The sequence below is a fragment of the Pempheris klunzingeri genome, chromosome 22 (genome assembly GCF_042242105.1).
Source record: "Pempheris klunzingeri isolate RE-2024b chromosome 22, fPemKlu1.hap1, whole genome shotgun sequence".
NCBI classification, from domain to species: domain Eukaryota; kingdom Metazoa; phylum Chordata; class Actinopteri; order Acropomatiformes; family Pempheridae; genus Pempheris; species Pempheris klunzingeri.
In genome coordinates, this window is record NC_092033.1 from 3006511 (window position 1) to 3150689 (window position 144179).

Sequence of the window (144179 nt, forward strand, 5' to 3'; positions counted from 1 at the left end):
CAAATCAATATTTCGGTTTTTAAAGGTTTTCTAATTAACTTCTCAGCATCTCAGAGCAAAACAAATGATTGTGACTTCGTTCTAACCCGAACCCACCATCACTCCAACACAGCAAGTAGTTGTTTAATATTGTTTTAACATCTTTTGTCTCGTGCTGCAGCAGGCAGCAACAAAAAGTGTTCACTAACTACCCAGACAGAAAAAGTCCCGACTAGTTTGTGACCAGCTAAACAACCTGATACTTCTCTCTGGAGTTGGTGGAGACCAAAACAGAGCTAAAGAGAGTAAATACTGGACTTAAACTCATCGGGTGGCCAGAGCCACGACTCTACATGCTAATGTGTCTCTTTTTGCTAGATGTTTAAACAGGCAGCAGTTTGTTAACAGAACTGTCGACTTTCCAAGGTGATAATCAGTCAGTCGTGTGTTTGCAGCCTCCCAGGGATCACAGCATCTACTTATAGTTAAATAGTAAAATATTCCTCTGGATTAGACTTTGTGGATCGTATGAATCCACTTTGGATGGAATTTGTTGAACATGAAGTTTTTGTGTTAATGCTACACAACACAAGCAGCCATGATAGCTCAGGAATCAGACCTGGAAAAACATTCTTTTGCAAGTGTCGACCGAACAAAAGCCGATGCCGTCACACTGAAAGGGTGCACTGAGGTGGTGCAGCTACAGTTTGCCTCCGCTAAACCCCATTAGCATAAGTTACCCACACAAGGTGGGACCGAAACCGCTGGCAAATAATTCAGTGACACAGCAGTGATGATGCAAAGTTGGAGCCGTGATTCACGGCTCATTTCTTTGTACAGCAGATAAAGCCCGCTGGAAGAAAGGAAACAGTTATATAACACATGGAAGCCAGCGTGGCACAGAAGAGACATTCAAGCAGATTAGCTATCAAACTGCAACGAAGCAAGCGTGCTAGCAGAGGGGAGAGAAACCCTTAAACCTGATTGAAACTAGGCCGCTCACATAGTAAATGGAGCTTGGATGAGATGAAAGTGCATTTCTTATTGAGGCGTCACGTCTCAGGCGGATGTGCCCGGTGTTTGCGGCAGTGTTTTTGTAATTGAGGGGGGAGAGGAGGGTCTAACAAGCCCATAGCAGGAGGATGAGGATGTAGGGCAAATGTTTCATCTTGACAAGTTAATGGAGTCAGACGACCACCATCAGGAAGTCTTTCTGCAGAGGGAAAGTTAGAGCTTCTGTCTGAGCATCTGCAGGCAAGAAAGGGGACTGATGTGTGAGCTCTATGGAGGCCGTAAGGTAGTGGTTAGTAGCAGTTTTGTTTTTTATTGTCCTGTTAATGTATGTAAATGACTGAAACACCTCTTAGTACAATGCAATGCACTTCAATCTGCAGCCTCCAGAATACCATGAAGTTAAATTAACACCTCTCTCAACATTATAACGTTCATAACGTTAGCCAGAACTTCTACAGCAGTAAACAGCAGACCCGGAGCAACGTTAGCATGTGTTTGGTCTCCTGTGTGTTCACCAGCTTGTTGCTGACTTCGTCTGCATGCTGTTTGCTGCTGGCCAGCTGGTGCACAGGGGATTTAGCAGAGCTCTTTTTGTTGAAAACAGCTGCTCATGAAAAGTGAGAGTGAACTAAAACAATGATTTGAAAGATGCTAAAACACTCTGTAGAGCTGGAAGGACCTACAAATGTCCCTTTCAACATGACACTGAGTCATTTAACCCAATCAATTTACAGAAATATCAATTAGTGCAACTTTAAAATCAAGTCTTGTTTTCTTTTGGGCACTTTTTTTAGCAAAATGTGTGGATTTCTTAGGAGCTCATTTAAGCTCAGTTGGCAGCTTTACTCATTAATTTTTGATTCTAATAAAATAGTGTTGATCAAGAAGTTGTGATTCCATTTGCATGTACATTTTAGCTCCACTTCAGAACAATGAATTATACACATTGTGCTTTTTACAGCAGAGCCAACAGGCATCAGGCTTCACACTGTAGTTTTACAGCTTCACAATCTTCTTCAATGCTTTTGCACTTCTTGTCATTAACTAATTTGGCAAACTAATGTCAAGAACATACAATTTTTCCCCAAACTCATTAAAATACGTAATGATGAAGCTCGGTGTGGATCATGTTTTAGTAGAATGACAAACGAACGTGCTAGAGGACCAAATTTGGGCTTTTATGGCCAAAATTATTGCCCCACCATCTCCCTAGCTGGCTTCTCTTTCCACTGACTTACAACAGCTGATCCCTGCTTACACTAATAACACGTTTTAATGAACATGTTAACACGTTTGGTGCTCTAGTGAGAATATTACCAGTAACAGTGCGACAAGTGTGACTGATATAAGGACTAAGATAAAGCATTATAACTATAGTTGGTGGTTTGGATCTTAAAAATATATAAATTACTATCAAGCAGTCTTTTAATACTTGAGTTTGGGGATTGTGTGTTTTGCCCAAGGCATCTCAGCAAGCCAGATGCTTGTCGTCACGAGGACTGAGACCACAATGGGATGTAATATGCCTTCAAGCAGCCTCTCCTACCGCAGAGTGAGGGGGCTTCCCTCTGACAAGAAAGATGCTCAACCACTACAGAGAGCAAGCTAGCATTGCTTCAGTCAAATTATAGAAAATTACTAGAAAACAGACAAACAACAAGCAGTGGCAATTATAGTCACAGCGCCGCTGACTGCCAGCTCGGCCCTCGCTCTAACGACTCGATCCCGTTGGACAGATAAGGAGCTGTCAGCTGAAATGCGGAAAATCACTATCTTTACACAAACTGGCACATTCCCCACCTTCTCAACACCCATACAAAGCTGCTTTCTCTCTGTGCCTGAGCGCATCTGATGCTATTAAAGCCTCGAAGGCTTTGCCTCTCAGTTGTCTCTGCAGCCTTTCCACACTGGAGTCGAGTGGAGGGGAGAGAGGGGGACACCACGGGGACACCACGCTCTGCTACTGCTGACCTGGCGGCAAAAATTAGCCACAAGAGTTTGTTGAGAGAGAGAGCGAGTAGCAGGAAGAGGCAAAGGAAGAGCAGCAGGATAAAAAGAACAGTTAGGATCTGTGTGGTTCGAGTCTGTGGGGACCAACTGTAAAAATAGGAAGGATGCTGAATATTTACAGACTGAACTCCACCCTGATAGAAACAGATAACTGAAAGCTGGTGAGCGGTACAGTAAGCCGTGCATGTAGGAAATATTAGAGAGGCCCTTACACTCTTTTGCTCTGCAGTAATCACAGGCTTTGCTCTGTAATGATGGGGAAGAGCTGAATAACGCCACAGCAGACTCTGAGACCCCTGCTGCTGTACAGTGTGTGTGTGTGTGTGTGTGTGTGTGTTTCTTATTCTATATTTAAAAATCTTGTAATTGATGAAGACACAGCTTAAGGGAGACTGCACTTCCTCCCCGCTGCTCTCAAAGTGTTTCATGTTTCAGTTTTTGCATCCCGATCGTGAATCTGTTGAAAATATCACATAATCTGTGAATTTACACTCCAAAGCCGTCAGAACTGTGGATTAATTAGTTGACTAATTACCAAGAACATGCAATAGTGTCACTCCATCTTCTCTGACAATGCAGCGTTCCCGATTTTCCAACTTACACGTCCAAATTATGCAATGATGATGACTAATATGTGCTTTCAAATGTAACCACGAACGCACCAGATGTTATTTCCTTAATGAGATAAATGATGCGCGACGAACCCAAGGGTTACTCCTGAATCCAAGATGTGCTCCTCCGTAATCTTTTCAAGCACCAGCTCGAATAAAAGTGCAGAACATGTGTATTTATTTTTGGAAGAGTGGGAAATTAGTGGGAAGGAGTGAGGATGCAGACGGTGGCTTCTGGTTTTTGCGTTGTTACTTAGAACTGCTGTAGATTATTTAATAGCAAACTGAATATCTTTAGGACTTAGGAGAAAGTTCATTTGTATAAAACTAAATTGTTTTCCTAACAAACACACAATCGCTACCTGAATCATCTTTCAGTGAGGAGGAAGTTCACGTCCACACTCCAGTCTGTGGTTAAAGTTAGGCACCAAAAACAACCAAACTTTTGGAAGAAAACAAATTAAAATATGCTCTCAGTGAACATTTTACTGCTACGTTCAACATTTTTCTGACTTATCAGGCACGTTAAATAACATTTTCTCATTATCTTAATAGAAAACTATTCAGTCAGCATTATGTTTCACACAAAACTAAAGATTTGAAGTTGTCCTTTTGGGCTTTTCGTGAAACTGACAGTGAATAAATGTGATTTTTCTTCAGTCTCTGACATTTTGTTTGATGGAATAAGTGAGAAAATAACCGACAGATTAATTAGCGATGAAAATGAAATCCAGTAACACAAGAGGACGGTCCAGTCAATGAATCAATCAGCTGATGGACAGAAAATTGATCTTTAATAGATAAAATACTCTGATAAGCGCCACCAATCGACTGGTTCTAGCTTGATTAGCTGATTCTAATCTTCTCAAATATGAATATCTGCTGGTTCCTTTAGGTATCTGGGACTCTTGGGGGCATAAAACAATCACTTTGGGGCATTTTGGTGGCCTTTAGCACCGTTGCCTTCCCTCACACCACGACGCTAACACACACACACACAGTCATTGTCCAACACAGTCCAACTGTAATGAGCTAAAAGGGATCAGTGTGTGTCTGCTGTGTGTGGCCTTTATTATTCATGACAGTCTGAGCTGAGAGGCTGGGATGGGAGGTGGCGTTTAACCCGCCCAGAGGCATTCTGGGGGATTATAATAAACGTGTGGGACTCTCTGCCAGATGGATGTTCGTGACAGCCGCTACCCTGGAAATTTACAGTTCCTTGCTGTTGCCGTGGTTACCATAGACTGTGTTTTTTAACTCGTCGATGTCAGTCGGTCAGTCTGTCCAACACCACAGCTACTAACCAATGATATTTGGTTCAAATAGTCATGATCCCCAGAGGATGATACCTATAGAGTTTGGTGACTTCCTGTTCTGCCCTCAAGCGCCACCATCAGGCCCTTTACTGTGGAGTAAAGCCATTTTATTTCTATGAGATTTGCTATAGATATTCACTCCCCCCAGAGAATGGATCCTTATGTTTTTGAAAATGTGATTCACAGTCCCCAGAGGATGACACCTATATGTTTTGGTGACTCTCTGTCCTCTAGGGTCGCCATCAGTCCAAATTTCTCCCTTGACCAATAATTTGGTTTGTGGCATGAAGCCAGTTTTTCAATGATATTTGCTATGGATATTCATGATCCCCAGAGGATGGATTTCTATGTTTCTGGTGACTCTTCAACCAACATCACAATTGGCCATAAAAATCTCCATAGACAACATACCCCATATCTAAAAGCATGACTAAATACAATAAGTAGAACGACGTTGAATTTTTATTTCCTGTAGTTCAATTGTGGCTCCTCGACTGATAAAATCACTTTTATGTTTTTGTTTCTGTCCTAAACTTTCACCCGTCTTTGGCTGGAGGGAAGATTATCGGTTTCACTTCAGTTAAAAGTAAGCTAGGGGCCGCATCGTGGCATCGGGGTGTTTTGACAGTAATACAGTCATGTATTGTAAACCCAGGAGGGACGTCAGAGAGGCATGACGGTGTGGAAAAATAGATACCGCCCAAGTCTAGTTAAAAGGCTTCATATCAGCTCCCTCCCGTCTCTCCTCCTGCTTTTTTTAACTTAAGTTTGACACGTCTTGACAGCATTTCAGATTATTTGACTCTGCCTACCAAGATTTAACTCAACTAATGAGATTATTTGTGCCTTTTAGCAAAACTAAGAAGAGCGTCTGGTTAGTTTATCATTGACTGTGACAGTGCTGCTTTTCTCCACCTTTCTGGACTGTCATTAAATAATATAAGAAGAAGTATAGATTCTATTGGTTTTGGTGATCCCCACACTTTTCCTTGACATCTGTGGTTTTAAAGGAAATGCCCTAAAATGGATGGATTGCTATGAAACGTGGCTCATGCTCCCCTCTGCATGATGGGAATCTTATAACATTTATATCTTCTGTGACTGACTTTTCTTTAGTGCCGTCATCTTATCAAAGTTTCACTTCATCCGAAACTTTGGTTGAATAAAGGGACGGTTTCTTTGTTTATTAATCTAAGAAGGAACAGTGCACATTAACTGACAGCTTGTCATGTGAGAAAACATGACGTTAGCATTTAGCTCAAAGCGTCACGGTGCCTCAGAGTCACTGCCGTGTCTGTGGACTCGAAGTCTGCTTGACTTTGTGGTATTAAACAGTGTTTGAGTCCACCTACCAACGTTTAACTCAGCCGCTGCAACGTCTGGTTAGTTTATCACTGAGTGTCTGTACTCAGGGTGCTGTTTTTGTCTCCAGCCGTGGTGCTGAGGGTCAGCGCCTCCACTTGGAGGTCTTTCAGGACTAGGAGCAGATCCCAGGGCAGACCAAGAACTCGCTGGAAGATTATATACGTCATCTGGGCCTGGGAAGGCCGAGGGAGCCCCCAGAAGGTACCAGGAAGTGCTGCTCAGGATAAGGACGAGGATAAGGAAGAAGAAGAATGGATAGATGGTCACTTCTGTTGTAATAGCACATACAGCAGCATGGATGCACACAACGACTACACTCCCTCTTCTATAGATGTAGAGCTGTCAAAGCTACTGACTGTTATAAGTCATGAGCTGTTTCCTGGTTCCTGCTCCTGTTCCCATGGCTGCCAGCATCTTCACTCTGCGTGTTCCTGTAAGTTCAATGTATTTTGCAAATGAAATTATTCCACTTGTTACAATAAAACCAACAGTTTTACAGCGTTTCTACAGTCGCTCCTTGTTTTACTTCTGATCCTACATGTGGTGCAGAAGCCAAACTAAGTAACACACTGCTCTGACTCCTCAGGGAGCGGCGATGGGGACGTTATGACTCATCGCTGTGTGTCACCTTCTTAGTGTCGCTACAAGGAGTGAAACAAGAGGCTAAATATCCTATGAAAACAGCCCCCAAGGAGCTTTGTTCCAACAAACTACTGTCATATGTTAATAACCTTAACTGTAAAGACTTAAGGACCCAAATCAAACCTGTAATATAACTGTAGAGCACATATGATGAAGTGGTTAGAGTTTATAGAAGACATGACATGGCAGCGTACAACCTACTGAGTGTGTAGATCTCACCAGTTAAATGAAAAACACAGTAATATTCTGTGTTTTCTTGAAAACTGGATTCTTTTACACAGTTCAGATCATGATACACTAAAACGAATCACTGAATTCCAGCTTAATTAAATCCTCTAAGGCTGAGCAGCTCCTAAAGGCTGATAAACCCTCAGCTGCTCAGCGGTCTGGGAACTATGTGACACATCACAATAAAACACTGACAACGTGAAAAGACAATGAAGTTGTGCTGCATCCCTTTCTGCACTGCTTTCCTACAAATAAGACATCCATCATACCCGAGGCGGACTACACTCTTCTTATACTTCATTAGTGGCTGTTCTTGGTATTTAAAGCTAAAATCTTTTACTTCCTGCATGTTGTCACCTCTGCTGAGGCGAGACGTCTACAGAAAAGATGGTGTTGAGTTGCTGTGGGAGGCTGTGTGGAAGCCTGCTGCTTATTTTAATCAGCCAATGCAAAACTTGTAAAGTGCCAGCTTGTGAGGACACTATTTGGCTTAGGCTGCTGATTTCTGCGCCTGAAAATGCAAACATGCTGCGAAACGCTTTCAAATGACTGTTTCTATTTTGTACCTACTTTACAGGCACATGGGGACATAATGACATTTACAACCCTTTACCTCACAGAACGGCTTCATGAATTACAAACAATGGAGCTTGAAAACCCAAAGTGAGACTCTCGCTGCTCCCTGCACTTGCAGAAGAACCCAGAAGGGACGAGAAAGTCATCCGTGTGAACTGTGAACCTCGACGACTGCAGTGACAGAGCGCGGCGACACAACGGTCTCAGCTCGCTGTGAGAGAGTCTGCAGCAGCAGCAGCAGCAGTGACGAGCTGGTGAGGCGAGGAGTCTCAGCCGAGTCACCACGCAGTGACCTCACCGCACTTCTCACTGCAGACGCCACATTAATACCCCCACACACACACACACACACACACACACACGTAGACAATGAGGCTACAGAAACAACAACCTCAGATCTTTCTTTCTTCCTACGCACTACTACTGAGATTGGAAAGGTTCACTCAAAACAAGAAACCTTCAGGTTAAAAGGAGCCAAATAACCAGAGGATTCATTGGACCGAAGCTCAACAAGAGAGCACAGGCTAATTAATCTTAACAACAAAACACTAAACATAACAAACTTGTAGCCACTGAACACAAAACACCACAAATCCCATTCATATCTAAGTTCTGACTTAGAGTCTGATGATGAATCATTTCCATATAAACAGCATCAGCAGCATATTGATTGAAAGCTCCATTCAGAAGAAAGCAGCCCCCTCATCACTACAACTAGTTTCCACACCAAAGTCTCCTCCCATCACAAACTGGGCAGTTTTCTCCATGAAGTCTGGTGCACACTGAGCACCCACCCAACTAATTAAGGACAAAAAGGTCACTGTTTTTATTTTCGCAATTTATCACTTCACCACTAAAAAACGGATCATTAGCGGCTGCAGCCAGCCTTTCATGCTGAGGAGCATCTGTTGGGAGACAAAATAGATAACTGGTTATGTAGGGAACGCTTGTGCCTGCCTCCTGATTGCCTGATAAATATTTCATGTGGTTATTTAGCAGTATGGTATCATTATCATCAATATTCAGCGCTGAGCTGCAACACTTCTCCTGTATATGAAGGTAGAATAATTTGAGGCTAAAAATAATTAAATCTGTATGTTTGTGTTCAGCAGTTAAAGCCCCTGAAAAAACTGTATGTTACGTCTTTTCTCTACAGCAGTGACTAAAAAAAAGCAACAATCACATCTAAAGTTCAGGAAAAAAACAAATGTAGGCATTATTTATCAAAAGTTAGGCCCTCAAAGAGCGAATGACGGACAGGACGCCTGTTTTAAATCAGGTTAGAGGAGCACAGAGAAAAAACACAAAGCCCTAGTGAACGTGGCGGAGCATTTAGCGGCTAAGCAGTTGGTGGAGACCAAACCTGAGCTACAAGAGGAGAGAATATTGGACTAGCAAACAACTCCAGATGAAAGCTAACGCTGCTCCAGACCTGCTGGATCTGCTTGCAAACAATATTCATTTAAAAGGCGATAATATCGACGTTGTCTTCATAGCTTGCAGGTTTCACTTAAAAGGTCTCATATTGTGCTCACTGTCAAGTCCATCCTTGTATTTGGAGGCCCTGCTAGAATAGGTTTACATACAGGTCTATAGGAAAAACCAAATGGCGGACAGTCAACACATTAAAGGGCTCACATGACCAACAGATCCCCTTATGACATCATAAAGGGGGCTAAATCTAATCTGCATGTTTTCAAACACACCTGCTAAAAGATGGAGTAGTGTTTTCTCATAGTTTGGCGGTCTGGAGGCCCGTTTTGGACACAAATTAAGGTTGAAAATACATTTAAAAGTCGCATTCTGCTTAATATGGGACCTTTAAAATAATATGCTGCTGTTTAATATTAATAGGGCTGTAATTTAGAAGATTCAATCTGTTATTTTTAGGCACAGTTTATGAAATAGGGGTGATACATTTAAAAAAAAGGCCATTATCTTGAGGCAATATTGGCTAAATAAGGTAAAAATGGCTCTCTGCATAGGATGCACACTGTAAACTACCATGCACGTAAACTGACTTTGTGATGCACCGTCTCCCCTCCAGTCACTATCATGAAATGGACACCCCCACCTTCCCTCCCCACCTTCCCTACCCTGATGGGTGACTGGACTGTGGGCTGCAGAGACACGGCTGAGGGAATCCCTGCACAAAGCTCCTGTAGCACATCACCAGCCTGCCATGCAGAGCAGCCCAGCACAGGTCAGACCCCACATCATCCATAGAGCCATAAAGAAGCAGAGAGGAAGGGAAGATAGGGGGGGAGAAAAAAAAAAAAAAAAAAAAAAACCCGCAAGAGAAATGAGCTTTATTGTGAGAAGCAGCTGATTTCTCCAGAAAGCGCAGCCCGCAGCAGGAGACACACACACGGCCGCAAACACACCGAAGCAGCGGTGCAGAGAATTAATGCGCAAATGATTTTACCTGAGCGGTTGTCAGTGGTGATGGTGACCCTTCTTCTTCTTCTTCTTCTTCTTCTTCTTCTGCTTCTTCTTCTTCTTCTGCTTCTTCTTCTGCTGCTGCTTCTGATGCTGCTTCTTCTTCTTCTGCGCTCAGGTCCACAGTCCTCCTCAGCCGCCCAGCCAAACCTCCTCCCCCCCCCCCACCTTCTCTCTCTCTCTCTCTCTCTCTCTCTCTCTCTCTCTCTCTCTCTCTCTCTCTCTCTTTCCACAATGCATGCCGGGAACGTGAGGGGTGTAGTGCATTCATCACCGCAGTCGGTCCATGAGGCTCATTGGCCAACAGGAACATTGGTGGAGGATCTCAGTAAACAAAAAATGTGAAGCAGGATTTTTATTTAAATGCTTCATTTTGTTGTTTTCTTTGCCTCAACGCTCTGAAATGTATCTAAAATTCTTTTTTCATCTATTTTTATTGTACATATATCTATTTATTTATTATAGGCAGGTGTCTTGGACCACACTATAATGTAAAATGAGATACATTTTTTTTTTGGGAGATTAGCTGCTCATTCCTTTCTATAATGTAAATAGGGAATTACATAATGTCTCGTTATGTTAGAAGTGGTTCAGACTGGCTGAGTGATGCATCACTCAACCCAAATGTATTTCTATTTAATTACGTTTACAGTAAAAGCTCAGAGAAACACAAGAAGTTACAGTATCAGTGATATTAGCTGATGATCAAACTGAACATAATGATGTTTTTTTTATTTAAAGCTGCACTGATCAGTATATTTTAGATTAACAATGGATCAAATTATTGTGAAGGGGCTCTTATAGTAATGATCCTTCTCTCGTTCAAAGCACTAATCAGCTGACAGATGTTATTAGCAACTAGCTGTGAGTGTTTTCAGTGGCATTAAGATCATTCACCAGCAAAAGCGATATACACATATTTTTCCATTGGACGTCCAAACCAACTGAAGATTATTGTTAATGTTGCTGAAAATGTTTTCTAACGCGTTCACCATCACCATCATCTTTATAAGGCGATTATATATCGTGTTTACAGCCTGGAAGTGGCCAAAGAATCAGTTATTCCCAGTTTAAGGAAAGAAAACAGCCTCGAAATGCTGCTTATTTATTATTGCAAAATTACTGCAGTCATGCTGCTCATCTTTAAATTTTAACAATCACACATAAGTCTCTCATTCCTGTGAATAAAATTATGCAGCACATACAAATTTGATTGCAAATAGTAAAATAACTGTTCTGCTGTGACATAATAAGCAAACATTTCAGGCCTAATAAAACCTTAAAATAAAAGCTTGTGGCCACTAAAGAACCAGATGTTTCACTCTGGAGCTGGTGGAGACCAAACAAGAGCTAAAAGGAGAGTGAATATTGAACTGCTTCCCAAGTGGCCAAAAAGAAAAAATAATTGTGTCCTGTTTTAAAGGGCACATTAAGGTTCCCCCTCAGGTTTTGCCTTCAGACATGACTGATGCTGCCGTTTTGACAATATAACAAATGAGCAAAACACCACTGGGGAAGTGAAGGGATTGAGATATTTGTCATGGCTGATATCAGCAGAGGTAAATATTTGATGACAGCACTCAGGCGCAGAAGAACAAGTCGACCCACAGCTGTCACTGATGTAACAGAGTGTAATAACAACATCATTCATCTTTTTTAACCCACAGTCTGCAGCCCCGACGCCGCCGAGGCCCCCGTTGGATTGCTCGGTATTCTCTGTGGGGTTAAAAGCCAATTTCTTCAAACTGCCGGCTTATGCAATAAAGGTACAGTTCATCATTTGGGCAATTTCTTAAAATATTTGATCAGAGGTTTCACTTCAGACGTTCACTGGGTGTCTAACTGATCACATATCTGAATAACAATGAGAACAAACTTACCCTAATTGTGACAGTGCAGACTCCAGCCAATATGTGAGTTAACAGGATCATGAGCACAAAACTGGATTAAGAAAACTTTTAATTAATTCATGGATAACTGTGTGAATGAATGTACAAATCCTGGGATTGTGTTGGAGCTAATTACACTTTAATGAGAAGCTGTGGTCCAGCCTCCAGCCCTCTTTAGGCAAACAGCACATTCACAGATGCTGCGATAGCAACTAATTAATTCCAAAATTAATGTAACACTGCGCTGTAATCCGTCATCGGCGTAAAGTTGGCTATTTATATACAAATATGTGACCCTGAGCCCCGATGGACTCTTGCAGGTATGTTTTAGCTGCTTCACTTAAGCGCTGAGCCTCCATTTGGTCGTTTTGGTCTGCTGTGAGTGCATTTATTGCTCCAGCTGTTGCATCTCTCTGTGTCAAAACACAGACAAGACCTGAGACACGGGCTGCATCCCAAAGTGCAGTAAGAGCAGTGTTGTCTGTTCCCCAGTATCCCATTGCTTCCCGGCCTTTGTTCCAGAGCTCAAGGCAGTTTTACTTAAATGGCACATTTTAGCAGTAGCATAGACTGTATATATAGGAGGTGGATGTAGCCTTTTGGTTTGTGGACTGCAGTTTTTAAAGCCTCAAGTTGGGCATTTTCACAATTACAATCTTGGTTTTACGACTGTTACCATTAATATTTTGGAGCCAGAAGTGACGAATGAGTTTCTGCATCATGATTATTATTAAATCTAGGAGAAGTAGGCTGATTTTCTCATTGATTTCCATTCATTTGGACTTCTTTTTGTGTCACCCCCTGCTGGCCATCACAAACAATGCAGGTTTAAGGCTCTTCAGCATTGGCTTCACTTTTATAATATAAAACTACGTCCACTTCTTTCATGGAGTCTATGAGCCGAGCTAATGTGCATGAGGTGTAATGTTTAGCTTGTTAGCATGCTAAGATTAGCTAATTAGCATTGAACACTTGAACTGAGGCTGAGGGGAATGTCTTTAGTTGTTGAGGTATTAACCAAAGTTCTGCAGGAACGAGACCTGATGAGAAGCTGAACGATCATTTTGTCGAGATATGACAGTTTGTCCTGACAGGGAAAACATGAATGTCTGCACCAAATTACATGTTAATCAATCAAACACTATCAAGACATTTCCACATTCAAAGTTGTGGTGGCATTTGAGGAAAAAGCAGGGGGCTTTGAAAGCCTTAGGAAGCATCATCAGGGAACCATGAATGTCTTCTATCAATACATCCAGTTGTTCTTGAGACATTTCAGCCTGAACCAAAGTGTTGGACCGGCTCACTTTATTCCTGAGGTAGAGAGACTGACCAAAAACACAGCTGGTACCACACTGCTTTAATAATTCTCTGATCAACATGTGTGTTATTGATCCACTGAGGCAGGTTGTACATCTGCTGAGCGCAGCTGTTACTGAAGGCACCAAAAACATTTCAGAAACTCAACAAAAACTTCCCCTGCCATAGGCCAAATAAAGATCTGACTCACTTCCACTCAGCCTGAGGTTTTGCCACCATAGCATTCCTCTATCGGCTGGAACAAAAGCACCATGACTCAGCAGAAACATAAACACCTCAAACACCAGGAGGGGTGCGCACAAACAAAGGGGGAAGGAGTCATATTTAATTCATAAGCTCTTGCAATGCAGGAAAAACCAGATTTCCCGATATGTTGAGGCTTGGAAGCTCTGCAAGGCCGGAGCTGGAGGATCTGCTCCATCTACCAAGAAACAAGAGCCGGGGGAAGACAGCGGCCGCCACAGGCACACAGACAGGAAGTAGCGGCTTAAGCTGGTTAATGTCAGTGGATATTTACTGTCACTGGGTGGGCTGTAGCATCCTGCAGGGCGCAGCTGCAGTTCCCATTGGACAGCTCCGTCTTAATGGGCAGCAAACGCATAATGAAGCAAGTGTGGTGGAGAAACGGATGCAGTGGCACTGGCAGCCAAATCCACCTCCGCATTGGGAATCGTCTCTTTGTAATCTACTGTAGCGTCATGGCTGCTGTCTTTGACCCAAAGGGGAAGATGCTGGTGCTGCAGCTTATTTTGCTGCAAAAATATTTTCTTAAAATGATTATTTGTTTGGTCTATAAAATGTTGGAAAAATAACTCCCAGCAAATCTTCACAATCGTGGATGCTTTAAACCAAAAGGGAAAAATGTTTTCTATTAGTGCCATCATACAGCAGGGGTCCCTGAATCCTCTCATATGCAGATTAATTAAAGCTCATATGAAAGCATAGTTCTACTTTGAAATGAGACAGGATTAAATTAAGAACATGATAATTAAGAAGCTAGTTTTAGGAATGTTTCTTTGAATTTAGTACCTATCCCACACACTCAATACTTTATTGTCAAACCAGAAAGTACAGAAGCCTGTGAGGTCCCTGTGAACATGGGTGGATCGCTGAACGTGGCTACCTTCCCCAGGCCGAGGCCCAGGAGCTCTGCATTGAGTTACTGTTATTGATTTTGCATTTATTTTTGTTGCTTCGTCAAAGGGCTTCTTCATTCATGTCAATAACAAAGCCCTGAATGTCCCGCTGCTGAAACTGAGTTTCAAAAGTCACAAGAGGGAAACCAGAACACGCCCATGCTCATTATCACAATCCATGTCTGCCTTTAAGGAGCGACAGCTGCTACTGTCTGATGTTTGGTGTTGGGCGGATATTATGGCACTTAATCAGATCTTGGCTGAACACTTCAGAGCCCAAAACCTGAAAGATGTTTTGTTGTACACACACAAACAGTAGAAAAAAACAAAAAGGCATTAAGTTGTGGGCAGAAAAAACAAAACAACAAGCTGAAAGATGCTAAAAAGCTCAGCAGAGCTTAAGGGGAACTGCAGATGTATGAAAAATATTGATTTAACTCAAACTTTCAATGATCCAAACCAAAGCACCTTGTTCCAGTGAATCTATTCATTAAAATTATTTACATTTGTTTTGATCAGAGTAGTAGTTTGTAATTTAGCAAAAAGCCTGTGTATCGAATAAAACATAAAAAGGAAATGATGGAGAAATGCATTCAGCTTTACAACAAATTACTGTCTTTGTATTCCCACAGCGATATAAATCAAAGCATGAAGTCCAAACGTCCGAGGCGAAGAGTAACTCATAGGAGCTGTTGTACAAGTCAGCATGTGGAATGATTCAGTGTGAGGTATGGTGAAATCTCATCTTAACATGCACTGCACACTGCAGTTTGTCAGGAAGCACAACAGGAGGTTGCTAGTGTTTGTATACACTGTCTGTGTGTGTGTGTGTGTGTGTGTGTGTGTGTGTGTGTGTGTGTGTGTTGGGGGGGGTGATTTGCAGGCCTAATGTCACAGGAAGCACCAGCAGCCATATTGATCATTTTTCATGCTCTGCCTCATTTCACTAAGAGGCCCAACCCGATCGCTGGTGGTGCTTTCAATTCGCTTATGAGACAAGCAGAGAAAGACGGAGAGACAAATGCAGCTCTAGCAGCTGCAAACAAAGCCGAGTAATGTGAACCTGAGGAGAACACACTGGTTCTGTGTGCGGTTAATATGAATATCACTTTTATTTTCAATGAAAACAAAAATCAATAGTGTTTGCAAACAGTACAACAATTTGGAAAATGCCAGTATTTTTAGTTGCAGTCAAATCATAATGTTAAGAAGGAAGCACTCAATACATCCTACACATGGTGTGACACTAAACAGCATATATATCATTACAAAACCTCATTTACATGTTTGCGAGATATTAATTCAATGCCTTACTTTTGAACGTCCACACGGGATTTTGTTGCCTCTATTGGTTTTACGAAATATGATGTATTCTTTATTCTAACCATTGAATAGGATTTAAATCATTGTGATGTATAAAACTTCACAACTTCACGTCTTTCAGCTAATTCTCATTATTTCACAAGTTCATTTTCAGCCCCGATTTTGTGCACATTTTCCATTTGTGCTCAAAAGAAACACTCAAGTCGAAAAGCCCAGATAATTCTAACAAAAAGAAAACAGTATTAAGTCTGTGAGTCTGTCAGTCTGTGAACCTGCTAAGCTGTCATGAATATTTCCTGTTCACTGTTTTTTTTCTAATCAGTATAATTCTTAATGTTAGTGTTTTTTTTAATCTTTGATATGCTATATGCATATAGTAAGCTCATTCAATGACATTGTCATGTGCTCCATAAAAGCCACTCTTCTCCTGATTGTACATTTTAATGTTATTATTACATTTCACTTATTTGTGCTCGAGCCCCCTCAAATTTCTTTATCCTAAGCAATGACACAGGAATCAGACTTCTTTGTGTTTTGGATTGGTGAGGAAGATGGTGTAGGTTTGTTCTGGTAGGAGGATGTGCTGGATCGGGAGCTGGATGTGCTGGATTGGTAGGGGGACGTGCTGGATTGGTAGGCGGATGTGCTGGATTGGTAGGGGGACGTGCTGGATTGGTAGGGGTACGTGCTGGATTGGTAGGCGGATGTGCTGGATTGGTAGGCGGATGTGCTGGATTGGTAGGCGGATGTGCTGGATTGGTAGGCGGACGTGCTGCGCTGAGAAACTGATGGTTGGTATGAGGGTGCGGCGGATTGAAACACTGATACACTGGGTTTTGGAGCCGGTCTCGGTACCGGTACTGGTCTCTGCACCGTTACCGATGAAGACCCATACAAGTCTAGGAGCGGATGCGTGGTCTTGTACTGCAGCAGGTACTCGGGGTAGATCTGGTACTTCTCAAACACAATGTAGATGGAAGGGTTCGTGACGTCGTTAACGCAGCTGTCATAGAAGTTGATGTCCCCACCGTCCTTGGAAGGAGGTCGGCAGTAGTCAGAAGACCCCTTGGTGTAGTCGCCCACCAGCACCCGTGAGACGAACATGGATTTGACAACAGAGTCGCCGGTGTAGTCATTAGAGTACTTTGCGTCACGGGCAAAGTAACTACCTGGGTTTGGGCACAGAAAGGGATTTTAACATGTTTGGACTATTGTGCCCTCATTATACAGCAGGTGGAAAAACACTGAGGCTGCAAATAACGATTATTTCATCAATGATTGATTTGCAAATTATTCTCTTGAATAAAAAAAATATTTGTTTGTCCTATAAAATGATAGAAAATATTTCCCAGCAAATCCCCACATTTGTGATGCAGAAATTAATGAATGAACTGATTGGTCCCACTCTAAAAAACATGCTGAACTACAAGAGAAGGGCAATAACCAGCATCTCCGAACTGATAGACAGAAAACATTAGCAAAATTATTAAGTTTTTGGGTGAACTGTCCCTGTTAACAAATCAGCAAGAAGCCCAGAACGAATATTTGTTCATCTCACCTTTGCCGAAAGCTGTCCCATGAGTACCACAGATTCTCCAGTCAAAGTTGGTCTTGCAGATGGCGTCTACGTGTTTCGAGTCAGTGCCATGAAAAAGCTTTTTCTCGGACACATTGCGTCCACCGTTGTTGTTCTTCATCTGAGACTTCTGCCTTTATTTAGCAAAAGAAAAAAAGCAATGTTCAACTTTTCGGTTGACAGAGAGAGATTGCGTTACTTCCTCGACTTTCGTTAAGGACCAGACGGTGGTCGTGATGACATAGCTGAGAATATATCAAACACACAGCCACTCAGAGGGATGAGTGTCTGAATGGTAAGTTTCCAGATCAAACGCATAAAAATCGCTCACGTACCACTGAAAGACCTCCCATAGAGCTTTGTTCTGATTCCTCTCAATTTTGACAATGTCAAAGCCTTTCATGGTGTTACAGAAAAGAGCTTCGATCTCCTTAAATTCGTCTGAGGAGCGCTGGAGGGAGACCCGCTGGAACACAAACACCAAAGACAACAGAGATGCAAAAAAAAAAAAATTTACGCACCCAACAGTTACAGAGCAACATTATCAGTCATTATTATTATCAGTCTCTCTTTTGGCTCTGTTTTTGGTCTCTACCGACTCCTGAGGGAAATATATCTTTTTATTGCTCTTTAATGTTTTTATCTTCCTTTTTTTTATTGTTTTTATTCTTTAAATGTATTTATCTTTGCATTTTTCATTGTTCTCAATGTCTTTTATCTCTTACTTTCTTTATGTCATCATTTGCTTTCCTTGTTTAGGTACTCTTAGGTGCTGCACAAATAAAACTATTATTATTGTTATTATATTGTTACTAGTTTTTGGCCTTTTTGCTGCCTGCTGTGTCCGAACACAACGCTGTGAGAGCAGCTACAAATGTGGGTGTCATCTGCAGCTATGGAGCGCTGGTGGTGCGTTGTTTTTTCTTTTATCACAGCTACTGGTGACAAAATGGACAAAGATCAAAGCATTTGTTGGCATTTTTGCACACTCAAAGCAGCTCCAGAAAATCTAGAAAACATAAACCACAGTTTAACTCGTCTGTTTCGACTCTTAAGTTTTATGTTGCGCACTTTGGCTTTTTCCACTTTTACCTATTTTACTACTTCATAAAGTTGTCTGAACATGACACGGATGAGATTTAGTTCTTAGGTATTGACATTTGACAAGTTATGGTTAGTTATGGTTAAGTGCATGTCACACAAATGATGGTGCAATAACTCTTTTACAGTCACTTTTATTGCTGTTAGTACAAGACAGAACATTAACTTATTGCCAAAGCGGCACAGTGTGAACATTTATTTATCCTGTATATATTATAACAATATCCAATGTGGAGTTAGTCTGCATGTATAATTTTTATGTAAATATTAGAAACCTCTGCTGCCAAACAACACAGCATTGATCTGTTTCTTTTCCCAGAAAATAACACCCGGAGGATAAACAATAAGCAAATATGGAGATCAGAGAAATTATGGAGGTGGGTTTGGCTGCCTCTAACAGTCACACTAGTTAGTCTGTTAAACTACAAATGTACCTGTTTCTCTATAATATTTACAAGCCTCTATAATCACATAACCTCTACGTCTGGGCAGTGAGTGTGAGCTGAATCAATAAAGACTTTGAAGTTACGTTTATCATGCATGTTTGAAGGTGTGGTGCATTCAAGTACCCTGTATCCTGTTTGAGGAATCTGTGTCTTGTCCCAGTGGTTTGGTATGGCTGTGAAATTTAGCTGGCCAATAGGCCTTCTGCAGTCAGAAAGCAAACTAGTGTTAGAAATAGTGTTATTATGAGGCGAATTACAGGTTTCTAAATCGTGGAAAACAAATTCGGGTCATGTCATGCCTCGCTTTCCTCTCTTGGACATCAGCTGCGGAGACAAAGAGGGGACGTCTCCTCACAAGCCTCTTAGTGCCGTACTGCTTGTTTGTTTGGATCATGTCTGAGAGAAACACCACATAACGGGATTAGAATACTTAATTCTCGGTTGAACATCTTAAAATGCACAAAACTGTAAACACAGAGATCAACTGCATAATATTTGGTTACCTGGGAAACTGAGTGAATATGACTGTGAGCCGGCGGTGAACTCCACCACGTCTTTTTCATTGTCCAGAAACCTCTGCTCCAGTTTAGAGACGTCCACGTCTGCTGGTTTGTGTCCGCCAGTCTGCGATGTATTTGTAAATATAGTTAACTTATATATTTCTTTCATTTCTTTCATTAGTATCAGCTTTCAGGTGCAGTTTGGTTAGGTTTAGGCACCAAAACTACTTGGTTAGATTTAGGAAAAGGATTTAAATAATAAGTCAAACACAAATATTAAAGGCACCGACACCGTTCTAACACCTGTACGCTAAATATAAAGCTAGCACCAGCAGCTGGTTAGCTTAGCTTAGCATTATGACTGGAAACAGCAAAAGCAAAAAGAAAAATAGAAAATATGTAAATCAGTGACCGTTACAGGAGGATATTCACTGTTAACGTGTATTTCCCTTCTTTAATTCTTCTGATGTTGCTTAATACTGTATTTCTAATTATCATAGACTGTTTCTTAGCTTTTTTTTTTTTTTTTTTTAAATCGTACAAAACTTATATTCAGCTCATATTTGTTGATGAAAATGTAAGATTTTATAATTAACTGCTGCTCACAGTTCAGAAAGTTAAGGGCTAATATTTAATTCTTCTTTTAATTACCATTTTTAGCTTATTTTAGACTCCAGATGTCTCAAAGCATAGCAGAACTTGAATTCAGAACCGCATTAAATTTTAAATCAACTATAATACAATTCATGTCAAAAAATGCCTTAAAGATTCAGTACGTATCATTTGACATGTGAGGGACATTGTGAATATGCTGTATATACTCTTCATCAGACTTTTATGATCTTGTACTCACTTGCTGCTCTGAGAGTCTGAAATCTGTGACTTTATGTAAAGTTTTTCATGTCGTGTTCATCTTTTTTGGAAGTGTGAGCCTACCGGACAAACGATGAAACTCTTAAAAAGGCATCAGCTTTGAAAGTTGATCAGGTTTAACTCAGGGAGCTCCACCACCTTCAAAACTTCATTTCTCTTATTTCGTTAGTCCAATATCAGCACGACAAATTCAAATGTGTGCAATCTGCTAATCTCTTTCCTCAGATATGTGACCACACTCACAGCTCAGGCAGTGTGTCTCTTTTGATTTTTATTGTGTGTGGATAGACAACCAGACAAGAGAAGATTAAAATCTTAAATGATGTAGCAGCTTAAGCAACAGAATAGGGGAGTAAAAAAAAAAAAAGAGATGTCTAGTATAAAGCTAAAGCAGAATATAATGAGTTATGTAAACACATGTGGTGCTCAGTTCAGAGCAGGTTTAGTAGAGCACGAGTGGGAGAGATGAAAGAGTTCAGTCCTGGCTCTGCTTTTGAGTCTTTTTTAAATTTCAGCCCCTTTAAACAGGCAGAATCTGAGGGAGCGACATCCGTCAGTGTGGCTCAGATAGCACAGTATTGCATCAGAAGGCTGACATCACATTATAAAACCCACTTCAGAGCCCAGCTTGGACGGCCTCACTTCCCTCTCATCATGTGCAGAATGCATTAGAGTGAGTTTGCAGAGGAGAGACGTCACTACAGCAGCGTTTAGGGTCGTGGTACTCCTACAAAATGTCACTGAAATAGGAGGCAAAGTGGCCATTTTTAGCTCCAATCAGCTCCAATAGCTTCGCTTGCTGAGGCATGTTGTCAACACGCATGTCTTCAGTGAAACCGCTGTTTGCTGCAGACTTTTCATGCTCCACTGTTTGTTAAGTCACACTGTTTTCTATTAGGTATCGTTTCCATGTGTCTAAAAGGGATATTTACCAGTGGAGAGTAATTCAAACTCTCCAGTAGTGAAGCCTTAAAATGGTCAGACTGTATAATGCCTCACTTTAGGGGTAGGGGGACATCCCCACTTCAGAATATTCACATTATATAACCAAAACCATGAAGCACAGCAAACACAGGGGAAACTACTACTGCAACCGCTGAGATGGATCAAAAAGCTCAGGACAGAATCATTCCTATACAAAATCTATTTGAATAATTCACCTTTAGCTGTCAACTAGTTCGCTTACAGCACTCATGTTGGGTATTTTCATAACTCTTAAAAACGAGCAGCCACGCTTGGTGCTCCTCAGTGACCCTGTGTAGTCGCCGGTGAAAGCACCTGTTGGCGAAGCCGTCTTCCACAAGAGGATTGATGATATGAAGAAATAGTAAAGCCTCCTAAAAAACTTTATATATTGATGTTATTGAGTTTCCACTGCACCCCCTAATGGGATGAAACAACTATCTATTGTGACAATATGACCTTAAAATGTTTAAAACCATTTTTCAGAGCAACAAACTGTAAACTCATTTCCACATCCAGCGGTCATTTAGCACCATTAGTGCCACTGAGAGTTGTGCTGGTGCCCATCTGATGAATGCAAGTCACTTTTAACTGTGTTTGCTCTTTATCCACTAAATGCTCCACCGTGTTCACTAGCTAGTCTGAGCAGGGAGCGATTCATCTGGAATCAATGTGAACACAGAGTAAAAACAACGAGAAGCTCTGTCGATCATATAAAATAATTATTCTGACTCCAGTTACTCACAGCTGAAGCGTACATGTTCCACTTCCCGAACTCATCCTCCCAGTACCAGACCCACTCAGTGGTGTGCATGAAGGTCGGCTCCACCAAGGAGTTGGTGGTAGAGAGGCGTCGCACTTTGTTCTGTCCCTGTGTCATCGTGTCAAAATGCACAGCTGGGCAGCTGCTGCTAAACACAGCGAAACCACAGACTATAACTTCATGCAATTCAGTTTCATTCATTCTTTTAAGGGCAAGTAAGCTTTGGTTATATTATTGTATATGACACATATATGAAACCCAATCCAGTTTGAGATTGGAAACCGGTTGTTGAAGATCTTCCCAGAACTACAAAAGAGTACCTGTATGTGTTTTTGGGGTCACAGTAGTCCTTCTCAATACTCTCATTATCGGGCAAGGCGGTCCACCGATCATCCTCTCTGACCTCCCACCTGTACGGCATCTTTTCATGAACTTTAAAGCATCGCTCTGAGAACACATCGGCCATAAAACCAGATTAATGACAGCGGATCGACAGAGTAAGTGGAGTTATTAGGGATGCACAGATACCAACAACAGTATGGAGTCTGACTGACTCGTGCACAGTCTACTTTTTCTTCTTCACTCATTTTACGTAAATGCACTCTTTACTATAATTACTTCTACAGTCATCTATAACAACTCCTAATGGGAAATCTAGGGGCCCAGTGACTACTCTGTGGAGCTACTGATACCTGATATCTAAGCAGCAGCAGAGTGACAGCTGACATTTAGATTGTAATGGTGTTCAAATCAAATCGAAGCAAATGTAAGTACTCATATTGGGTCTGTGCATCCCCAATAAATCTGACTGCTCTGATAACGATTTGTGATCATCATAGATTACTCACCATCGTGTATACAGCGTCCTTTGATGAAGTACATGCATATCTCTGTCTTCTCTAAAGGACACAAACAAAAAGTGCTCTAGAAAGTGTTTTCACATTTCACACCTCTCTGTCTCTTAATTGTTTGGATGCCAGCCTTTGCAGCTGGTGTAGTTTACCTCTGACGGGCCTCGGCCTCTCCCTCCTGTAGGGCCCATCACCACTGTTTGTATAGTTGCTGGCAGCAGCAGGGCCGTCGTCAGTGGGACGGGCTTCCCTCCCCCTGTTGCCTCCCCTCCCTCTGACAGCAGCACTGGTCTTAAACTGCTGTTGGTCATCGTCACCTTCGTTTGTTCCGTCTGTGTAAAGATCTAAGGCGTCGATGTCGGCGAAGATATCACTGGTGGAACAGCTTCGCTGCTGCTGCTGTTGATGATGATTGCCTCGGTTTCCCCTGTTGCCCCTGTTGCCTCTGTTGCCCCTGTTGCCACGGTGACCACCTCTCCCTCTGTACCACTGCTGTCGTGAATTCAGACCATCATCGCTGCTCGCATCGGTGTTGTTGGCAGCAGCAGAGTGTTCACCGGTGTCTGCCTTTTTGTCAGAGTACCTCAAAGCCACTTTATTTGCATAAACAGCCTTCAAGGATCCAAAGAGCTCGGCAGGCACGCCTTTATCTTTGAGGGCCTTTAATGGCTGTGGAAAATGAAAATCATGTTGCCTGGAGCAGCTGCAGTCGAGGATCAGGGACCTCTCACAGATGTGCATTCTCTTGCAATCATCACCATCCTGACACCGGCCGAACTCTCCGTCACCGTTGTTGTAATCGTAGCATATCTGGTACAAGACGAGGAGAGAAGGTGGTTACAAGGGGAAAAGTTTAGAAAACAACACGTTGTCCAGTTAAATCTAAAAGTCAACAAAACCTCTGGTGTTCCTGCAGTCACAGTTTCAGGATTTGTGCACCCTTTCATATAAAAGTCTCCAAGTGGTTTGACATCAAAGCAGAACTGTTCAACTTAACTTTTCTTCAAAAGTTTAGCATCATTTGGTCCATTTTACTGGATAAACCTTGTACAGAGCTGCATCCCTCCAGTTTTTCTGCTTCTTTAGTTAGTTTTCAGGTTTTATCCAGTGAAATCCTGTGTTGTTACTGAACTGGACTTTAGACAAAGTGCTCAGACACCGGTGGCTCCGTTTGAAGCCTAAACAAACATATCATGCGAGTCACCTTATCGCTTCACTTATTTCTAATATAAGAGCCGCTGATGTGACGACTTCTTAACTTGCCAGAATGTCTCATTATGACAAATGTCAGTTCAGCCGGTGAAATCAAATCAGTCTGAGCTCAGAAACCGACCCAACCCAAAACCCAAAACAGACAGTCCGACTTGACAACGTCGTCTGGAGGCAAACTCACAGGCGGCAGGAACGTGTTGTCGTTCTGCAGCATCAGCGTGCACAGTTCAGCCCGGCTCAGACTCTCCAGCCCGTGCTCCCGCAGTATCAACCCATTGTGGAAGGAGTTCAGCTCGTGGGAGAAGTTGCATCCTCTCCTGTCATCAAATAACACAACACACAGTCGAGTCACTGCTCAGGAAGATAACAAATCCCTGCATGATGTTCTGCAGCCACAGCACATCTCATTTACCATCAATTCATGTGGTGGTTAAAGAGTCTTACATTTACAAATTGCCGTTTTAAAGGTCCCATATAATGTAAAATCACTTTTTAGATCCCCAAACTCGGAGAAAACACCGTCCTCTGCTGCTCCGTCTTTCAGTAAATATGTGAAAACATGCTGTTTACATTTCCCTCCCTTTATGATGTCATAAGGGGGCTCTGTTGATCATGTGACCTCCTCCAGGCCTTCAGCAGGCCAACCGCTGTCCGCCATTGTTTTTTTCTTCTTTAACATGATTCTGATGGCATGGGGGAGGTGTTCTGTTCTTCTAAGACAGGTTGTGCAGAAAGATCCTGAAACCAGCTGCTAAAATAATGTGTTTTTAAACATTAAATCATGTAAACGGTTGTAGTCAGACCTCAAAATATGAGTATGAACCTGCAAATGTGCATAATATGGGACCAGCAGCACATCTGTTTAAACACATTCAAACAAATATGACTTAATAGCACCTACAAAGAGGCACTGAACATGTTTACTGAGATCTTATCTACAGTGACACGCTGACAGGGCTAAAGTTAACCATTGCATCAGGACTGTGAAACACAGCCAACGAGATATCAGATCATTACGAGTTAATATGAAGCCAAGACATGTCGGATACGTACACCCACACCACGCACAAAACTAATTCTGTCGGTCACATCTCCTCCTCCTGATCTTCCTACTTTACGTGCAATTCCTGTAAAGAAGCAGGCGCCGTCACAGCTGTCAATCACAACGCCACGCCCTCTTTTTGAAGCATGAAAACACAAATAAAAACCAGCCTGACAAGAAGTTCTTAGGACAACAGAAACTAACTTTAGAGGGCAGAGATCACGATCTACGCTGCAGCTGAGACAGATGCTGTCGAGCTTTCAGGAACAGTTTAGCATTTTGGCAGATAAACTTTTTCACCGTCTTGCTGTTAGTTATTGTGCACAGCATTAACTTTTTGAATTTTGTTTTGTTGAGGCTTACGGTTTAAGAGAAGAAGAAGTGTTGAGGCCATAAAATGTGAAGTGGGGTGAATAAATAGGGTCATTTTCTCATAGACTTCCATCCAATCTGACCACTATTTGGAGCCAATGGAGTCGCCGCCTGCTGGTCATTAGAAAGAATGCATGTTTAAGGCTTACATCCACTTTTTATGGCTTGGACAGGGTCAGGCTAGCTGTTTGCCTCTGTTTCCAGTCTTTGTGCTAAGCTAAGCTAACCAGCTGTTGCATTTATTCATTGGCAGCCATTTAGCCATTAGAGGCCCAGAGTGGTTTTTCCCCAAAATGTCACAATAAAGTTAGTAAATAAAAAAAATAAAGAGGAAATAAAGAGCAGTAAAAGGTCCAACAGATTTCAGCCCTTTAAGGTGTTAAATTACTCTGTAAAGCTCCATCATGTCTGTGTTATTTTCCATAGCAAAGCCCTGCCCCTGAGTCAACTTACAAAGGAAATGTGGCTGGCAACAGTACCTGAACGCACCACATGGGGCCTTTAAAAGAGAGAGAACTAAACGCATCCAAACTAATAACAGTAATAAAATAATAAATAGAAACCTGACAGTTGAACAGCTTTAAAAACACCATTTGAATCAAACATTAGTGTAAAACCAGCTGAGGTGTCCCTGAAGGCGTCACAGGCCTTTAGAAAGTGTCTGCTCAGCACCACCAACTGTGTTTTACACCACAACATATGTACCTGAGCTGGCTGTAGGAGCAGGATCCGGTGAGCAGGAAGTTTTTGCACAGGTGGAGCAGCCTGCAGGAGCTTGTCTGGCAGGTCTTGGCTCTGCACAGCCTCATTGAGGTCCTGGCCACCACCTTGGGCTGCCCGAAGGGACAGCACAGGGCGAATTTCTCCCGGTTCCTGATGATCTCCGACGTTGACTCGCCAAAACCGAGGTTGTACATTAAATAATCAGTGTTTACGGCTCCTTGGCTGGCGAGGATGGACTTGAATACCTCCGTCTCCATCGTTGGAAGCTCCTTCCTGCTCCACACAGCGCGGACAGCTGACTGCCTGTGGGCTTCACTTGGAGTAGGAAAGCTCGGTATCGTTTCTGATGATTGGAAACCGAAACTTAACCGTGTTATTTTTATCTTGGGTTCATGCTGCAAAGCCGCTGCTCTCCGCTGGAGGGCGTCCCAGAGCTATGTGGCCTCATGCAGCCTTAGTGCACAAGACGGAGGGGATTTTCTGCAAAAACTAACAGACATCACCATGAAACCTCCTCAGCTAATTACTTACATCAAGGCAATTACTCTTGTGTTTCAAGTTTAATGAAATATTATGGCTACATATGCAAATTAGGCTGCATCTCATTAAATATGCACTAATTTGCATGCAGTGCAGCGGATAAACCTGCACACTGGATGAAGCCAGGTTCAAAATTCTTGTTTCATCCTGTTGACACATCAGAGCCAAAGGTTTCCTTTTTAATAAAGGGGACCCCATAAATCCAATAAGGCTGTCATCAGACATAAAAACACAGTTTTCACCGTGTTTTTAAGGAGGAAATGTTCCATAAATCAGGTTATTAACAGTATATGAGCAAACCCCTCAGTGAAAACTGGACAGTTTGGTGTATGTAAGGGAGATCTCTGGCTCAGAGTGAGAGAAATGACTCATTTTCATATCTTTAAAGATAAAATAATCACCTTAATAGTCACCTAAATGTGTATTTGGATGTTTTCTTTCCTTATTTCTTAAATTACAACATGGTATGGAAGCAAAACAGCTCAAAATCTGCAAATTTGTGATGTCTTACCTTTATATTATTATATTTATTTCTGTTAAACAGAACCAGAAATGTTCTTAAAATAAAACAATTCTAAAATATAACATTTAGGAAATCACTCAGCATTAAAACATGTTATGCTCCTGACCTGCAGCCACTAATCCCTTTTCTTTTCAAAGCACCTGTAATCTGATTACTGTGTTCCTGCAGCAGGTGTGTAACATTACATTCGCCACTTTAATCCCGTTAATTTAATCTGTCACAAATGTCCCTCCTCTGCGGCTCCTTGAATTTTTGTGGAAACACTGAAATTCACTTGAATACATTTATAGTTTTATTACAGGAGTCAAAATGTTAATTTCTTTTCTGACAAATGGCCTCATTCAGAGCTAAAAAACTAGACTCATATTTTATATTTGAATCCCAATTTCCATTTTAAAAAAAATACCAAACTGGAAATGAATACTTCACCTTAAACTTGAATTTTCTTTTACTGCAGGTCATAGTGGGGGAAGAAAATACATCCAGTCTGATTAAATTCTGTAAGAAACATATAAATAAAATGAAATAACATAAAACATCTCAGTTTGAACATCCATCAGCTTCTTTCATCTGCACTCACTTATTAGCTTGCAGCATATTTCCCATCAGCCTCATTACTCCCCTTCCTCCCTCTTCCTGAAAAGAAGAAAGAGCGCACGTTGGAAATGATTTTTCTGATTCCCTTCTTGCACCATCTGCTGCCACCAGCAACTCTGAAGCTCCGAGTCAAGGTCACACATTCAGTGCTCCACAAGCTTATTTATCACAGTTACACACTTGTTTTTAGAGTGTTTTTGTTGTGTATTTTCTTATCTATTCTCTCTGACTTATCACCAGGACCTGAATACTTCATGTCGTGGCATGTATCATGTGGGAATGTGTGCTGGTGTGACAGTAAAGATCCTTGAATTCAAACCTGGAGGATCAGAGCAGCTGGTGGAAACGAATGAGTCCAGTAAAGATAAATATACGTATCCTGTTATTAAGGAGGGAGATTTTAGAGGTTCTTGGCCCTCCGCCATCATCAAAACACCAAAATCTCCTGGAAAAATAGTGAGCGTCCCTCCAGTAGAGTTTCACAGACTCACAGTGGTGGTCTGATGCCTTTAAAGGACATTTTATGTTATTCAATTCCTTTAATTTGTCACTAATTTCAGGTCAGATCACATCATTTATCTCTGTTGTGGAAAACTTGTGCCGATCCAGTTGTTTCTGTGCAGCAATCATATGTGTTTAAAGCAGTGTTGGCAGGTTTGAAGCCACTTGGGGGCAGCAAACACAACACAAGTATTAGTGAACAGTCTCATCATCAGGCCACTGTGAGCAGCACAAACTAACTTAATCCATTGTTCTTATAAAAAATATTGATTTCTGCAGCTTATATATATATAATAGGCTATCAGATCACATAATCAAGTCTTCCAACAACATAGTTATGTTTAGATGCATATCTTAATTAATATACATGTAGTTTTGTTTGCATACATCACATGGTGCATGCTTGGTTTGGTTAATGTGCTAAATAAGTTGTTTGATGTTCAATTTCAGATAATATAGTTTAAGTAGCAGCACTCAGTTGTGACCAACTTTAAAAAAAGTCGCCGTGACTCGACGGCCTTTGAGGTTTTCGTTCTGTTCTGCTCATCAGACCGACGCTAAACGTGTAATTAGGACTTTGTCTTTATCCTCTTTTAGATCTTTGTGAAAAAGTGAGGAAGTCAGTCCTTTCACATTTTCCAGTGCAGCCTTGACTTGATGTATTGATTTGGAGAATCACCATGACAACAAGTGTTTCAAATCACTGAGTATACTCCCCTTTGTCTGACATGCTATACAACATGCAGCATTTGTTTTCTTTTCCACGTAGTGCTCCTTCAGCAGCCCTTTTTCTCTCATCTCATCTCTGGTAGTACACCTTTTTTCCAACGCTGTGGTATTTGGTTTGTGGAGGAAAATTATCCGATCAATAAAAGCACAACTGTGAAAATACTCCACTGAAAGTCCTGCACTCAAAGCCTGCGTGTGCAATCAGCAGAAAGTATTTCAAGTATCAGAAGTAAAAGTCGTCATTGTGCAGTAAAAGGCTTTATCATCACACACTGGTGATGTTCTGCTGCATTAATCATGATGTTTAAGGTTGAGCTCATTTAACAACTTTACACACCGTTGGATAGTTTAATGTGCAGCAATGCATCATGGTCTGTAAGATCATCGTATGCGTGCAGCGTCGAGAGCCACAGATCTCTAAGCTTTGTGACAGTTAGAATGATAGATAGATAGATAGATAGATAGATAGATAGAATGATAGACTCACTGACAACAATAAAAATGACAAAAAAATCAACAAACAAACAAATAAATGGAAATAAAAATGGTTTTCAGTAGAGAGGAAGGTTGACGGGGTGAAAAACTGCAATCTGAAAAGCTCTCAGATAAATTTAGTGGAGTAAAAAGTAAAATATGTGCAGAGGAGCAACTGGAACTAGAAACTTGTGAAGTTGCAGAAAACAGAAAAACACAATAAAGCAGAAATAGTTGAATTCCACCACTGATAATAGTCAACATGCAATTCTAAAAAAATAAATTTAGAAATGAATACTATGACAATATAGTAATAATGATAAACTATTTAAAAATACAAATACCAAATGAGCTTTTTAAAAACTTTGGTGCAAAGTCCTAAAAGAGGACAGCACACTGTAAGAAGTGCTTCTCCTCCCTCAGTAAAACATGGCGGCTCTCAGCCTCTGAAACACAGAAGACAGAAAAGCCAGTTTATCTGCGCGACCTGCTGCGGGTTTCCCTTTAAAAGGGGGCAAGGCTCAGTGCTGGGAATTCACGTCATTTCGCCGTTTTACACACATCCAGATCAATGAGAGAGAGAGAGAGAGAGAGAGAGAGAGGGAGGGAGGGAGAGAGAGAGGCGCTCTTCCAGGAAGGGATTATTAACCAGCACGCTGCCGACACATGAAGCTCAAACACACGCAGACAAAAGAAGTTTTGACGCCGCCAGACGCGCCATGGATCCGGCCAGCAGATAGGAGCGCGCAGCGGCTACATGAGAGGAACAACTACTTCCACAACAACAGCAACAACAAGCCGAGCAGTCGGACTGCCGCTTCTTCCTCCTCCTCCTCCTCCTCTTCCTCCTCCTCTTCTTCTTCTTCCTCCTCTTCTTCTTCTTCTTCTTCTCCCTCCGCTGCTGCTGCTGCTGCTGCTGCTGTGCGGGTTTCTCCAGGAGCGCCTCGGACATAAAGAAGGAGCGCAGAGCACGACGGAAAAGTGGAAGGACGCGCAGAGAAGTTGACGGGAGATAATGTCTGAATCCTCCTCCGCTGCGATCAAGGTAACCGTGAGCACGGCGGCTCTTCCTCCTCTTTGTCCCCCCCTCTGCGGACACTTTCCACTTTTTTCCCTCCTTCTTTAATCCCTGCGAGGTTCCTGCACGGATTTACGCATCATGTAGCTCAGGAGCGGCCGTGCGCCATGCAGCCGTGCTCGTTAGTCATCTGTTGCTCTCCGCGCTCCTCTTCCTCACTTCGCCGCCTCCGCTGCCGGGAAACGGGTCGTGACTGTCCGCCGCATGAGGAGCGTTTGATCCGGGGAGAGGGAGCCGGAGCTGCGCGGTCATAACGCGTTTACAAAGCAGAGCACGGAGCATCAGGGACAGAGAGAGAGAGAGAGAGAGAGAGAGCTGAGGGAAACATAAATACTGGAGATGAAGAGGAGCCGGAGACAGGCCTGCAACAATACCAGGACCACTGTGATGAAGAAGAGCAGTGCCTGTGCTTTAGCAGCAGTTTCACACATGAAAATCCAACTTAACTAATGAAAACTTTGTGAAATAATCGATTAATTGTTGCAAAAAAAGTCTAATTTTAGTTCATTCCTGCATCCAGATGTGACGATTTGCTGCTTTTCTTTATTTTATATGATTATAAACTAAATATGTGGGGGTTTTTGGGGCATTTTTCACCATGTTTTTGACAAATTATTCACTAAGGGATTATTTAAAAGAACAATCTGTGATGCTGATCATCATTAGTCGCAGCCTTATCAGTTCATATTAGTGATCCATGGCCGCCGTAACTCTGGAGGTACTTTGTACATGTGGTGGCAGGTGTCAGTCAGCCTGATATGCTGTAATCTGAACGATCAGGCATTCGTTAATCAGTGATGAAGACGATCCACTGAGGAGGAGGAGGAGGAGGAGGAGGAGGAGTGTGGGAGATTAAAGTCACTGAGGATCAGCACAGACCTGCTCTCTGAGGAGCCGGAGCCACAAGTCAGCCCATTAATCTGCAATTTTCACACTCGACCAGGAGTTTCAGTCACATTGTCGGCTTTTCTTTCACCTCCTGTGTGTTTTAATTGTTTTTGACAGTCGATGAGACAAAACGAGACTTTTGAAGATCTCACTTTGGGCTCTGAGAACTCGTGTTTTCTCCAAACTTTTGTTAATCATAAAACAAAAGATGCAGCCCCTGGTTGGAGAAGCGTGGGTCAGCCTGCAGACAGTTTTTGTTTTTCTTTATGGGGGATGTCTTCTCTTTACCGAGTCTTACGCCACTGCTCGATAAAGTTTGCAGGTTTCCCCGTCGCCTCCGCCTGAAGTCACCCTGCCTCCCCTGCAGCGTTTGCATCACACGCTCTGCCCCAAACGTCCCCCCGTCGCCTTGCAACTAATCTGACCTTTTTCTGGACAGTGGAATTTTTAGAGAGTGGATGTCAAGCGCAGCAGGAGGGGGAGCAGGGGAGCTTCGGCCCCTGACAGGAGGAAATAAAAGACTTAAAGATTATTGCACAGGAAATTGTTGGTGCGTACAGTTGGTGTGCAGCTCCCAGAGTGGCTGAGCGGTGACAGCAGGCTAAAACTGGAGGCACAAACTAAGCTTCATTTCCTTAAGAAACTAGAGCGGCTTCCTGCGCGGCGCTGGTTTGCAGGGAAGGAAACCAGTCAACAGAGAATGGCCGCAAATTGGAAAAGCTCATACCTTAACCTAGATTCAGTGAGTGAGCTGTGCAGAGGCAGAGCTGCACCGTCCAGAGTCTCCGAGCTGCACCCAACACCTCGCTCCACTACGGAGAAATGTTCTGCTTTCTCCCTGAATAATTGATGAATCATTTAGTCTCATACTGGGGTATAAAAATAGTGAAAGATGCTCATCACAATGTCCCAGAGTCCAGGTGACACATTCAAACAGCAGACAAACAGCCCAAAAACCAAAGATATCTGATTCAGAATCACATGAAACAGAGAAAAGCAGCAAATCTTCACATCTGGGAGCTGAAATCAGGGAATGTTTAGCTTATTTCTTTCCTTTTTTTGTGGATAAATCAGACCTGATTTCACACTTTGTTGGCGTTCGTAAGTGTGTGTGTGTTGTTTAGTTCGTGTCTGGAGATCCAACAGGTCTGTTTCTTCTCAGAAAACTAGAATTTATAAAGTACTTCAACTACTACAAGTTGTTGTTGCCACCAGTGAATGACGCTGCATTGGTCCTCTCACTACAGACATGGACTATATGCTTGTTTTCACCATGAATCTGAATCTATATGTGTCATTGTCACTCACTTCTATGTTTATTTTGGAGCTGCAACCAACAATTACTGATATTATCTGTTCTAGTAGCTGCTGGTTGTTTTCTAAGTGTCTATAAAATGAGAGAAAACAGTTCATTACCCAAAGATCTCCAGTTCAGTGTAATAGAAGGCAAAGTAAAGCAGAAAATCCTCATGCTGGAGAAGCTGGAAGCAGCAAGTGTTTGGGTTTTTTGCTTGAAAGAGAAACTGGTTTTCAGTGTAGTCGCAGAATAATCTAAAAAAAGAGGAAATGTCTCAGCTCCAGATTAGTCAACAATGAACGTAATTCTCTCTAAATCACTGTTTATAATTTGGTTTGTCAACCAACCTGAAACAAGAGGGAGGTTTAGTTGTGCACCACATCACGTTTGAGTCTCTTGTTCAGACTAAACAAGCGATTTAAAGTCACCAGTTCAAACTGTGGGAAGTGATTTGTTGTCAGAAACTCAGATTTTAGATCAAGTGTTTACATTTATGGAGCAGAAATGTCAAACACGTGATGGTGCCGGCGTTCTTGAATCATAGTGGACGTAAAATTGTGGTTCGGACTGTCGTCTTTACTAACAAACAGAGCTTTGGTTGGTTTGGGACTCCGCTACACTTTAAAGCAGCGCGTGTGCTAAAGCATGTTGGGTATTCTGGATATCTGCGCCTCCAGAGGGCGTCTCCAGTTTATCAGAAGCACACCCTCCTCTGTTTGCAGAGACGAGAGCGAGGCTAGCCGATGTTGTGGGTGCACGGCGAGGTGAGGCGAGCCGGCGTGGGGCTGTTTGGGTTCAGGGCCGGTGCGTCGTGGAGCTTTGTGAGCCATGCTTTGTGTCTCTGTGTCTATTCATAGCCGGAGAGGAGCTCTTTCAGTCCTTCCGCGAACCCGCTGCCAAACTCCACTTCCTCCCCCGTCCATGCTCCCGCCGCGAGGCCAGCCAGCCGAATGGAGGACGAGCCTGCCAGGCTGCCCGCGCACCTGCGTGAGTCACACACACTCTCACACTCACACACACACACACAGATGAGCAGCGACTCCTACACGCATTGATCAGTCGGTCATTTGAACAGGACAGATTGATTTTTGTCAGTGTTTTTAGCCTCTTTTGCTGTAAATGTTTCTGTTTGGTTGAATGTGGGAAGTCAGATTTTCTGATTCCCTCCCTTCCCCACACACAGAAAACCACCTGTCATTCAAACCACGTGGGCGGGACGGTGACGTCTTCTTTGGCTTTTCTGTATTTCCAGTGAGAGTTTATGTAGGTGGCAAACAGAAGCCACAGATCGTGTTATCAGAGTCAGAGGAGCCAACATGAATAAATAAAGTGTTGGCAGATATTACTCTAGTTTTCAAAACCCATCACGTCCAATTATGACAACACAAACACATTAGTATAGCTGTGTGAGTGCCGGGCCGCTCAGCGGGGAGGCGTCGGGGCAGATCCGGGGTCAGACTCCTGAACCGTACATTCCTCCACCAGACCAGAACCCACAGAGCTGCTGCACTGGAATAACCAACCTGCAAACGCCGCGAGGCATTCAGGTACCGATTTATGTGGCGCAGAGAACACACAGGGGGGCAGAAGAAGAAGAAGAAGAAGGGCTCACAGACTGATGGGGGGGCTGAGGTGAAGAGGACTAAAATCCCTGCAAACTTCAGAGGGACTAAGAACACTGGTGTAGCTTGTCATGGGTGGAAAGGCAAACAGAACATCTATACACGTATCAATCAGCCCATTCAATACACTTTACATTTCCTCTGAGCGCTGAATTAGAGGCGTCCTTGAACCTCCTTGAATGCATCATCAGCAGGGGGTCATTCATCTCTCCTTAGATCTGCATGAGTAGAAATGCAAAGGCAGTGAAACTGTTGATCGTTATGGAATAAAACAAAGTCTTAATTGCTTCCGGCGGGCGATGTGGCCAAAATCCTCAATCAGGTAGTTTGATACCACGATAATGTCGAATATCACGGCACAGAGGTTGTTCTGAAAAGTGTGTAAAATAACCACAGAGAAAACATTTCTACATTTTCTACTTTTGTTGGAGACAAAACGGCTTCAAAACTGTAAAAGTAACTTTCTTTTCAAATCAAAGCTTCAAGGCTCCAAATGAAAGCGATCATGTCAAGGTTATTAACGAAGGTTTTCAGGTTAGCGGGTGCAAATAAACACGAGCCAGACTTTACGCCTGTCTGCCCAAAATCATATGACCTTAGCAGGCGGCTTCACTGTGCAGGTACTTGAAAGTGACTTCCTAAAAAAACCCACAAGTGATGCATGAGGGCAAAAAACCCACAACAATCCCCCTTTCACTGATGATGGAAAATAAAAAGCCAGTCCGGTCTGCATTAAAGGCCCCCTGTGGCTCCTCTGACCACAGTGGAGCATTGTTTTTACGCGTGGGCTGCCGTCTTGTTTGTATTGCACATGAAGATGCACGTGGGCGCAACTCACATCCTGCTGCCAACTTCGCCCTCCCTGTTGATCAGCAGTTGGTGGCGGTAACATGCCAACAAACGTGTCAATGAGCCAACAAAGACGGCGAAGAAGAAAATTTGCACGCGAGCAAACGTCGGTCTGAATGCTGCAGGATTTCAAATATTTAGAAAAATCTGCTTTGCAGAAGTTTCATGGATAAGGAAAGTGAGCGGCACCGAGTGTAGACATAACTTTTGTTGTTTGATTTGTTTAGCTTGAAGTGTAAAGAACATCTGAGAGGAAAAGAACAGACAAATATGTGTTGATCAGCTAAAGCTGGTCAGTGACCAGTAGAAATATAAAACCAGGACAACATTTCCGCCGTGTGTCAGACCAGATTCACTTCTGTGGTCAGAGTTTGCCTCCCCATGAACTCTCTGCTGTTAATTGAACCAAAAGAGGAAGCAAAGTGAAAAGCAAACAGTCCACAGGTGAGACATTCAAGGAAATACGTTTAGAAAAGGTGCGAGTAACTGATATGAAGCAACAGCGTGACATTTACGGCTCTGCAGGGCTTTGCCTCTTAGCCAATCATAGAGCAGGCGGGGCTGGAGCCGTGCCAAGAGACACGCTGGATGTTCAAAGAGTAACCCTGAGCCGCTTTGTCCGTGCGTCCGTCAATATTTAACCAGTTTATTTATTTTCTTCAAGCAAGTGTGAAGTTCAGGGCTCTCGCGGGGGCGCCGGGCTCGGCGGCTGCACAGGCCGAGACTGGATGAGACGCACAGGAAACTCCCTCAGCCCACTTCCTCTTTTGCATTGTTGCAGAAAAAGGAAGAGCGCTCAACAGGTCCGCGTTGAGTTTCCTGTCGAATAAACCGATGGGTCAGTTCACATCCGCATGCATGTGGAAGTCCCACTTTGTTTTAAGCACAGTTCCTCACACAGACATGACTCTTGCACATCTGCAGGTCAGGAAAATGTCTCCTTTCTCCCTTCTGCACTGTTTAGTTTATGGCCGCTGCCGCCGCCGCCGGTCGGGATCTGCTGTCGTCGCTTCGCACAGACGGCAACACGTCTTTGTCAGCGAGCGCGCAGCCTGAAACACCTCTGCTCGTCCTCTCTCCTCCTGCCTGTCTAAACACACGTGCTGGAAAACAAGCCGTCCATTAACCCCCCCCACACACACTCAGAGGGAGTTCTGTCCTGAGAGGGGAGAGGGAAGGAAGAGAGGAGGAGGAGGGAGGAGGAGGGAGGAGGGAGGAGGGAGGAGGAGGGGGGAGAAAGACAGAAAGAAAAAGAATGAGGGAGGAAATTGCAGTGTGGGCAGAAATCCGCCTTCTCCATTTCCTGGGGAGGAAGTGGATTAGATCGGGGAGAGTTGCAGCCTGCTCCTCACACTAAAGAATGCTACCAGGCTCCATTTTAACCCTTTCAGCCAGACATCAGACGGTAACACGCCACCAACCCCAACCTGCCCAAACATATTAGAAAAAGTCTTCTATTCTAATCACCCTTTAGAACATCACCTCCTTTGTGTCACCTCCTTGTTTTCGTACAAAAGAGATGATGTAAGTTTTTTCTCCCCTATGTTCTCTCAGTGGTTCTGTTTTTCAGCTCTTCAGTGAAATAATTCTTCCTATTTCTGGTCAAATGCAGTCTGATAACATGCATTTAAGACAGGAGATGAGACTGAGTCACTCTGATGAATGTGTGTGCTCGATATCCATGGATATGAAACACATATATATACTATTAATACACTACATGCACATACATAGAAGACATGACAGTACGTGAGAGCAGAGCCAGTTAACAGTGTTTCAGATTACAAGCAATCAATAACTTGTACATAAAGGTGCATCTGCGTGACTAATATGTCCAGTAGCCAATTACAAGCATAGAAATATAAAGCATAGAAGAGTGAGAAGCTGACTGTGAGGACTATATGTGGTGGTTAAAGTTAACAACACGTGATGTGACGTTAAATCGTTACCTGCTGCTGCGGCGAGATGTGAGATGCAAAGTAACATAAAAGATAAGATATGAGAGCTGTGTCGACTTCCTCGTCCAACCCAAAGGTGCCCCAAAATGTTGAACTATTCCTTTATTCCTTCTTTCTCTTCCCTTGTGTTTACTGTGCTGCCACCACCTTTTTATGCAGAAGTTTAGAAGAAGGGTGTTTTTCAGTCAAAAATCTGAAGAAAGAGGATTTCACAGCGTTTTCAAAGTGCACAACGACGATACGTCTGGAGTTTTAGAGCGGAAGTGGGCGCTTTTCAGAAAGAACACATGAATCACACATTTGTAAATGGAAATGCTTCTTCTTCTATGTGTCATTAAAAGAATCGGTGTGTTTGAAGACACGTGCACGGCTGTAAACCGCCAGCGGAGGAGCGCCGTCACGTTTTCTGTCAGCTTCTCAGAGACAGACGTGTAGTAAAAAAGGCCTCGGTGGGCTTTTCCACACCCGTCACAATACGGCCGTGCTGAAGTTAAACGAGGAGCTGGATGGCAGTCCAGCCTACGTCGCCCGACGTGGCGCCCACCTACTCTGAGCGTGACGCAACTCAGAGCTCAGTCAGAGGGAAAACACTGAATTATTTACAGATCTAAAACACAAGGCAACAGTATAATTTCACAGTTAACAGAAACACAAAGAACAGTGGCTGCAGGAGTAGAAATATCTTACTGGATGGTTTAAAAAAAAAAATCTATGTCCATGGAAACAGGACTGGCAGGTTTCCTCTGTGTGTGTGTGTGTGTGTGTGTGTGTGTGTGTGTGTGTGCTCTCACAGCTGGGTTTGCACTATGCATGCTTGTACGTGTGGGTGGATGACTGTGAGTGAATCTTGTGTCTTTGTGCAAAGCTTGCCAGAGGTAGTGTAGGTGTATACTGTGTGTGTGTGTGTGTGTGTGTGTGTGTGTGTGTGTGTGTGTGTGTGTGTGTGTGTGTGTGTGTGTGTGTGTGTGTGTGTGTGTGTGTGTGTGTGTGTGTGTGTGTGTGTGTGTTACTGAATATGACTGCAAACCCCCTCACTAGCTTCCTTTGGTCTCTCTCTCTCTCTCTCTCTCTCTCTTTCTTAGTGGTATGCTACCCATTTTACTGTGTGGGGGAATTAGTGTTATAAAGTGTGTGTGTGTGTGTGTTTGGTCTTTCTGAGGGGAAATTTCCTGCCCCTGGAAGCAGCTCTTGTCCTCAGGAATTTCCTGAGTGGGCAGACGGCGCTTCCTGAATAAATGTTGTTGTTGTTGTTGATGTGTGTGTGTGTGTGTGTGCGCGCGTATGTGTGTGTGTGTGTGTGTGTGTGTTTTAACTGGCTCTCTTTTCTCCTCTGAAAGGGAAACTGTTCTCACATGCCAGCGAGTGAGCTGAGCGCAGCCCCTGCTCTTCCTGTTCGCGACACACTCCAACATAGCGTTTCTAGTGTGTGTGTGTGTGTGTGTGTGTGTGTGTGTGTGTGAGGGGGGGGGGGGTTTGCTTTACTCTAAACGTCACAATGAACACACGCTCTCATTAGCGACTGATGTCGTGTTGCTTTCAGGCTTTAAGAGGAAAAGTCAGAAAAGCAGAGCTGCTCTTCCTCCTGATAAATATCCAGTCTGTGTGTTTGCTCTGTAAACTGTGGTTTGTTAGTCGCCCTGTCGGGAGGCGACGTGTCGTTAACATCTCTGGTATGTTTGGAAGAAGAATAATGCAGGTTTAAAGGGGCACTCCGGAGATTTAGTATCACAACAGACAGATTAAAATAAAAATTCACAACGTTCTTTTGGTATTTTGGCCTTTTTTGGCAGAGGATTGGGGGAACAGATGCCCTCGTTCCCAATGTGATGAACAAGATTTCATCTGCTTCTTCCTTATGAGGTGAATGTTACCTGTGTTGCAGTTCTATGGGTTTTGGGTGCTTTATTGTGAAATTGAAATTGAACGCACCCTGAAAAAGGGGCGTCTTGGCAGAAACATCTGTGTTGCAACATTAAAAGTCTGTTTTTACATGTTTTGGGTTAAAATGACAGATAGGTACAAGACTATTTGGAATTGGTCCGGTAAATCGCCTCAGCCGGCTGCTGGGAATGGGCGGCAAATAAGCTGCAAGTGGATGCAATATAATTCTTTGGGGCACTTGCAAAACTAGAAGTGTTTGTGTTTGCTACTGACAGGCTGAGATTGTAATTTTAAGTGTCTGACAATATTACAGAAAGGATCCCTACAGAAGAAACAGCCATTATGCAGCCACCAGACTCCATTGCCAAAAATAGTAATTCTACTTCGCAGAGCATGGGAGTTTGCTGGTGTACAGCTGTCTCAATCAGATGGGTTGTTGGTGTTATTATATGACTTCGGTGTTTGAAAGGGTTAATTAGGATCCAACACAATACTTGTGCAACACAGAATAACACAAACAAACTAACCAACTGAGGCAACAGTAGACCAGCAACTCCCATGCTCTGTGAAGTAAAATTGCTATTTTTGGCAATGGAGTCTGGTGGGTTTGAAAAGCGCGATACAACAACTGTTTCAACTGTAAGGGGGAAGGGTCATACAGGGTCATCTCTGCAGGGATCCTTTCTCTAAAGTTGTCTGTCACTTAAGGAATAACAATCTGAGCCAGTCAGTGGCCAAAACAAGCACTCAGGCGCAATTGCCCCGAAGGATACAGCCATTACAGCTCGTTCTCGGCTGCCGGCTGTGGTGATCTGCTGGACCAATTCAAAAGTTTTTGTACCTACCAGTCATTTCAAACACAAAATGTAAAAATAGGACCCAGCTTTTCAAATATAGAAGATATCCTTTAAGGATGCAGCACCCGGTCTTCAAAGCTTGAGTTGAGCACTTTGTGCACAACAAATATTCCCAGCAGGACTCACTGACTAACTGGGGACGCTGGGATTATTATGAAGTGTGTGTCATAACCACTAGGCTACCAAAACACAGCAAAGCTTCAGCTCTTAAATATATATTTTTCTAGTTTTTCACAGTCTGAAGTTAATGTTTTTTTTCTTTTTCCGGCATGAACATGAGTTAGGAGTTGGGACGTAGTGCCTTTTCTTTAGTGTCTCTTTCCCAGCTCACGGTGGGATCATCCGTACGGCTGCCTTCACCTGCTGTGTTGAACACTCTGCGACTAGTTAATCGACCCTGACGTGTAAAATTAGTGAGCTCCCCTTTAATTGACAGGTGATTCTGGGTGCAGCCCTGCAAAATTCACCAACACTCACCAAGCAGAAAAGGTTTCAGCCTTCACTGTAACTCTTGTAGCTCTGCAATGTCAAAAGCAGTGAAATCAGGAAAGATAAATGAAAGAATATTTCGACTGTAAGACCGTAAGCTCTACTTATGACTATTGAAATGAAACAACCCGGGAAGCGATATTTATTCCTTACAGGTCGACTGTAGATTGTGTTGTTTAAGATGAAAAGGTTGTGAAACGCTGCCAGGGAAGCTTTGAATTAGAGGTGATCACCTAAGTGTTATCCTGCCCAAAATGCTGACTTCACTTTCTCCACACGGAAAGAAAACAAAGAGCACACAGTGCTTACAGGGCGTGTGTGTGGGTTTCAGACAAGCAGGGGCCTTTTTGATTTAGTTAACAAATGTCTTTGAAGCTTCTGCATTTTCCAAAAAAAAAAATTTGGCTCCCGAACAAAAGGAAGAGTGGCAGTTGACGCTGCATTCAGGAACTAACCTACAAGAGCCGGCTTGCTCCCGCACTCAACAACAAGCTATCAAAAACAGGTCGCGCTACTTCCTGGCCATAAAGGTTCCTTGTGATTGATGATCTGTTTTATGTTTGTTTTGACTGGATGAAGTCCAGATTTGCCGGACGGAGACAGGCACGCGCATGCCGGTGGAGGAAGCGGAGGATGAATATGAGAGAAGGGGGGGATTTCTCTTGACTTGAGAAGTAAAAGTGTGTGTGTGTGTGTGTGTGTGTGTGTGTGGCTGGATTTTCCCCTGCCGCACCCACCTGACAGGGAATCGATGTACAGGCACACAAAGCGCAGGGAGATGAATAGTGCGTGAGGATTAACTGTGCAAATGTTGCTCTCATTCCCCCACATGTCCCTGAGTCAGGGTGTCAGAAGGTCACGGCCAACCCTCCTCCTCCTCCTCCTCCTCCTCCTTCTTCTTTTTCCTCCTTCCTCCTCCTCCTCCTCCTCTGTCTGGAGAAAGAAAAACCTTCCCTCTATTGAGATAGCAAGACCAATATCCGCCTACTTCTGCTTCGAGAGAAAAGGCAAACATTTACCGAAGAACTGAGTGACTAAGGAGCTTTGAGTTTGGAGAGCAAAGTCCCAGCCTTCCTGATGCAGCGCTGCTTTTTGTGTTTATTTAGTTATAGTTCAGTCAGGTCAGGCTAAGCTGAAATCCTCTGTCTGAGATTTTTATGGGCATCAGTTGAGTCCTCGTGTATATTTAGACTGTCTAAAGTCAGGAGTTTCGAACAGAAAACAATATCTGAGGCTTTGAGATTCCAGTACGACTTAAAGTACAGCACCTCTGTTCCAGTTTTACTAGTAAAGACAGAGGGAACTCTCACGCATGTCTGACGCACTGCAAGAGCTGAACGTTCAATCAACAGCTGCTTGGAAATCATTAGAAATTATTAATACGCACGACGTTATTCCTTTCAGTACGTTTTGTTTCCCCTGAGATTTATTTGTACATTTAAAACAAACCTGAAACTAAAGTCTCGGCTCAAGTTTTGTCTCATTTGTCAACCAGTGCTGCTGAAAACTTGTTTAGTTTGGAGGCTAGATATCTACCAACCTGTCTGGAAACTCAAAACTAGTTAAAAAGAGCCTGTTTTGTGGCTGTAGATCACAGTTCACAGTCATAATAAACAGGCTGTGAAAGAATAACTCTGGTATTTTTAAACCATGTTTACATATTTTGAGGAGAAATGACAGAAGGAACAGAAACAGGTCCAGTAGATCGTCTCCACCGGCGGCCAAGAACACAAACAAAATAACTGATGGAGGCAGCAACTACTGCATCAGGCAAAGTAAAATGACTGGTTTTGTCAATGGAGTCTTAGAATAACACTTAGAATAACAATGTGAACCTGCCAGTGGCTAAAACAAGCACTTAGTTTAGTGGATGTTATTTGATTGAGCTCAAATACCCCCAGCGATTACACCACAGCCGCTGTAACTCGTCCACCATTATGTAAAAAACCCTCACTTCTATCAGCGGAGTAGGTCCTCCAATTCAACTGTAGGTTGCATTATGGGACAGTAATGTTTACACACCACAATCACAAATCAGTTTCTGGAGCCTAATTCAATTTTTGCAATTTTTTTTTAACTGTGAAAATCCAGTATAGTTCATTATACATTAGTATTATGCTACTATGCTAATCAGATTCAGACACTAGTGCAATCTAACGTAAAACCAATCTGATGAATCAGTGATAAAGTGATAACACACAGCTGTTACAGTTAAAAGCCTTTTTTTTTCTTGTCGATCGAAGTATCACGATGCAGGAGTTGCTGCAGTTTTCAGTTGGGTGAGAGAAACATGAGCAGCAGTAGGTCAGCGATGTGAAGCCGGCGAGACGTGCAGCGCTAAACTGTGATTCTGGACGGGACCATTCGGCCTCACAGCAGGACGGACCTCATTAACTCGTCTGGCTGCGAGGGGAAGTTGAGGGCTTCTGTACCACAACAACGAAACAAGATACCAGTGATCTCATCCTCCTCTTCCCTTCATTCATCCCAAGCGCTTATGAGTTGCCTTGGCAACTTGGGTGCTGTGTGTGTGTGTGTGTGTGTTTGTGTGTGTTTGTGTGTGTGTGTGTTAGCGAGCATGAGCGGGGGCCTGAGAAACCACAGAGTGAAAATTATGTGTCATCAGAGAGGATTAAGAGCCCACGGTTTAGTCAAGGGTTTGGGATCCTGCTGCTGTCGTGCTTGAGGGTTTTATTCAGTGTAAACACACACATACTCAGAAACACACACACACACACTCTATATTTTATATATACACACACACACACACACACACACACACACACGAACACTGCGAACCTGAGATGTGTTCATCAAACGCAGCCCCAGTGATGACAAAGAAAACTGAAATTGATTTTCTTCCTGTATCTTGTGACAAATCTGGAACAGATTCTCTGACAGAAAACATCAGAAAGGGAGAATTTATCAGTCTGAGGAGTGTGTGAGTGTGTGTGTGTGTGTGTGTGTGAGTGTGTGTGTGTGAGAATGTGTCAAAGCAACGTGCGCTCCTTTTTCCCTCTCTACTTCCTGCCCATGCCATCCATTTTCCTTTCCACCTCTGAGTAAGCAAAGGATGTTTGTGTCTCACTGGCTGCACTGCAAAAGAAAGTTTCCCATCATGCCCAGAATCTGTTGGTGCCCGCGCCGCGTCACACGGACACCAGATGCAAAAATGAGATCCCGACGTTTGAAATCACAAATGATCTGCATTGCAAATAAATAAAACGATTCATCTACAGCTGTCACAGTTTTGGCAGCTTGCTGAGTAACGGTAGCAAGGCAGCACAAAGGCTGAAAGAAAGTGAGGGAGTGTTTGGAGAGACGATTTCATCCGAGACCAGAAGATTCAGGCTGTAAGTGGAACAACAGCACAGCAACACATCTGAGCTCTCGTGTGTTTGTGGCTTTACGTGACTCATCAACATCCCTGTCAGTATCCTAGTGTTAGATATGAGTTCGGGGTTTAAGATTATTGGACAAGATTTTGATTTTGTCATCAATTGTGGTTCTTGAGTTGGATATGGTTAACACCAAACTAGCGTGTGAACTTGTTACGTAAGTGAGGTTTGAAGAAGTCTGATGATTTGAGGCACATTTATAGACTTAAATCACTAAAATAACAGATCTGCCTTCAAGGATACATAACCACAAAATCACGACTCTATTTTAGCACCGACTATCGGCACAGAATGTGAGTACAGCAAAGATATTTTGCGTCTTGGCTCTGATTTTATCGGACGACGGGTTCAAACGTAGCCTAGTTTGAACAACATTTCTATCTTAGGTCAGAGTTCACGTGCTTCTAATATTTTAATTGTTGCACCAGCTGAAATTGTTCAAATGTAACTCAACTTAAATTTGCCTTCTGTGGCGCATTATTTTGAAAGGTTGAACAAGACGGGGGATGAGGAGGAGTGAATTTTACTGGCTGTTTTGCGTTGGCAGCACGTTATCTGGTGATAGATTACACCTCTTGCACATTTATGATGCGACTTTGATTTACGCTCGTGCTTTTTGTTGTTCCAAGAATGACGCCGCAGAGGATCACAGACCTGCTGGCAGCAGATTTGCAACACAACACGGGGAGAGATGGAGAAAATTTGTTGATTAACGTTGTCTATTTTTAGCCGGCAGCCTCTTTGCTACTGCATAGCAATATTTTGGCTAGTGTGGATTTCACACCAGAGTATTAACTCTAACTTGAACTTTAAGCTTTACGTGTCTTTAATGCAACCAGACATTGAACCTACTGTTTAGTGTGGACTTTGCACCCTAACTAACCTAAGACAGAACTTCCCCTTCTGTTATTTTGGGGTACTACTTCTGTTGGTATGAGGGTTTGCAGCAGGCTTCACTCCACATGTTGGAATATAACAGTCACTAGTATCAGTTCTGATCAGGAATCCAAGGCTGAGCATAATGTCCCACTCTGAACTTCATCTGAGTACTTGCTTAGTATCCGCTTCCCCTCCTGTCTGCAGTTCCTTCCTCTATTTCCATCTTTGTTTAGTCCGATTTTACCTCATCTGCCTTCGTTTTTTTTCCCCCCGTCGTCACTCACAACCCGCTGCTGCTCTCATCGCTCCTTCCTTTCTGTTTCCACTCTTCCTTTTCTCCTCTCCATCTTGCTGCTGTCTGTTAATAAACCTCCCAGCGTCGCTCTCTAACCTTACTGCAGGAAGTTTCCTGTGCTGAAACAGAGCCCACGCTAGATTGCTTCCTGCCAAAGTGCGTTGTGGGACACGTTTGTTTGGGCCACCACCCCCCCTTCCTCCTCCTCCTCCCTTCTGCTCCCCTTGTTGCTTCCTCCTTTGGGCTCTGTGCAGATGGCTGAGGCCGGCAGACCGGATCTCGGAGGGGTTTTGGCAGAGCAGCACCTTTCTCCGGCCCTGGAGAGAGCATACCGCAGCCGTGACCTCGCGACCCGGGCTGCACTGCTGCACGCCCCGCGCCTCGCTGCTCTCACAAGTCAGCCACAAGAGACAAACGTGCAGCTGGTGCATGCACTGCAGATGGCAGCCTGATCCAGTCGTGTCAGAAAGTCAATGAAGGACTCAGTCAGGAGTATTTCAGCTCAATTTACACTTGAAGCCATTTGTAGAAGCTACAAAAGGGACAAAAGCTGTTCAAATCACCAGTTTTCTGGGAATATTTCAATCAAAGTTTGGAAATAAGGCTTAAAAACAAGCACATTTACATACAGAACATTAAACACACCAGAGGATAGAGATAATGTAGCCTAGCCATGATTTCTACTGAGGCAGTAGCTTTAAACCTGTAAAAACAGTCTGGAGAAGCACAGCTCCTTATTGGCACACCACCAGCTCCTGTGGCTGTGAAACACCTGTGTCCCACTCCCTGACACTTTCCCAGCCGAGGGTCAGAGCTCGACAGGCTGGAAGCTGTGCTCCAGATAACCTGGGCCTTCCCGGGCTAATCGGCAGCGCTCCCGTCTCTGTCTGAACATAGAGGACTAGAAGGGAAGGGAAGAAATGGGAATCTGACAAGCTAGACAGGGTTTCATTTTATATTGATTGCTTTCTGTGAAAACTTCCTCTGTTTGACGGGTGGGGAGGGGGGGAGCTGAAGGGGGAGAGGGCTGAAAGCGAGCACAAGGTTCCTATTACTTGTGTGACAGTGACATTGGCGGCCAAAGATAACAGCTGTCCGACTCCCAGAGGAAGTGTTTGAGGCCGGGCGATAAGTGAGATGTAAGAAATGGGTGGTTATGCTCTGCGTGGGTGTCATGGACGTCCTTTTCTCTGTGTGTGGACGCATGTGAAAGAGAGGAGGTGGAAGAAAAGAGGGAGTCATACAATAAATCTTAGGGTGCAAAATGATACCGGGAGGCTGCAGTATCAGTTGTGCGAATAGTAAAAATATTCCTCCTGTTATGTCGGCCAATATTTAGAATATCAGATTGAGAACATTTCAGAAAGAATCTCTGGTTGACGTAAGCGTCAGCGTACAAAAGCTTCATAAAAAAAAAGCTAATATAATGAGGCCCAGCACTCTGGTGTAGCTAAAACAATGTAGATAATGTTTGTTTTAGCTAGATTACATCCTATTTTGTTAAAAAATAAGGATTGAATTTGTAGTTCTCAAGAACAATTGGGAGCATTTTCAGTTTTCCCAAAGCAAATGTGCATTTAGTGGACTTTGGAGGCAACTGCATTTTATTCACTTCCTCGTTACTTTGAGCTGTCGGGGTGACGTTAGCCAACACTAACGTTAGCGATCAAACATTATAGATGAATAAAATAACGTTATTGTGTTTTTAGTCTTTTTTTTTTTGACAATATTTGACGTATTTTCGACCTCGTACGACTGATTTTCAGGGCAAAGTTATAAACAAATCCTGGCATCAGCATGAAAGCTTAACCTGGGTAGATTTAATGTGGGCAGACATTTTCCATTATTAGACAATTATTATTAGAGTTATGTCAAATTAAAAAGTCGGCTACATCAGCAACCTGTGCTGACCTCTAACTGTCAGCGTCATCAACACATTATTATTATAAACACGCCACTAGTGTCTGATTTTTGCGTCAGTCATGACTGAGTCACAGCCACGGACGCTAACGTTAGCCCTGCTAGCGTCAGCTGGGCCGACAAGACACCAAAAGCTAACTTTCACTTTCTTCACCACCCTGCTGATGAGCCCCTGTGGGACTCAGTTCTAGTTCTGTTCTTTCTAGTATTATTTTGATATCAAACTCTCACCAGTCAGATTTTATGCTTGATATCAAACCGGTTGGAACATTTTTCCATCGGCCCAAGAACGTGACTTTGTATTTCCTCAGTAGCCTTTAGCCAATAAGTTGTGTAGTAGCCCTTTAACATCATAAAAGACCATTTACACTTCTATGTTTTTATGTTTTGTCCTTCTGTTTGCTGACTCGTGTGCAGATAAAGACGTTCAGCTGCAGCTCCACCACCAACAGAAGCCTCTTTACATCCATTCTGCACTAAACTGAGATGAAGCTGAGCTCATTGTTCACATTTTTTTTTCCTCTCCGTTCTTTCCCTGCTGCCTGTAAATGCTTGTCGGTCACCAGCGCAGATGTTCGACACTCCTGTTCCCACGGCAGTGAAAGAAACATTTCAGAGTGCGAGGGAGGGAAAGAAGAGAGATGAGATGCTGCCACTGCTGCTTCCTCTGCTCTCTCTCTCCCTCCGTGTGTCCTCGTTCGTTTCTACTCAAACTAATAAACCGCCCGTCCTCTGATGTGCCTGTCTGGAGTTCAGAGGGCAGAGAACAGCACAGATCGTAGCAGATCAAATAAAATAACAGGCCGTCTCTCTCATACACACCAACCCTCCCCCCTCTGCTCCACCTTCTTTATATCCTTGTGATTCATTCTGTATTCTTCCCCTTAACCTATCATCTTTTAATCTTTTATTCTAACCTCCTCTCCCTCTCTGACTGTCTCCTCCTTCATCTTTTTTTTTTTCTTTATCTCTGCTGCCGTTCCCGTAATCACTCCCTCCTTTTGGCTTTTATCTCCACTTCCTCAATATCCTTTTTACTGCCTCTGCCTCCTTCCTTCCTCTCCCCCACCCCGCTTCCCCTCGCTCCCTCCGCCTCCCCTTCACCCACCCCTCCTTCCTGCCTTTCCTTTTTTCTTCCTTCCTCACCCCCCCACCGCCCCAACCACCCCCGTCCTTCTGCCACTTCTTCACTGAGCTCATCCTTCTTTTCTTCCTTCCTTCCTTCCCCCATCACATCCACTTTGCTGCTTCTTTACCAAGCCCTGGTTTTAACTCCCTCTCCATCCTCCTCCTCCTCCTCCTCCTCCTCCAGGTCTGCAGCCAGTCTTCTGGAGCAGGGACGACGTGGCCCAGTGGCTGCGATGGGCCGAGAAGGAGTTCGCCCTGCGGCCCATCACCAGCAGCTCTTTCCAGATGAACGGCAAAGCCCTGCTGCTGCTCACCAAGGAGGACTTCCGCTACCGATCCCCCCACTCCGGTACTCTTTCCACCTTTCTTTTCTTGGAGATGTTTTAGGCTGGGAAAACTGGAGGCATCGGTGAAAAGTTTCACAAATGCGTCACTTTCATTGATTGCATTAAATGTTTTCTGGAGCAGGACCCAGACTGGAAAAAAAAGTCCATAACTAGGAAGGAGGAGCAGCTTTAGATCATGGAAATACTCAGACTACATGCAGAAAAATCATGGAAATTAGGTGCAATTATACATAGAGTGGAAAAAGTGACATTTACTGTCACAAATATGACTGAATAATGTGAGTTTCTCACATATAAGTGATAAATGAACTAAAAGAAAATGTAAATTGGGACAAACACAGTGACCCGTTATCAGCTTTTGCCCTTCACGCTTTGTGGTTTAGACCAATATTGTAGTTTAAAGACCCGTGCAGCTTTAAAATCAATGTGTTTACAGCAAAACTACACCCTTTAAAAATCAATAAAGCCAGAGGAGGGAAGGCGGCGGTGTCGGGCGACAGCGGAGGGAGGCAGCTGTTACAGCGCGGCTGCTGGGGGAGGAAGTAGGAGACGGTTGATCAGGAAGTACAAACCAACCTCAACTGTTGCCCTGGCAACGCCAGCGGCCAGGCGCATGAAAATAAAGAAGAAAAATAAAAAGAGAGAGAGAGTTAACTGTTCTCCTTTCCTTTATTTTTAAAATGAAACAGGATTTGAAGTCTTATTTTGACACTGTAGTCAGTCGGGGTGACGTCAGCGCTGCAGTTCAGGATGATAGTCATAAGACGTGGGATGAAGTGAGTGATCAGCATTGTGAAATATGAAGATGAGACATGAAATAAACCCTCCACAGCCGGGAAAAAAACCCCAGTAGAGTAATTTCATGTTATTCTGAGTTCAGTAACGTGTGGGAATTGTAGAGAGGACGACAAATGAACACACACAGAGAAGCTGAAGCAACAATACAGGAAAAAAAAGAGAATTATTATAAAGAGAATAATTAAATCAATAAATAAATGTGGCTAATTGATCAGGAAATAAATCTAGAAATTCTACAAATTATTTATGTAATTTGTACAATTCTATAATTTACATTTTCTATTTATTTATTCATTTATTTATCTCCTTGTCTTTGTATTAATGATAGAAATGTAAATCATGATTGGTAACAGGATTGATCCAACTGTATGAAGTCAAGCTTCACGCCTCTGTGGCTCTTTGCTATGCATAATCTTTACCAATATCTATTTATTTATTAATTTGATTATGCATTAATGCTTTTTATTTATGTATTAAATCCAGCTTTTATTCTTTTATTCATTATTTTAACTTGAAATATTTAGTTTTTCCCAGCATTGATTTATTAATTCTTTTTAAACATTGATTAACTGAATGAGGCACGTTTCGCCCTCCGTACCATCGAACAGAAAGTGACAGTTACTCTGTTTAGTTGAGTTTATATTACCTTCAATCAGACACTGTTTACTTTTTACATTTCATTACATGTTGTCAGGAATGATCTGGAGCTGTAGAGCGATGTGGCCCAGCTGACAGATGTTGTCAAGCTCCTATCAGGATGTTTCAGATCTGCAAAAACTTTCACATCCTGTCAAGAAATTGAGGTCTGGGGGGGGGAGGATTGGAAAACATGATACATTCAGAGGTTTTATTAGTCTGAGATCATTTTAAAGTGTAAAGTGAGTTCAGAAACTTCAGCCGTTTGATCAGTTTTCTCATCAATCTAAAACAGAGCTGACAGCCATCGATTGCATTCCAATATCGGTAGCTCTTTTGGCCCGGTTGTCAGTGGCATCAGTGACAACGTCATTCGTTTCTTTCTTTAGGGGATTGCACGGGTGCAGTTCCCATCAGTCCCTGCTCTGTGCCAGATTTCCCTTTGTTGAAGCTCTAATAATAATAATAATACTTTTTTCCTGGAATGCCATAGCCTCATTTCCAATAACCAGCCAGGCCGTTTTAAAGCCACAGAGCAGCTACATGTGTCGACCTGAATATGTTAAACAGGAAAACTGGAAAGTCAGAAAAGGGTGTTTCATATTCCAGTTATTACTAACTAATATAAGTAAGTAACTAAGTAGTATAATTAGAAACATATTGACAGATTTTAAGACGGCATGTGAAGCTTTAATTTCAGCGTGTTAAATCCAGAATCAAAGCACTCGACTGCATCAGGAAGCAGGAGTTTTCCCCCGGCTCGCTGCCACAGGACCAGAAAGTGAGAACTGAAAGGGGTGTGTGTGTGTGTGTGTGTGTGTGTGTGTGTTCACCATCACTTCCTCCATGAGAATCATTTCCTTGTTATGGTAAGCTTTAGTCTTGAAGGTAATGTGTGATGGGAGCCTTTGTTAAAATCACATCCAGTGAACCTGTGGTTGTTTGTTAACCGCGTGAGTGCCTCGTCACGCCAACTGAGGAGTCGTGGCTGTCGGCGTTGAAGCGAAACAAACAAACTGTTAATCATTCAGTGAACTTCTTAGCTTAGCTTAGTGTCACCAGGTGTCACCACTACTGTATAACCACCTAAAGGAGAATACGGAGGTCATATAGCGCTGCGGATCACTGGCTTGTGTCAACATCTAGTTCATGTTGTTCACTAAGTAGCCTGACGTAGGCGTGCAGATCATGTGGTTTTAAAAATCTAAGCTGTACAGTGTGAAGCCACTTTGACTGAGAATATCTCTATGCAGCACATATTTGAAAGCTTAAAAGGTTAAAACATGGTTAAAGATGACGGATTATTTTGCTCTCTGGGTGCCGTCACCTTTAAGCCCCTGCCGAACACAGAGGGTCATCAGGTTAGATGTTTGAATATCTAGGAAATGTTTTTGTAGCAACAAACAAGCCCTGAAACCTCCCCAGTGACTCTTCCAGTATTGCTCAAGCTCCCTGCTGCCTGGAAAGCAGAGAGAAGAAGAAGTGGAACATGATTCTGTGGATGACGCCAATGCTAATTCCCAATTAAATGCAGGCTTGAAATGCTACATGGGATCCTATTGTAACCTTTGACCTTACCATCTCTGCAGGGGACGTCCTGTATGAGCTGCTGCAGCACATCCTGAAGCAGAGGAAACCCCACGTGTTTTACCCGTCTGCCTACTTTCCGGGGAACTCCTTCCACTCGCTGCCTGAAAGCGCCGTGCAGCACCTGAAGCTTGAAGGTCAGTCCAATAAAGGCTTTTTTCTTCTCTAATGCAAACATTTCATAGTTTGTTGCCATGGAGTCACATACAGTTTCAATAGGCCTTCACATGATTTGATGTTGTTGAATAATAGGAAGCACTATGCAGCTATGCCTATGTATCTAAGCAACAATACTTTACTACTATACCAATGTAAAGGATAACTCCAGTGTTATTAAACCTGGGCCCAGGTTTAAAGTACATCCAGTAAAAGTGCCACTGACAGGTTGTTACTTTAGTTGAACCAGAAATAGCCACACTTTTCAAACCCACCAGTCTCCACTGAGAAAAACAGCGATTTTACCTCGCAGAAAATGGGAGTGTTTGGTCTACCACCGTGATTGTTTAGGTTGTTTGTGCAATTGTGTGTTACACAAATATTCATATGGAGCCGTACTAACCCTTTAAAACACCAAAAGTGACACAATAACACAAGCGAACTAACCGATCGACACAAAGGTAGATCAGCGGCTACTGCGAAAAATTACTGTTTTTGTCAGTGGAGTTTGGTGGTTTTGAACCCAGCAATTTAACGGCTGTTTCAAAAACAATCTTACAGATATATCTCTGTAGGGATCTGTAATACTGTCAGACACTCTGAATAACAATCTGAGCCTGTCAGTTGCACAGACATGCACTTATAGTGGATGTACATTGAAAGATGTACAAAAGATAGTAATGCAAGGCAGCTGTTGGTCTTTCTCTTCAGATGAACAGAAGTCTTGACTGTTTTATAAAGATAACATGCTCAGTGAAACACCAGAGAGTGCTATCTGGCTCTCATCTGAGGAAATGTGACACAGCAGTAAACGTCCCAACACGTGTTGACAGTAAAACCTGTTCTACAAGGAAATACAGTTTCATTTAAACAAGCTGCCGCACTGCACGGCACAAACCGTTCCAGTGGCTCATTTCACAGATCAGCTTGCTGGTATTTCTCTCTAGTCTTCCTTGTTATGAGTGCCACTTTTGTTCCGTGGCCTTTGAACTGCGGAGAGTCTGAGAAACTGTCAAACTCCCTCCAACACAAGCCTGAGCAGCACCGTGGGACAGTAGTGACACCTAGTGGCCAAACCAGTGCACGAAGATGATAAACAGTCGGAAGTTCCTTCTAACCACTTCCTCATATGCTCTGTTTCTCAACCTTTCTGGTCAGATCGGTCTAGTTTTCAGCTTTCCTGCTACAGTTGGGAGCACGGACAGGCTTGGTACAACTTTAGATACATGGACAAAATAGTCGGGACGTTTTGTTGTCACAATCTTCCACTGTTGCTCTTTTCTCAGTGTGCCATCTATAGCAGCCAATATGTGACTACACAGTTAGTGAATCCACAAATCCACAGACACACAGATAATTTGTTCTGTATTCTGGAGGATCAAGTTAATAAAGTGAGACTGAGAAGCGTGAAAATAACCATTAAGTCCTGAAGCCGAGTGTGACGCCTTCAGATTATCTGACAAACAGGCCAAAACCCAGATAAACTCAGTTTAATATAAAAAAAAAAAGCAGGAACCTTCAGATGTTAACATTTCAAAATAACTCAAAGTAACTGACTAACTGCTTCAGTAGTAGGTAATGTGAATGTTTTCTCACATGTAGTTCCTTTATTAACCCCAGAAACGGTACGGCGGGCACCACGTGGCACCGAGCCACTCCCCCAGCACCCACCAACCATCGAGCTGCGGCACCGCTCCCGCTCCCCCCACCTTCCAACAACCAGGCGATCCCCCCCGGAGCCGAACCACCCCCGCCAAGCCAATGAGGACCCCCACCAGACCCTCTTGCCCGACAGCAACCACCACCTGCCGGAGGAAATGTACCCTCTTTCGGTGTCTCCGGCTGCACCGAACGGCCGCTGTGCCACGCCCAGAGAAGCCCCCTGCCCGGGCAGCCCCGGGGGCCAGGAGGCGGGCCCTCCTCGCGTCATCCAGCTCATGCCCAGTGCCATCATGAACCCCCTGCTCCTCAGCCCGAGCAGGAGCGGCGGGGGTGCCGCAATGGACTTCAGGCACAGCCGCGGTGGACTCCCGTCTCAGGTGACGCACGAGAACGGGCGCGACGCGAAACCCCACGGCCTCCACCATCAGATACCGCTGGCCCACCAGCAGCAACAGCAGCATCTACTGCAGCAGCAGGAGGAGGCGCTCTACAGGAACCACGTCATCATGCCCGTGTCTCCTCCGGAGGAGCAACAGATACCCATCGGGCGGATAGCAGGTAGGAATTATCCCTCACAGGCTTCAAAGCTACACAAGGCAGCGTCTTACATGCAAACTCAGTCTGAGCTTCACCGTCGTGTCCTTGCAGACTGCAGGCTGCTGTGGGACTACGTCTACCAGCTCCTGTCAGACAGCAGGTACGAGAACTACATCCGCTGGGAGGATCCAGAGAACAAAGTCTTCCGCATCATGGACCCCAACGGCCTGGCCAGGCTCTGGGGCAACCACAAGGTAAACACACACACACACACTCGGCAGGTCTCAGGTGAGCAGGTGGTCACATGAAGAGATGCTCACATTGTTGAATTCTCAGAGATGTACCACCTAACTGGTTTAATGTTTCCACCTTATAAAGCACGTTCTGTTTACTGACACGCCTTTAAAGCTTTTTAGCCCCTTTTAGTTGGTTGTTTTGGTTTTACAGCTGTTTCTGCTGGACGCCTAACAAGGCTCCACTGATTACTGCAGCTTTAAACGGCACAACAGGCAACTAAAGATGTAGAAAACGCCTCTTTTTGCAGATCAGTAACGCGACATTATTTCTATTGTTATCGTTAATGACAGTTTTGCTGTTTCACCTCTTACAGAACAGAACCAATATGACGTACGAGAAGATGTCGCGAGCACTGAGACACTACTACAAACTGAACATAATCAGGAAAGAGCCTGGACAAAGACTTCTATTCAGGTGCTTCTACTTAAAGAAAACTACTTTCACAATATGTTTAACATCTTTGACTAAATCAACAAACTTGTTTCTCTGCCACGTCCACCAGGTTCATGAAAACTCCCGATGAGATTATGAACGGACAGACAGACCGCCTGGAGCACCTGGAGGCCGACATAGACGAACAAATCTACATCAAAGAGGAATGCTGAGGAACTCTGGGAAAACGAGTCCATGAACTACTTACTACTACAACAGCCGCCGATGCCTTTCAGAAGCAGCCTGAACAATCGTTGAATCTGGAGCGCGTGGACGTTCGCTCGTACCAGTCAGACACGGACAGACGGACGGACGGAAAACCTGATCCCTGCCTTAGGTGGAAATTTTCCTGAAGTAAAGAAAAAAAAAAACAAGAAAAAAACAGCATCAGTCGTTTTGATTTTCCCGATGGATCGAGCTGAGAGACTTTCTAAGTGTTCCATTTTATTTCTGAATGAACTGCAAAAGCCAATCACCTAGTGCTTATGTCACTTTTATGATTTTTTTCGTCTCCTCACATGCATTATACTATTGAACTTTGCTGTTTGTAAAAAGGAGAGTGTGTGTGTGTGAGTGTGTATGAGAGAGTGTGTGTGTGTGTGTGTGTGTGTGTGTGTGTGTGTGACAGGAATGTTTTCACCCTGGAATAAACATTTTTGATCTAAGTGTATTCTGTTAGTGTGGACTTTGCCTAAAAGTTAAGATATTTCCTCCAGGGCTTCGTGTTTACGGAAACATCTTAACTCGTGGATGCTTGGTAACCATGGTAACGTGTGCCGCCTCTGTACACCAGGCGAGACCTGTTTGAGATACTTATGGCCGACCCTAACCACGACAGAACCCTAATTAGTAGATGGAGCTGCCTTCCTCCTCCTTTCACCTGCTTTCTTCTCTATTTCCTTAATGCTCTGTTGGACACCGGCCATCTTTCACCCACTCTCTTTCTTTTATTTCTAGATTTAATGTTGTAGCATAAACATTTCCTGAAGAAAACACATCTTTGGATGTCAGTACAGATGTTTCCAGCACCTCTGATCCATCTGTCTCCCTGTTGTTCCATTCTTTTGTACATTTAAATGTACGGTACGTACGGTATGTAAGTTTGGACACACCTTCTCGTTCAATAGTTTTTCTTTATTTCTATTATTCAGAGAGTGGATCTGAAATATAAAACATTCTGGTTTGTTTAACGCTGTTTTGTTTGCTTCATAATTCCATGTGTTGAAAATTTGAGAGGTGACAATGAGAGGGTGTGTCCAGACTTGACCGGTCCTGTATGTTTATTTAACTAGAGCTTTTCACACTGCACATCTCAGGGCTTTAGGTTTAGACCTGAGTTAAACGTCCGATGGAACACTAGAAGACAGCAGGAACGTTAATTTCATTGGTTACCTTACACCACGTCTGACCGTCCATCAAATATGCACTTTTGTTGTCGTCATCATGTGAATAAACCACGTAGCTACGAGCAGTGAACTCAACATCAGCCTGGAGACGCAACCAGTGGAGTGAAAGAGTGTGTTTGTACTTTTTAAACTGAAAACACACATTTTATATTGTGATATTTACACGTTTCTTTTCTAGAAATGACACATTATAGCCGACAGTTGTTATTGTCTTCAGCCTGCTGCAACCTTATTCAGGTGTCTGGAGTGAAATGAGGAGCTTACGGCGCTTTCAAAGTGACAGAAATAGAAACCAGGCATCGCTTGTGGCCTGTTAGGACGGTCCAAAGCAATGAAACTGATTTTGTCGCCAGCGTTTTAGCCCTGTGTTTAGCCCGAAATCCACCAAACTATAAGAAAAGAGCATCCTCTTTTGTTTTGCTCCAGTAAATGTTCGCAAAAACACGCCGTTTAGATCTGGGGCCCGTTTGTGATGTCATAAGGGGATCTGTTGATCATGTGACCTCCTCCAGCCCCTTCAGCAGGCTGACTTTCCTCACCCACTCACCCACTCACCCATAGTTTTTTCCTCACCAACACCAGCTCCTGGTAACGTGAAGATGGCAAAGCTGAAAAGCGGCAGACTGTTCTGTTCTGCTGCAGAGAAAAATAAACCATTTGAACACGTTGCCACGCCGGCCTGTTCTGGCAGAACCTCAAAAACACAAACATGAACTCTAAAATGAGGAAGAACAAGGGAGCCTGGATTTAACAGCGCAAACCCGGGGCTCAGCCTGCTCTGGAGCGGAGCCAGCGAGCCTGAGGCTAAAGTCAAAGTTAGCCCATGTGGTGCCAGGACTGTGCCAGTGTGAACACTTTCTCCGCCCGAGGCTAAGTCAGGCTAAGTGCAGTGTTAAAAGCCCTAATGTATTTGAATGGGAAAATATAATAGTTAACGATCAAGCCTGGAGAGATGGGAAAAGCAGCATTGGTTGCTAAGTAACAGATGAAACTGATTGGAGTGTTGAGGACCTCCTAACCTGAGATCAGACAGGATGAGGATAAGACAATATTCCTAGAATTAGTCAGGATCTGCTCCTGTTGCACCAAATTGATAAAAAAGAAACTCTGTTTTTTGACTCTTTAAGTTAAGAACGTGGCTTTTCTCTGGTGGCTCTCTGACTGTCACTGATGTTTGCTGGGATACGGCCTTCTTCCACATGATGGCAATACTGGACAATTTTTGAGGAGAGCCGAGCGGCAGAGGATGTTTCCCACAGTTCAACAGTTCATCACACAGCCCACACACCTCTAATTTAAAGGGTCGATTATGGGATCAAACGTGGCTGCGGTCCATAATATTATAACAGTGGAGCTGGAGATTGAGCTCAATTCATCAAATTAAATTCAGAACTTATCAACATTCATTTCTTTGCTACATTATTTTTAATTAAAACATTTGATTGTGTGTTTACTCTTCTGACAGAATCCCCATAATTCACTTTAGTATTTAGTGAATCATTATTCTGTAACTGTAGTATAATGATCGTGCTTTTTCCTCTCCGTATTTAATTTGGTTAATTATCTCCTTAAGGTAAATCAGGCGCTTATTTTCGGATCAGCCAGATGAACACGTCACATCTAAATATGACAGAAAGGCTCGGCAGTAATCAGATTACTGTAACGCGTTACCAGCGGAGGTAGCTGCGGTGCGCCGTGCGCTCCGGAGTCTCCATAAAAGTTAGTGCGCACCGAGCCGAGCTGTCAGACTGGGGAGAGACGCGGCGCAGCGAAGACTGGAGGCTGAGAAGTGATCGATCAGGATCAGCTTCGATCCCACTCTGAGAAATTAATCTGCTCATTCAAAGTGAGCGGGTGTGACCCTCGGGGTGCCTGACACCCGCCAGCAGGACGCAATTAACGCGCATTATCCGCCGGAGTGTGAACAGGCTCCTGGTTGTTTCTGGACTCCATCGGAATAAAAAAGGACAGGGGAGGTTTGGATGCAGGTGAATCTGGGCTGTGCGGCGCATGAGGTGCCCACGCCGCCGCCTTAGAAGAAGAAGAAGAAGAGGAAGAAGAAGAAGAAGAAGAGGAGGAAGGAGAGGAGGGAGATTCGTGTCTGATTCTCACAAGGCTTTTCATTTCATCCGGGAAAAAGAAGCCACCACTCCCGTTTTTTTTCCCTCCAGACCAGGACGCAAATGTCCCCACATCACAGACAAACCGCTGGATTGTAGCAGCAGCCCCGCAGATGGTTTGAACGGGCGTTAAGGTGCGGAAGGGAGTGGGACAATTACAGGTAAGAGCCATTCAGGCGCCGTTTTCTGGGGCCGATAAGAGTTTCCCCGCCGGTCAGAGTGAGTGCGCGCAGTGAGCCTCTGCAAGTGTTTGATTTGGAGAGCATCAGCGTCCAGTCAGGACTGAAACAAGCAGCACACAAAACGAGAATTAGGCCTGTTTCAGCTGTCAGTCAGTCCCCTGTGAAAAACACCCATTTATCTGCAACTCAGAGGTTTCTTAGAATTACATTTCACTTTCTTCCAGCAGAGCTGCATTGCAAATGTTTTCTTGCAGTCATTTTTATGTTCCTCCCCTCAGTGCAGCGCTGCCTCACACTTATTTTACTGGAATTATTCTCATTTTATTTGGTGCAGAGTTTGAACATTTCCTCCTAAGACCAAACTCCTACGTAAAAACTGATGGATTTGAGTTAAATTCAGTCTGTGGCTTTGGTTAAGTGCAGTTTTCCAGTTGTTAGTCCCTGTCGTGGAGTCTGGAGGACAGAGACTAGACACCCAGGTGGGGTTGGCGGTCTTTATATCAGCTGTGCAGCATTTTGTATTCGTCTCTGTGCTGTAAGATCTGTGTGTTTCTTGCAGCCTTCATGATGCACAGATCTGATACTGTATGTAGAGGCAGATCTCGTGGCTTGGTGTCATTGTGGCATGACCAGTGTGCTCCCTGTCAGAGGAGCTGCCAACCTGCTGCCAGGGAGGCGACTAATTTTAATAACGTCGTATCAATTTGACCTCCTGCACTGAGACTAATGTCAGCTCACCTGCTGCAAATTGTGTGGTGATGAAATGCGGTGACACACCGTGGAGGTACAGGCGGGCCGATCCGGACACTTCCTCTTCCTCCTCCTCCAACACCTGCCGCCACACAACTAATGCAGGGACAAAAGGAAGGGGACATGCTGCCGGTTTAACACGGGGGCGATGCAGCAGGAATAAATGTAGACTGTATACAGTGGAGCAGATTGTTGGGTAATTGGGAAATTTCTCAGAGGTGGAGCTGCTCAGAGGGTGAAAACGGAGAACACGCTCAAGTTAAAACTCAAAGAGCAGCACATTTTAGCACATTGTAGCTGTGTGGACAGACCGCTGGTAAGAGAACATTTGTCTTCATAACATTAGCTTCCTCCTCTCTCACCTTTTTCCTGACCTTTAGATCTACATCACACAGCCAGAAAAACTGCAGCTGCACCCGCCGACCTTTAAACATTTACAGCATTTCTGCCTTTAAAAAAAACACAAATACTTGTAAACTAAACTAAACTCTTGCTTTATTACTTTATTGTGTGATGAAAAATAGAATTAAAGCACTTTTACCTCGTAACTACACACATTCACTCATACTTTACTTCAGTGTTACCAGCTTATCCTACATCTCCTCCACTACATCTCACAGGGAAATATTATACACTGTGTCGCACTACATTTACCTGACAGCTGTAGCTTCCTCTCGTATGGTGACTTTACGTTAAAAAAAACTTGATAAATTCTTAAAAACACTCTACAGTGGCTTGCAGCGTATGGCTGGATGGTGTCTGCGAGCTCTTCCACCAAAGAGACATTTATCCTCTAAACCTCTCAGACAGTTTCATTTCAACAACTGTTCAAGGCCCAAAGAGGTACAATTATCCAAAATTTCACACACACAAATAAAATATTCAGCCAAAAGTTAAAAAAAATATGAATATAAATCAGGAATACATGAATAAATTGGTACTTTGGCTTGAATAAAGGATGCGCGTGCTCCCTCCACCACTGCTGCCTCTCAGCATACAACAGAGGGCTGCAGCAAATCACAGAATGACGTCACCTGGCAACTTCCAGCAACTTTTGAGCAGCCAACAGCTACTTCCTCGGCAAAGCACTGGCAGCCCCAGCAGGCCCTAATTAGCTGGAAGCGTCAGCATCAGCTCCTCCACGATCGGGGCTGAAGCGGGGGGCCGCCTGGCTCAGGTCAGGCCGGTCCCCCTCCAGCTGGGAGACCTGGTGCCGACCGTCTGGCCAGCGGCGGCGGATCAGCCAATGTCACCTTTTTCCGGCGGGTCACGTGACCTTGTCCTCACACCACCTCGCCATTGATCCAAAAGGATGACACAGAGGCTTCATGGTCCGCTGCTCCTCGCCAACCAGGCCGACCCGGCGCTGCCTCCGAACAGCTGTGACATGCGTCACACCGGCAGTAGGAGGTCTTTGAATGTGTGGGCATGCCCCAGTCTTAGTTACTTCTTCATACCTATTCATTTACTTCTTCTTTTACTTTCTCCTGAACATTTACAAACAAGTGCTTTGAAAAATCTGGGACAGTTACTTTGCATCAGAAAGGCACCATTACCAAAGCAAATGATGGGAGACTAAAATGTAAGATATCATTATTAAAGCATGAACACAGAGCAGAACGAGGTGTTCTTCTCTGGGCCTTATTGTCTGTAGATGTACATTTGTTTATGGGTTAAACAAAATGAGACACAAGCTGCTAATACGCTGCTAATGGATTATATTTTGACCTGTCACAGCAGGAGAAGCAGCAATGTGAATGACAAAATAATAATGGCTATAATAAGATAATATATAAATATATAATAATTTAGCTGCTTCAGTTTCTGGGTCCTGTGAACTGTCACAGCTTACTGGGACACCTTAATGTTATTAATGACACAAGTAACATCAGAAATGTTTCCTGCTGTGACAAACTTGCCGTTAGTGAGCTTTAGAGGTGCTGGGAGGCAGGTTTGGCTTTATGCTAAGCTAAGCTAACGTCTCTTTACTCCTGCTTCATTTGTAAATACAGAATACATTCAATTAATTCATTGAAAATTGAGGTTGCATGCACAACTCTAAACCTATCCAGGGTGGATCCCGTCTCTCACCCAGTGTGATCGGCTCCAGCCCTCCGCCAACCCTCAAGGATGAGCGGCCGTAGCCAATAGATGGATGGAGTTCTTCCAGCGTGCACAAAGATGTGACTGACAGACAGACAAAGACTCTGCACATCGATCTGCACACTTGGTCCTGTCTGATAGCTCTACCTGGCAGCACTCTGCAGACATGAGGCTGATGTCAGGAAACATGCTCCATCTAGTGGACGTCCGTTCTCTACTGGAGCATCTAACACAGCCAGGCCACTGTCTGTCTGCTAATAGGTGGTGCAGGTCAAACAGTATGATGTTTCCATCATGTTTTAGCCTTTCTGCACCATGTTCTCAGGTTAAGGGGGACAAACGGACATGAGTTGGTATGAGCCCCACATTGATCCATACAGTAGGTTATATGCACTAATATCAAAAGTGCTGCATTACAAGCTGTGCACACTTCCTGTCGGCGTGGTCGCCTCGTTGTTAACGTTGTGTGGATGCAGGGAAGCAGACGGTGCAAGAATAATCTATTGTTGAATTTTGCTCAGTCGAGGTTATAGTTAATTGATAAACTGAATAGAAAGCACCTGTTTTTTTGTTAGCTTACATGCTAACTAGCTTTGAACTACACCGGCTTGATAAAATAACCTGGTGGAGCAGGTGTAGAGTGACAGCTTTCAGAATGAATAAAATTGGGTTCAACTTTTACATTGTTGACTGTGTTTTAATCTGTGATCACGTTCACTTCTCCCATTGGACTGAGGACCTCCTAAAGGTGCATGCTGGTGGCCAAACCCAGAGTTAGGTGACTTGTGAACTGTCCCTGAGTTTGATTGTTTAGCCCATGTGGCCCAGTCCTGTAACTAACGGACCAATAAAGAGTCCTGTGGAAGAACACCAGTGTGATAAGACAGCTTCACTAATTCTGCTCAAAACTGGTGGAGCAGTAATCAGGTTTTTCTCTGTAGTGAAGACGAGACTGGACGTTTTTTGCAGTACTGTAGAAAAGGCTTTTAAATGTGTTAAATGAAACCTGAAGTCCCAGTACAGTAATCTTTCTCTCCAAACCAAAGACTCGCAGAGAGGTCAGATATTGGCGGCTGATTGGCTCCCACCACGCTGGTGTTTGATGTGAGTAGGAAGGAAGCAAGGTTTTTGTTTTTTTTACCCCCCCCCCAACTCTCTTTCTCATTCTATTTGAAGTGCGGCTCGATTTGCTCTCGCTGTTTCATTTGCAGTAAAACAAATTCACCAGCCACTGAATAAACAGCAGCTCTGTAGAAATGATGAAACAATAGAAAAGGGTTCCTATACATTTTTCACGCCGACCTCTGTCTTCCTCTTCTGATAAGATTTTTCTCTCGGTTGCCTGCTGACAGTTTGTAGAAGGGTTTTATTTTGACGGCTCCTCTCTCTGTGTTTTATATTGGCTGCTGTTGTTCAGCCAAATGTGTGATAAATGTGACCCTAACTGCCATCGATTTTTACTTTCTCCTGCTTTAATACCCTCTAACCACGCTGCTGGTAGAGTTTAGATCCAACACTGAAATACAACCACATTTCCACGATTTTTTCTTTTGCAATAGTTGCAGAAAAGTATGGACAAGTGTACAGTATATTCTATTTTATTATTAATTTATAAAATAATGTTCGTATCTGCTGAATTTGAACCCAAAAAACTAGACAATGGGCCCATAGGTAGAGTACGATGATCAAGATCAATCTTGAGCTGCCGGCAGTGGCAAAACAACAGCAACATATTTAAAAATTAAAATAGTTCAGAACGGGATTTTTGTCTTTTTAAAAACAGTTAGATTTTAAATAAAGTGAGCAAGGTGCATAAAGCAAACCTTGACCTCATTTTTGTAATAGCTACTGAAGTGCAGTGCAGATGTATTTGAGTTCAACGTGACTTGTAGGTGCCTCAGACAGCAGCGGAGAAAGGATTGCAGTGGCCGTAATGTAATCCTTTGAGGCAACAGTGCCAGTCAGTCAAGTACGTCCACTAAAAGTGCCTCCTAACATCACAGAAAGGATCGCTACAAAGACAGACCTGTAAGAGCCTCTATATTGCTCGGTTTGAAGTCACCAGACTCCTTTGACAAAACCAGTAATTTTACACAGGAGTTGATGGACTACCGCGGTCTCGATCAGTTAGTTTGTTTGTTATTGTTAAAGTTTGCTGCTTCAAAAGGTTAGTTCAGATCCAGCACAATATTAGTGTAACATTTAACAACACAAACAAACTAACTGATCAGGGCAGCAGTAGACCAGCCACTTCTTCCATGTTCTGCAAGGAGAAATGACTGTTTTCGTCAATGGAGTCTGGTGGGCGATACAAAAGCTGTCAAACAAAAGGATCTTCCAGGTCTCTCTCTGTAGGGATCCCTTCCATAATGCTGTCAGACACTTTGAATAGCAATCCGAGCCTGTCAGTGGCAAAAACAATAGTTAATAGCTGTACTTTGATCAGGCACAGTCGCCCTAAAGGATTATATTCTGTGTTTTGGTGCCAGCGGAGGTGATTTGCGGTACCAATTCCAAAAGTTCCAAATTATGTAAAAACAGAACCCAGGTTTAAAAATCTGTCATCTTTCATTGAAACGTTATACTAAGTGATAAGAATGACGACCACAGGACTGAAAAACATTGCTTAAACCCTTTAGATGCTCCGGTGAACCTTTACAGCAGCAGCCATCTCCTCTACGAAAACATCAGCGCTAATTAATCTTTCCAAAATAGCTAAACCGACAAAGTTACTTGAAAGTGCTGCTTGTTTTACAGCTATGATCAGCAGGAACATAGAAGTTAATGCAGAGTCCGAGGCCGTCCTGGACTTGTGCTTTCTGTGCACGCGCTGTATTTCTTGGCGTCCCAGAATGCCCCTCTGCCGGGACAGCCCTGGTCTTTGTAGTTCCCACTGTGCTCCCCTTCATCCAGCAGTCCTACTCCGGTTAACTGTGATCCTATTTCATGCAGATGGAGAAAAGGAGGGAGAAGGAGAGGAGACAGAGGGAGAGTGAGAGACACTAAAACGAGACAGAGAGGGAAAATGGAGATCCGCTGGTGTGTGTCCAGGTTTTTTCCCCCCGCGTGGCCGTTTTTATCTCTTCAGCTGCGTCTTAGTGTTGCTCTCTGTGTGGCCCAGTGGCTTATAAACATGTGCCCGTCACGCAGGATAACTCCAAAAGCCTCCAACAAACACACCAACGCACATTTTGGACAGCAGAAACATCTTTCTCTCCCACTCTCTCCCCGTCGCCTTGCCTTCTTTTCGATGGCTGATGGTTGGTGCAGAGCTGTGGGCCTACAGTACTTTCATGATGTGAGCCAAACCCATCTGGGACTCAATATCCTGTTTACCAGCTCTCAGCACTCTGAAAACCACAACAATACTGAACTGAGGCAGAAGTTCAGAACTCATTACAGTTTGTTCAGGTCACGGCCAAGGTCGAAGCCTTCTCCCTCTCCGGTACTCTGCCACGCCGTCTGCAGAGAGCTCACTCTGTTACTGCCGCCTTTTCTCCTCTGTTCCCCCAAATCTATACATGTTTTCATGACAGGCTTAGGGAGCAAATCTCCCACATCTGAGGAGGGTATTTTGATCTAGTGGATAATTGACTGAGTTCAACAAAAAGTGAGCTATCTAACACAAGATTTGATTTGAAAAATAACACTGATGTGGTGGATTTCTCTGCTGTTATCTTCCATTTTATATATCCGCCCGTGAACCTTGACTCCAGTCAGTGATTACCTGCATTTCTCTGAACGTCCGTCAGCAGTACGCCCTTATTTCGTTCTATTTTATTTCACTCCATCCTGGTGTTCATGCTAATCATGGAGATTCTTGCCTCGACTGCCGGCTGCTTTATTTGTTCGTTATGAGGCCGATAATCTACAGTCATACTAGACAGGAAGGAGAGAAGAGTGGAGCATAATGGAAATGACTTACTGCGGTCACTGTGACACAGAACATGTTAGAGAATTAAAGACAAGAAGAAGTTGACCGAAAATGACGCCATGTTGGAGAAGGCAAGATCTGGTAGTGAACTCATAAACTGTACAAAATAAAGTTTAGAGGAAAATAGACGATAAAGCGATTATGCCTTTGGGGCTGGACGACGTGGTGACTAACCAATCAGAGATCACCTCTGGCTCCAGAAAGCCAAGATGGCGGCGCCTGTAGAGCAAAGCTTTGCTGGTCTTTAAATGATGCACAGGATCATTTCAGTTGTGGTTATTGAATTGATTATTAATCAGAGTACATTTGATGAGACTAAATGAATAAATACCGAGGTGGAGCCCTGAGGTGACGTTAATACGAGTTAAAAATCTGTAATTCAGTAAAAAATACAGTGTAAATCTGCTTCTTCCTTTCAATGCAACATTTTAATGCCTTTTAAGTGCAGTGGCACCTCCACTGTGCAGCTTTAAACCTCCAGTATCGCCACCTCAGCACCGACTTAATCTCTGCATAGTGGTTAGTTTCATTGTGACATTAAAGCAAGTTTTTCCTGAGTGTTTCAGCTCTGAATACAGTGTGTTCAGATCATTTGGCACCTGGCTGCTTGTTAGAAATCAGAGGTGGAAACAGGCTTTGATGTACAGACATGAACTACTTCACAGAGAATTTGTTTTGTTCATTAGACGTGTGCATATATATATATATATACACACACACACACACACACACACACACACACACACACACACACACACACACACGTCTATATGTGAATAAATTATATTCTATCAGTGCACAGCTGCTTAAACAAGCAGAAATCTGAACAGAGGAAGGTGTCCTCTCTGTGCATCTCTATTTGTGATGATGATTAAATATTCATTTTGGTGTATGTAGTCTATGTGGAAAACATACAGAGTGCCTTGTGTGTGTTGCAGCCTGGCAGAGTTTCAGCCCCTCCACACAGTCGCACTGAGCTGTACGCCTCATTTGGCTCACTCTGCACCCCCGGGCTATTTAACCCGGGGGCTGTAACCTAAAGACCTGATACTGGCAGCCTGTGGCTTTCAGTCTGACCGCTCTCCCCCACTTATCTGGCAAATAAGCCGTTTTAATTGCTTACACACAGAGCCCTATCAGGCCATGTAGTGAGCATGGAGATAAGGGTTACACAGAGTCAGGCATTAGTAACAGGATGAGAGGACCGCAGAAAAACAGAGCTGCGGGGTCCCAAGAGGAGGAAGAGTCAGGAAATAGCTATGGCCATCCTATTAATTTCAAACTCACAGAGCCGTTTCTCCAGCTAACTGTAGGGCTCAGGAGATGGCTGCTGTCCGCCGAAATCAAAGCAAATTTGACTCATAGCGTGCAGAGTAGTGACAATATCAATGGGTGTAAAATCACGCAGGATAATGTGCAAAACGACCTCGATGATTCCAACTCCTTTGTGCGTTTGTGCAGACGAAAAGGGGAAGAAAGATGTTAAACACTTGCAGTTAATTCACCGTCTGAATTAGTCTGGCAGCCAGGCTGACATCGGTGCACAAACACTGACAGTAAACACAATACAGCAAGGACACGGCGCATAATGAGTGGCAGGGCTTCACATTTTTAACTTCACTTCAAATTAGCCCACACGGGTCATTTAGAAAGAATCGTGTACGGCTTTTTCTTTACTTTCCAAAGCTTTATTTTAGCGTTTTAGTTGACATCCAGTCATTTCACAGGCTCCAGCAACCTTCCTTTCCAAAGAGATTTGGATTGTTGAAGTTTCACTGTGTATTGTTTTGACCCATGTGGCCCGCATGAAGAGCTAGTCAACACAGCGGCTGGGTAAATGTCAGCTACACTAGGCTTCTAATGAGACCAGAGACTAAGAAGAGGGCTGACACCATCATAGGCTCTGTGCTGAGAGGCTCATTTACATTCTACCAGGCGACAGCTGGAGATATGAGGGGAGAGAGGGAGAGCGATGGAAACAGAGGAAGCAAGAAGGAGCCGGTGAAATGAAGAGGGGAAAAAAAAAAATGTGTTAGTTTTCAGTTTGCAAACATCTCTCAGAAGCAGAGATGATCTCACTGGTTGAGTTAAACCTACAAGGGTGAAGCAGAGATGGATTTTCTTCTGGTTAAAGCTGCAAAAATCAATATTTTTACATTAACAATGACGACAATGTTGCTCGTAGAGACAAACCAGAGTTGGGAATTAGCTCTATAGAACATTTTAGCTAATTTTTTGCATTTTGTCTTAATTTTTGTCCCACATGTTAATTGCTTTGGTTCACCGCTCTCATCATAGACAAATTTAGCCACTAGCTGGTGAACACAGTGGAGCATGTAGCTGAGAAAGTGGTGGAGACCAAAATAGAGCTACCAGGAGGATGAACATCGGATGTGAGTTTGCCAGCTGGACAGAAACATGTCTGCTTGATGTGTAACTGTTGTTAACACGTTAGTCATATCAACCTTATTAGGTGACAAAATGACACGGCTGTGTTCTCGGAGTGACCCAGATTTGTCGACTATTAGATGATTTGATCTAAGGAGTCTGATTTCACAGCTCAACGGTCATCGTGGCGTGAAAACATGGTTATTAAACGAAGCATCACTTCATTTCAGATTTAAAATGCGTCCAAAAACAAGTAGGAAGCATTTTAATTAGGTGATTCAGTTAGCTTAGCTTAGCATAAAGACTGGAAACAGTTAGCGTGGCTCTTTCTAAACGTAACAAAATCTGCTGAAGTACATTACGTAACACATCATATGATACTTTGATCCAAGAGAAAAAGTTAACGTGGGGTTTTTATGTGCAGGACTATTTCTGGGAGTTGGTAAACTAAGTGACTGCACCTGGCTAAGCTAAGCTACCTGGCTGCTAACAATAGCTTAGTAGCGTAACTCTTACCAAGCAAGCAGATTAGCTCTTTTATGAATTCTATGTTAAGTACTCAACCACATGCGTGTGAAATAGCTGCCAATGATGCTCCTCTTTTGTTCAGCCATTAGAGAAACTGTGTGTGTGTGTGTGTGTGTCTTCTCTGAACTAATAAGGTGATGCTGTAGCTGCACGTACACACACACATCTGAGGAAAAGCAAAGAGTGCGTGTACTAAGAAGAGTGTTCACAAACCCAGAATGTGATCTGACATCAGATGACACCACAACGTTGTTTGTCTCTCTGCTCTTCAATGGAATAAAAATGGGTCCAACAGACAGACAGACAGACAGACAGACAGACACATTTGTGTATCAGTCTTAATGCTGCTAATGTGCATACTCTTAACAAAACTTAGTATTGATACTTCAGATATTGATCCACCCGATCCTAGAGTGAAACTGAAGAGAGAGCATGATGCGAGTGAGCAGAGAGCTATTATTATGAAGCCCCGAGCTCTGCTGCTAAATACAGCAGAGCTTTCAAGTTCAGACCAGCCATATTAGCCCACAGCCATCCAGATAATCTAGTTTGCTAGCTTGGTGACCTTTCAACAAAATGATGCAATGATCACCAATGAATAACAAAATAAGTCACTGTATCTATTTCTCTATCTATCTTCTATCTTTCTAACCAGGATTTGTACTTTGCTTCCAAGCTTCTGTTTTATTATTTACATGTATTGTTCAGTTTACTTTTCTGCATCTAAGAAATAATACATTAAAATAATAGTAAAACTAGTATATTCCAAATCTGCCTACACTTGATGTAGGCCTCAAATATCACACAGTATTTTTGTGGAATCCTGTTTTTACAACAGCTGCCATTCTTGCAATCTGACAGAAAAAAACCCCCAGACTTTCTGATGTAGAATAAGGAGCCGTGGAGGCGGCGATGAATACAGTCGACTTCACGTCCTTGCCTCTGTAGCTCCCTATCCTCTGTGGCTCAACGTCAGGCCACTATAGGACTTGTAGGAGAGAGAGAGAGAGAGAGAAAAATGCAGTCACAGTGGCTTGTGAGTACAGTAGCATGACAGAAATGAGTAACAGCAAGCCTCCAGACTGCAGAGCCCTCCGAGCTCCAGTCTCAAGGCTCTGGGATCTGCTGGTTTGTTGATGCACCCGCCAGATGTTCCAGGTGCCACTTGAGAAGGATGCCAATCTGCTATAGTTGCCGGACAGCTTCATGTTCAAATTATTCAATTAGCAATGTGTTTTGGCCTGTGGATTGCAACACAGAACGAGACAGAGGATTTTTATTATATGTTGTTGTGCTGAACAACTCAGCTGAAGACCATCAGACCCTGTTTGCAGCCTTTGTGCAAAGCTACGTTAGCCGGCTGCTGTTGGTAGCTTCAGATATGAGAGCAAGAAAGAGAAAAAGCGCATTTCACAAAATGTCAAGTGGGAAAATGTGATCATAATGCTCCATGTCTCTTTTGTGATTAATAAAATTTACAATAAAAAGGACCGTGTCCAGACGTTACTCCCTGAAAACGATGCTTCCTCTCTGGCAGCTTCATAGAGAGGCTGAGAGGCTCCCCCTGTCGGCCTCTGCAGGCATAACTAATCAATCGTAAGTGTCAACTTTCAACAAGTAGATCACAGATCAATACCTCTGGCAGGAAGGTAACTCTGCTTCACAGGACTTTTTATATTTATAGTTATGGCACATTTATAAATAAGTTTCCCTTAACTTAATTAATACAATCTATCTTAGAGACGTAAACCATCCTACCCTTGATGGTGTTGTGCTCAAACTTTCGTGTTGTCTGGAAATGCCAATAAAAGTGTGAACATAATATCCTACATTTAAGCTTTTTACAGGAAAAATATATTCAGACATTTTGATTACTAATTCTGTGATTAGTAATTTTATATTTATTTTGTAATTTTGCTAACTTGTTCGCCACATCAGCTTCTGCAGGTGATTTTTCAGTGTTTAAAACAAACTACATGCCCAGTTTCTATTAATCTTTGATCGGAACTGAACAAACTGTCTCAATTCAGTGAATTGATTTGTAATTTCCATGTGTACTACAAGGGCAGAATTGCTTTATGGCACAAAACAGGAGGTGGGCACTGCTCTTCCAGGGCGAAGAGAGCTAAAGCTTTTTAGTCTTTCAGGTGATGGCAGGAGGAAAAAATCACTTCATCATCTTCAGGGCGGGGGGACAGGAATTAACACAGCATGTGGAAAACGTGGTTCCATGGGGACAACCTGTTGTACTAACACTAACAATAATGTGAGATAGAGGTGACCTATATTCTCTACCACTTCCCCATTGGTTTCCAAAGATTATAATGACTATAAATTCACGTTATGTTGTGGCATCAGCTTTGTACAAGTGAAATTTCTTCTATATCAGCATCCAACTCCAGAATCCTGGCTTCTCAACCATTTCTATCACAGGATGGGCTGATGTCAGTTCAGTCCGGTTTCAGTCCAGTTTGTCGGGTACAGCAGGTGTAATCTTTGGTGAAATCCAAGTCCAGAAATAAGCGATACACTGCACTGATGGAGGGTGCCACACTAAGTCCTGTGACCAGTCAGTACTGGGTCTGTCAGAGGAGGATGACCCAGTGAGCTTCACAGCTGCCTTATTCCTCTGAGCTGCTGCGCACATCGGCGGAGGGCTGATTTGCTCCTGATAGCTTCAACGGTGAACTGAACGTTTCCTTTTCAGTCACTCTGAAGGACACAGCGCAAATAAAGTTCTCAAAAAGTCAGCTTTAATGAGTTTAAAGCAGCAAAGGAACCAATTACATTGTCAAGCTCAAGGTGCTGGCAGCTAATTACAAAACCCAGAGTGAGGAAACGCTTGCAATGAGCAGTATATCTTCCTCAGACAGCACACCTGAGTGTGGAGAGTCATCGTCGTAAGGCGGCATGAAAACACACCGTATCGGTCTACAGCAGAGGAGACTGTCCCATTCTGACCAGGTGGGCCGTTAAAGATTCACCACATTAGCAATTTATAACAGGAATCTGCTGATGGTTACTGTCTTTAAGCTTCTCTGCCTACAGCAAGGGTTGAATCTACCTTTATGTTATGTTCTTCTGCCTTCAACTTCCTTTGTTAACCAATGGGAGCAGCAACAAAACACAAATGTTCAAAATTAGCCAAATAAAGAGTTCAGTAAGTGGTCACAGATTTAAAATGGTTCCAATATTTACACCCAGTGACTCCTAGAAGTAGGAGCTAACCACCACTTAGCTAACTGCATTGCTAAAACCAATGTTAGCTTGTTAATTAAAACCCATTTAGACTGATGAGTGATAAAGTAGATAAGTAGTAATATAGAATCAATCAAAACGTTTAACAAATTATGTGAACTGGGAACATTTTTTAATTGAATTTCACAAAAAAACCATCAGATCACTGGTCACAAACCAGGTGTCTGATGCCTTTGTTGGCTCCAGAGCTTCCTTAAATAAGCGAAAAAATAACCCTGATTGCATTATGGGAAGTGTAGGATTCTGGCTTCTTGGAGATTGACTGATACAACAGATTAAAAGAGTCGAGGTATCTGGACCTCTGCTGCATTGGTTTTGATCATTTTTCTGTGAAATCTGCCTCGTATGAGTCCCATATCTTCATGGAAGTGGAATACTAATGAAGCACCGAAGGAGAACCCCGCTAATGTGATTCAAGCCAACTCTTGAGAGAAGTGGTCTTGCACTAAAATGGTGATAATCTTTCACTTTACAGGCAGGCTGGGTTTAGATTACGAAAAGGTGTGGAACAAGGAGAGAAGAGCTTAAATGAAATGTAAATATCCCCAATCAGAGCATCAGCACACTCCAGCAATTTGCAGTTGCTTCCCGAAGTGTTGGAATAAAGTGCCTTTATTCAAAGGTGTGAGCTCTGGTAGGCACTGAGGAGCATCTGCTCAGCACAGCACCGCCTATACGCTCATAATCAGCCTGAAGGACGTGTGTGAGAGTGGCACATCAACATAACAGAGCCCTGTTGTAAAGGACACACTGATATTTGCAGCTAAAGAGAAATAGTTTGGCAAACCATTCAGAAAATGTCTATTGATTTTGCTTGATCCTGGTTTGAATTTGAAGAGATTTGCTTTGGTGATGAAAAATACATCTGTTCTGACAGAATTATTTCTGACATGTAAGTGAAGCTCATATCAAACACCGCTCAAGTTGTTTGCTCTCTTGAAGCCGTCAGAGGATGTCGTTTCAGGGAATGTAATCATCTGGTTTATTAAAAACCAAGCGACAGCGACTTTCTCTTCCAAAGTGGAGAAACTTTTCAATCAGTAACTAGCTGCCTGGTTACCACAAGAGATGGAGCAGTAACCAAATTAGCATCGCTAGCTGTGTTTTATGGGAATCATTAGGATGGTCAGCAGACAGCTGTGACCTGCTAACCACAACCACAGAGTCTGTCTGTCCCCTCCAGTCTTCTGTCTAATAATCACAGGCGAAGCTGGCTTGTAAATGTGCAGGACTGTTATCAGACTGTAGGCTTGGAGTCTATGTGAAAGCGTAATGATGCCTCCCAGACTCAAGTGTTGTGTACAGAAATCAAATAATTTATCAGAAACTCAGTAGCACGTCATGATTCTAGGAGTTGTTGTAGGGGCATTAAGTAATTATCACTTATAATGAAGCAGGAGCCAGAATAACATCAATTAAGTTTATCTCCTCCAACAAAACCACCACACACCAAACTCCTCACAGTCTTTTAAACACAGAGAAACACAACTTACTATGATATATAATAATATGAGTGATTTTTAGTGTCATGTCTTCACTGCCGAGCACCTGAAGTACAGCAGGTCATTGTTGACTCACAGTATGTGTGACAATAGTCTCGACTTAAAGGCTGAAGAAACCGTGTTTTCGAAAATCACGACTTGCATCGAAAAAAACAATTCATTTGAATGAGGCAGCGTTCAGCCTGACTTGACCACTGCATGAAAAATTCATTTCAAATCATTTAAATGTGGACCACAAAGGGCTCCGGCGAAGAAACGCAGCATCGTCCACAAAAAGAGTTCCTCAATATTTGCTACAATGTCTTTTATGCACACTCCTGCTAAAAGATAATGTGACTGTGTGCGTGCAAACCTCCACATCAGGAAATGTGTAGCTTGCAGGGTTTTGCTTATGTTAGGATCTACCACACAAGCATCGAGATGGAGGAGAAAACGATGTCTCCTTATCGCCCCGTTCGTGTACAAACCTTCGTTAGTGGGATATAATGTAAACTCGTGCTCGTGTTTTGATGTCTGACGAGCCTTTGAACTGGTTCACTTTTTATCGCTGGCAACACAACAACACCACCACAGAGGTTTCAGCGATTTGCTGAGGGATGAATTCAGTTTGAATAGTCTTAGTGTGGTGGTTGGTCAGGATGTCAGAGGGGCGGTCACACCGTCCTGCTGTCTTTGTGGACTCCTGTCTTTCCATCCTTACTGTCTCCGTCAACTTTTAATAATCTATTAAAAGCAAAAATGCCTACTAATGAGTATTTAGGGTGGAGTTTCACAGAGAAACTGCAAATGTGTGGAAATGGATTTTTCTAGGACGGAAATTTCGCACTTGGTAGCGTTGGCTCACTGAAGCTGATGAAAAACCTTGTTATCTATGACAAACATTTTGGGCAATAAGGCAGAAAAAGCTGCTTTAATGCTGCCATCACCGGATAAAATACAGTTGGAAGACATTTGTTTGGTGCGAGGCTTGACTGAACCTCACCAGATGCTTGTGTTCGCATGCAGTTGAACCTCTGCGTTGAACCTGCTTCCCGTCTTACGACACGCTGAGCGCCATCATTTACCCGTCCAAACAACACGTCAACAGCTCGCAGAGTGACAGGCCCTTTAATGCCAGAGTCTCAGGAGATTTCAGTCGACGGTTTACTATGTACGCAGTGTCATGTGGCTGCAGAGGTTTTTAAAGGGAACTTCTGAGTGATAGTAATGAGCTCTAGAAAGACAGCAGCGCTGCGGTTGTAGCCGGCACGGCGCCCAATTATCTGCTAGCACCTGTCGAATTTGGTCGTGGCTGTACGGAGTGGCACGGCATGCATGCATTCCCACCTCTCTGCTTTCTACTGTATGTCCTCTATTCTCTCATAATGAGAGAGGGGGGGCTGATTTGGCACGAGCAAAGTCAACTGTACATTGTAAAGATGCCTGATCAAACTAATCCACTTCTTTCTGAATTGTCTTTTTTTTTTTTTTTTGGCAGTTTTAGATGAACGGCAGATTTGGCCCCGACTGGCTCTGCTCATTAAAGAATTACTGGAATCAGTCCAATCAGCGTGCAGCATTCAAACTGGAAGGATTCCACTCGGCAGGTTTTCCTCATCAAAATTAGAAGAGCTGCTGTTGACTTCCAAGTCGTATTCACATGCACCAAATCAAACAGAGATGACAAGGGATGAGAGAGCACACATGAAAACTTAATTAACGATTTAATGAACTCTGTTTGTGCACATCCTAGTTGTGCTGCAGCGTGTTTACAGGCGCTTAAGTAACCAGATTACAGGATGGGATTAGGAAAACCTCCCCGGCTTTAATTTCCCCCGGAGAAAGTCGATTTCTTGCCCACGTATGCAATGATAGGCACCTAATGATGTGTTATCATAGTCAATACACTTCCATCCAAAGTCAGACTAAAACTAACCTCCAGAAGGAGAAACAAGTTGAAAATGTGACTATTTGGTTTCCAGCATTCAGGCGTTGGTGGTGGAAGGAAAAGATGTGTGTGTGCGCTCACAACGAAGCCTGTCCTCTCACTCAAACACACACACACACACACACACACACACACACAGAATCAGGAGGCAGTGTTTCTGATCACTACTCCAGTAAAAATGAGTTTAAAATGCCGACAGTAGAAGTTGTGGTGCAGGGGAGACATCTACTCACTAACTTCCTGCACACATGTGTAGGGTCACTGTGTCCAGGTCACTTCAGTGCATATCAATGTCCTGATTTCTCTCTGAGTTTTAAGGGTTTTATTTTTTCCGGACGCTGAGTTGCTTCAGAAACAGCCTTGTATAAATGGTGGGCGGGCGGTCCAATCATTTCTGTAACTTTACAAGAGACGACAATCCGACATTCACGTCACTCGCTGATTGGCCAGCTGTGCCGAGACGAGAGAGGGAGCCGAGTTTCTCTCTCTCTCTAGCTCTCTTTACATTCTTTACACAATAATTTCTGTCATCGTTCATGTAAACAACCCCATGAAGGCCTTTAATTCAGTATTTAAACTCCTCTCTGTTTTTTACTTCGAGTTTAGCTGTTCAGAACGACCAAAAACTCTTCCGATATCTGACGGGTTCTCGGGCAACATGTCGTACAAACTAGTTCTGTCTGAGCCTAAAGCAGCTAACAAACATGGCCACTTTTCCAGTTAGACTCAAATGACCTTTGCTTAGAGCCAAAGTCGGAGAATTTACTTCTGGTGCAGCAACAACAAATCACTGGAAGGATGGCAGTGTGGAATGATGGGCTTTATGAATCTTTTTGGTCTGAATCTGAAATCTACATCCATACTTCAACTGGATGTTCTAACTTTGTAATTTGTACATTTAGATTTTGGTTTCTCTGATGTATCAGGCTCACACACACACACACACACACACACACACACAGCCCTCTGGTCCTCCCTTATGTTGCTGATAGATGATGTAATAACTTGCCGAGATGTAATAAATTGTCTTTACATGGCGTACAAACGCAATAAAGTTTGGTGAGGCAATGAATTCCCAGATAACATCACAGTATCACATTATCCTGCTATCATGTTATGTGAGGCATAACATAATGTGAAACGATGAGCCAATAATGATATTAGCAATAATAAGGGACATTAATGTGATGAAATTCTCCTGTTTCTTTATCTGCAGTATTATTATTGCACTTAGTACCACGGTATAACTTATTAATCCAGCACACATTGTTTTCTCACTATAGACTCCTTTAAATAATGTCAGTCTATCAATTATCATAATTAATCTAGGAATTAAAATTCTCTTTTCCACTCAAGTGTGAATGAGGTGAATCACCTTTAATGGAAACAGGAGAAAAATACACTTCATTAATAAAAGTCAGTTGCTTCTAGAAAACTTCTCTTGTAAACAGAGGTAGACGAGCACTGAAAACTTTGCTGTAACTATTTGAGCCTGAAAACATCCAGATTAACAGATTTGCCTGCGTTTGATGGTCGTACACACACACACACTGCTCCCTGCGTGGCCCCGTCCTTCCCACCACAAGCATTCAGACGGCAGATTTTTTTTCCTCATCTTGGATGTGAACTGCACCCTGAATTCCCTGCAACAGCGACGGATTCTTTAAATGAGGAATTTCATATTTTAGCATTCATTGTCATATATTACATTTTCCCCAACAAAAGGAGGACCGGGGCCACTATGCTCTTAATCACTTAAATCCACATGCAATCTGGCTCAGCCATCTTAGCCGGGGCCGCGGATCCATTAGTCCCTTCTCATTTCAGGGGGAGGGCTGCCAACCTATTAGTTCTGCTATGCTCCGCTAGATTTCCATATCCCTCCATTTCAACATTTTCTGCAAGAAAATGGGAAAAGTTGCGGATTAATTCCAACTAATCCTCCATTTTTCTATTGCCTTTAATTACTTGTTCTGGCCTCTGACACTCTGAATGGTCATCAGCAATAAGTTGACTTAGCATGGGGTCCCATCTTATTGTCAAAGAGAACGGTCTTGTGTCTGTGTTTAAGGGGTATATCTGGAGGGTTTAGCCTGGCATTAGCACACACACACACACACACACACACACACACACACACACACACACACTCTTTGATTTCTGCTCGGAGAGATTCTTAACTGGATGTTTTTGTCTCACTATTGAGCCGTGTTAACACCACTTGAGTCGACTTTCGTCCCTTTTCATGGATTTCCACTCCTGCAGAAAACCTATTTTCTCATTCCACGGACCTTTAGTTCAATTTAACTCTCGCCGCTCATTATCAACAGACTAAATTCAGGATATGATTAGACTGAACAGCCCACTGATCTCGGCCGGTTGGAGGTTTCCCTGCACAGCTCTGGTTTTCGTACCTTTGTACCTCCTCCTCGTATGTTCTCTGTCTGCCGTGAGAAGATTGAACACGACTGAGGAAATATGGCCTCCGAGATCCGCCGTGACCCCCCCCACACACACACACACTCCTCTTCCTCCTCCTCCTCCTCCTCTTCTCTTCCCACTTCCACCCCCCGGCAGTCACACAGCACACAAGTCAATGTGACCGCTGAGGCAGAGCAGCCTTTTCATACCACTAACGTTCAAAGCAGGCCCAAACGGCCCGATGAAAGCAATCTAATACCACAAATTAGCCTGTCACTTAGCCAGGATTATAAGCCTCACGAGGACCACGGCTAAAATAAGTTGAGCCTCGTTGTTCCGTGATGTAAAACAGCAGGGAGGGGAGTGTAACCAAAAAAAAAAAAGAAACAGGTGCAATTTAATTTTCAAGCCTGTGCGCTCTGCTCAGTCGCATTGTGTAATTAAACTGTCCGGCCTCTGTGTCCCAGCAGCCCTCGCCGGCCCGTGGCGAGAGGGGAAGCCTTGTTCGGGAGCCCTGCCTCCGCCCGGCACGCTGCACCTCCGCTCCGACACGTGAGAGAGGTCGACGCGAAAGAGCAGGAGATAAGAGGACGTTGATTTATGGCTCGTGCCGGCGTAGCTTGTCAGTCGCGGCGCGTTCATGACCGCCGATGGTGTTGTACTACAAAGACGGTCAGAATGTAAATACAACCTGTGCAGGAGTGTGTGGATCAGTCCTGATAAGCCGGCGGGGCTGCCCTCTCTCTGATTTCTTCTCCTTCCTGTGCGGCTCTCTTTTCCTCACATGCACACATATTATCTTACTATGATTACAAAAAGGATTTCATAGGCCGGGACTCACACCACCTCGCCTCAGGCTTACTGCAGTCAGGTGTGGTGGTCAACAGAGGGCTGTGCTGCACCTGTAACCACGCCCACCAGTGATGTCACAGTGTACCAACACATCCTGGACTACACAGGTACATCCGCAAGGTGATTTAAAGCTGAGGTCAGCAAAAAAAAGTACCATAGTTAATTTAATCTACAGCTCCTGTAAGATTTAAAGGTCCCATATTATGCAAAATACATTTTTTAATCCAATGAAAACCGGTCTTGTTTGTATGTTCCTGTTTAACCTGATCTAAACCTCTCTAATATGTTTTGTGTCTTTATTTTGTCAGATTTGATGAAAAAACATATGACTCAATTTCAATGATCTTTTTAATTATACTGGTTTATTGACTTAAATCACCTTTTAGCTGACGTTGTACAGGTTTTAGGGATATGAAGCATCTGAAGATACTCTGAAACACTAATACAGACACAGGCCGGTCATTTTTGATCAAGTTTAAAGGATTAATGTCATAAATTTGAGTCTCTCAGACCAACAAACCAGAGGAAAAGACCGTCCTCTCTCTTTCTCTCCTGCTCCATCTTTCAGTAAATGTGTGTAAAAACCTCTAAAAACCTCCTGAATCCACCTCAAAACCATCCAAACCTAATGTGTTTTCTGAACATTAAACCATCTAAACCTGTTCTAGTAGGACCTCCAAAGACAAACGAGCCGAATATGGGACCTTTAAAGTTATAATCTTGAAGATCTGATCTTGTTCTGTGTAACATCAGTGAGTCGGCGGTTGGTTTACTCACAACAGACGCTGGAAAACACACAAGCAAGCTGAAGTGGTGGGTGTATTCTAAGAGTGTAACTGTGACCATGTTAGAATCACAAAACAGAAACATTAGACCTGCTGCACCTGAAGTGGGAAACCATATCTGAGGTTTATTAAGGAAAAACTATCAAAAACTAAGGGAGTCTGGAGGCCTGGCCCCAAAAAAATAATAAAATCTGGGCCGTCTGACCCAGAACTTCCATCATTAACCTACCAAATAGTGAAGAAATTGCCCTGAAAACTGGACCACCAGACCTCCATCTTCAGCCAGACTATCTAAACCACTTTATCTGGGGGGAAAACTGGGGAGACCTGAAATGTCAGTTGGGTTTGTGTGTCTATCGACTGAATTCAGTGTCGTTTTAATCAACGCACGTGCAGAACTTCATTTAAAAGTCAGTGAGCCACAGAGTGACTAATTAATAATGAAAATAATGAGTTAGAGCCTTAAAAATAAGAATCTACATTGGATCCTTTAAACACGTTTGCAATTTATTTTTCGGTTCCACATTTCCCTCAGGCGGCCCGATCTATCGTATTTAGAAAGTTCCTACAGACGTGGTGGGAAGTTGTTGCAGCTGCAGGTTTTACACAGAGGGGGAGAAGACAGAGATGGTGAGAGTTTTCCCAACTGCCTTCGACTCAGAACCCAGCTTGTCTGGTTGCTGCGTTGCACGCTGGCCTTTTTCTTCTTCTGTGGTAGTATAAATTGGCCTCTGTGGCTCTTCTGTGATGATCTCTCCCTGTGTGAGCCAACTCAAAGACGAAGAAAGAAGCCACTTGACATTTTTGATCACAGATCTCCTTCGTAAGAGCTGGAAATATCTGGACAGGATGTCTCCATTTGTAAATGCTCTGTCTCACATCGATGTCCTCACGTACGTTGAAGATGACTCTTGTTCGTCTGTTGCTAATGGCTCACTTTGTCATGAAGTCTCCACATATGAAGTCCTGCACAAATAGGTGCTATTCCATTCATTTTTCCTGTATTTGCTCAGCTCCTTGACATGAAACGTGGCATTCAGCGATGATAATTGGCTAACAGATATACCAGGGCTCTGCAGCTAATTAAAGAGTATCATAATCGTCTGTCAACTTCTCGGCTTTCATCGGTGCGACACTGAAAAGTTTCATTAAAGACCTAAAAATAGATTTCCCCCGTGCTCCAACACCTCACTCCTCACCTTTTCCTCTCATCACAGCATGCGAGAGCCGACTCCGCTCACGATTCCCCGGCGCTCATTGGCTGCAGCTAACCCGAGGTGGGAATTTTTGGGTTTCCGATCACACAGACCGAAGGAACTGAGCCTGTCACCAAAGAAAGCATTTATAGTCGCAAGTCAAACGGCCTCATGAAGAGGGGGAGGGAAGACAGAAAAAAAAGCACAACCCAAAGAAACAGCCTCTGTTATTGCTCTTAAACATGGGTGGAAAACTTGCGAACTCACGATTGCTCCTTTTCATATCACTTTGTCGCCTGTCTGTGTTCTCCACCGCTGCACAGTTCACATCTGAATTTAGACAGAGATTCTCTGCTTCTTCCTGTCTGCTCGCTTTATTATCCTGTTTAGCTTTACAAAGCGTGAGGCGGCTGCAGCCTTGACAGCTATATCACACAGAGTGCGCAAATATCACAATTTTTTGATTGACATTCTCCTCTTCTGTGGCTCCGTTAAGTGTTTATATACCTTCCATTTTCCTTCAGCTCCATGCAGAGCCTCAATAGAACTACAGAAAAACTCAGCAAGGCTTTAAAGCCAAGTTAATCAGTTTAGACTAGACTAGAGACCCTTTACTCATAATGTAGCCTGTTTATTATTTCACACAGCAGAGAAAACGTACAAAAAGCTCCTTCAGGTGTTTAAACTCGTCAGGGATGGAGGATATGAAGGTGCAGAGGGTGAGAAAGTATCCAGAGAGCATTACGCTCCGACACGTACGGGCACAGGACTCAGACACCGGCTGTTTGTTTAATAATGATGATAAATGGCGGGCTGCCTCCGAGTGTAATGTATTCCTATTCTCCTATGTGATTTCTGAAATAGCCTTTCTTCCTGATGTTTAAAGAGAAGTCGGCCCCGCTGTGACTTGGAAATGAATAGCAGTTGTGTTACAGTAGCTGTGATCAGTCCCTCCACACTGCAGTCAAGATTTAGCTGTAATTTGATTGTGTTTAAATGAAATAAACCACATTGTAAAGCTCCACCTAAACAAAGCTAATTTCATCATGTTCTTATTTGTTCTAGCAAAAGTACATTTGTTCTGAAGAAAGGACAAAACTCTTGCCAAAGAGACACAATCAGCCAAGTTTAAGGTATTGTTTTAGGTTCAAAGTAACATTAAAGGATGACTCTGGTATTTTTAAACCTGGGCCCTACTCTGTTACAGAAAGGATCCCTGCAGAGATGGACCAGTAAAATCTTTTTTTTTTAACCAGAACTAACAGTTTTATTGCCTGCTGCAAAGCCACCAGACTCCATTAACAAAAACAGTCATTTTGTATGGTAGTTTCTGGTCTACCACTGCCTTCTTCAGTTAGTTTGTTTGTGTTATTGTGCGACTTTGGTATTTCAAAAGGTTAGTTTGGATCCAACAAAACATTTGTGTAACACACAATAAGTCAAACAAACTTACTGATTGAGGCAGCAGTAGAACAGCAGCTCCCGTGTTCTGCAACTTAAAATTGCTATTTATTTCAATGGAGTCTGGTTGGTATGAATAGCGTGACGCAACAGCTGTTTTCGAGTTAAAACAAAAAGGATCTTACAGTTGTATCTCTGCAGGGATCCCCTCTGTAATGTTGTCAGACTCTTTGAATAACAGTCTGAGCCTGTCAGTTACAAAAACTACTTTTAGTGGATGTACTTTAGTCTGAAGGATTGAAGGTTTACATTACAGTAACTGTAAGCTTGTTTGCCACACGATCTACTGGACCAATTCAAAAAGTTTTTGCACCTACCGGTCATTTTGAACCCATAATATTCAAAAATGATCATTTAAAGGCTCTTAAAACTTTTTTCTTTACAATCCTACTATGACCAATCAGATTTTAGCCACTTTAGAATCCAAATCTAATGATAGTTGTTGTTTCTTTTTTGTTTTTAACCTGCGTAAATGATCGACAAGAGATAATTTTCATTAACTTGCATACCTCTGTCACTAATTTAGTCAAAAATACACACATATATACACATCTACACACATATATTATTTTGTAATTGGTGATAAACAGATTTTAAAAGTGTGTGTAAAACGGCTTTGCTGCAAACTAAAACTGTAAATGAAAATACAATTACAGAACAGTAATTACAAAGAATTAAAGAATTTAAAAATGACAATGTCTACGTTAAAACATTCAACAACATTATAATATTTCAAAAACAAGACCTGAAACACTTTGAGTTGTGCTGTTGGGTTTAAGAGCAGAAGAATTTTAGATTTATTTTAAGCACCAAGTTAAAAACAAACATGTAAATAAATCAAATAAATACCTGTTTATGTTTCTATGGCAACCCATCTATGAAAATACCGAAGGAACAACTGAATTAAATCACAGAACTAAAACTACCACAGGTCTTTAGAGACCTGGAAACACATCACTCCTCGTCTGATTCCTCCATTTTATCCTTCTAATAGTTTCAATTCTCTAGTCGCTGAAATCATTGTTTGCTGTTTACATTGTCTTCAAAGCCCCGAGGTGTGGAAAGTAAGTGTTGTATTTATTTCTTTTTTAATGTATTTCAAGTATACCAGTCGCAGGTAATGGCAGGTAAAGTTGTGATTTCCTATTTGGCCTCATTTTGTGTCACTGATGCTCTAAATCCACGCAGACTTTCATGTCGGGGGGGTTGTGTCACTGCTCTCTGTGCTAAGTTACATTAATAATTTATATTTTTGTGCCGAGTGATCAATCAGATCAGCCGTTATAACAACACAGAGCAATTTGCATAGACACACAAACTGTAAGATACATGGAAAGATCTCATTTTGTGACTTTTTTTGGTTTGTTTTTTGTGTCAAATGATGTAAAAACTACACTAAATACCAAAAACATGCTCATTATTATTATTAATACTATGTGATGAAAGGTTTAAAAGCACTAAGCTTTCTAAAGACTGTTAAATAAATAAAGGGCAACGCACTTTAATGCAGTTATACGTAGATATAAGCATTTATTAATGTGTTTGCTTACAACTATAACTTCCTGTGCAGGCTGGTGTATTAAATGATGCTCACAATATGGTTGTAAAAATATTAATAAATATGTGTAAATGTATATCTGTACATTTACTGAATGTTTGTATAGTGTGTATACTAAATATAAGGTGTAGTGTTAATAAATATATACATAAAATATAATAGATAACACCTCAGAGCACAGCAGTGAATACTTTGTACATCATCTCTGTATTTCCCGTCTCCGTTCAACCAATCCGCTAATCAAAATTACTTTAAAAATAGTTTTTAAAAGCAAACTCGCACCACATTTAAAGTGAAATCTGCAGTCCTCCCGTCTTGTCTCTCTGACACAGAATATAATTTCTCTACTGTTGTCAAACTGGGACAGAAGAAAAATGGCATTTAATATTCTGATACATGTAAAATCAAAAAGCCTGTGATTCAGCTCTGGCTTATCACATAACTGACAGCCGAGCCGAGAGACAGCGGAAAAGAAAAAAAAAAAAGCCTCAAACTCAGGTTGCCATGTCCTGTTATCCTCCCTTTTTATCCCAGAACAACTCCAGCAACTACAACAAATGTAATCATCACTATTTTCTTTGAGACGGCAGAAAGACAGAAAGCGCTCCGGCCAATTGAATTTAATCAAATCAAACATCCCGGCGCGTTGGAAACTGCAAAAGCATGAAATTGTGACCCACAAAAGTGAAATTAAATCAGACCGAGAGCTTCCTGCTGACTCCCACACACCTGACTGGCTGTCAGGGATAAATATAATTTTTCATACATCATTTATTTATTATCCTCCATGTTGTTCTGCAGTCATCGAGCTGACACGCTCACTCACAGCGACGGAGGGACTTCAGCGCCTCGCACAAGGACACCGGGGCTGTGACAGGGATCAAACCCGCGTCCTTCCACTCACGGGACGCACGCCGCGGCCACGAGGACGCACCGACACCACAATGTGACACTGATGTGTTCTTTTAAAGAGCTGACAAAAATGCCACTCTGTGATTTAACCTACTTTGGACCTTGATGCGGTTTTGACAGTGTGACTTCATTTCCTGCGTGTCCTTCATAAAAGTGTCTGAGTTTAGGAAATTGGACACTTTTGTGAGTGCTGTGCTGCACTCGTTTGTGCCTTTGATTTTAGTACTCACACTAATAACTGATTTTTCATCTTGATATCCCTTTTTTTTTAACCTATTCTATCATTGTTGTTGGTTGAATTGTTCTTTTTTTCCACCCACAGTTTACAAATACTACAGTATAAGTAGTGTTTCCATAAGTATTTACAAAATGTACCCAAAGAATAATTCCTTTTGTCCTAATACTCCTTATATATTAAGCATTTTTTTCTGTTCTGTGATGAAAGACGTGTTATTGCTCATCATGTCACTGGGAAAAAGCTTATTCGGTTTCATGTTAGACGAGAGGATCCATACTTCTATTATGATCGTGCAGTAAATATGAAGCCACCGCTAGCAGCCCGTTAGCCTAGCTCACCATCACGTCTGGAAGGGGAGCTAACAGCTAGCTGGAGTCTGTTCACAGGCTACAGCACCTTTAAAGTTCGCTAATAAAGGACATGTTGTAGTTTCACAGTAGATTTTGTTGTGTCTTTGGGACACGCTAAGAAAAAATATCACACATTAGGTGTTTTTTTGGATACTTATTCAGTTGTATTTGGTCAAGATGGAGCTCATTTAACTTTAGAATATTTATAATATATTTGGGTAGATTTATCATAATTTGTAAGCTTTTTATCTGTAAAGTAATTAGCAACTATAGCTGCTAAATAAATGCAGCACAATTAAAACTTAAATACTAAAATCCAGTCAAGTACACGTAAGTCAAACTTGTACTTTAGTGCAGAAGGTGTGTAAAGATACTGAATGATTGATATCGGCCCGACACGTCAGCCCGATCCAGGCGGCTCGCGTATGTGACACAAACGTGCTTATTTTCACTAAAATGTTTAGACTGTACTCATTGATAATTCATAAAGCCTCAGCGAGGAGAGCAATTACAGGGAGGCAAACAATATGCCGTTGTGTTATGAGATCTTAACTATAAAAAGAAAGGAGAGGAGAGACCGGCTTCAGAGGCACACTGTGATCTGTGTGAACGCTGCTCCGCGCTGATGGTGCCAGGCAATATTTGAAGGTGGGGTTAGACTGAAATAGCACACTGGATCATGAGACGGTGATGCATAGGCACTTTGATCAAAGGAAAACTAAGGTTGAGACCGTTTGGCTGTTGCGGTTTTGAGGAGCGCGGCCTCTCAGATAGCATCTCGACGTGTCGTTACGGAAGGTCGTTTTGGTGGTTAACTCTCTGAAAGGGCACTCAGCATCGGTGTCGGGTAACAGCGCTGATACTCGCCCTGCCCTGGCTCCTTCTTTTTTGGTGAAATTCGAAATCAAGGCCTTTCCTCGCCCGGGGTTCGCTCACGCCGCAGCTGGAAGCGTCCCAATCAGTTTTCCCTCCACACGTGACTCGCAGATTGCATTTTGTAATCAGCACAGGCAGGAAAAAAGGCACCACGAAGTCTCTTTGGTGTTCTGATCAGAACCAGATGGAATCAGGTGCTTTTCATTTGCTGAAATCCAAAGTCATTAATTCTGCAGAGGAACATTAACAGCTACAAGTTCACTGCAATTAAAAACATGTAGCTCGATTGGTGAGTGGAGGAGATTCTGAGACCCAAAGATGTGTTGCATGTGGATATTTCACAGAGCCGCCAGGCCCTTGGTTTGTGATATGGATTACATCCTTGAACTGATTTGAACGCACATCCAAAAATAATCAGATGTGAGCATGAAGGCCTGAGGAGTGAACCGAGCTGTTTGCAGTGTCTTCTGACAGAATTTGGATTGTGGTCCCGCTGCAGGCTGGTGTGTAACGATTTGATTAGCAAGTCGCCGGGACAATGTGCTAAAGCGAGGCTCCTTTTATAGTCCTAAGTTCATACATCAGCTTCAACGCGGCCTTGACAGCTGTCTTGTTGTGTTTATGAAGTGAACTGAGTGGGATTTGTGGCAGATGCTCCACAGAGCGCGTGACAAAGAGTGGGCAAACTCCCATGTTTGGCGTGACAGGGTTGCGAGCGTCACTCCTCATCTGTCAGATGGGAACATCTGTGTTTTGGCAAATGAGCGATGTTTGTTCGGTGACGGAGCAATCGGCTCCCTGCAGCCGTCCGAGGTGACAGTCTCTGTCACGGTCCAAGTAAAGAGTGAGATAGAGATGGAAGGGGGGAGGAGAGGGGAAGGGAGGGTGGGAGTAATCCCTGTATCGAATCCAGCTGCAGAAACAGGGAGGGAAAGTCCAGCTTTTTATGGTTTAGTAACACTCCCTCTGCCCGCACTGCCATCGCTGTGATACACTGGATTACACACTTGCCTCGAGCATTTCAAGGGTGCATCTTCCTACAATTGAGGGAAACAGAAAATTGAATCTTATACTTTTTAAAATGATTACTGCCACCAAAGTAAAACACATTATGGATTACTACTAAAGCTGCTTTACAGGCAAGATATTTATGGAAAAATATGGCACTTTAAGAAGCCTTTAAACGTCTGAAAGAGAGCAAGAAGTGAGACATTTAAAGTCCGTGTGTTTGTCTTATTGCTCCTCCTTTTGGATATTTGACCTCCACTCTGTAACTAGAGCTTTCCACCTTAAATCTCACCTTAAATCTATTTATGTACGTACGAGCAGGATTTGTAACATCCCAGTTTATTTGTTATTAAGAATTAAGTGTGTAATTTATTGTGGAAAAACTAAATCTGAGACAAATCTCTAAAAACACTTCCCTTTTATTGTAGTGAAACTAACAACAGACTCATTCTAAAGGAAACACTGACAGAAAGGACGACGCGGCGCACTGAACTCACTGGCGGTGGGAAGCTGACCTCCACCCACCACACACTGAGAAGATGACATTTAGCTCACTGATGTCACTGCACTGTCTCTGTGTAATGAAGTCCTGCAAATAAGGCTGTGGGTAGTAAACCTAAAGTCTTACTCATATTACAACGCTCGAGAAGAGCTGAACAAATGAATACACTTTTGTATATGTGCCACCGTCCACATGAATGCTTGGAATTCATCTTTTTTTTCACTCCTAAAACTTGTATTTGTCTCCTCTTGTGTCTGCAGAACACCTGAGATGTAATTTCCAAGAAAGTTATGTGGGCAAATAAGGTGAAAACAGCATCTGCAGTGTCTCATTTGGAGGAGATGGGACACATCTCGTTTGAAGCAGACTCAGCAGTGCTTTGATAGAAAAGACTGCCTACAGCTTTATGAAATAGACGTACATTTTACTTTGCATTGCGTCCTACATAGCAGGAATTCCCAGACAGCGGGTCACAACCCACACAAGGGCTGCTGGAGACTTTTTTTTGGGTCTTTTATTTAAGATTCCCGTCTGAAGTGCGCTTCATATGAGGGAGCTTGTTTGCACATCTGCTAACTAGCGTTACAGCGCGGCCACCACGCTGCAGATGAGTGCCTGTTAACTTCATTTATAAAACCTTTAAAAAGTGCATATGGTTACTGATGAGAGGGGAAAACAGTTCTGGTAACTGCACCTAAATTCACTTATCCTCATTTATAAAGTCTGTAAAATGTGAAGTCGTTAACTGATTAGAGGAAACAACCTCAATGAGATAACCAGTTAACTAATAAAGGAATAATCTTATCGTATCTTAAATGCTTTTATTTAGTATTAAGACTTGTGATTTACAGAATAATATAAGGTGATGCAGAAATGGCAGAAAAATTATACACAAATTCGCTCTTCTCACAATTTATAGATAAGTCCTATTTATTGTGAATTGGGTCACGATGGTTCCTCATTTTTAAAAAGTCGGTTCACAGGAAAGAAGTCACCTCTAAAATGTTGACTTAAGAGCTGATAATTGGACATTTCTGCTGTGATTTATTCGTACCATTTGATTGGCATCATCTCTCAGAAGAATACATCAATACACACGACATATTGGCTTTTAAAAGGTTTGCATGCAGTAGAAATGCTTTGTGTTGTAGTTACAATCAATTGCAAAACTCTTCCTCGGCCTGCAGGTGAAGGATGAATTCCCCAGTTTTTTCACTGCTTTGCAAACAACATGTACTATTAATAGGCCAAGGACGAAAGCGTCCTTTACTCGCTAATGGAAATGAAGGAGGCTTTGTGTAAGCCCATCATAGCGGGAAAATAAGTGACACAAATGGGACAACAATGAGAAAACAGGTCAGAATCAGGATCCACTCGCAGTCCTTGACTTCACTCAAGTGTTCAGCATCCTGTCATTTCAATTACACCTTTATGTTCAATTTTCACTGAGAAATCTAAGCAAAACTTCTTCAACATTTCTTCTTACTGTTGGTGCCAACGTTGCTGAATTCAGCTCTTGTCAAACTAAATAATGTAGTCAGTCTAAATCTTTGTTAATCTCTCACCTGCCTGTGCATGCAAACATAGTATAATATCTTAAATCTGCCACCAGCCAAGTCGCTCTCTATCAAAATTATTTATGGATTAACCAGATTAGAAGCAGAGTTAACTTAAAAGTCTTGTCTTTCTATATGTGTGCATTTAGCGGTGAGGCAAACAGCCAAAAGTCGTAATAATGACACTAATTTAATGTTTTATTTAGATACATTCAATCACAAAAATGCTAAATGAAGCACAAACAAATAACATTAATGAAGTTTTCTATTTTCAACTTGGTGATAACATCCGAATGACGCATCTGGTAGCTATTAGCGTATGACTACAGTAAATCATGAGGCTACAGGGCATCAGTTCCTGCTGCTGCTACTGGTGTTAAGTGTTCTTTACATTTCAGTGTGGGTTTGGGGCGAGTCGATAGCCCCTAGACGTGTTAGCTAGCAGGCTAATGAGCTGTTGAGAGGAAAGAGTCCCAATACAGCCGGCGAGAGCAGAAGAATGGAGCAAAGCAGGAGGAAAAATAACCTGAAACTTTAATGTCTTGTTCAGTCTCACTGTCAGTACAGGAGGAGAAATGTACTGGGCAGAGTGTCAAGCTCGGGGGGGTGTTTGCTCTTTCTCCGGGCTACAGTAAACCAAATGTTACCATTTCTCCATCGACAGCAATGAAGTGAAAGTAGTCTCTGGGCAGTGCTGCACTTTGCCGTGTCAAAACTTTTCCTTTTTTGTCCCGGAGCTGCAGTAATAGTCTTTATTTAATCTATACTGCGACTGGTCTCTTTCCGAAAATGAAAGAAAATTCATGCATTTGCAATACTAATTCAAACACACAAGTAAGAAGTCTCATTAGCTTTCATGAGTTTTTTGACGGGTGCATTGAGGTGAGTGCAGTGCAGGGACATTATCAGAGACAAGGTTGCAGCTTTACCGCAGTAAATACCTGCAACTGTTTACACCACGATGTTCTTTGTGGACGCAGACGGCCCGTCGGCCTGCTGCCACTCACTCACACTTTGTCTCACGGAGAGGAAGGGAGTAGGAGTGAAAGGATCGTTGTTGGTCAGTCAGAGATGAGGATTTCATGCTTCATTCAGTTTCAAACAAATTCACTTTGCCCTCTTGATGATCTACACTGCGGGCTCATACGCCTCACAACAGAGCCAACTCATAACGAAGTGATAAAAGTCCTACTGAGGTGGCACCAGTGAAGAGAATATGCATTATTCCTTAATAAAGGTGTTCATTTGCATTTGAAAGTGTCCTCAAGTGCAGCACACAATATACTGTAGGTAAGAAAACTCTGTCTCTGATGGCATGAAGTGTAAAAAACACACACTGCACACAATTGGAGGATAATTACACATTTCATTTAAGCTTCAGTTTATTAGTGTTTGTTTTTCATCTGCTATCCTCCAAACCTTAATGTGCGGTTCATGTTTCACGCTCATGGCAATCATCTGCATACATTATGGGTTTTACTTCAGGGCCTATTCTCTGACAGAAGATATACATTATACATGAAGTATTGCCAAACTAAAATGCACAATTAAAACTTCTGATAACTGTAGACAGTGTTAAAGTCAGAGTTTGCACCTTCCCATAACATTATTATTAAAACCTGCAATATAAAGTCCCCTGTGGCAACGAACGCCCCGCTGTTCAAACATGTCTGTAGTTGATGAGTAATACCTGGAATAATACCTTCGTGCTTCAGAGTGATTATTACCAAGAGACTTATTTTTATTGTTTCACTCTTATAGTTTAATGAAATTTCAGGGAATGCTTGAAGAAAATCCATGCTGCTCACATTTAAAGGAATAATTCAACATTTTGAGGAGATCAATATCTGCCTTGTTAGTACAAAAATAGGAAGTAGATAAAAAAAAAAAACAGCTAGTTTTCACCTCTGATTTTGGTTATGTGTTGGAGCATCCAAGCATTTAGCTGATACAGTGACATCGTTCAGGTGGACTATACTGATGTCTTTATTAATTTGATTAATATTAATATCCCTCACCAAATCACTTCATTCAATCACTCATCATCGCAAACAATGACACCCAGCAGACTTGGAGCAACATTAGCCTTCATTTGGTGTTTTGTTTCTGGGCCAAACTCCTGAGGTACATACAGTATCTGACTCTTTGCCTGTTAAACGCTCCACCATGTTGATAACTCTGTCTGCCTGGTGCTGAGCAGGTAACAGACTGAACCAAACCAGTCAAGTCGGAGGCTGTAAAACCAAAACGAGGAGCTTAAAGGTGCTAAAGTGCTTCGTACAGCAGAGGTGATCATTGTTTTTGGGCTCATCTATTCCAAATAACATTATAAGCTTTGAATTAAGACAGGATCATATGTTCTATATATTAAATTCAGCTTTAGTTTCTTTTAATAAGGTTCATTCATCTTAACCAAGTGTTATCTTTTTGTTCCTAAGCATAGAGGAGGCAGATCACATAACTGTCACATTTATCATTTTATTATATGACTTATACGGTTTTTGAAGTGTAAATAATAAAGTAGAAATGTGTTATTTCCTGTGCAGCAGAGCAAACAGGCAGTGGCAAAACAGACATTTATTATAAAAAAAGATATTGTGAGCACTTGAACAAAACAGCAGGTGGTTTACATTCGTGCTGCAATGTTTTCTGTGTGTCTCCGTAGTTGCTAAAGACTTCCACTTCAAGGTCAAGATGTAAAATGGCCTCAAACTGTAACAAATCTTCCTCGACTCGCTCTGCCAAGCACGCCGCCGCACCAATGACAACACAGCACATTCAGGGACAATGAGATGTCATTTATAGAATTGCACCCTCAGACAGCAGCCAACAAATGATGCTGTAGTGCTTCGCCCTGCACTCTGTCACCAATGACCCTTTTCACACACACACACACACACACACAGATCTGTGAATTGCACTGCAACGTCGAATCGCCACCATTTCAACCAAGCCTCCAATTCTCTTGCTAACCAGCAGCAGTGAATGTTAGCACCCACCACTCTAATACAAGTACTGAGGTTTACAATTTGAGATCCATTTGAGCAAATACATAAACCCCACTATTACCTTACTCAACATTTGAGTGACCAGCAATTTCGGGCTCCATGGAGGTTTAGGTTGTTGTGGTGGTGGAAAAATGCCCCATGAAACCATATAAGATCAATTGCGTCCATTCGGTCGATGTGTGTGAGGGTGTTATATGACATGGCCAGCGAGCGCAGGATATAACTCATCAGGCGGAGAAGGCAGGTTGAGAAAAGCAAGGTTATGGTGATAATGACACACTGCTGATTGAATGAGTTTGGTTTGTAGCTGCTGTTAATGTTAGCCGGACACGGACTGACGGGACGCTCCAAAACCCTAAAACCTGAAGGTCTCAAGCTGCCTTTAAATGGAACTTGTGGTTTCCACATGGGAAGGCACGTAGACGGTGTTCTTGGCGTTACAGTAGTTAGGAGAGACAACACTGGTAGGCAACACGGACGCCAAAAGACTCCTCCTGCAAAAAGCATTTACTGTTGGCTCCAGAAGCCACCGCTGCATGTTATTTAGCTAGTTATCAGGCAGGTAAGACAACATTAATGTAGGAAATGCGATGCCACTGGGAAGACTTAAAACTCTACATGACTAAGATTCCATTATATTAACTTTCCCGAATCGATAACTAACCCCCATGTCCTCTGCCATTCCTGAAAACGTCACAACTCTGAGCTTTTGGAGAATCTCCGAAGCTGTGAATACCACAAGACGGCTGCGTTCACATGTGCTTTTATCATGAAGGCACCACAAACTCAGAGCTTTTAACTCCTGAGCTACATGCTAAATCTTTCATACATTTTTATGAGCTGTAAGCGTAAAGCAGGAAGTACATTAACCAGACAACAGACGAGGGTTTATTAGCTTCAGCTGAGTAAATTCACAGGTGAAAGTTGTCACGAGGTGGGAAAAAAAATCAGTGTTTACCAGCTAAACTTTCACTTTCGCTATGGTTTGTTAAGAGACTGTTAATTATGTGAGGTTTGTAGTTAAAATTGAGCTCTTCTGATCTGAGAATCTGTCTTTTTCAAATTGAAATAGTCACTATTAAACATCAGCGTATGGTCTTTCTTCACTTTGTTCTTTCGTTCATAATTATAGAAAAGTTAATAGACATAAAGGCCAACTGTTTGCAAAGGGTTTCATATGTGCATATAATGAGTGTGAGAAATAGTTTCCCTTGTGTCTATGTTGTCATTGCCCGCATGTCTTGATGATAGACATGTTAATTGCAATTTTAGAGGACGCCCTAAACACGAGTCCTGCCTGAGCTATTTTGACACATCACTCGATTATAATTCCTGTGCGACACTGAGAGGTATAAAAAAAGAGTCTGGACAAGAGGTCATGTTCCCCTTTGCCAAAATAAACTTAATTAGACAAATAATCTGAGAACCCCAACGAGGTTTAGCCAATCTATATGTCAATGAGGCAGGCAGATAAGAGGCGGGAGGCGGTAAATAAGGCGTAAACGCAGCTTGTAACATTGTACGCTCGCGCCATACGATACCGTGCCTCTTCCAGTAATTACCGTACCGCTCCTGCATCCCCGTTTGAAATCTGATCGTTGTCTGTCAATGATAACACACTGTGCCAGATGGTTTATGCAGTGTGGCCTCAGCTCCACTACACTTCATTAGGGAGAGGCAGTGCAGAGGAAGAGGTACTGTGGAGGGAAGGATTAGCCACCGCGGCCCGCTCGCTCTCCTCCACTTCGCTGTGGAGCCTAGAGAGGCTTACTGAAGCCTGTTGGGGCAGCACAGGGTCTTCACCTTCTGTTCATGTTTCCGCTTTGAGAGCCTTCAGTTGGAGGAGAGGGGAGGTGCATGGGGGTGGTGGGGGGAGAGAGAGAGAGGATTTGGAGACAGTGATCTAGGGCACATTCACAGCTGCAGTTTGTTTTGAAAAGCAAGGAGGAGGATAAGAGCCGGTATCTCCTCTTGTTAAGAGCAAATATGCATTCAGGCGAGCTAAGCTATTGTTAAGTTAAACTTTGAGCCAGTGGAACAGCACCCTCTTCCTGCTCTGCACCATAAAAATCTTCAAATCCAACCGTAAGTCTCACACCACAGAATGGAGGCTAATGGAGACTTTAAAAGATGCTAAACATAACCTTTGTGTCCTGCTGTCGCTAAGGCCTTTCTTGCTATAATAACTTACGACTCATGGTAACCCCCTCTGTCTTTTTCCCCAGGATGAGTGAGCGATACACGCAGATCGGAAGTAAAGGGGCTCTACTCGTAATGGTGCTTGTGATCAGTGTCTGGGAGATGACCGTGCCAACGGAAGGAGCCACAGGTGAGAACAGCAACACGAACTCTGGTTTAATCTTGCAAATTAGGTGTCTTGTTCATGCCCATTACTCTCCTTTAACTTCTTAAGTGTAACAATGGTGATTCCCTCCGTATACAGGCTTGATTAAACACTTATTTCTTATGGGAATTGTGTGGAATCGGAAACAAAGTATCTTCAGGATACCTATGAAGAAGTTTCCTAAACTGCTATTGATCGAGAAACTTTATTAACGTATTGTTTTACAGACTATATTGCTCCTATATTGCTTATTGACAGTGTGAGCAGCTTGGGGTGTGTGTTACTTTAGGATGTTCTATACTCTTTAGACTAAAACAAACTACACATGTGAATGTGGATGTAATGTGAAATGACTTTCGTAATGTTCTGTGTTTTTATTATTGCCAACAAACCCCATTACATATCCCTTCATTATGGTGAGAACAAGGTGCAGTTTATTTGGAGTCAGTCTCACATAAACAGTCCTGCTGCTTGAAATATTCACTCGAGCAACAAATATGTATTAATCCGCAACTAAAAATAGTCCCCAACAAATGCACTATTTACTCCTGTTTGAATGACGTGCATGAAAAACCAAAAGAAAGCATATGTTTGTGGCCTGTTTTTAAAGATCTTCAATCGAAACATGGGATGTCATATTATACGGAGAGATGGGCTAATGAATCAATGGTTTCGTTATTGATAATGCCAGCCTTTTATCAGAGCCATATATGCTGTAGTAGTGAGGCAGCAAGCAGCAATTTAAGTTAAAATGAATAAATTAATCCAAACAATTCTTTAGAAATTGCTTTTAAGGAGATTTTCCTGTAACAGTACTGCACTTCATTAATATGCATATAATCACATCATAGCACGGAGATTATAAAAAGATGTATTGACTTTTAGTACTTAGTGTGACTTAAGCTCCACAATCCAAACCTTCCTACATTTCCCATACTGCAGCTCAATAGACTGAGAGATAATGATAAACTCCACTTGTTTTATGCAGGTTGACTGTATCATTAAAAATGCATTCTCCAAGCCCAGCCTGAGAGTTCCCGGTTATCCTGGTTATTTCTTAGATGTGACAAAGCTCCTCGGGAGTCAGAGTAACGCCGAACAACTGTTTTCACGGGCTGAGACAAACTCTTTATGAGCAGTAAGCTGATACTGAAAGGTCCCCCATTGAGATGTTTATTCCAGCAGATATAGGGAATGAGAAAACTCTGAATGGCAGGAATCCCACCAAGTGAACTGCTGCTCTGAAGACAGCCAAAAACAATTGAGAGTTCAGCCGTCTGGAGAGTTTCTTATTCTATCATTCACAAGGTCCAGAAAGTGAGACCACTGCTCCGGCCTGTCAGTACAGACATTTTGGCTCGGTCAGACGTCTCAGTCCCATCACACACTCGACGTGATCCTTCAGCCAGGAGGCTCAAAGTAAGGTCAAAGTTCTCCGCCACGTCCAGACATAAACAACTTATTTCTGTCCACATGCTTGTTGAGTCTCCGTCCATCTGTTCGCTCGGCTCTGTGGGAACCGATTGCAGAGGCTCGTTTGATTTGCTCATAGTGTGAAGCCTCCGCTCTCCATCCAAAACAGAGCGACCCGCTGCACCAATGGAAGGAGAGATGCAGGACAAACGCACGGAGGAGTGCCACCACGGCGGCTGCCACCTATCACGCTGTGCTGCTTGGACTGAAATTTCTCACTATGCGGCAACACGAGTGAAATGTCACAGTAGTGAATGGGGGAGTAATTGGATTGAAACAGCTATTTTGGAGGTATGAGTCAAACTCGTCTCATTAAAAGTGTTGTCGAGTCGTCACTAGTAAACCCAGAGAGATCAATTATGGCAACTCAGCAACATTACAAGTAGAGGCCAACCCATGTTTCATTACTGGGAGTCCCACTGACAATACACAGCCTCGGGTAATTGGTGGTGTACGGGCAGTGCTGCTGCTGGACTGGACGTCCATTTGTGAGCATGATAGGAATCGCCTTTCCTCTCTTAGTCGACCAATTAGACGGGAGCGCTGCGCTTTGATGTGCGTGGCTTTGATTGGCAGCGATCCCCACTCAAGGCGCTCATCATTTCAGCAGGAAGTGGATCAGAATTATCTCGCATGCATTCAATTTCTCTCTGATAGTCACTCCAGCCCCCCCTAATTTCCCCTGGGTGTTATTTCTGTTGCTGTAAACCTGTTATCATTCAAGGGATGAAATGAACCAAGAGCATGTCCAAAATAGAGAAAATGTATTTCTTCCCAGCGAACACAAGAAGAAGAAAAGTACCATCTGACAAGCGGGGCAAATTTAGTTCAATTCAGCGAGCAGACAAGTTGGTTTACTAATGCACATATGAGCTTTCATTTATTTAAAATAACCGCTTTGTGTCCGCGAAGACGGGATCACATTTGCACCCTCAAACGTGCTTTTCTGCTCTCTGACAGTTATTTAAATTCAGTTTATTTTCCTCTCCGATATGTGAAGAAAAGAGGGCTTGGCTTTGCTCTCTCTCTCTCAGACTGTCTGTCCTCTACAACTGGGTTTACTACATTGACTTAAAAGGTGTCTGTGGTCATTCTGTCCACCTTTGTGCTTATCCCGTGTTGGCTAGAAGGCAGGCAGAGCAGAGAGAGCAGAGCAGAGAGAGCAGCAGACTTCCAGGATTCAGGCCTGGTGGGCTCTGCTCACAAGCTGTGGGGATGTCTGATTTATTTTCATCAGCATCTACTGTAATTAATCCTGTTGAATTACCTGCTCTCCTCCGTTGCACGTCCCCTTTCAAATTCAACTTCCTTTCCTTATTATTTTTTTAACCTTCTTCCTGGAGATCCTAGGACAATATGACGTGTTTATCCCGTTCTGTGATGCATTGCTAAATGAAAAGAAAAGTGTTTAAGGTTTTTAATTCAATTTATACTTTATTACGCTCCAAAATATCAAGGCTACATTCATATGAACCACAGACTGAATATAAAGATGGATGACACTTCCTCCCACGGTACTAAAATAAAGCCAAAGTATCCCCGATACGGGCGCTGAGCCAGTCTGTGCAGTAGTGAAATAACTAATCAAAACAAAACTGACGAGAAAAATTAACACTTGAAAACACACCAGCGTGATAAGAACTACTTTAAATGACAGAAACCATCTTTAGGAGAAATTGATTGGACGTGTGCTTTGATTTTTTAATTGGGCCTTTTGTGATCGGCTAACGTGGAGGTTTATGACCTGCAGCCATCCACCAGGGAGCTTTAGTAATAATAATAATAATAATCAATTTAATATTAATAATAATGTGAATTTAGTCCAGACAAATAAAGGGCAGCTGTCATGTCGTCCATCTTCATACACAGTCACTGATGTGAGTAACAAAAGAAATGAATGGAGACAATAAAACTATTTAAATTAAAATACAAAACAATTATAATCACTGAGACGTTGTACTTATCAGCCAAACTGCAGCAGTGAGTCTCTCCAAATGTGCAGCAGTTTTTCTTGCACATTAAGAGTAGAGAGCAGGTATTAGCAGCAGCTGAGCCAAGTATTTGGGTTGTAAGTATGAAAGTAAGTATGAAGCTATTCCCTGACGATAAATGACTGTTTCATTAAGTTTGCTAAGTAGCGAAACAGGCGCAGTCCATACTGAACTTAATAACACTCAATCAACTTGGTCCCTAATCTTTGCTTTATTGTATTTTACAATAAAAAAAGATAAGATTTGTTTAAAGTGAGTAACCATAATTTGAGTAGGTGTAGAAATGCGCTGTCTCATTTTCTATCTTTGTTAATAATCTGACGCCCACTCAGGTTCATTTTTACAAAGATCAGCTTAGCATATAACGGTCTTCAGAGACAAGCGGGGACTTTCCTGCTCCGATTTGAGAAAGAAAAGAATATAAAAAGAGAAAAAGACACTAAAGTGAAGAGCAACACTCACGAGATCTGGACATCTCTTCTCTCTGTCGGTGCTGAGCTGCTGATGGTTCTTAAGACTCGTTTCTTTTCTTAATAATTCTATCATTTGACTGTTTTGAGGGGACACAGAGACTATTATTACACTGATACGATCTTGTACTGCGCTAGTATCAGATATGAATGTAGCAGATAAAAACACAAAGTGACAAACATTACATTTGCACTGAATCTGGCTTTGGATTGTTTTGACATGGACAAGCGACGGCCCATCAGTAATGCATTAGTGTTAAGAATGCTCCGTGCTGCAGGCGGCTGTAATAACAGGAGCAACTTATCTGTCTTTTCTTTTCCAAAGGATGCAGACAGGTAAGTAATAAATGAGCTGTTAATGTATTCTACTGTCACATTTCATACCAATGTGCTAATTAGCCAGTCGGAAAACGTCAGCATGGTGATTGAGACAACTTTGCATCATCAGAAAAATGCAAGAGATGCATCTCCTCCTGACTTTTATAACACAACACCCTCATAGTTTATGGTCGCCCCAAATGGTTGCAGAGAGTTTCGATTGTGACCTTCAAACTGTGCTAGCCAGATCCCTGCAGACACATTACAGCCTTGAGTTTCAGTGTCCACAATGGAAAGCCACTTAGCAAGAATCAAAGCACACAGGTTGCTGAGGGGGAACATGAACCTGAGTGGAATGAAATATATTTGATGGTTCTTGCGCAGTATTTCCCGACGTGCAGCACTCAGGTGGTATCCTCAGGTGTGGTTTCAGTTTGCATTATGTCTTCAGAGGTGCTTTCCCGGCTGTTGTAAATGTTACACTGACGTATGACCTCGACGTGCGACTTATGCATCAAAGATTGTTGCTTGCTCTGCACCTTGGACTTCCTGCACTTTGTAATAAAAATGACTTATATGATGCATGAGAAGCATCTTTGCCAAGAACGGAAAACACTGGTTTCACCCTTGAGAGAGCAGTAACTAACAGTGAGAGACACCCCAGGATCCCCGTGTTAAACATAACAATCAGTCTGCATGCTGAGGATCTTCCACTCTGGCTGCCTGGATCTGATTTGTAATCTCAGCTGAGAGATTGTTCTTCGACTAAAGCGCTTCCTCATCTGTCACTCGTCTAAACTGCTACTAACAAAGTAACAAATAGTTTGAGGGGAAATCTGTTCATCACTGTCACCATCGCAGCTCTGCAGCTCATTATGTAGGTTTGTACAGAGGGAATTACGCTCAGTGAGCTCAGCGTCAAAGATCATTTCTCTATATAAGAGGTGGTATTTTTGGCTACACACAACGCTGTGTATAAGGCAAAGCAATGATTACATTATCATTCACAACAGCTTATGAATAATATAAGATGTGCATCATTTGCAGTTTCTGTCTCCAGAGACCAACGTATAAAAGCTTCTCTAGCAGAGTAATTTCAGCACTGCACAGAGGGAAGGGGCTCCTCGCTGAAAGCAACTTTGGTTCAAAGGATTCACTAAAAGGAACAAATGCCTTGTAAACACAAAATACTGAGAGCCTCATAGTCACAATCAAGTCTTGGGAGTTCACGTCAGACTCTGAATCACAATCTGATTCCAAGCAGCTTTTTGGGGTTCACCTGAGCTGGAACAGCACGATGTGGTTTCAGACGTGCCAGGCTGTTCCTCGGCTAACACCGGTGGATGCCTGAAGTCTCTGCTGGTTGCCTGGCAACCACACAGTCATGTGTCGTTTTTATATATTTCGGTTTTTGTACAGATTACAGAGGCGAGACAGAACAAGTGGTGGTTAGAGTACTGATAATCTGTACTCAAGTAAAAGTAAAGATTAGAGAAACCTGCTGAAGTTAAACAGTTCCTGCTCAGTAAATTACTCAAAGTTACTTTCCATGTTGATATTTTCAGGGTGTGCAGTGCAAGATCATTGTGACTGGAGCTGATCTCAGACAGGAAGTCAGACACAGGAACGGCAGAGAGCATCTGGTCAATTTTCAAAGTAAAACACCCAGTGCAGTCTTCTGAATGTATTCCACATCACTACATCAACATTACTTTTTAACCGGCGGCATCAGGCTGGAGATCAAGCTGTCACACTTTGTCAATAACATCAACACTTTGTCTGTAGCTACAGCACAACAGAAGAAGAAGAAAATCAAGCTAAAATAACCCAATCAACAAAGTACTACAGAGAAAAAGTACAGTTTAAAAAAAGGAACATGAAAAGCCAATTTAAAAACCAATTATTATTATTATTATTTCTTTTTTTTAATGTGTGAGCTGCAGATGTGGCAGTAGGTGGATTTTGTTACCTGCAGACAAAGACATGCTAGCTGTCTCTCCCTCTTTCCAGTCTTTATGCTAAGCTATGCTAACGGGCTGCTGGCTCTATGATCTCTGCCAGAGGGCAAAAAGGCAAATTTACTAAAAAGCTGACTATTGTTCTGAAAAAAAAAACACAAAAAAACATTTCGGGAAGAATCAATTTAAATAGTCGTCATAATGGGGGCGAAGTACAAATCAGCCTTTTGCCTTCAGTTCAGTTAACTCTGATACTTGAACCCACATATTTTAGTTTGTGTATCTTGAGTGTTTTGGACAGAGACATTTCCCTTTGCTCACTGACCTTGTGATCTTGTATTGATCAACTGTTTTGAAGGCAAAACCGGCATAGAAATGACCAAATCATTACGATGGCGATTAGCCATTTAAAAAGGTGGCTTAATGGTTGATGAAAGTTTAGCAGATGTCTATCTTGTAAATAATGTGCCATATTTGGACTTTTATGCAAAAATGTGTCACTTTTTAATTAATGTATTAATATTAATAATAATATTTCACTAATTTAGTCATTTTGTCCTTAAAAAAAACCATCAGGTGGCTGCAGATTTAGTTGAAGTTAATTCTGTGTTGCTTTAATGCTGCAGCACTGAATTAGGCTCTGATTAGCCCTGGATCTGTGGGGTTGTGTCTTCAGACCGGTTTCTCCTCCTGTTAAAATGTCTCTGGCTCGCTGGGTGTCGGTCTTGAAACTGTTTGCATCACATCTGATGCAAACAGTGCGTCTACAACAGTTCAAACACAATCTGCTGATGAGTGTCATCAAACCAGAGACGTCAGACCTTTTCCACTCAGGAGAACTTTTTCAGTCAAGGATTACGAGTTGAGGAGATCCAGGGGAATAGTGTCCACCTCCATATGTGTGATGCCCTCATTGTTAGAGGCAGTGGGAGCTCACTCTGTCTGGGAGATATTCAGGCTTCGCTTCACTCCTGTTGGCCAAAACTGTGTTGGCCTGATAAGTCCAATATAGTTTTACTAGTTCTGTTACACATCTCCATGATTTGCTTTTACTATACCTATAACATCACAACTTGGGAAGCTGTAAATAGAGAAAAAAAAACCTAAATCAGGCAGCAATGTAAGAATAACAAATAATAAAAAGAGAGGAGGTGGTAGGGAGGCTCGTCTGGGAGTTAAACATCGTTATTTAGAGGAGAAAATGAAAGTTTGGCAGGTTAAAGGTACCAGCAGACGTAAGGGAGGACACTACAGGTGAACAGGGTAGAAGATTTAACTAATAGATATCAGCATGAAACTTCCCCAGGAGATTACTGACATAAGACAATTATTTTATTGAATTATACGTTTTCTCAAACTTAATTTTTAATACGCAAATGATGCATTATCTAATTAAAGAAGCGCTAATTTGCATAATTTAATCTTTTTTTTCACCTCTGTAACTCATAAAAAAATACTCATACAACATATATTCACCAAAACATTCACCGTGTTTTCAGGAATAAAATGTTCTATATAATAAATACATCAGGCTGTGAATGATAATGAACAAACACTGTAAAAAAAGTGCCAAAACATAGAAAAACAAGTGACGTGAAATAAACACCTAAATGTGTAATTGGAACATTTTCTTTCAACTTGTCTGGAAGAAGAGAAGCAAAGTAGCCCAATGTTTTTGCCTGTGATGTCTCCATAGAACAAATTAGGAAAGACATGTAATAGATGTAAACAGGCCGGAGATTTGAGAGCGCAGACAGTTGCACTGTTTTTATATCCTGCAGTATCTTACATTTATTTAATGCTTATATTGGCGATGGCTGTGAGGAGCCTTTTTCTCCGTTTGTGTGTAAAGCAGCACTGGAAACTGGAGTGTGGATGCAATGTTTTTAAGATGAAACAATTAAAAGTGACAAGAAATGTATTTTTTTTTTTCCTTTTGCCGCCTTGTTATTTTCTGAAAGTACCTCTTTAGTGCAAATGATTTTCTCCTTTTACCTGCAGGCAAAACAATGTAATGTGCTTTAGGGCTTTTGTTTGTGACTGGAAACATTAAATTGCCTTCAAATGCAAATTTCCTCTCTTGTTTTTACTCTGAAAACTGTAAAGTCGAGTCAGAACTAAACTGTGGTAAGTCTTCAGTGAGGGCCAGGCTCTGTTTTTCATACAATCGCTTGTTTGTGCATTTGTGCTTTACTTTTTCTCCACATGATCATTAGTTAAAATGATTGTGACATTGTTAGAAAGTTAGAAAGTTTTACATAGCATCTCCTCCCCTGTTGTACTTTTAAGTGCCATAACAAGACAAAATACTGTGTTTATACCACGTAAGAGTTGACCTCTCAGGAAGAGAGGACTGAATTACAGTTGAGAGATTCTTTAGAGGGAGTGGAGTCATATCATCCCAGACTGAAATGAGTTTGGAGAACAGTAAATAAAACCAGGCTGTAGATCCAAAAAAAAATCTACTAAACTAAAGCAAAACCAACACAACACATACAATTGTGAAAATGAACAGAAACTGTGACGTGTGGAAGATTTAATGAACATTTTTTGGAAAAAGGTTCAACAATCACCACCTTAATGTTAACAATACTAATACTAATCATGTTCACCATCTCAGTTCAGCATCCTAACATTTGCTAATCAGCACTAAACACAAAGTGCAGCTGAGGCTGATGGGAATATAATGAGGTTTGCAGATATTTGGTCATAAAACAAAGTGCTGGACAAACCAAAGACGAAAAGTCAGGGGGTCACCAACGTTATTACATCGTCCTGATGTCACTTCAAGTAATGAAACCAAGATGGCGACGCCCTCAAAGCCAAACTAGAAGCTTCAAAACAGCAGCCCACAAATCACTGGGTGATGTCACAGTGCTTCATATGCTAAAATAATGAAAGTAAAGGTTAGTGTTTCATTGAGAGAATTAAAACTTATGTTTGGTTTTGGTCCAGACTTAAAATATGCAAGTTCCTCAATGCAACTGGGTCATCTGAGCTAAAAGCACAGTAAATGGGACATTTACTTCCCACCTTAGAGCTACTCACAATTTCTCATTGCTTGTCCTCCCAAAACATTTCTTTAATCTTTCATGCATCGTTACATTTATTTATTTTTGGTGTTTTGCCATTTTTGGATGCAGATGCAGGCAGGAAACATGGCAGGCGAGAGAAGGGAACAATATGAGGCAAACCAGAATCAAAATTGGGGATGTTGTGGTCGTACATGTGTTTCGTAACCACTAGGCCACCAGGTCGCCCCTGAATCCTGCTATTTCAGTTCCATGGCATCATACTTGTCTTATAAAACTTTTAAAAAGCCACAAATCTACAAAACACAACCACAGCACAGCAGCAGTGTGTCCAGAGCCGGAGGCATCCTCTGTCAAAGTGGCAGTGCATCAGGTTTAAAGCTGGACTCTGGGCCATCGCACTGATTCCCGAGTGAAATGCTTCTCTCTGTATCTGCTGGCAGGGGAAGCACAGCAGCCATCCAAGTAGAACTCCGAATCCAGTCAGGAAAAACCACAGCTTCAAAGTGCGACATATGTCCTTTTTAGAGTGGTATCTAAAGCAGCTCGGCATTATGGGAAATGTAGGATGCGCCATTTTTGGATACTGAAATTCAGGATGACATTTATTTTCCCTAATCTGTCTCTTATGAGTCCCACAACTTTACGGAAGTGGAAAATTAAATTGGTGCACAATGAAAACCAGCATTAACTTCAAATACTTTAAGCGTCGTGCTACTTTTGTGGCGACCACCTGCATTATTGCTCGTGCATGAAGAAGGATGAAGCACAAGTTTAATACATAATCAAACTGTAACTTTGCTCTTCTGGTCTGTTATTATATTCTAGCAGCAGTAAAATATTCCCACTATCCAATCAGGAAGTAACCCAAACAGTGTAGGAGACAAAAAAAAAAACGTGGTGCAAAGAATATTAGACTCCCAGTTAAGTGTCATGTTTTCTGGGGCCTACATTTTAAAAGTAACAGGTAAATGGTGATACTGTTTTTCTCAACAATTGCTGAATATCTTTGTCTAATTTAATATAACTCCGTCTCGGCAGAGCAGCTGGTTCCATCACTGTCAGTCTCAGTAGTTGCTTGTTTTTGCTTGTTACAGCTGGCGAGCCTTGCTGTCCACCACTATAACACGCTGAAGTGAAAACATAATTAACCACGTTTAGTTGACCCGCTCCAGTACGGACAGTTAAGACCAGTTTCATGCAGTCATTTCAGATTTACTGTTTACCACAGCAGTGGCGAGTATCTCAGCAACGCAAGAAAATGTCACATGCAATTAAAAGAGAAAGGAGCAGCTCAGACTCTAAATAATTCAGACAATGGAGCGTGATCTGGAAATTGGCTCCAAATACTGCAGTGCTGCACTTTCCCCTTGACATATTTTTTTTTTAAAGGGACGCTGCTTGTTATAGGAGATGGTATCAGTTCTTATCATTTACATCACAAACTGGAGTTATTTATTCAAAAGGTACATTTTTTGATCAAATATAATAATCAGGATAAAAATATTGTTCTTAATATTTACAATATCAGATCTGGATCGGTTACCTTAACTATGCTATGAGATGTTGGCATTCAGCAGGCAAAGGGTGGTCAATCAAAGGAATGATGCCATGGAGGTGCATTATGGGAAATGTAGGATCCAGTGTTTATGAGCTCGACTCCTGATGAAACCTCAGTCATGGTCAGTGCTACTCTGTAAAAGCCTGTGAAAACAGTACAGTGTAATGTCTCGTGTTGCTCTTGAGGATCTTTGTCAAGCCATAAAATAACCCTGATGAGGTCACAGTGATGTCATTAGAGTAACGGAGACATTTAGTGTACAGAGGTGGTCTCAGAAAAGATGGTACTGGTTGCATTATGGGAAATGTAGGATGCTGCACTTTTTGGGAGACTGAAAGTCAGGATATCTCGGCCTCTGCTGCTTCAATTACTCAACATCTATTTTCCCAATGAGTCCCACAACTTCATGGTAAAACTCAGCACAACGAAAACCAGCATTTAGCATCAAAAGCTTTAAGCCATTCAAACTCAATTAATTCCATGTTTCCTGTCGTTTCTCCAGCAGCGCACCATGTACGAACGGGCACCTGCGAGGTGGTGGCGTTGCATCGCTGCTGCAATAAGAACAAAATCGAGGAGCGGTCACAAACTGTCAAGTGCTCCTGCTTTCCCGGGCAAGTGGCCGGCACCACCAGAGCCGCCCCGTCGTGTGTGGACGGTACGGAACATTTCACGGACTCTCTCTCTGTCCGTGTTCTTATTTTTGCTGACGTCCACAAATCTTGAGGATTGCTTTCATTCATCGATTAGTATTTCAGCACAATATAACTCACTGGGGTGTAATTTCTTCTAGAGGTTGCTGCCAGAGGCTAACAAACAGTAGGAGTGAAGTAGTCGGAGATAATTAATAAAATGTCAGTTTGTTGTTATAGCAAATTACAACTGCAGGGGCAAATGAGTTAATTGCATGGTGGATTACACATGAACAAATCCTAATGAGGAAAAAGTGATTTTTATTATGGATAGAAAAATCTTTTTATGCTATATGAGGAAGGGACTGCTGACAACTGCATATGATAATACCAAATAATTTCAATTAAAATGTATAGATTTAAATATACAGTCTATATTTTGAATTAACATTTTCCATTTGCCGGATTTTAATCTGTTAATTATTTCAGAAACGTATCTCAAAAAAACGTCAGAAGGGGTTTAAGTACTCACCATTCACCTGGCGTAAAGGCACACTAGCGTCTGCACAGTCTATTTAACTACATCCACATGCTTTCAGTCGGAGCACGATATCTATGAAACACTCAAACGAGCTCCTCTGTGCAGCTTTACATGCCGAATGCCTCGAAATCAGAGCGAAGAGACACGATGTGGGTACTTGTGAAAATGACCTGTGACGGGATAATGAAGCTCTTTTCACCTCATTGAACTTTTATGTTCAAGCAGTGGAGCTAACGGTGATAACATCGCAGTAACAGTAGTAACAGTTGTGGTCGCACAATTAGGAGATGTAGCTGTTTTAGTACTACTGATAGTAGAATCAGTGGTAATACTAATTGAAGTGGTACTACGGTGGCAGAAGAAGTACTTATTGCAGCTATAAAAGCAGAAGTAGCAGCAGTACTTCCATCATTATCCCGTCTGACTCTGACACAGGCTGACCTGAGCCTGAGTATTGGTCTGTGTGCCACAGTGAAAACTGCCTGCTGAAATCAGAGGCCGTACAAAGAGTCTCCTGAAGGGTTTTTAATCACCTATGAATGAATGGTAAGCTGTCCACTGCAGACTGTGAAGTCAATAACCCAGAGGGTCTCTTAGCATGCTAATGTGTCAGACCCCCGACTTGGCTGAAGCGGCAGCCTCGCTTTGGTCTGAGAAGCGCGGGCTTCTGCTTAAGCCCTGGACCCAATCGTGTTTGACCTATTCCTTGACATTTGAGTATTGACATTTTCAGCAAATTAGAGCTGTGAGCCACTGGCCTCTGTTTAAAGCTCCACGGGTGATCTCCAAAAAAAATGATCAGCACTTAACCTTTTAATTATTCTTTCTTCTGCAACCGGGGATTAACTTTAGCCCCACTCTCTGTGAGACACTGTCCTCTACAGATGAAGATAAATTAACCTCCAGACACATCTGAGAAAACATGAATAGATTTGAATGCAAAATTTAAATTGGTAGCCACAGAAAATACCTGAAAACTTCACTAAATGAAGTTTCTAAAGAGACTTAAATGCACAAATCTATTGGTGCAGATGAGCCAAACCATTGTGATAAAGTAAAGTACTAAGAAGTATAAAACTACAACTACATGAATGTGAAAACTGGTTTGCATCGTCTGAGCTGTGATGGTCAGTAGGTTTTCTTGAATGAGTTTTTGGTTGGATGCCAAAGCTTAAGAGTTTTCCACATTTGTTCTATGACATGAAATACTTCAGTAAATGTCCCACTCTTGAACTTCGAAGCTTCCACATGTCCTAAAAAAAGCCTCTGGTTGTATTTATACTCCTGCTCCCACAAACTAGTCTGACTCAGACTTTACAAGTTGCACATTTATGAAGTTAGAATATTTCACAATCATAGTTTTCCTCATATCTTGGTGCAGCTTAGTGGTGATGGTGAAGTCGTCATGTGACTGTGGTGCAGTAACGTTAGCTTTAGCTTCCAGTGACTGCTTTTACACTACATATGCTGATTTTCTGCAATCATCCAAAATCCAATGCAAAAATCCCGTCTTTTTTTGTCGATGCTAACTTCCTACAAAAAAACCATCAACCATCATGTGACCACGGCCACAGACGCTCTGTGTTCAAAGTATCTGAGCTCCAGTTGCTGCTGAGTATTCAAACTGCAGTTATATTACCAGTCTGTGTAACATGGAGGAGAAACTTATGCTGAGCATCAGTATATCTCTGTGAAATCTTGTTCACACTCTTGGCAGACCTATATGCTTTGGCCACACTCCAAAGACACTCACACTGTAATCTACAATGCTGGCACTTGATTGTAATTCAGGCATTTTAACTTTTAATTAAAAGATAAAAGTCTTGATTTGTATCAAGTTTTTTCTAAAATATGAAATACTGACATCCAAAGCAGCTTCTCACAGAATTTAGCTATTTTAATAAACATGCAAAAAATAGATTTGGTCATTTGTGAGGATGGGATCAAGGTCAAAGCAAAGATTTGTTAAGCTACAATAAATAAATATAAAAGGTGTAAATCTTTTCTTTGCTCCCAGATGTTTTCTGTCTTTGTTCCCTTTGTTAAAGCATCATTAACTGTTAAGTGAAATGTATCCCATGCACTTTATCTGCGTTTGATTATCAATCCTCCCATTTCATTTAATGAGAAACCTTTGTGGCTTTTTAATAGCTGCTGTTACACAACCACCATCTGTTTGCAGCTGACCTGATGCCTGTTTTACACCACACCCCTGCTATAACCACGGCTGTGTGGTACAAATTGATTCCCTCATGTCATAAAGTATCCATTCTGCGCAATTTAGTCTAGTGAGGCTCCGGCGTTATGTGTGGATTATAATAACTGTCCTCTTCATTAGGAAGAACACTAATGCCGGTGGAGGGGTATGCAGAACGCAGATAATGACCTCTGTAATATGCCAAATTAAAATGATGTCTTGCACAATGGAGTAGCAGAAGCTAAATGCTCTCTTTTAAGGAGGTAACTGAGGAGGTGTCCTCACTGCAGCTGAAGTGGCGTCTTTTTCCAGTTCCCATCTTGAACACGTGGATGTGTGTGACACCTTGTCTGTTTGAATACTCAAAATAGATTTAGCGAGTGTTGCCAGTCAAACAGCACGTCTTACATCACTTACCTGAGACAGCTGTCAAAATGTGGCACGGCCTGATGAGGCACGGCTCTGATGAGTTGATTGGTGTTTGAGGCTACGCTTTATTTCAGGCTCGTAGCCGTCATTGAAACGTGCTCCAAACATGAACCGAAATTATGGCCTAAAATTACTTTTTTTAAAAAAAGGGGGGTTTATAGAATTATATTTGTTTAGACTTGAGCGTGATGTTAATTTGGTTTTAGTCATTTGATGAAGGTGGAAATAAAAATAGCAAAACGTGCCAATTGACCAAAAAGTTATCATTAGAAATATCAATAGCATTTTTCCTTTAACAACCATCCAGGAGAAGATCTACATTATTCCTGCACTTATTTCTATATTAACTACGTTAAAAGCCTGCTTGGTGTCATAGTTTGTCTCAGTTGTTGTTTTTAAAGAATTTAGATGAATTTAGTACAGAAGTCTGTTATTTTTCTGCTTCAAAGACCTGAGTACATTAGCTAGCATTACACAGAGAGACGTAGCGTTACTGAAATGCGAGATGCTGTGAATTAAATCAACTTAAAGAGACTGTATAGTTTTGTTGAGATGGAGGAATCAGTGTCTCTAATTGATCTCGTACAAAGTCTCATCCATTCCACATTATCATTCAGTTTTTATTGTTTAAAACATTTTTAAACAAACTTAAATGACCTCATATTTTCAGTATGGAAACAGAACAGGCCAACAAATAGCTTTCATCATTCCTATGATGCCATTAACTGTAGCGTGCTGGTATGACGGCCTACAGACGAAGTGAACAACTGTTTGACCTCTGCGTCTCTTTACCAGCCTCGATAGTGGAGCAGAAGTGGTGGTGTCAGATGCATCCGTGCCTTGACGGGGAGGAATGCAAAGTTCTGCCTGATCTGAAGGGCTGGAGCTGTGCTACGGGGAACAAGATCAAAACTACGAAGGTACGTCTGAGAAAGACGCCGCTTTGGTGATACCTTAGTGAAACCTGTTGGCTCTGACCGTGCACACTTCTGCTCTTCAAGGTCAACAGGCTGTGGCTTCTCTTACAGTCGTCTGTCCTGCCTTTACCTAAAAACAGCTAATGTTTGTAGTCGGTTCTTGGACCCTCGGGGGCCCGTAATCAATGTGCTGCCATGTCTCCTTAGCACTTTCAGGCCACTTTGAGCACCCAAACTGGCCAATTACTCACTCCAATTACCTGCTTTTAACGTTGTAACATGATGCTCGTATCCTTCACTGTGTTATGACGACCCGTAGACTTCAGTTCTGTCTCTCTCCATGTACTTAATTATTTAAACTGCCCGCACCACACCTGGCTGGAGCCGGGAGCCTGGAGCCTGGAGCCTGCAGCTATTGATTCGGGGAGTTGTCGGGACCTCAAAACGGGATATAAATATTTGTTTTTCTTTTAGTGGTCCAGGGTTCTGAGACGAGCCTTGAACGTCTGATGTTGTGTGGATCAAAGATTCTGGTAATTATCAGATCTCAGTTAAATATATATTTTCTTTTGTTGTCTTCTTTAACATGGATGACTGGAAAGATTTCAGCGGACAGAGACCAGCTTTGGTAACGTCAGATGCTTCGGCTGCTGGAGTCCAGGTAATAACTCTGTTTTCTGGGCTTATTTTATTTATATATTTGCAGGCTTTACTTGCCTTTGTGGTCCTCACTTCCAATTGGAACAGACATTAAAACAGAAATGGCAAATGGTATTTTTTACCACATTTCCCAGCAGTGTAACTACTCCAGAGATGCACAGAGATGTGTATGATTCAAAAAGAACAACAACCTGTTCAAAGCATCGGAATTACCCAGTGGGTTTTTTCTCGCACACCTTTGAACTCTGAGAGAGAAACAAGTTTTTAAGTTTCAAATCTTTCTGCAGGCTGCTTGAAGCAGCGGGGGGTTCGGCTTTCTTCTTCTTCACTTCTGCAGAGCTTCTGGGAAAACAGCACAGCATAAATCTGGAACCTCCAGCTATACTGACCTCTATTACGGATGCATCCGTACAGACTGGGAACACCTTGAGAATTCAAAGCATAAACAAAGCAGTGACTGGCTACTACAAAGCCCAGGACGAAGCAGGAAACACAGGAAACCTGCGAGTGATGAACAAAGTCTCACATGCAAAGCTGTGGAGTTCGGCATCATAAATTGAACGTCTTTTGGACTTGTAAACACAGAAATCCTGGAGGGTGACGTCAGAGGGATGAGAGGGAATAAAGATCTAACAATGGCGAGTGCAGCTGTCTGTACACAGAGCAAACGCTGCTGTTTACAACACTGTTTGTGTTTCTCTTTTTTAATTTGTCAGTCCCCGTTTATCCTGCACATACCAGATCGCTCTATTTAATTTGGGAAGTCTGCAGTGTCTTAGTTTGGGCGAATCTGGATGCTTTTTCTCTGTGAGGTTTGTGTTTTACTTTTAAAAAGTGCTGTGTGTAAAAAATTATTCTGATGGACTTAACATTATGTTTGCAGCAGACAAATGGAGGGTTTTGTTTATCAGATTAGGGGGAAAGTCACTATCAAAGGCACATGATCTTAAGTCAAGAGCACGGGAACTCCATGCTTCCAGGTTCTGTAAGGTTTTAATGTTTAGAGTTTAAAAATGTGTAATTCTTTTAGCTCAAAGTAACCCAATACATAAATGGAGGTTGCAATTCACAAGTGTCTGTCGCCCGCTAATTTAGATTCCATTAATTAAAATGATTTAATTTCACTTGTTACATGCAGCGTTGGGGTTTGACAGAATTTCATCAAACCTTCATGTATTACAGTCCCAAAACCCAGAAATTAATTAGCATGTTTGCACTTCCTGTTCCCTCATCTTAAAAGGTGTTTTGAAAGGATTTTGGTTGGATGCCCAAAAGAAGGTCTGTGGTTAATACAGACTTGGTGGTTACTAACAAGTGGCCAAATTAAGCAGCAGAGGGGACGTTGTATTGAACATGGACACTCATCCACTCATAAGTCTGCCCTCACACACTCTAGCTGTGTTTATACTAGCGACGCTGAAGTAGATTAAAATTATCTTGCTGAACAAAACATGTAAGTATCATAAACTTCTGTTTACCACAGAGCTTATTTTCTGTCATTATCCAAAATCCAATCAGAAAAATCCTGTTGGCTTTTTGTCAAGGGAACCAGGGTGATGCTAACTTCTGGCTTATTAAACTACGTCATCCTGGAAACGCTCGATTGTCAGAATACCAGAAAATAGTCAAGAATATTATAACAGCCTTTAACCCTTCGGAGTCTAGGGCCGCCACACGACGTCAAAGTCACATGTCGCACGTTTGAAAACGTAAAGCTGTGACACAAGCACGCAGGTGCTCAATTCAAAGACTGTTGGAAAGCGGACACTTCAAACTTTTTACAAGTGTTTGAATTTTGTCGATCGGCCTATTAAGACTAAATTTATGAAGAGCCGAAGTCGCGCACTACAGCTCTTCTACGAGTTAGAAGATGCTGAATCTGGGGAAGAACGTTCTGATCCTGAGGAAGACTCCTTTCAGAGGATGAAGTGGATGCTGCATGTGAAGACGAACGAGAGGAGGTGTCCGCTCAGACCCCCGCTCCTCCAAAGATCCAACTAGTTCCTACTCAGATTTTGTGTTTCTTTTGCACTTTTACATACAGTGTGTCCATATATTATGTCAAAATAAATAAATACTTGTAGAATCACATAGGTGAGGTTGTGCTGAAAAGAAAGACACAAAGAAAGGCAAGCTAAGCAGTTTTAATGGGAAACACAAAGGTAAAATGAAAAAAAAACTCTGAAGGGTTAACAATATATAAAAACAATATATTTTGCTTTGTCTGAAGATATTCAGAAAACGTTTGATCATGTGAAGTCACCACGTGGTTGGACTTAAAATGCAAAGTTCTCTACTTCTCAGTGAATATTCAGTGCCTAAAGCCCTGATTCCTCTGAATACTGTGACTGAAAGTATTGTTTTTCTTGTGGTGTTTGTAGCGGAGGCAGGTTTTTCTGTCACACTAATCGGTGTGCCTGACAACGTATTCCCCTCCTACTGTTCAATGTTCTTGATGCTAATGTACTAATTTTCCAAGCAGCCATTTAAATTGAACACAGAGTTACATCTCGCCTATGAATTTCCCTCATCAACACTAACTGTAAAGTTTGGATTTGTGGCGATAATTACCCATCAGTCCCCACAGTAAACCTTCATTAGGGTAAGGGTGAATCTGCAGCGTCCCTTCTTCTTGTTTTTGCTGATTTTACAGGTGATTCCTCACCAAAAAAAATAAAAAAATCTTGCCTAGTGCAGCTTTAAAATGGCCACGCTATGAAAATCCCAGCCTCGGTAGCTACAACAAAAACATATTGCTGAGAAGGACGCTGCGGAGCGCCAATTACACGGCTGAATTACACAAACACGAGCCCATGCACCTGCTGTGTTAAATCTTCCAGCCAGCCTTACTTCAGGCACTAAATGGAAATGAATCCTTTGCCAGTTAAATTAGCACTTGTCAGCCACCAATTAAAGCAACGCAACACCCACTGAAGACTTAGTTTTCCTCTCAGTATTTTTAGCATTGTTTCAGACAGTCACTCAAACACTGTTAATGATCCCCCTCCTCCTCCCCTGAAGAGAAACACAGTGTAGATCCATCTCTGAAGACATTTTCTCTTCTGACAAGGAGCGGCTCTGCTCTTTGTCTTTTCACCGTGGAATTTTTCTCAAATTAGTACCACATTAATCACAGTGACAGCTCGGAATTTAAATGACTCTGTAAAGGGAAGAATTTATTGCAGCCTGTTTGGAGACCAGCTAAGTGCTGCGACAACCTAAATTTATGGAAACTCTTTAGCCTGTGTTTGATATGATTATGCAGGTTTTCTTGTCAAGTGATGGCCTGATGGTTTTTGGATTGTTTTGCTTTTCTGCATAATTGAGGATGATTTATACGACACCGCAGTGCCGCGCTGCTGCTCCGGCCTGTTCTGTGTCAAACGACCCATTTGTGAATTAATCTAACCAGGCTGTCAGAGCTGTCTGTTTCCTATCAAAAGTTCAGCATCGATAATGGAGCCTTACAAGTTCGCTGACGGCTTCCTTCAGTTCGTCAAACCTACGTGGCGGCTGACAGACGGTTGGAATCGATAGCGGACGTTGTTATGAAGGCTGTTATGCTCCTCGCAAGCCTTTTCCAGAATGTACTTTTGGAGGAGCAGAGGAGCTGCCAGTCAGCCACTGAGCTTCATGACAGGCAATTTAATCTCAAGGAGAATGGAGGTCTTCAGAGTATCTGACAGCATTGAACTCAGAGAGAGAAAACCTTTGTGTGGAGAGTAGACCCAACTCACCAGCCTCCTTTATCCTGCACACTGTATAACATCCTGATAGGTCGATGTGCTGATACATGGCACCAGTAGAGGTCTTTTATTAGAGACTGGAAGGACACCGAATCTGAAAGAATTCCACAGGTATTTTTCACTTGACTGTTGCCTCTCACCCTGTCAGAAGGACTACAGAGTGTAACCTGTGTAGATGGAGCGAAGCAGCTCACGTAGGGTGCGCTGGAAAGAGCTGCCGATGATATTCTCCGATAAAAACAAAGCCTTGAAATTCTGCTATCAAAATTGCTGTTTTTCATTAGTTTTCGGTCAGTTAAGATGCTGTTTGTGGGGTAACTGTCAAAGATGATGTTTGACGGCTCTGATTTCATTTCAACACTTTTTTTTTTTCTGTCACAGGTGAACCAACACACTCTTTTGGGTCTCTGTCGGATCATCAAAGGAGAAGAGAGTAATGCAAAGGACCTTTCTGTAAATAGAGACTTCCTTTCTTCTGGACTGCAAATTAATCTTTGGAAAACTCTGAATGCTTCTTCTTGAACTCTACGGACATCGAAAAGAGGAGTAGATCCTATTGGAAGTACTGATCATTCAGCACGAATTTTTGAAGGACTCCATAGGATTAGCCTTACCGGACAACAGGATTCATTCTCTGACATTGTACTGCTTGTAGTGGAAGACAATGGTGAACTTTGCCTATATGTTCATTTCTAAAGTATTTATGTCCTTCACAGGGGATTTTGCATCACACGTTGATGAACAGGATGAACAGTTTGTTGTAAGCATCGCAAATATTCAATACAAAATGTGGTTTTGTTTTATCAGTCAGTTGTGGCTTTCTTCTCTAACAAAGTGTAGTTTCACAAGTTCAGATAAAGATGAAAATGTTTGGCTGAGCTGCAGATTTTCAGCGTGATTTTCAAAGAAATACACGACCACACAGATATCAGATGATCACCCACACCGTGTTCCACTCCACAGAAAGGGAAAATGAGCCTAATTCAATTTGAGACTCAGCATAAACCTACTGTATGTATTTCTGTGCGTTGTTCAATTTCACCAGGATATTGTGGAGGACAGCTGTACTGAAGCAGTGCTGTAAAAGGCATTAAGTGATCAGATCTACAGGCTGTTATAAGACACAAAGTTGGATCCAGCAGTGGTTTATTTTTCCTCTGAAAATCATTCTGCCATTTCCTGCCACTTCTGCCAGAATTTGTTTTTGTATCACAGCTGTGGTGTTCGCTTTCAAGACAAACAGCAGTATAAATGACAGCACACAGCATCTGATCGTCGGCTGAGTGATGACAACAATGTTCCCAAAACACTTTGACTAGTTACTCAAGTATGATTTGCTGATCACCTTTAAGTAGGTATCGCTGACACTTCCTTTGTCTGTGTAAGTGATGATATCAGTAATAAACTATGGTTGTGTAACCAAAGCCTTGTGTCTTTTAAGCATCTGTATGCTAAACATGACTGGTTTCCAGCTATGTTAGTGGCACGACTGTGTCATTCATTGCTGTGACATTTTGTGCCGAGTATCTCGTCGGGGTGAATTCTAATGACTTTGGTGATCTTCTGACTTTTCCTCCAGGGCCGTCAGCAGTTCAAAGGTTTTGCTTGTGTGAAATATTTCAACATCTACTGGATGAAACTGGCACAAACTTTTGTACATTCATGATCCCCAGAGGAGAAATCTTCATGGCTTAAGTGATCCCCTCTCTTTGTCTAGCGCCACCATGTGGTTTGGAGCTAAATTATTAGATGGCCTGCCATGATATTTTACTACAGACATCCATGTCCCCCTCAGATTCAACTGAAAACACTTTGGGTGATCAGGACCCATTTTTAATTCACCCAATACTTTTATATTTATAACCAAATACCTGCAAAACTAATAGCCTCAGATGTACTGTATGTTTTTAATGCTAATTAGCAAATGCTAACATACCAAATTCAAATGAACATGGAAAACAAGACACCTGCTAAATGTCAGTATGACAATGTTTAGCTCAAAGCACCACCGTGCCCAAGTACACCTCATATATCTGCTAGCACGTCTGTAGACTAATGTATATTTCATTCCACTTGTGAAAAAAAAGAAATCTTATGACACTAACAACGTCATTGCCTTGTTAGGGCCACCTGCAACTTTGATTTATGCACTCCATATTACAACAACATCTGTAAGCAGCTTCTACTGCTCATAAACAATGAGGTAAGCCCGTTTGTGAATGGGAATGTCAGCCAAAGTTGGTTTTCAGCAAATCTGAAAAAGCCCTTTTGTTATCGCAGCGGTTGAAGTCACTCTGCAGAGACGTCAAGTGTTTTCATGTAAATCAGCAGCCTTGTGACATTTATTCCTGCTTTGTAGTTTTCTTGTTCAATTGTTTCATCATGTTAATCCATCCCGAGTCCAATCTTGAGCTTTTTCATTGAAAAATGAAAACAATCCTGTGAGTAATGATTTTATTTTCTTTGTTTGTCTTTCGAGGAGACCTGGTACAGCTTTGGTGCAGCTCCTCCTGAAAGTGCTCCAAAATGACAAGTTGATTGTTCATTGCAGAAACACAATTTTCCAGCTCGATAGGAGAAACAGCACCAAGGTTGTTTCACCTGCAGCAGACATCTACTTTGAAGTCCAACTTTAAGTTGCTATCATCAAAATTTTGTATCAACAAACAGTCAAATGAGTGTGTAATATGACCGCTATCACCGTGGTGACAAACCCTCAGAGGACCATCACCCAACTCTGCAGCTCCTCTCAGGTCTACGCAGCACTTTAACGTCTTTCAGCTCAACTTAACTTTTTTTAGTTCACTCTCACAGCTGTCATGTTTCTGGCAAAAGCAGACAGCAGAAGCTCTCGATTTACCAGTCGATCTATATTCCAACCCTCGTGTGGTCACGAGCTCTGGGTAATGACCGAAAGAACAACATTGTGGATACAAGTGGCTGAAATTAGTTTCTCCGCAGGGTTTCTAGGCTCAGCCTTAGAGAGCGAGGAGCTCATCCACCCGGGGGGGAGTTCAGAGTAGAGCCGCTTCAAAAGGAGCCAGTTGAGGTGGTATGGGCATCTGGTCAGGATGCCTCCTGGGCGCCTCCTCTTGGAGGTCCTCTGGGCTCGTCCAGCTGGGAGGAGACCCCGGGGCAGACCCAGAACCCGCTGGAGGGATTATATATCTCATCTGGCCTGGGAACGCCTCGAAATCCCCCAAGAGGAGCTGGAAAGCGGTGCTCGGGAGAAAGACATCTGGTGTGCTGTGCTTGACCTATTGCTGCCGTGACCTGACTGAAGATAAGTGAAAGATGATGGATGGATGGACGGCTGACTGCTGCTTATTGGTGAAAAACTACGAAGGTACGCGTTTGTGAATCACACTCCTGAAACACCTTGAACTTTGTCAAAACTATCAAAAGACAAAAAGAGATTGTTGCAACACTGTCTGTGAATGCATGACCATTCAAAGGTAGTTTTAAATGTTCAGAAGCTACTTTAAGATTTTAGCTCAAGTAATATAAAAAGGAAAATACCATCTTTTTAGGTATTTGTGCAAAATGTAAAACTTTGATTCATAAATGTTTGCATTTGTACAATTCATTGCACATTCAAACACCAATTTACACGACACAAGTTGACTCTACTAATGTTATTAGCAGTTATGAGACAAACAGTGCAACAATGTTAGCGACTAGCTGGTTAAAACAGTGGCTCATTTAGCCAGAGGTTTTTCTCAGGAGTTGGTGGAGACTAAAGCAGAAACACCACGTCAAATGTATTGGCTACATCTGTATAAGAAGATGTCAGTTTACAGTTGGAGTGTCAAAAAAGTCAAGTTTAGTAATAGAGCAAGGCATGATGGGAGAGAGACACACAGCAAAAGTCGCTGCACCATTTTGCTGCCCCTGTAAAAGTGTGATTTTCCAAACTGTCGGAAATTTTCAGAGTTTCATCCATTTTGTTCAATACAATGGGAAAGTCCAGAGGAGCTGTGTGATTAAATCATTTCAAAACCGGTTTCGTGTGGAGGAAGTGCCAATGCTCTGAGGGAATAAGATGCCATCTTTGAACGCTGTATCCAGCTCTCCCTAATACATCCTGACTGGAAGCGAGAGCCGCATTTATCGCCAGAATCCATACTCCTCCGAGGAATCATCAAATCTGAACATACAGACATGACACACGTGTTTAGAGTCAGTGTGTCTTATTCTTTCTGAGGATTTTTCATTATCCATTTTATATCCTGAACTTGCATCATCATGTTTTTCTTTTATGGAAAAAGTCCACAACAAACAAAATGATATGTATGAATGAATGATAAAGTAGTTGGGGGGTGTTGTCTCGGTTTTACCTGGTGGGGAACAACAGTGAATGCTAAGTAAGGAGCACAATCCACTATGGTGTCTCACATGCTTATTTATTATCACTTATTATTGACATTTAAGTTCCTTTTTCATATTCGCTTAACTGAAGGTAATTTTAGTTCCTACCTTTGTTGTTTCACGGGGGTCAGCTGTGAGTGCAACACTAACAAGTGCAACAATAGAGTCTGTTAAGAGTCTGAAGTGCTGCAGCTATACAGGCGAAATGCTCCCATAAATAAATACATCATCTATGACACGATCTCACCTACAAATTTCCCAATCTTGCAGTTGATTCTGTTGTCTAGATGAGAGCATCTTAAATGTTTTTAGCCGAGGACCCCAGTGAGAGATAAGCTTCGCTTGCTCTGGGAAACAGGCTTATTAAAAAATTTCATATCCTCCCCATAATGGGACCCACCAGCAACAAGCCTGTAAGTCAATTTGAATGTCAACCCACAGTTTAGGAAGCGCTGCTCCAGATTACTGTTGAGGATTTTCCACGCTTTTTTGTCGGATTGCTGATGCTCCTCAGTTCTTAAATGCTTCTCTTTCGGGAAATTACAATGAAAAAGAAATATTTTCACGACGGAGGCAAAAGTGTAATCAGCCGTTTATTCAGCTGCAGATGCTTGACAGACACGGAGAAATGAGAGGATTGGAAAAGAGGATATTGCTCTTGTTTCATCAGGTTTTTAAATGGACCTTGGTTTTCTTTCTGTACCATACCCTCAGTGCTTGCTGTAGACACTGTTGCTTGTCTGCGCCTGTCAAACATAGTTACACTGAATGACTCTGTTTCCCAGCCGGCTATTCTTTTCCAAACAGCGAGTCTGTGAAATGTGTTGCACCAAGAAACAGAAGACAAGTGCTGCCTGAAGCGTCTTTCTCATGTTTCACGAGGAGCGAGCGCTTCCTTCAAAACACCGAGCGTCATTCCTCTTCACCGAAGGCGTCCTTTGGCAAGACGACAAACGTTTTCTGTGCATCAAAAGGCCGTGACACCGCTGGCCCCGGCGTGTCAAAACAGTTTGACACTTCAAGCGTCAATGCCAGGCTCCCGGTCGGTATCCGAGTCAGTTCAGAGGAGTCGGAGGAGCGTTTGGGGGTGGAGGAGCTGCAAAAATACAGAAAACCTCACTTTCAAAGCTTTGATTCAAATGAAGTGAAGGCAGGCATTTCCCTTTTCTTTCTTTCTTTTTTTTTTTTTTTGCTGCAGTCATTACAAGAGCACATCAAAGGAATCTCCTCCTCACACCATATGCTGTATAGTTTCATAATCTAATGAGGGTTTTGTAATTACACAGTCCACCAGGGGAATGGAGCTCATCGATTCTCTGGGAAAAGAAATTTCATTACACAGACCGACTGTAAACCGTCGATGCTATCAACAGCTTTGTACTTTAATTTCATTCCATCCTTTTACATGATAAAAGGTCTTGTCAGGATTACACGTGAGACACAGAATTACAGACGTGGATGGAAGTCACTCTGATAGGGAGTCCTTCAAAAAACTTTACAGGCCTGAGGTTGAAAAGTGGAGAATGTCACTTGGAGAGGTGCCAATGTACAGGACATCCTTCATCCCATCATGTAATTTGTTTTCGCAGCGCAACACAGCAGTCAGTATGACATTTCAATATACGTGTAATATACAACTAATGAATGCTGCTGTTTTTATGGATGCTCCTCGCATCCAGCAACAGGAAATCCTCTGATGCATTCATTGAGCCATCCAGTGACAAATGAGACTCCGGCTGTAGTGGAATTATTTATACGTTTCCGCGGGTATCATAAAGGCTGTGGATGCTAGAAGTGGTGATTCACAGTAGCCTTCTCTCTGCTGTGTGTCGAAAATCCTTTTAAGTGGAGCCTGGGAAATCCAGTCTGAAACTTTGCTTCGTCTCAGCTACGTCTTCTCCAGGCGTGAGCAGAATGCAAACAAACAGCAGCTTATGGAAACGTATGTCTGTCCTTTCTTTCCAAGGTTATCATCATTTTAATAGACGCCTGTTGTACTTTGTGCATCGGTGTCTTTGTTTGGTTTAGGTTTTAGTTTGACTTGACATACACTGGTACTACAACAACTACTACTACTACTACTAATAATAATAATAATAATGATAATAACAGTAATAAATCATTCATACAGCACTTTTAAATCAAAGTTACAAAGTGTTTTTTAAGCGGTTAAAACAGGATTTAAAAAAATCTGGAAATAAGGGGAATCGGATTAGACAATAAACTACAGGATAAAAGAATAAACTACCGTATAATAAAGATAAGAACAATGATAAGAACCTGCCATGTAAGGTTCAGTATCTTGCCCCTGGTTACTTCCAGGAGTGGAGGAGCTGGAAATGGACATCCTGCTCCACCCGCAGTCACAAACCACAGTCGCTCTTGGCTAGGTAACGCCAGTCTGAAGGATATGCGGTGTGAGACTCACAAAAATGGGGCAGACACTCACAAACTCTAATAATTTCAACTTCTTTGGGCTTCCTTTCACAACTCTGAAAAGCACAACCAGCCTCGCACAATAACAGCTAACTGCCCCACAGTGGCACAAGCTATGAACACAACACTGGCATATCACATACCATATTAACGTCTTAGAAAGCAGCAGCCTATTTACACATTCAGGAGACGCGGAGCAGCATTAGCATTCATTTGAAGTCGTGTTTCTTACATCTGATTTTCACCCTCCTTTTAGCTCCATTTTGATCACCAATTTCTGCATGAAATATTCAGCTGTGTAGCTGCTAAAGGCTCCTCTATGTTCTCCAGTTAGCTGCTAACTTAAACACACCACTGTGGTTTGGTGCAGCTGTCACCCATACGTTTGTATATTTTATTTAAGATAACGTATTTTTTTTTTTTATTTAAGATCCCCATCTGTTATTACAATTACCACACTGCCTATGATTATTAAATCATAATTAAAATATAATTCCTCTTGGATTATGTATAGAGTCAAACAGAGGCTCCCACACTCTTCCATGATATCACAAATTGCCTCTTTCCTGTAACACTTTGTACTTGAGTAGTGCAAATGAATATGATATAAATGTCTGCTTTCATTATGTACTTTTAATATAAAACAAATGGTTATATCATGTTACAGCTTTGCTAATGAATTTTAAATGCAATACAGCAGCCATTGAGCAAATTAGCACTCCCAAATTAGTGCGCTCAATTTATACGTTATAATTACTTCTGACAGGTGCAGCGGATTCATGTGAGCTTGAACACGAGTTTAAATACTGAGTTTTTCTGACATCAGATGAATAAAAGTCTGAGCTTTTTTTATTATTATTATTATTTTACTTGATTTGTTTATTGATTTTAGTCTGTTTCAATTTTCTGTGTCTAAGCACTGCATTTCCCAGAACTCAAACCGACTGTGTGGCCGAGCCTTCTGTTTGTTCTTACCTTTTCTTGCTGATTAAGTCAGAATTTCTGTAAATATATGTTTTTGTTTTTGTTTTTAAAAGAGGAAAAACATCAGTGTTGAGGATAGGAAATAGAAAAACTTCAATCAATGCATGTCTAATCCATTCTGTAGCTGCAGGAAACGTCTTATTGCAGCTGTGAAAAGCTGGATTGGAGCATAAAATGTTCAGAATAAATATGAGGCGTTACTCTATTTAATCAACAGGTGCTGTAGTCTCACGCAAGCAATGTAATTGGCTAAAGACGTGTTCACCATGCTGATGGTCGCCACGCACAACGCTAGAGAGAAAGCTTTTTATTCAGACCACATTCATTGGTGCCTGCTGAAACCCCCCCGAGGACGTTCTTTACTGTTGTTATAGGTGCTGCTGTGATGCATCACAGTTGTGCCCGTTCATGTCATTAAGACCGCCCTCAAGGGGGTTAACGCTATATTTAGTCATCAGAAATTTGATGAGGAATAGATCCCTGAGCACGCACGCCGACCAGAGGTGACGTTATGAGCGCTATCCGGTCCTTCTCACGCCAATAAAACTGAGACGTCTCTAATTAGCACCAAGATGGATCATGCCTGTTTGCAGCGTTCCCCTGAGCTCTGTGAAACATCCCTCATAGCCAAGTGTTGGATTACACGTGGATAAGACAAAGGAAGCAAGAGGGATTCATCCTGATTATCCACACAGCACTTGACTTCCTGTCTCTTCGAGTCAAAGTAGGAAGCCCCCCCTCCCACGCTGCTCGTCACCTCACCACAGCGACCTCTGACCTCCATTAGCGCTCAAGCTCAGATTCATATTTGTGTTTAGAGGTCCTACTAGAACAGGTTTACAGGGTTTCATGTTCTAAAAAAGTTTCGTGGCTGCTGCAGCTGTTTTCAGCCTCTTTCTGCACGCTTTGTTTTAGAAGAACAGAAGAATCTGCATGCTGCCATCAAGCTGGGCTCCAGAGCCACCTTTCCACCGGTGGCTCAGCTGCTAACAGCTTCCTCAGTTGGTCTCACCTGCACGTGGTTTGGTTGCACCCTTTTAGTTTTGCTACAGCAAGAAAACGGCAACCACATGTACTCAAGTACTGTACTTAAGTATAAGTTTGAGATACTTGGTTTTCTGATACTTGTATGATTATTCAGCCATGCCTCATCTCTGACCTTCAGTGAGCTTTTCAGCCTTGTAAGATTCAGTTAATGGAGTTGAAAATATCTTTTCAGATTAAACTCTCCTCCACAGAGCGACCTGCACTGTACTGCCATCAGCTGCATTGCTATTCGATCCACAAACACATACATTCGGCTCTTACTGCTGACCTCAAACAGCGACTTTTAGTGAGTAAATCCCAACCAACCAACAGACGTAAAGGCAGAAACTAGGAAGATGCAGCAACATTAATGCTAATTCTACACCACAAATTCATATCAGCACCGGTCTTTATAAAAAAATAATAATAATAATAAAAAAAGCTGTCAAAGGTTTGCTTTCAGAGAAGTGAGAAGCTTTGCATTATACTCCAGCGAGGTTTAGCAACCAAATTAAACAGGCACGGACACAATGAACACCAAGGCATCTGGCGCTGCATAACGTCTGTAGAAATCCTTTTTCCTCAAAGCTGTCTCTTCATTGTCTGCCCGCTGACACAAATTTCTGATTCCATTGTGAAGCTAAAAAATGGCTCCCGATTGGTAAAAGCAAGAGTAAATGAGATGTTGCTGAGCATTACATCGAGTACAACAAAGCAGACAAATGGATGGCATTGATGATTTGAGTGAGCCATCAGTGTCATCAAACTTACCTGTGTGCAGACAGCCGCTGGATAAAGCACGGGCTCTGATAGTCATTTGCTTTGCCATTGTGTCTACCATCACTGCTACAATTTTATTATCTGGGCAGCCTGGGATGAATTTGCTATCATAAAACCAGGTCTGGAACGACAATTGCGTGAGGGGATTGACAATAGCAAATAACGCGCGAGTGAGAAAACACAGGCTTTACATGAAAGCAAGTCATTTCAATGACTGTCAGATTTCTGGTGGCACATCAGAACTGAATGAATTTGTCTTTTGTCTGTCTTGTCAGTGTCTTTGTTTCCTGACAGTGTCTTTATCTGACTGATCCAAACACGCCGTCTAGGTATGCCTCTGGATTCATCAAGGCCCCGCTGAGATATTTTCTCCCAGCATGACTTGCTGCTATATGTGCCAAGCTACAGAATCATAATAGAGTTTCCCCTCTCTATTTCCTTGTGGTGGCTTTTCTTATTTTACTCATTCAATTATGGAGAATGAAATATGGGATTAGATATTTTCAAGGCTCTTTTTCCTCTGTGCACAATCCATTTTATTCCTTACAATTTCACGCTTTGTGGAATTTTCCAGTCGCAAGTTAATTAATCAGGTGGCGGTGGTGGGGTTACTGCATCTCAAGACTAAATGACCCGCATTTAGCGCAAAGAAAAACTTCACTGTGAGGTATCTGAGGAAGAAAAGCAGCGCCGCACGCCAGCCCCTTAGTGTTCGGCAGCAATGGTCCCCGTTTCATCTCAGGGCTGCTTTTAACGAGATAAACCCGCTACTGACAGTGACCTGAGATGAAAGTAAGAGACACAAAGCCGGCAAGAGTTCAGGGAAAGTTCTTCAAAGCCCCACCTACCTACCCACTCACCCCGTCTAAACCTCTCTCAACCCCGGTCCTGCAGCTGCGGAGAGATGGGAGGGAAGCAGGGCGGCGGTGGACTAGAAAAAGTTCCTTCACCTCTATTACAACTTTGTGGCTGATCCCACAAGGAGGCCTCGCTAGGTGCTAAAGATGCCGGGATTGACGGCTCTAATCTCACAGACTCTCTCCGTCTCGCTCGAACTTGGCCCCTTCTTTTGTTCTTTAAGCCCGGGGATTCTCTTGTTTCAACAACTCTATTTGGACGCAGGGCTGGTCTCTGCCGAGGGGAGGGGAGAGGAAGCTGCAGCGGGATCCACGGAGGCACAACTGAGGCTGCTGGCACGGTTGAGGCAGCAGAGGCTCGGCATCCTCTGAAGGGACAAGCTGGTGTGAGTGGATCTGCTGACCCATGTGAACGACAGGGATTTTAATCAGTTGTCTCCAACTGACACATATAATACAAAAAAAGCAAATACAATAAACGAAAACACTTTGCCATCAGATCAAGTTATTAAATATTCCATTTAATTCTAGATAAGTGGTAATTTAGTGTAGCCGCTTTTCATCCTAGCTGTCTAATCGGGAATATTACACCAGGGATACGAGAAGAATGCAATTAACTACCTGCAGAGGCAGAACAGAAAGGCAGCAGTTCTCTGAGATCTAGTAAATAACAACTGGCCAGATGAAAACTAATTTATTTTGGCTAACTCAGGAACATTTTGCTCAAAGCAAATTGTTTTATTGAAAGAGTTGTGAAGCTGTCAGCTTCAAGAGGTGAGTCTAAAGATAACGCTGTGTCACCTTCAGTGTAGAGCCTAAAAACTGTGGGGTGGTTTTTTCTATCCGTCTTCATTTGCAGGCTGAGAAGTGTCAGGAGCAGGCGCAGCACAGTACCGTCACCGCTGGAGCGAACGCCACATTCACACCATATGGGACAGAAGGTAGCGAGCAGAGGTCGGCCGATAGTGGATCTTTAAAGGCCAATAGTTTGGAGAGGGGAAAAGCTGTGTAACTTATTCCACAGATAACTTTTAAGAGGAGGAATCAACTGAAAACAGGTCAGATATGACTTGAATGCTACTCGTCAGCCTCGCTGTAGAATCAGCTGTTTACTTCATGACTGCACGTTTTCTAACCACATCACTAGAATAATGAGTTGATGGGTTTTTTTTTTTTTTTGATGGAGTGCATAATTACCTTCTGGTAAAACATATCTCTGCTGCTGAAAAACAGCCTCTAACAGCTTAGATTATTCTCAGGAGTTAATCACATGCACAGATATTTTCATATTTTCAGAGTTGCGCTGGGCTTGTACTTACAGTTTGCCAAATTCTAACAACTGTGCTTCCTGGCAAATCAGAGACGGCATGTTTTGGACAGAGCAGCAGTTATCTTCAGTTAAATGCAGTAATGATGGCGTACGATAAAACATCATCTCAAGACAGTTTTCATCTCGACAGAATGATTCAAGAATTCAGATTTATAGAAAGTATGAGCATGATAACAACCTCATACTTAACAAGTAAAGCTGTATCACATGAGGTTGACTTTTATCTAAATATGAATGATCTCTGGGACACAATAACAGTAGCTTGACTTGGTGATGCATGTGTGTGCGTGACCAGTGGAGGCTGAGCAGCCACTGGCTTCTTCTGAAACCAAGTGATTTGTAAACCATCCTAGCAGCTCTGACTAATCAGCTAAACCGGCTAATTGGTCAACCACTGATGAGAGGGCTTCACATATATGTGCCCTGCAGCATTCATGTCTGAAGACAAGTTCTCTGGAAGTAAAAGAGCATTGAAAAATACAGCTCTCTTCTTATAAATCTCCCCTTTGGACGGCAGGTCTGTGGGCACATGCATGTGCACACGCTTTATGTGTGCAGGAAAATCAAGTTAGCGCCTTCAAATGATTGTGCAAACTTGACTTTGCAAACATGACGACCTGTGAAGCCCTTTGAGATGATAAACTGTGATTCACAGCCAGCTAGCTACATAAATATGAGCTGGAATTAGCCACAGTTAGCAGCTAAACTATTAGCAACATTCATGATGGCAACTAAACATACAGAAAAACATTTTTTTAACGTAATTCTTAATGTTTTGGTTATAAATTCAGCCATACTGATTGATCATGTACATTTGCATATCATAGTTTAGTTAGAATTCAAATTCACCTCTTATACTAACGTTAGCAATTAGCCAGTCCATTGACCTTCCCATTAGTCATAATCATTAATGAACAGAAACATTAGTCTGTTATATTTTGACCAGGTTTCCAATCTTTCTAGCACTTTTATATATTTTCTTAAAGCCTGACTTGTCTTATGTAAACCACTTTGAGTTGCCTTGTTCTTGAATGTTACTATATAAATAAGCCTCCCTTTCCGAAAAGACATGATCCTGCTCATTAAGCTTTAAATCAAATTTGGGAATATTCCAGAGTTTTAAAACTAATCCTGTCACATGTATCCACATCGTTTGGTCCACTGAACATGAAACAACACGTTGTTTTCATGAATTAGACACAATTAATTTGAAGAGCCGCACCGATGTCAGCATGAATATGAACTCCAGTAAAACAACGTTTGTGATTAGTTGTACTGTATATCATGGCGGCACCTCATTAACAGTGTTGGAGGAGTTGGATAACAGGGTTGCTAATGAATATGTCCCCTGCTGCTCGAATCAACATATGGGGGAATGACAGTCATCTCAACCGCCCCATCTCCCCCCCACTAACCCTTTGTTCACTGTCTATTCATGAGCATGTGAAGCCATGGGATTTATTAGAGGCACAGCTCTCCAGCACTGATCCCCTCTCTCCAGCAGACAGCCTGTTTGTTTTGCACACAGAAATCTTGGCCAGCGACCGAGCTCAAGTGGACACCAGGCTGCTACTGTGATACATTAATGGCCGCTCATTTCCGCGGCGTGCCGGCTCTCTCATTGAGAGTGCTGCATGGTAAGCACCTGTAAGCATCAGCCAAATGACAGGATATCCCCTCATCCTCATGAATACCGACACACACACACACACACACACACACACACACACAGCAGCTCAGCCGAAGACAGAAAACTCAGCTAACTGAAAATTGCCCCTCATGGTTTACCCTCTCCATGCTGCCAGAGCCAAGCTTGCCGGGATATGCTCGAACTATCATAATAATGACCCAACCCATGAAAAATATAAGAATGCTCCAGCTGCTCCTCTTCATGTTGTGGATCTGCACTCAGCCGTATGCCATCTGGGAAACTGTGTTCAGATCCCTGACTAAAGAACACAAAGCACCACTGGGGTATTCTGGGATTTTTAAATTATATGTTAAAGGTTGTAAAGACAGGAGGGGACCCAGGTGACCTTCATGTACTAGTTGGATGAGGGATATTAGGTGTCAACATAGCTGGAAAAACTATTTTAATGGCAATAAGACATTTGATTTGACAAGACTTAATTTCATATAGAGGGTTATTCAATCCACCAGCTTAATCCTGACCGAAATAAAACAGAAATGTCTCCAGTACTTTGGTTTACGACCAGGACACGCAAATAAAGGACATTCCCATTAGCCTACGCCGTGCTGCGATTGGTCTTATTAGCATATGTTGCACATGTGCAGCCTCACAGAGAGACTGTAGAGCCTTGTTACCAAGTTAGCTACAAGCAGCAACAGCCTTTATTTCATCACGTTGCTGTTTTACTTATTAGCACACTGGATTTTTTTTCCATTCTAATATCATATCTTGATACTTTTTGTGAGACGCCACCTGTCTTTGTCGCACCAGTTATCATTTAGGTGTAAAGTACAATAATCCAAAGGAAAAATAATTCTGGCTCATCACCTTGCTTGAGGGGATAGAAAAAGAAGTGATGATATGCGTTTAATAAGGCAGTAATGATTAATAATTGGTTATGGGCCATTTCACATCAGTTAATCAGAAACTGTTGTTGAGAAAGTGGACATCATGCAGATTCACAGATGTCTACAAAGTAATTATAGTCATGAGCTCATTATCAAATTAAACAGCCTGTTAGTCATTATCTACTGACTTGGAAACATTCAGGATCCATTTGCTTGATTAATTCATCTGATTAATTCATCAGTTTGCAGCTAGTTGGTAACTTCAGTGCCCGTTGTGTAACGTGTTACCAGCGAACCAGACCTTTAATCACCAGTTTAGGTGGAGCTCCTAATGATTGCTGTTGGGGAATCCAAACTTCTTGGACCTTTCCACAAGAATAAAAAGACAGGATTTCTTTCTTGGCTCGCAAGCTGAAGCTGGAGGATGCTGTCAGAGGGAGCAGATGTAAATGTAAATTGAGAGCCCCTCTCATCTCCTCGGCGCTCTGCGTTAAAACCAGAAGGCATGCTCGGCCTTCCCCCTCCTCAGCACTTTGGAGAGAGGAAGGAGTGGAGCCCCGCTGTTGGCTGGAGTTGGCTGTCGGATCTCGAGTGGAAGTGTTGGTGCAGCGGTGCCGAGAGTGTGATCTGTGTGATCGCGCCAGGCAACAGGAACTGTCTGGCCAAAGTCACAGATGGAGTTCAGAGCCTTTGGCGCTTTGCAGTCGCAGAGACTCAAGAAGCTCTCAGCTCCAACGCTGTCTTAATTGTGGTTAAAAGTAGAAGCCGACAGCAGCAGTCTAACACACACTGCTCTACAACAACTGTCAGACACTTCAAAGCTGCCTTTAATGCTGTGTTGTTTTTTTGGGCAACTTTTTATGCTGTAATTCTGGCTTGGTTCTCCCTTTCTAAAGACGTGTCCAACCTCAGTGGCTCTAAACTGATTAAATAATAGATATCTTCTTTGTTTTATGGTATTTTTGGTGACAACCAAGGGGATTTTATTTCTTACTTCAACCTGGCTAAATGTCGTAGGTTCACGTCCTCACATGGAACCACATTTAGGTTTAATTAGGCACAAAAGCAGCTTGGTTAGAGGTTTGGGGAAATATTATGTTTTGGCATAAAATTACCACTTTTTTAACATTTAGGGGACCTTTGTTGTCATGGGTACAATAATAGCCAATGGGAATGACCGCAGTCATGGCTACAAGAAACCAAAGTTTACCGTTGGTATGAGAAAAGGAAGGCGTTGTTTCGGCACCCAGAGCTTCGCCCTCGCCGGAGTTCCTTCTTTGCACCCAAAGGCCAAGACTCACTCCTACGGTAACTGGAGGGTTATCATCTAAAAGTAATTTCTAGAGTAATGCCGTTCTTTTTTTTCTTTATTCAAGGGATAATCTCTATGATTTAGATGCTTGAAGAATATTTAGAACTTCAAAGATTTATCTAAATTCATAATTTCAAAATGAATTTTCTTGCTTATATCATTAGCGTTGTTATGTATGATATATATATATGAGTATAATGAAAGTCGGTCAGAAGGCCCCCTGTTGGATGTTCTGGCTTCAGGGCCCCTTCTGACTCTACAACCTCTTCGGGTTTGTCTTCTAAAAGATGCCACGTGAACGCATGTTCCTAAAACAGATAAAAATGGACTAAAGCAAATCGAGAGCTTGTAATTTCCTGAATGTTCTGGAGACGCACCGGCTTCTCTGTCCTCTCACAGTCGTCATGATCCCCCCCCCCCGTCTCCAGGGCTTTTTCTTGTCTCTTTATCATACACACTGCCGCTGCTGGGGACGGGGAGTCAAGAAGGTTCAATAGGGATGGTGGCACCTCACGGAAACCAATTATACACGGGCTCCGAAGCCTTCATTTCTGTGCTGGAGCTTTGAATGGTTTTGATATTCCGTGATGAATTACCACAACCAAATGAGAAGGAGAGAGATGGGGGAGGGGGGGGGGAAAGCAAGAGAGCAGGAGACTGAAAAAGAAAATCCAGGAGGAATTCTTTGCCTTAACTCCCTCGGGGCGCTCAGTGTGTTGGTGGAGTACTGTACGTTTCTCTGGCAAGCATATCTCCTCTCTTCCACCCACGCGAGTCTCTCAAACCGAATGAAGTCCCAGCGGAGGAGTTCCTTCATCCAGCCAGAGTGTGCATGCTCTTGTGTAGCACACCTCCTCTTAATTAAACAATGACAAGCACTGAAAATGTTGTTTGACAGAGACGGTGGAAATTAACTTTGTGAAAAAGAAAATACATTTAAAAAAAAAAAAAAAAAAAAAAAAGTCAACGCTAATCTCAGAGGATGGAAGTTCATTATGCAGAATGGAGGTGGACTGAGCTCACTGAGCTTTCCATGTCGCCTCTCGTTGGTTCCAGTGTCGTTGACTAGCCTTGATTTTAAGCGCTGGACACCATTTCAACACGGTGTCTTTAGCTTTCCTGTATCCCAGAATCCTTTCATCTGTGCATGCTCCTGCTTATATCAAGCAGCGAACACATCATTACTCAAACAATGCGGAGACTTCTCCACACTAAGTCCTCCAGAGACACCAAGCCTCTGAACCAACGCCAGGAAGTCTTTTTATCAGAATAATCAGTTTGGAATAAAAACTCAGGTTAGCTCCATAATTCTTTAGTGCAACACTGAGCGGGCCACATTGACATGCACACATTCTGTATATCCTGATTACACTAATCTGCTTGAGGCAATGTTTTGTTTACAGTGAACGGAGCAGTGTTCAAACAAAGTAATGTGATTTTGCTAATGAACCACTGTTTTTATTGAAATGATGTAATGGTCGGTGCGGCGCTCGACGCTCTGCAGCACAGAGCCATGTGATTAACTTTGCAAATTAAACACCCAGATTCCTTTGTGTTGTAGCAGCACACACAGCCCAGGCATTCACTGCATAACAGAGGAGAGAATGAGCAGAAATCTAAGAGATGGTATCAATAGCAGGGTTCAATACTTCTCCATATTCTTATATGTATAACAAGTAAAGACTGACTGATAGTGGGTTTTTTTAAATAATGATAGCACACTTTAACACATATAGTATATAAAGACACATATAGTACCATTAGTATCCAAAATTATAATCCTTTATCCAAAACTTGGCCGATGAAAATGAAACCAAGTGATGCCTCTTGACAACAGACAAGCTTAGCGAGTGGAGGGTAAAACTCTAAACTACTTTTTACGGCCATCACAAACTGCCCCACTTCCTCTGATGGACATCCCCACGTCCGCTATCACAGCCAAGCTCCACAGATAGTTAGTAAAACATTAAATTTAAATTATCGTCATTTTATTAAACTTTCTTTATGTAGCGCTTTCCAAAAACCACAGCTACAAAGTGCTTCACAGATCATGATAACAAGGGAACAGCAATTAAAATACAGCAAATAAAGCAAATTACAAGACAAATACAACCAATAGGAGATGAGCAACAAGTTATAAAAACACCAGGCTGTACAAGCAGGTATTTAAAGGGTCTTTTTTTTTTTTTAACTGTCCTGATGTTCTGCTTTTGTTTAGAGCCTGGACTGAAGGACTGATAAGAGGAATTACTCTGAGTTGTCTTGTCTTGTGTTATGATTATCAGATTAATCCGTTGACCTCTAGTGACCAGACCTCCTCCTCCACATATGAGATGACAGACATGTTCACAAGAAAGGTTTTTTGGTGTGTAGTAATAAATCCAAAAGAGATGTTACAGGCAAAAACTGTGAAAAAATATTTCCACTTAATGGCTGCTTGGTCAGCTGAGTCCAGCCTTCACTGTTATCCTCGTCCAGCCCTCTGCTCCCCGTCGCCCTTCGCTATCGACGTGACCATTTCAGCGATGACTCCTAATTAATTCTAATTCAGTGTATAAAACCATCAGGGAGACTTCTCTTTTGTTTCATCGGCTGTGAACTTTCCCACTAGTTGTACTGCAGGTGGAACATTACAAGTGTGAAACTTGTAGAAAAGTCTTTGTGATTAAGGTTGAAGTTCAAACACTGTTAAAACTCAGAGAGTTCGGCTGTAACGAGGTGGAGTGCTTCACAGATTCTGCCCGACATCTTTGCAAATGTGATTTATGCTTACGGTGCAGCGAGGGCCTCAAATCTTTAATTACCGTGCAAATTACTGGCCACTGTAATTCATCAGTACACAACCACCAGAACCTCATTTCCACACTAATTTAATGAATAATTGCCTTCTTGGAAAACCTGCCTCTTCTACTATAATGGCAAAGGCCTTGGAGGATACGGCCACTAATGTGGAGCCGAGTTCACGCGTTCAGCCGCAGCTACGACCGCTACCTGCTGTTAATGGAACTCGTGACGGCGCCGTGAGGATGAACTGGCTTTAATTGCGTTGGTGTTCACATCTTCATGCTGCAGGGAATTCTGCTATTGTAAAACGGGTTGTCGGAGATCTCTGGTGCTTTTATTTTCCAATTTGGACGGCGGAGGATGAAGGAGGCTCATTGACCGTCCGCCTTAATTTGTTCCCAGCTTGCGAGAAGCCACTAACCACAAACTCCCATCAGTATTTGAAAGACAAAGCCGAAGCACAAGAATTACTGCAGATCTTAAGGCTGAATTCTATTCTGTGCATGAAATGTATTATAAAACCTTGGAGTGTTTGCAAAAACCTGAGAAATCAATGTCTGTCACATAGTGCAGTGGAATCTTTCAGATTTAGAAGTATTTTCTTCCTATGAGATTGTTATTCAGATCATAGTGCCGCAGTCTGTGTAAAAATTTCACTTTGATGGTGAGAGAGATTTTTCTTAAAGCAGAAAACTAACAGATCTTAATTTTACTGTGTGTCAAAGTTCTGTTTAACTCAAAGTGCAATTACTGATTACAACCTCACAATCTATTCCTTTACCCACAGAGAGACCTGCAAACATACATCCAATACCTTCTCTATTGATTCAGCCCTTCATGTTAACTGTACTTCCTTCACTTGGAGGAGAGGAATTCGAAAAGAAAGCTAGGACAAACGCGCTGACCTTCACTCCCTCCAAAAACACAAGATCCTGGAACCGCGGACTCGTATCCAATCAATTACTCGCGGTGGCTTAATTGATTTGCAAAGGTAATCACTGGGCACACATCCACCAGGGCGTAGTATTTGATGTTTTAATAAATGGTTTTACAGCAGAACTGGACGAGCGGATCGATTCAGCCGCTGCAACCTTGATTATAGCACAAGTCGGGAGAAAAACAGCAGTGTAGCAGCGGGGACGAGCCAAACGCCGCGATTGGTCGGGTTTACCTTTATTGTTTACACCGGAGTGTTGCACAGCAGCATGGTGAAGCTCAAAGCTGACCACATTACTCAATTTCCTCTTACAGGAAGGAAACTGAGACCAGGCGCTTACTGTAGATCTTATAACACTGCAGAAAATACAGTAAAATGTAAAAATAAGAGTCACCTACAGCTGACATTTACCATGATGGATACACAACACTTTCTGACACCGTTTGTTCTCAAATGCAGCTGAAATTCCTAAACACTAGAAAAGCTGAGTCACATTCACTGAACACTGCTTTTCTTTTTTTTTTAAAACTTCAATAATCCCATCTTCACCTCTTGTAGTCCTTCAACGTCCTTTGTGGTTTTAACCTCTGAGGAGCTTAAATTTGAACACTGTGACATGAATTTACACGATGATTTCTTTGACATACAACAAATAGATAGTTGAGTGTCGGGAAGGGAGTCATGGGAAAGTGATGCATCTCCTAAAACTTATGCACTAACTTTGAACTAATAAAACTTACAGTACACATGAAACTGCAGCAGATAAGCTGCAGTCACCTAAATACCAAACTCAGGATCTTTTTGCCATCACACACACACACAAAAAAGTTCTCGTCAGATCTCAGTGAGAAAATCTCATTGACGATACCACGTTATTTCAAACATTCAGGTACTTGCTTACTGAGAGCCAATACAAGTACTTAAAATATGACAATACCATAATAATACCATTTCTATTTCTCTTCCATTACAACACCATCACACTGCTGTCAGTGCCAGTTGTTACTCTGCTGCTGATTGGATGTCTGTGCATCAGTAGCTGCCACACAGGGTCACTAGATGTAACATGAGGGATTGTTATAAATGTCATTTATTAGTCATTATTAGTAATGAGAGTGTTTGGTTTTGGTTTTTGGAAAAGAAAAAGGGGCAAAATCGAAGCCTGCTTTGCAAAAATAATTACATAAAATGAATGAAAATCAAAAGTCAATTGTGGTTGCTCACCGTAAAAGCATGAATTAGCCACCTGAGCCGTCCTGAGAGCCAACACACACACCGTTTCTGTAAGTTATCAAACTTACCCGAACCCTCCTGACCTGCAGGTATCGGCCTAAAACAGATTTAAGGCTGTTAGCATGTCGTGAAACCGTGCACACTCCTCTCCTGGTCGAGGGAGGCGTCTCTGAACTGACGAGTACAGGAGCACAGTATCGGTGCATCTCTGCTGCACAGTGGTAGAAGCAGCTGTAGCAACATCTGGTTCAGAGGTAGTTTAGCTGATTTCACCAGCGTCCAGTACCAGAGCAGAGAGCACGGACATGTTCAGGATAAATGAGTCACACTGCTCTGTGTTTGGTGTTGCTCTGCACTCTGTCTCCATCGCAGTTGTGTCTTTAAGCGGTACATGACTCAGTGTGTTGAAGATCATAGCCTGCCATGCTGTTATCCCGCCTTGCTCGCTGTACAAAGACGCCAATTCAAAGCATCGTTTAGGGGGCAGCACTACTGTGCAGCCAAACACAGACCGTCTATCTGAGACAGGAGAGAAAAAGCCCGGCTTCGCCACCGAGTGATGATAAATGGTTCTCGGCCAACTTTGACTCATGAAACGGTTTTTAGATACAAAAACACTACTATGACTGGTCTCATGTGTAGTCTGTCATGTCTCCAGGCTGAGTCACAGCAAGGATGTGTGACTCTATAGGCTCCTTATCTGATACAGTAATCATCTCAAAGACAAACATACTGTGTAGTCTGAACTCAGCGCAAGACTTTGAATTTCTGTGGAATTAATTTTAAAGAAGATGAATGCAGGTGCATCCTTTGAATTTACTTCGTGTCTGCGTTGATAATTTATGCAAAAATTCAAAAGGGACTGTTGGCCTGACGGCTGTTTGGTGAAATAAACATTTGATGATTAAAAGTTTCTAAAGAGATTGTAATGCTTTAATGCTATAAACTTTGTATTCCCACAGGATTCTTCTGCAGAACTCCTCTTAGACACTTTAAGTGTGATCAAAGTGTAACACAGAGGCCTCACCTGTCAACTTACATGCAGGTGTGTTATGGTGTTCTTTATTTAGAAAAGGGCCATTATTAATATTAATCTAATCAAAAACAATGCTAATGTGCCAGAGTTAGCTAAACAACTGAACTGTAGCTAACGCAACACAATGTCACAACATTTAAACAAAGAATTGATTCACTGAATGGATGAATGGCTCATTGTGCTCAAGACCTGAGCGGTAACACCGAATCTGACCACTAGGGGTCGAATGTGACTCAGCCGCTCCTGAGTGCAGCATCATGAGAGGCCACGAATGAGAGTGAAGCAGCGCCACAACTAAACTGAGTCACACATTATTTTACATTTCTCACAACAGCCAGTCAACTTCACTTCCACCTTTTGCTTTTATTATGCAGAGTTTACAAGCTGCCTCACCTATGTTGTTCTCCTCACTCGCCAGCTTCAAATTTAAAATGTTGCTATATAGTGTTGGCGCCGTTTTCCTTTCCCCTTCACACCAACTCTGTCATGTCTCATCTTCTCACCCCAAAACTTTCTAGTAATCATGTCCTCAGTGCAACATCTCCTCCTCACCCACCTCCGATTGGTCTACCGAGTTTTGATCTCCTTGGCGCCACCTTCACCCGTCAACCTTATTATTATCTTTAATCTTTTTATATTCTTTTAAACACAACATACTGCTCATTTCTAACACAATGCGAGTTGGATTTAGCGCTGTAGGGACTTGGGATGTATATCCATGACCTTAACCATCACATTTGTTTTACCAATAGCAACATAGTTTAAAATAAAACGTTGTTCTTCCAGTGGGGACCAGCAACACGTCCCTAAAAGACACCATTCTGTGAGTGTGCTTCAAGTTTTCAGCCCCCAGTAGGTAAATAATGTAGGAACACACACACGTTTTAATGTTAAGACATAAACCAGGAACAAGCCTTACCTTAAAATAATCAGCCTCTTAAGATAGTTTGTTCCCACTAAGTTAGCTATGAAACTTTGACCTCAAGAGTTTTATCTGAAAAGTCCTCTTGGATCTTTTTCTTCAGCTAACTTGAATAAAAAGTACGATAATTAAAATGACTACAAATACTCTGAAGTTAAACTCGATGCCTTCACATCTCATCAGAGGATCCTCCAGCCTCTTTGTACACAGCTCCCCACCTGCACAGCGAGGAGGAGACGGCGCCTCTGTGAGGTATTTCTGAAGTTTAACATTTCCGTGGGTTTACCCACCAGCCAGTTATAATTGCCTTCGGGGGTCATTGTGCCGGGTCATGTGTCACCGATGTCAGCACACCTCCCGGTGGGATTAAACCGTCTGATGTAAAAACCACGGCCCGGTCAGATCACCTCTGCCCTCCACTGCGAGGAAGACAAGGGAGTGACAAACTTCCTGTTTATAAAACAGATACCATCTCACCTGGAAATGGATTTCTTTGGCGTGCAGGTCAGACGTTTTTACTAAATCTGATTCCAGTTCAGATTCCTTTCATAACATGAGTTTATTCTCTGGAGAATTTAGTCCCTTTAGTCCCTAAAGTTGGGATCATCTTCTCTTTTTTGCATGAACAATGGGTCAAATGACTACATGCAACGTACAAGACATCACTTGTAGTGCTGAACCCTCCTCCATAGAGCATTTTAAGTGTATTCCAGCCTGTTCACATCAGTACTGTTCTGCTCTCATCAGGGATGTTTCCATTTGCAGAAGGCAGCTGTTTGCAGCCAAAAACACTCGGATAAAGACGCTGTGCACGAGCTGCTCAGCACCAAACAGCAAACAGACAAAGTCAGTCCAGAGTAACTGGAGCTAGTGGAGCATTTAGAAAGAGACAGATACTCCCTGAGAAGCTGGTGGAGACAAGGCACACGAGTATTTGTCCTGTGTATATCATTCATTGTGTTTTATTTCATGCATGACTTGTGCTATAGAAATAAAGTTTATTGATACTATTATCTATTATTAAAAAAGGAGAGTGCTCCATCCATATAATTTGCTACATGCAAAGCAACAAGCACTTTTTCCAAGGCAAGTCTTAAACCAAACTCTTTTGGTTACATATATATATAATTTGATTAAAGGCAGATTGATCTGAGAATCAGATGCGACCAAGGCTGGAGACCACCTTAAATGTGAAAATAAGGTTCATTTAGATATCATTTAGACATTTTTTTTTACATTTCAATGCGTTTTCAGTACAATACGAAACAAAAGAAAATGAAACAAATTAGAAAAGATACCATGCCATCTTAAATACTGACTCTGAAATTGCTCTTGCAAAGGTCACAGACTGAGATGTACGAAATGATTTATAGGAATAATCAAATCGACAGAGTGCAAACCAGTAATAAGGTGAGTCAGTGCCGAATCAAGACGGGCATAAAAACAAATAAACAAAAAAAGGTGAACTGTGAGGGAGCTAATGAGAGCTGACTGAAGGTTAAAAAAAAAGGAGAAAGTGATGTATTGTTGCATGTCTGTGCCGGCTGCTGCGCCCGTGGCTGCAGCGGGCCCTCAGAGAGCCGCAGTCCAGCCTCACCTGATTATTTTTCACCTTGTTTACGGCTGCACTCCTTCATGGCGCTGCCTCCATCTCCCTCCCTGCATGGACCTGTCTCATTACGTCCATCTCAGCGAGTCACTCAGCCGAGAGAACGAGACGGAGGGAGGGAGGGAGGGAGGGATGGGTTAGGGGACAGGTAATACAAGGGCAGGTGAGGAAAGACGATTAGAAAGAGATGCATATAGTAGAGGAACACTGTCCAAATCTGTCCTGACAAGAGACGAGAAAGTGTTTAGCGTGGAAATCACTCCGAGCGTGGAAATTCATCTGAAGCAGGACGGGCAGGGAAGGACAAAGTGGCGCCTTACATAAAGTGTTTCTCTGCTTTATATCAAGAATTACGTCGTGGGGAGAGTAAACAGTCGTTGCAGCGCACGTCCACCAGCGGAGTCCTGCAGCACTTTCTGCATCTCATTAGTCTTCCCTCACACGCTGTCAGTCACAGCCGAGCCATGAGCTGACATGTAATATAAAGAAAATGAATGTGTGTCACACTTAGTCTCCTTTGACATTTTCATGTTTGGGAGGTAGCCTGCACAGACTTCTAAACAGGATCACAACACAGTGTTGGAAAACAAACTTTTTTTTTTTTTCTTTCTTACTGATGCTTTTACAAGGTTGGCATGTGAACTGACCCGTCCTTCCTTAGCAACCGTAACCAGGCATGGGAAGCCCATCACTCAGCCAGGCCACACTTACTTTCTTACTTAAGAAGTGGACATAACCACCATGATGTCACCTGTTGTGAACTACCGCTTTGAAGCCTCGAGTTTGGCTTAATGGGCATCGCCATCTTGTTTTTATTGAGCCAGAAGTGACGTTCACTCTACGACTGGTTGGTGTCACTGTAATCCTATACCATAATTTACTAAATGAACATCCTGCTGTGTTGAAGAAGACTGTAAACTAGAGACTGAGACCATAAACTCATCAGGAAAATGTTTACTGAGCTGATAAATCAAGTGAGAAGTCGGCTAATTTTCTCTTCTTCTTTTTGCAACCAGCAGAGTCGCCCCTTGCTGGTCATTAGGAAAAAATGGTAAAGGTTTAAGGCTTCAGCGATGGCTTAAATTTTCAGACCTGGAAGCTACATCCATCTATTTTACACAGTCTATGGTCTGATGCTTCTTCTTAGCGTACAAAACATCCACAGAACTGCACAGCTGAGAGGCACAGAACAGTCCTGAGGACCAAACAGGTTTGACAGTAAAAGCTCTCAAAGATGTAAAACTGTACTAAGTCATGTATCCAATACATCAATTACTTATTCACAACTCGCCTGTTTCAGTCTAAATGGGACCATCAGTTACTAAAGGAACATCACGCTGTGTGGAAGAAGACTGTAAACTAGAAACTGAGACAATGAACTCTTTAGGAAAATGTTTACTGAGGTAATGAAACAAGTGAAAAGTCGGCTCATTTTCTCATAGACTTCCATCCAAACTTCTTTTCGTAGCCAGTGGAGTCATTAGAAAGGATTTCTATACAGTCTGTACTTCAGTGACAACAGACTCAACAAGTACAGCACAATATGGCCTCCATGGCATCAACACTGCACAGCAAGCAGCTAAACAGCCACAAGGAGACATTTAGGAAAGAAACCAGCCAGCAAAAGGACAGACAGACAGACAGACAGTGTATCTAACTCACCTTGTTGCCTGTTGTCTTTACTTTCAGGGAGGTCAAGTGTCCCACATCCTCATCTCATGATGTCCCACTGCTCCTGCTAACTGTCCTTCCAGAGGCACGAAAGTCAGCTGAAATTCACAAAAACTGGAAAACTAAGCTTTTAGCTTTTAATGTTCTTATCTTCTTATTGTTTGCTGTCAGGCCAGAGCACCACTACAGTCTTTCCAGGGTCCCAGCGTCCATTCAGTGCCACACAGGCAGCGACGGCGGCCATTTGTGATCCTGTAATGAGCTTCACCTGCTTCTCTTTGGCGGACAGGTACACTGGAAGATAAAGCTGCAGTACCATGCTTGACCACACTGGCTGCCTGAGCACTGGCAACCATTACAACTCAGAGGGGCGCTGTTTCACTCCTTTGAGGAAAATCTAAATCACAATAACAAAAAATACCAATAATAGTAATGAAAGGACACAGTGTGTCACAGTTTAGAGTTTATTCAGTGCATGTTTTAAAGGGATAGTTCAGATTTTCTTAAGCATGATGTATAAGGTACTGATCCATAGTGTATAACCTGCAGTAAAGGGCGGTCAGCACGCACCTAGTTTGGAGAAGCCGACAGGATTATTGACACGTCAGTTATGTAATGTACTGCTGTGGACGGGGGCAAAACATATTCTATTATTACGCTATCACTGCTTTTCCTTGGTGTCAGACAGTCCTGTCTGTTCTGTGGGGTAAAATGTGTGTTTTTGTCAATGGAGTCTGGTGGAAGAGAGAATAGATAGATGCATGGGCCTTTATGTAGGTCGCTAGATAGATAGATAGATAGATAGATAGATAGATAGATAGATAGATAGATAGATAGATAGATAGATAGATAGATAGATAGATAGATAGATGTGGCCAGCCTTAAGGCCACCGTGTAGTTCACTTAGTCATGATGTAAAGACTGGCAATATTACAGCTGCAGACTACAGCTTTATTTTAGAGGCACCTTTTCCAATCTGACCTGTGATTTTTCAAACTTGTTTTAGGAATTACATCATGCAGTGCAATGACCACTGCTCCGTATATTAACAGTGTCCCTTTGAAACACGACATATTCGCCCTCTGCACTGCAGCATTCATTCGAATAAACAGGTAAGACACCAGAAAATAAAAGAACTCTCAGCCTTTTGAAGTCGCAATTACTGAATTAAAAGCAGTGTGTTGTTGCTATTTCCTCTGATCTCAGGTAGGAAGCTGCTTAATAAAATACAACTGACAGAAATGCAGGCCAAGAATACAAAAGCGAGAGCTAAAATATTATTCCCCTTGAATTCCACCTTCATATAATATCATCTGATATATATTGATGACAAAAGTAATAACAATAACTGCAGCAGAATCTGCTTTTTCATTATAAATTCCTAAGAACTTTGCTTTTCGAATCAAATCTGCCTGTCGTGTGGAATCTTTAACCAAATGCATTTAAGTTTATTGTGGTAGTCTCTTTCTTTACATGTCATCATATGAAGTTTATCAATTGAAATTAAATATGATTATACAAAATAATCATACCAGTTCCACCTGCAGCCCATCAAATCGCTGCTGACTCAGGGCAACGCCTCGAATTGCCCAATAAGCAGCTCGGGCAAAGTTCAAGTGCAGCCACTCACAGTTTGAGTCTAGAGATCAAATGCAAATGTTTAAGGTGTGAAAGTGTTTCCTGGCAGACGGGGCATGGTTGACTTTATACAAATGTGTCTATTTTCCACATACTGCGAGCTACTGGCACAGAAAAACAAGTCTCCTGATGCAGTTTTGACCTTTTTCATGTCAACCTTAGTATAAAATAACCCAGAGCGTCACACAGATGGAAGTTGGAGCGGGATTTATGTTTATGAAAGTAATAAAACTGTTATATCATGTCACAGGATAAAGACACCGGGTAAAGCTGACAACCTGTCCTCCATGCAGCGTGTCTCGCATGCTTCGTATTGACATTGTACTGGATGTGAATCTCCTGCTGTCGCCGAGCCTGCGGATCATCGATCTGTCCCTACAGTCCTTCAGAGGCCCCCGTTCGCCGTCGCCACGGCTGCGATTAGCTTGTCACTCTCCACATTTCTGGAGCAGAACAAATCAGGCCGGAGAAGAGACTTGTCCCACTGCTATCCATGCGTGACTTGTCTTACCAATGTATGCAAGAGGCGAACAGAAGCACAGCAGAATTGGATTTTTTTTTTCCCAGAATCTCTCTGCTGTGCTGATGGGAAGCCGATCTGTTGCGCCGTCAGAGATACGCGGAGTTCATCTGTCTTCTGTGTAATTGATCAGCAAGAGTGATTGAGAGTATCAAGAGGTAATTGGATAGTAATTAACAGGTTTAGACTGATGTATTAGTCTATTAGATACTGACTGCCTGCCAGTCATGTTGTCTGATATGACGGGAAAAACAGTCCGGATGCTTTTGTTTTTGGTTTTTCTTCTTCATTTCCTGGGAATCGAGTTAAAAATCTGATACAAATCTCTTAAATTAGCATTGATTTGTGTCAGTAGTGGATTTCATTCGGCCATTTTGCCAATGTTGAGTTAATATTTCTGTTCTTTGTCACCCCCTTTGGCCTCTGACACAAATACACAGACTCTACAGACACAAAAGGCCCCGTTTAGCCAGACTTAGACTCAGAACATTGGGGTTTGTCTCCTGCATGAAACGTTCTCATTCGAACCTAAATCATCTTTTTCTAAACCCACCAAGTAGTTTTAGTGCCTAAACCTAACCAAACTGATATTTTCAGGAGGTTTTATCGTTAAAATGGCAACAAAGGGGTGTGAGTATTTGATGAAGTGGGAATGAGAACCACTTGGATAGAAGGGACAGTATCAGACGCCAAAGCGAGAGACAAATCGGTATTTGAGGCCCATTGAATGAGAAAAGGGGGAAATTTCACCACCTTCTGCACCACCTTTGTTCATGCATCTGATAGGGAGGAGAGAGGAAAGCACATTCCTGTGAAATCATTGATTTCTGCTTAAAATTATTGCATTTCAAGTGCTTTCTGTACACATAAACACACTGTAGAGGATAATATGAAAACTATGTGGGGGCATTCAGGTGAGAACTAATGTGGTATCTCCACTTGTGTTTTTTGGCCATGATTCAGTGAGTCACACTGACACTGAGGCACGTGGGGGCAGCAACAAGGCCCTGCATGGACAAATTAGAAATTCAGCTCCGGGATGAAAGTTTCTCACTTACATGCTTGGCCCCGAAAGCACTTTATTCGGCGCAAACATTTTTCTTTTGAAATTAATTCAGTGCCGCATATGTGGCCACATAAAATATTAACAGTATTTTAATATTTTAGTGCAAATAATGAGAGCTCTTGACCTCTGTATTTAAATTTAATCATTACATGCAGAATTTATTAGCTGCATTTTCCCTTGTCTGTCTGGGAAATTTCCCCAGTAATTTTCCCAGCTTGCTGTGATGAAGAACCTGTCTCCCCATAATAGATGAACACAATTGAAAAATCATCAGGCAAAGAGTGTCGTGAAGTACCCATTGTCTGAGGACTAAATAAATCAATCTACCAAATGAGGAATCCTCTGAATATGGTCACTTAATTAAGAATCGGACCAAATATTTTGCCTTTGGACTCTCTAGTTTTAAAGGTGGATGGTGTGACTGTGATAAGCTAAATGGGGCCAAGCATGAAGCGTGTGACAGCTCCATCACAGAGTGTCGCTGCATGCACAAGCTGAAGGTCAGCCGCGACGTAATTGCTGCGTCCCGTTCCCATTTGTCTAAAGCCGGGCGTTTGCGTTCAGAAATCAGCTGCAGGTGAAAAGGCATTTGGCTGCCTGTCATCCTCAGTCACCTTCATCCCGGCTGATATCAGCGCAGAGCCGTGACAGGAGGCCACAGGTAGAGCTGCAGCTCTTATCAGCCAGAGACACATCCCACCTCCAATAAAATCACATATTCACTCTATATATTTATATCATGGATATACTGAGTGAAATTGCACACATGCACGTACACACAATGTAAATGATATCTTTGCAATGCACAGCAATGTGAAGCTAATAAGGCTGCCCTAAAAATGTGCACCCTGTCTCTGACTGTGCATGTGCACAGAGCAAAACTAGAGTTTTGCTTGTTGCAAACAAATTGGGCGACTGTCTCGTGTACTGTTTCTATTTCACAGAATTTAGTAATTACACTTCATATTCATTTAAAGGCAGTTATCACTTTTCTGATGGTGTCATTCATGCAGATATTGGTGTCGATTGTCCGCCTTCACTCCCATATAACACAGCCATGACCACAAATTTCATTTGAATGAAGTGCTCTGAAAAAGAGGACAGAAAGAAGAAAACTATTCACTGTGAGGTATTTTGATTTCCTTGGGTAACAAGAACATTGTTCCTGAAAATGAACTGAGTGAAGCAGCAAATTCTATTCATCTCCTCAGTTTGGGTGAAATGACCCTTTAACCCATGATTTATTATTTTTTTTCAAACCATGTACTGCCACATACAACTGCTTTTCTGCTATTTTCTGTCTTTGCCTGCAGCTAACAAGTGATAATATTAAAAAAGAAAATGTAAGTTGCTTTGCAGATTAACCAGAGAGAACCAGGACAACTGTGAACCATGAAATCAGAGTGATATACTAATA

The 144179-nt window shown here is 42.4% G+C and overlaps 3 protein-coding genes across 4 annotated transcripts; 2 read left to right on the plus strand and 1 right to left on the minus strand.

Annotated features, from left to right (window-relative positions):
* Nucleotides 1-15613: 15613 nt before the first annotated feature.
* Nucleotides 15614-28078, minus strand: LOC139222119 (protein mono-ADP-ribosyltransferase PARP12). Of its 2 annotated transcripts, none has more exons than XM_070854096.1 (14): nt 27914-28078; nt 27763-27831; nt 26253-26613; nt 24315-24450; nt 23074-23731; nt 22919-22969; nt 22391-22517; nt 22053-22215; nt 19475-19595; nt 19271-19367; nt 19095-19173; nt 17760-17890; nt 17407-17558; nt 15614-17017 (listed from the first exon to the last, which is right to left on the minus strand). In XM_070854096.1, exons 3-14 carry the CDS (start codon nt 26525-26527, stop codon nt 16347-16349), a joined length of 2661 nt encoding a protein of 886 aa, XP_070710197.1. In that variant the 5' UTR covers nt 26528-26613; nt 27763-27831; nt 27914-28078; the 3' UTR covers nt 15614-16346. The 2 variants fall into 2 exon arrangements, with proteins under 2 accessions (XP_070710197.1, XP_070710196.1); XM_070854095.1 differs by having other exon boundaries at nt 22053-22218.
* Nucleotides 28079-30221: 2143 nt separating this feature from the next.
* On the plus strand, nt 30222-55290 carry etv6 (ETS variant transcription factor 6). The gene is made up of 8 exons (XM_070854133.1): nt 30222-30679; nt 33755-33884; nt 48358-48522; nt 51544-51678; nt 53318-53917; nt 54008-54150; nt 54507-54607; nt 54696-55290. The coding sequence occupies exons 1-8, from the start codon at nt 30650-30652 to the stop codon at nt 54796-54798; spliced, it is 1407 nt and encodes a 468-aa protein (XP_070710234.1). The 5' UTR covers nt 30222-30649; the 3' UTR covers nt 54799-55290.
* A 3011-nt stretch (nt 55291-58301) lies between these two features.
* Nucleotides 58302-109972, plus strand: LOC139222064 (chemokine-like protein TAFA-2). Its single transcript, XM_070854031.1, has 5 exons — nt 58302-58312; nt 93672-93775; nt 105096-105251; nt 109188-109312; nt 109912-109972. Exons 2-5 carry the CDS (start codon nt 93673-93675, stop codon nt 109939-109941), a joined length of 414 nt encoding a protein of 137 aa, XP_070710132.1. The 5' UTR covers nt 58302-58312; nt 93672; the 3' UTR covers nt 109942-109972.
* The last annotated feature ends 34207 nt before the right edge of the window (nt 109973-144179 follow it).

Coding starts and splice junctions, on each gene's coding strand:
- LOC139222119 (XM_070854095.1), bottom strand. CDS start 26,527: ATGGAGACGGAGGTATTCAAGTCCATCCTCGCCAGCCAAGGAGCCGTA. Junction 19,368..19,474: donor ATATTCACTCAGTTTCCCAG/GTAACCAAATAT, acceptor TGTTTCTCTCAG/ACATGATCCAAACAAACAAG. Junction 17,891..19,094: donor TTCCTCAAACAGGATACAGG/GTACTTGAATGC, acceptor TTTGTGTTCCAG/CGGGTCTCCCTCCAGCGCTC.
- etv6 (XM_070854133.1), top strand. CDS start 30,650: ATGTCTGAATCCTCCTCCGCTGCGATCAAG. Junction 51,679..53,317: donor GCAGCACCTGAAGCTTGAAG/GTCAGTCCAATA, acceptor TATTAACCCCAG/AAACGGTACGGCGGGCACCA. Junction 54,151..54,506: donor GGCTCTGGGGCAACCACAAG/GTAAACACACAC, acceptor CACCTCTTACAG/AACAGAACCAATATGACGTA.
- LOC139222064 (XM_070854031.1), top strand. CDS start 93,673: ATGAGTGAGCGATACACGCAGATCGGAAGTAAAGGGGCTCTACTCGTA. Junction 93,776..105,095: donor GCCAACGGAAGGAGCCACAG/GTGAGAACAGCA, acceptor TCGTTTCTCCAG/CAGCGCACCATGTACGAACG. Junction 109,313..109,911: donor ACAAGATCAAAACTACGAAG/GTACGTCTGAGA, acceptor ATGACTGGAAAG/ATTTCAGCGGACAGAGACCA.